The 144,179-nt window shown below is 38.5% G+C and overlaps 4 protein-coding genes across 6 annotated transcripts; 1 reads left to right on the forward strand and 3 right to left on the reverse strand.

Moving 5' to 3' along the window:
- Positions 1-672: 672 nt before the first annotated feature.
- Positions 673-15,119, reverse strand: gsr (glutathione reductase). Of its 2 annotated transcripts, XM_042493993.1 has the most exons (14): positions 14,951-15,119; positions 14,622-14,660; positions 14,034-14,208; positions 11,908-11,934; positions 11,716-11,804; positions 9,232-9,301; positions 8,923-9,070; positions 8,742-8,796; positions 8,559-8,658; positions 8,196-8,450; positions 5,816-5,927; positions 4,253-4,384; positions 3,943-4,076; positions 673-1,341 (listed from the first exon to the last, which is right to left on the reverse strand). In XM_042493993.1, exons 3-14 carry the CDS (start codon positions 14,181-14,183, stop codon positions 1,192-1,194), a joined length of 1,422 nt encoding a protein of 473 aa, XP_042349927.1. In that variant the 5' UTR covers positions 14,184-14,208; positions 14,622-14,660; positions 14,951-15,119; the 3' UTR covers positions 673-1,191. The 2 variants fall into 2 exon arrangements, with proteins under 2 accessions (XP_042349927.1, XP_042349926.1); XM_042493992.1 differs by having other exon boundaries at positions 14,622-15,119.
- A 1,237-nt stretch (positions 15,120-16,356) lies between these two features.
- Positions 16,357-22,354, forward strand: LOC121948563 (RE1-silencing transcription factor). The gene is made up of 2 exons (XM_042493990.1): positions 16,357-16,480; positions 16,828-22,354. Exon 2 carries the CDS (start codon positions 16,931-16,933, stop codon positions 19,379-19,381), a length of 2,451 nt encoding a protein of 816 aa, XP_042349924.1. The 5' UTR covers positions 16,357-16,480; positions 16,828-16,930; the 3' UTR covers positions 19,382-22,354.
- A 5,163-nt stretch (positions 22,355-27,517) lies between these two features.
- On the reverse strand, positions 27,518-43,058 carry LOC121948451 (cytokine-dependent hematopoietic cell linker). Of its 2 annotated transcripts, none has more exons than XM_042493848.1 (17): positions 42,915-43,058; positions 39,457-39,508; positions 36,541-36,694; positions 34,504-34,556; positions 34,365-34,407; positions 32,456-32,506; positions 32,341-32,375; positions 32,226-32,236; positions 32,053-32,136; positions 31,393-31,414; positions 29,748-29,772; positions 29,559-29,667; positions 29,459-29,475; positions 29,286-29,380; positions 28,165-28,230; positions 27,917-28,072; positions 27,518-27,832 (listed from the first exon to the last, which is right to left on the reverse strand). In XM_042493848.1, the coding sequence occupies exons 2-17, from the start codon at positions 39,457-39,459 to the stop codon at positions 27,680-27,682; spliced, it is 1,077 nt and encodes a 358-aa protein (XP_042349782.1). In that variant the 5' UTR covers positions 39,460-39,508; positions 42,915-43,058; the 3' UTR covers positions 27,518-27,679. The 2 variants fall into 2 exon arrangements, with proteins under 2 accessions (XP_042349782.1, XP_042349781.1); XM_042493847.1 differs by having other exon boundaries at positions 28,156-28,230.
- A 36,812-nt stretch (positions 43,059-79,870) lies between these two features.
- hs3st1 (heparan sulfate (glucosamine) 3-O-sulfotransferase 1) lies at positions 79,871-82,474 on the reverse strand. Its single transcript, XM_042493184.1, has 2 exons — positions 82,276-82,474; positions 79,871-81,545 (listed from the first exon to the last, which is right to left on the reverse strand). Exon 2 carries the CDS (start codon positions 81,404-81,406, stop codon positions 80,489-80,491), a length of 918 nt encoding a protein of 305 aa, XP_042349118.1. The 5' UTR covers positions 81,407-81,545; positions 82,276-82,474; the 3' UTR covers positions 79,871-80,488.
- Positions 82,475-144,179: the final 61,705 nt, after the last annotated feature.

Raw genomic sequence — 144,179 nt, forward strand, 5'->3', positions numbered from 1 at the left:
CAGTGGACAAATTTGAGGAAACTCCCTCAAGGCATTCTTGAGATATCACATTCACGAGTATGCGATGGACGAGGTCACAGTGACCTTGACCTTAGACCACCAAATTCAAATCAGTTTATTGAGTTTAAGTGGATTTTTGTATCAAATTTGAAGAAGTTCCCTTAAGGTATGTTTGAGATAATGCATCCACGAGAATGGGATGAATGCAAAGTCACAGTGACCTTGAGCTTTGACTTTTCACAACCAAAATCTAATCAATTCAATCTTGAGATCAAGAGGATGTTTGTGTCAAGTTTGAGGAATTTCCCAACATGTTCTTGAGAGATCATGCTCACAAAAATGGGATGGACAGATGGACAACCCAAAAACACAATACCTCGCTCACGGCTATCGCCAGCATGGAGGCATAAATAAATTTTCATCACTGCATCATCAACGCTGCAATCTGCCAAGAGCTTTTGTAAATGCAGTGCTATTACACATTTTAACTTAAAGTGTGAGCAGGAAAACAGCTCCCTTTATCTTAATATGTGAAGTGCTTCATTCATTGCTCAACACATGTCGATTGAAAACACACACAAGGACAGACGCTTGTGGGGAGGAGTGCTGCAACACAGTGCCGAAATAAAAACAAGTCTCAGTCACAGAATGAAGAGAAATGAATCACAGCGGTTAAGAAAAAAACCTGCATGTTTATTGAATCTTTAGAACAGTACAGTAGATAGTATGTTATGACCTTGCATTGGTAGTAAATAGGTGCCTTAAGGAGCAGCAGTGTTTGTAATATATTTATCTGACGAATGACTGACAAATCAAACACATACACTAGGAGAGAGGTCTTTTTGATTTCCCATGCACTCACTTGACAACAATACCTGCAGATCCATCACTTCCATTTCACAATCATTAAAATGGAATTCGGAAAATTCAATCAATAATCAAGACCCACAGTACAGTTTAAGAGTTTAAGAAGGCCATAACTCGGTCTTGGTCCATTTAGGTAAAAATTAGAAAAGATGAAACACTGCGCACGAATAAGGTCACTTAAATGAGAGAAAATGGAAGTTTGTAGTTTTAGAAAGCAAGTCGTCAAGCTGATGCGAGAGTGGTACAGAGGAGTGACTCTGTCCTGGTATGCTTGTCTGGGTTGCTGGTCGTATAGGGAAGCAAAGGGGGGAGCGTGCGTATGCCTTAACGCATCGTAACAAACTCCTCAGACGAGGTGGGGTGAATGGCGACAGTCTTGTCAAAGTCTGCTTTGGTAGCACCCATTTTGATGGCCACAGCGAAGCCCTGCAGCATCTCATCACAGCCCAGGCCCTGCATGTGCAGGCCCACCACCTGGAGAAGAAAGTCGAGTCAGTCTGTGAAAATAACTGCTGTGATTTGTGTTTACAAGAATCCAAAATCAAGAGTCAAACACACGAGTTGAGTGTCGAGACTTTTCCTAAAGCTGCTGCGCCTACGTCTGCTTCATTAAAGGGTAAGCTGGTATTTTTTAACCCGGTTTCTATTTCCCCATGTTTTTGTGTCAAAGTGACTAATGGAAAAAACAGTTTTATATTAGTGCAGTTTTGAACAACAAGTCTGTAGCCTGCAGCAGTTAAATAGGCTGCAATATAACCATTTGGGGCATGTTCTCATCATCAATTTATGTCCAATAAAAGTGCTTGTTTTTGCCACTGACAGGCTCAGATTAATCTCTCAAGGGACTGACAATATCACGGAAAAGATACCTACGGAGATAGACCCATAGATTGTATATGAAGATGGACAACGCGCCCCCCATTATGCCTGCTATACTTAAGTGAGGTTAAAATATCCGAGACATGGGCGTTGCTATCTTGCGAGGGTGATGTCATCCAAAACCTGATTCTGAGCATTATCGATATCCGCGCTGGGGGAGTTCTCGCAAAAACACCCGTCTGACTAATCGCGAGCAGCTGCATTGATTGCAAGCTCACGGATTGGCTGTCACAGCTGTCAATCATGACGGACCCCCAACCCCACCCTTATGTATAATTTAATAACTCATTAAAAACTGACTTATCATAAAAACAAACACTTGAACAAACATCAGGGAGGTGAGAACTACCTTCAGTGACAGAAACCATCTTTGGGGAAAAAAAACAGCCCTGAAATTGCTATTAACAAATTTACCAGACTCCATATAAATAAACAGCAGTTTTAGATTTTTACATCTAACTGGCTGAATTAAGGCTTTATTTGAGCCAAACCACAGCTGGTGAATGCTGGAACAGTGGAAAGATGAACAAATATTGTTTTTGTGAATTTAATTTCTTTTCTGTCTACTTTGCAGCTGCAGCGGTCTTTCTCAATACTAGACTGATATAAAAAAATATTTTGTCTAATAATGTAAATCCGGACTCGGTAGTACTAGTGGGATAATTGGGAGGGTATGACTGGGTGGTTGAGTGGGTGGGAAAGGGCACACTGTTCTTATAGCTATCCTCATTCAAATAATGTGTGTATCCTATTTTTTACAGAAACACTGTTACTGTATACTGCATACAAACATGCTATTCTCTGAAAACTTGAATAAAAGCTGTTAAACAAAACAAAAAAAAAGAAGTTGCTGGGAACTTGCTGTATATGATGTTGAAAGTTTCGGTTTTGATTAAACATTTGCTAAAGGCAATAAGAAAAAAAAAAAAAAGAAAATATTTTGTCTCATTTGTCACTTAGACACAAAAACACTGGAAAATATGGTCCAGATTGAAAAATACCAAACTCGCCCTTTAAGCTGACTCACATTTTACCTGAATGACTTTCAATAACCTGTAGAAACTGGGTGTGAACCTGCTGTCATCAGCTGTGGCTTTACAGCATGTGAAGGTGGAGAGAACAATTGTGATTTCAGTACCGTCAGAGCAGGAGAGTCAATCCTATTTAAGAAAACTATAAGAGACACACCTCATACTCAAAGTGTGATGCATTATGTGAGTAAACTGCATTCTGGAGTTGTCACTCCAGTTGAAGTTGTTTATTAATTACTTAACTTTCTATCACTGTGGTGTCTCAGTTTAAAGTAACAAAAAAAAAGGATTTGACATTTTTTTGATTAATTATAGTTATTTAAGTTACATAAAATTGAAATGACTTACACTTAAATTTTTTCAGACTAAGCGCATGCTATTCTCTTTGCTTTGTTTTGAAAGGAAAAAAATGCTTTGATTCTGCTTTGCAAAATCAGGCTATTTATTCACATGACTGAATCCTCACTGAGTGTTGATGCTGAAACATGATGATGAAGCCCATCTGACGTCACTGCTATCCGCTTGGAGGCGGTCAGGCGAACTTTGGCTCAGCTCTGGAAATGGCCCATCACTCACTGTGGTCACATGGACATGAATAACCTGTTTATGAGGCTTATCCTGGTTATGATCATATTCTAGAAATAGTGTTTACATGAACACAGAGAATCAGTTAATTCAGATTTCATGCATACATCCCAGTTTCTTTGAGAGTACTCCAGCTAACATATTCGGGTTTCTCATTAACAGAATATGGTGTTCACATGCTCAAGCACATAAAAGGGATACTGCAAAAACCTGATTATAAACAAGTTATTCACGTCCATATAAACACACTGACTGATGCAACATCGAGACAACTCCGTGTATTTAAATCCGACAATGGAAAAGCAAATTAACACGTCCAAAAGTGCCGATGCAACAGCCCTTATTAGACTAATTAGCTTGGGTTTGTTGTGTCAGTGATGAAGGCAAGTGTGCTAAAGATACCAGCAGGTGTATTTTCATAACTGCTATATTTATGAAAGGCTTTTAATATTGATATCTACGTAACCAATAATGACATAACCAGTTAACTTTTTTTGATTAATTATAGTTATTTAAGTTACATAAAATTGAAATGACTTACACTTCCATTTTTTCAGAAAAATAATGTATTTTTTCCTACCTTCTCCTCCTTGCCCTCACACACCAGCTTCATGATGCACTGACTCTTTCTGCTCGTGATGGCGTGATACATCGGAGTGAAAGAGGTCTTGTAGATCTTCACATTCTCCTTTCCTCTAGATTTAATGGCCTCCTCTGTGACAAACACAAAGTATTTAAATTGTTAGTATACAACAAGTAAAACTGGGATTAATACAGATTTCACATTAGCTGACACATTCATAAAGAGTTATAGAACGATGGCGACACTGGACATACAAGTTATTTAAATCGTGTGAAAGTTTAACTCTGATTATGAAACTTCTGCTCACCTTCTGTGAGGCCCACCGTCCCGATGGGTGGGTGGCTAAACACCACTGTGGGGATACTCGAGTAGTCCAGCTTGGAGTCCTTCTTGCCCTCAAACAGTCTGTGTGCCAGCTTTCTGCCTGCAGCAATGGCAACTGCCCGACACACAACAAAGCATCAGGATGCAGTTATGAGTAAATGTCCTCAGTAAACATTTCAGTGCCCACAAAAGGATAAAAAACACTTTATTCCAAAACCAGAAAAACAAGTACAAAGAAGCACTGCTGTTATAGACGCCCAGCAGGGACTCCTGGCACAACGTGACCTACTTCAACAGTGCATGAAAGGAAAAACTCTGAAGAGGCCAAAACTCCATCAGCAACTTTATTGTGAGACCAACTGGTTTTGTAATGTGAAATATTATCCTTTAACTGTATAAGAGCAAATATGTTATTTAGCTGTTGTAAACTGTAACTACAGGGGTTATGTATAATAGATGGTTTTCACTATGCAGGCTGGAGCAGATAATTGTGCAGGAAAATTAGATTTTTATCATTTTTATCAATAATTTAGCACTTCCTACTGCTCACTTTAAATGTAACTGAAAGAGAGAGATGATTGAGTGTATGTTTTATAGGTGAGATTTGCAGTCACATCATTGTCTGAAGGTTTTTTATGGAATAAACTGTGTTTTTTTCCTGATTTTAACGGTTGCATTACAGTAAAGTAATGCACTTTTCTCAACTTATCAGACAGTTCTACTTTTTTTCTACTTTTAATACATGCCTTTACACAAGTAGCCATTATATCTGCATAACTAATGTTTACTGACCAAAAATGGAATTGTCATTTGGAGGCTCTGTTATTTAATTTTTTTAGAAATGTATTTTATTTTATGCAGGTCTCGCCTTTAACAGACACTAAATAAAGTCCTCACCTTTTGACCTTTTGACCTAAATTTCTTTCTAATTTTTTTTTGCTTTAACTTTAACTCAGCATTCTGAGGTAAATGCTGATTGCACATCTTAATGACAATAGAATAAAAACATCATCTGCGTTTGCACTGTAAGCTTTGCTAGACTATGCCATTCTCTCTGTCACCGGGTATGATCTCCTGGGAAAATGGAGACTTATGGCACAAAGGAAGTGCACAACCAAAACAGGAAGAGGACAGCATTTTTGTTTTCCCTGATAGCTATCAGTTGCTATCTGTAGTTACTACAGAGCCTCACTTTGAGTTATTCGCAGTAACTATCCCCAGTGGTAGAAATGTTGGATGAAAGAACAACTGAAGTAACTCTAGAAACTGTGGTAGCTGCTCAGCTCTGAGGACATCAATCTGGCTGTCTTTGCAACAGCAGCATCAACAATAATATTGTTAGTTTTCACTTTAACTTAATCTGGAGACCTCTAAAAATGTCTCCTGTGAATGCACCCATAAACTCTCATTGCAACAGACCAATGTTGAAATCCTGCTTTAGTGTATAAGCCTTTCAAAGCCCATTCTGGGAGGGCTCGACTGTAAACGCAACTGTATAGTTTTTAAGCTCCTTGAAATGATTTGAGTTATCAGTGCAACTTCCTACCAGGTGTGAGAAGAGCTTTGCCACAAACGTCCCCTACAGCGTAGATCCCTGATCTGCTGGTGTTCTGAAACTCATCCACAAGGATATGACCTCTTTCATCTGTGTCCACACCCTGCAAACACAGAAAAAAAAACGGCAATATAGTTGTCATCAATTGGCTAAAACATCAATTTTTTAGCACTGAAGTGTTTCCAAAACAGCTCTGCTGGGATGCACAATTATCACGAGGAAAGACACTGTATGTCTCGGCCATTTCTTTTCTTTCGGACAATTCAGAGGCTGCAGACAGTGTACGCTTTAAAATAAGGAGTGAGCAGCTGAGCAGAAAAGTTTTGTTTCTGTCAAAAGCAAAAAAAAACAATGCCTCATCCTACTGTGGCGTGTCAGAGCATCAAACGCAAACCGAAATACAACACAGGAGCAACCAGGTACAAACTGTTTAACATTAAAATCTCAGCAAACTCAGCAAGACGACACATCACATCACTTCCCTTCCTTGAGTTTGATTCTTTATAGATAGAAATTATTGGTTTCCTGAGTGTCGAAATGCTGCTTAAGTCCCTCAATCACATTTGTCTTCATTTTAAAAACAATAAAAAGCCAAAATATGTGGTATTAATTACATGTAAGATGCAATTTTTTGCAGCTTTTTGTATAGGTTATCATCCATTTCTGTTAGTGCCATATTGTTTATTTTTTATTCTTTTCTGTTTGTTTTACATGTTCAAAATATCTATCTATCTATCTATCTATCTATCTATCTATCTATCTATCTATCTAGCTAGACAAAAACATCTTTTAAACTTTCAGTGGATGATCTGTGCCCACTTTTTAGCTACTGTATGTCGAAGTACCTTAAATAGAGGAACGACTTAACTGCCCCTTTAATCTGGTGACAATGCGCCTCTTAATCCGGAGCTAACATGCGTTTCACTCTTCACCTCCAACAAACAATAAAGACTGTTAAGTGACTGTTGTCTCGTCTTGCTCCCGGATTATCCCCGATTGTTGGGTAAAGGTGATCCCACGTCTGGTTTATTTTGAGCTCTTTTTATATAAAAGGTGTTAAATTATGAAACCTTTCATTCAATGGTGTTAATGGATTTAGATCTTTCACAAAAGGTGTGTGTGAAGGCAGCAAATGCTTCAAAATGATCTGCAGAGCTGCTATAATCAATGAGGGCAGCTGAGCTGCCAGGATGATGACACAAGGAAAAGTGTGCAGAGCCAAACACTAATTAATTCCCTTTGCAGGCAGACAGCAGTGATAAGCTGCAGACATCTCCTAAATGCACTGTAACTGTTTGACAGATAGACGCTGCATATGTTTTGCATTCGTTGCAGCTGCAAAATGAATTGCCACAATAAGGAGAAAAAAGATCAATCATGTTTTTAGTCTAAGAACATCTGTCTTTTTTCACCGGGCTTGGATGTTGTATGTTGTTGTTTGCTGTGCACATTTCAGCAGTGGGGGATTGTAACCAAGTACTTGTTGTTACCTTGAGTATTTCCATTTTCATTCTCCAACGCCACTACATTATGGAGACGAATATTGTACTTTTCACTTCACTACAGTAATTTGACAACATTATTTACTTTGCAAATTCAGGTTGTTAATACAAATGTAATAAAGTAATAAATTCTAATGTATTTTATGGATTACGCTTCCTGGCAGCAAAAAAAGTAAATGAAATTAACCTCACTTCTATTGGCTTCAACATTAGTGATTCTTACAGATTAATAAAAAAGAAAATCCAGCGTTATGTTATTCTATATGGGCCATTCTGAATACTTAGTACTTTTACTTTACTTCTGATACTTTTTAATGATAACTTCCTGGCACCAGATGTCAGCATGAGGCCAGACAAATGGGTTAATTCTGGTTAGAATGAAAATCCGGTTGATGATATTTTAAATGTCTAACAATGTAACAATTTATGTTGGGTGGACATTAATATTATAATGTTTTGCAGACACTAGGTTTTATTCTCAAATCCTTACAACTAAATGTTGTTATTCTATGTAAAAATGACCTCCGCATGAAACGTTAGGAGGATGTTGGATTTTGGTTACTTAACAACACAACTTAAAACAAAATATCAGGGTTGTCTGTCATCAGTATTCTACGTCAAAATGATGTTGGCATTAGACTACCTGACACTGAATTTTGGTTATCAATGTCACAGCCAAATCCAACCAAATATCAATTTCTAATTGTGCTGGTGTCAAGCTGTAAATACTGAACTTCTAATTAAGTAAAGTTTTGAGTTTTTCTATGTTGTGTAATTTGTACTTTTACTTATGTAAAAGATGTGAGCATTTCTTCCACTGCTGCATTTCAGCATCCAGTTTGCAGTAAACACTACGAGCAGACTGTTACCATCTCGCCGATGTTCAGTCCAGAAGTGTTGGGCTGTCTGCCGATGGCCCAGAGCAGGCAGTCCACATCCTGGATGGTGCTGACCTTCTCCTCGTCGTTCTTCTTCTCTGGGTCTTTGGTGACAAGTGTCACGTCCAGTCCCCTCTCCGTTTTACGCACAGACTTCACCTGAGAGTTCTTCCACAGATCCACACCAGAGTTTTGCAGTTCTTTGGTGCAGTTTGTGCTTATGAAGCTGTCGAAGTTCCTCAAAACCTATGGAGATAATATGACAGTATGCATGTTTTTTTTAATTTCTGCACGGCTGCACATTTTTGAATTGTCCCAATTTCGTATTTCGGTGTGCTTCCATGGGTTTCTTACACTGGACTGTCGTATAATGAGCGATGTTTTGGACCCCAGGGTGGAAAGGATGCCCGCCATCTCCACTGCAATATAACCTGCACCAACAATCACACTGCGCCTGGCGGGAAAACATAACTTATTTATTACAGGCAAAAACTTTAAAAATGGTGCAAACACTATAAAATTATACAATGAGCTTACTTTGGCAGAGTTTCAAGTTCAAAAAAACCATCACTGGTAATACCCAGATTTCCCCCTGAAATAAACAATAAACACAACATTTAGCACAGTGTTTCATAAAAGTAGTCTAATTTGATTAACAGATCAAATAAACCACTCAGGCTCAACACAAAGATGATTACCTGAGTGCAGCATGTCTCACCTGGAACTTCCTCTTCACTCAAAACAGAAGGCTGCCCTCCAGTGGCGATGAGGATGTGAGGCGCTGTATATTTTTTTCCGTTGACCTCCACAGTCGGCTCAGGATCACTGGTAAACCTGGCATGACCTTGAATAGTTTGGATTTTAGCCTGAAATGGAGCACATGTCATTATGTTCTTTCTTATTTGGAAAGTAATAAACAAACAAAGGAAACATTTCACAGACATCAGGTTAACGTGAATTAAATATAGAAATATACAGGGATCAACAGACACACTGAAATAAAAAAAATATATAAATGTGAACTTACTTTGTCAAGATTGTTTCGATAAATGCGGTTTAGGTGACTAACATAAGCGTCCCTTTTTGCCTTGAGAGCTCTGAAAAATAAACAAAAAAACAGGAAATGATTAAAGATAAGAGACTGATTGTCCTCTTACCTGCATTTTCTAAAGGAAGACCTGCCACTCAAGTTTGTAGGAACAATGCATGAAACTCATACTTCTTAAGGTTAAAAATGGGTCAAATAAAGAACATACACTTAAATAAAATACACATTCATCACAGCAGATTTTTCAGGGAAAAGGTACACATCTGAACATGATGGCGGACACAAATAAACAGATATATCATTGTTTTGAGGTGAATGCTATAAACAATGAAGAAAAAATATACATATGTAACGCCAAAGTACAAAAAACCCAACATACATACAAATATAAAAAAACACAGGAAAAAAAAAATATTACGCATAACTGGAGTAAAAATATGCGAAATGGTGGGGTCAAATCAAAGTTTGACATGAAAACTTTTAAGCTGTCTCCATACTTCCTGGTTGTAGTCTTAAAAAATCTACTGACCAGAGATTTCAGCCTTATCAAGCTGGCAACCTGATTCATTCAAGTGACTGAGGCTGGCAACCATCAGCTCAAGGGCAAAAATGATGCGGGCATCCCTGCAGCCTGCATTTTTTAATGACACCCTGTGTTATCATAAACACTTCGCAGAAACTGGATAACTTTGGAAGGATAAACCGGTTTAGAGTGCTTCTTTATAACTGTATATTTAATATGTCACTAATGACTCTTTTCATATGGTAAAGCTGGATTGCATGTTTGTACTTCTGTTTTTTGTTATGTATTTTTTGTTTTGTTTAGTTTCTTCTTATTTACCTAATTATTTTCTCATCTGTGTCATTTTTATCATTTGCATACCACATGTTTACATTCAAATGTACTGTTTTTTTTTTAAAGTAGTGCTGTACCTTTTACCTGATGTTTTAATATGTTTGGTTTATCAATTTAAGAAAAATAAAAGGTAAGCTAGGAGACACTACAAAAATATGTCACAGCCAGGGTCTGAAATTAGCACACTACAGCTGCCAAATGAAGGTGTAAACATGAAAATTAAAAATAAAATGCGACTCCGTAAAGCTGTCCCCGTCCCCCGACAAACACTGTAGTCCCATTTAGCCACTTGTTAGCAACCGCCTTTTTTAAGAAAAGTAAAACCTTAGAAGTTCAAAAATCGTGTTTAAGTGGACGTATTTTATGTTGCAGAACAAAACATCTAAATATCTTAAGCCTGTGTTAACCATAGACCTTATTTAGGGCATTTTACCCAAAACCTATTGAAAAAACCCATAGACTTTTGGTAGAGGGAACAGGCTAACGAAAAGGCTAACGGACTTCCGCGTTTTAGGACTCATTACTTTACCACTCTATTCTCACATGGATAAACCAACATGTTTCGACTTTAGACAGTCTTCATCAGATTATACTCTGAAAACACAACCTCCAGAGGCTTATCTTGAACTGTCACTTTGACTTTGTGGCAAAAAATAAACACCTGGACCAAGAAGAAACTGAAAAAATGAGGAAGTGCTGCATCGGGTCAAGACACCTCGTATAGGTAATGTTAAAAAAGCTCAGGTGCTCTTCAAGGATAAGGCAAATCATCCCCGGCACTCTGACTATACTTAAAAATCCTTTATTCTCACATGGATAAACCAGTGCTCTTTATTTTAGATCATCTCCAGTCTTCATGAAAACTGTCGAAAGTCAGAACGAAAAGTCGAAACGCCAGATGAGAGATGTAAATTTTGTTCCTTCATTTAGTCTTAGTTTCATAGTTTTCAAAAGTGGCAGATAAAATTTCTGAGTGGGAGATTTTTTTTTTTTGCCATAGATCAGGTGGTAAAAACAAAAGTATTGAAAGTATTTCATGGCAACTGCTTGTCCGAAGGAATTTACATTTTATGAAAACTACTGTCTATTCAAATGGACATGCATGGGATGGACAAAATAACATCAACACAATCTAATACAACCCAACATGACTGACATAGTTTAAAACAAGTTTAAAATATATGTTGAATGCAAAGATTGCACTAGATTGTACATGTTTCCTGTCTATTTTAATATATACTTTTTCAATAATATGTTGAGATAAAAATAAATACAACACCACTAAGTGGTGTTTACATATATCCATGCAGGCTAACCTTAAATGACGTTCGTTGGTGTTTTGTATCCCTGGCTAATGTTTCCTGGTGTAGCAGGCTGCCACTCCCTGCTAAAGCTTATCTCTAACTATCACCCTGACTTATCCACAGTATGTTGTTCACAAAGATAGAGAAGTGGGCTCAAGTGAAGCAACAAATGACACGCCAGACTGAGAAGTCGCACCATGAAATGGACACCTCCTTGTTCCGGGATGAACAAGGTTTCAAAAGAGCTCATTGTTGCGGCACAAAAACAAGTGAAAAACGACACCAACAGATATTGTGACTTACTCCCAACTGAAGCGAACATTTCCAATGTCAAAGCCGTAATCACTGTGATCGTGGAGCAACTCAGCATGAACGGCTGCATTCCACATAACCTGTGCAGACAGGTGAAAACAGCGAGTGAAATTTAATACAGAATTACTGTGTCTGAGAGTTCAAATTTGGCATTTTCTGACAAGAAGGGAAAGAAAACTGTACCTTTTTGGGAACACAGCCAACATTGACCTGAAAAACATTCAAACAGAGCACATTAGTTCAGGGAAATCTTGATCAAACAGCAAACACAAAGAAAATAGTTAAGACCAACACTAAGGTCTGGAGTCTATTTGCTCAGTATGTTGCAATATGTGTTGAAGGGTTAAATGAAAAGTTAAAGTCAAACTACAACCCAGAGTACACTGGATATCAGGTGTGTTTATAAATGACACACATAGTAATAACATGGTACACTATATTATCAGATGTTGTTGTGGTGCATTAAGATGCCTATCAAAAGCATTTAAATCTTAGCATATTGTTTGATTTCTTTAGAAACATGAGAACAAAAGCATTGAGCAATTTGGTAACAAATGTCATGGCAGCAAATTGCAAGAGGTTAAATAAAAAAAGGGAGAGAAAACTAATAGAAAATTATGCAGGAACAGAAAGTTTTTTAGTGCTTTTTACTTCCACTTTTTAGTTATTTCTTGCTGATTTTGTATCATTTCTTGTTAAGTTGCTCATTGCCTTCCTCCCATGTTTTTGACAGCAATCAAGCGAATTTGCTGGATTTACCTGTAATTCAATTTCCTGTTTTGTGGTGTGTTACGTACGAAATTATGTTGTATGAGCTTATTTCTTCATTTGTTACCAGAGTTGGGAAACTAAGTGTTGCCTTTATGCAAAAAGGATGTGGTTTAACTTCCTATCTGTCAGATCAACTGAAATGTCAAAGTAGTGGATGGACACAATAATATGAACACCTACAATATAACTGTTTTCCAGTTCAACAGCCTTGCAATGACAAAAATAAAACAAATTCTTCATATTGAAACTCGTGTGCACCAACACCTGCCTCAAAGCTTACAACTTTAATGTCTCAATTTATATTTAATGAAGGAATTGAAGAAGGGTGGCAGTTTATACTCGGGTTAACCTAAATTATTTAACTTTTAATTGGTATCCTAACTTGTTAATTTACAGTTAGTTACAGTTGCTCTGGTGTAAAGCATAGGGAATTATAGAAAGTAGAAGTTAGAAGAAATTAACCAGTGGTGGAGAAAGTATGAAGTTCATTTACTTTGGAGAAAAATACAAATACCACACGCTGAAAATACTCTGTAACAAAACAAAAGTCCTGCATTGATAATGATACTTGATGTGAATGATACTAATGAAAAGTTAGTAAGCATGTTTCAGATGAAGTTCATGAATGAACTTATTAGCCAAATCAAATAATAGGTATACACTTCCTCATACTGCTTTCCGAACATGTAAGATGCAATTTCTTGCTGCTTATTTGAATCTATTCATTGAGTATATGTTAGGTTTTTAGTATTGCAATTTTATTTTTATATTTTCTGTTTGCTTGTGTTACATGTTCAAAATAAATTATTTAAGTATAATCAAGAGAGTGTATTTAAAGTATTAAAAGAAAAAGTACCCAACAAAGAAAAATCTAAAACAACAAACACCTTAAAATTATTCAAAACATGGAAATAGACGTTTAGCAAAATGGTTGGCAATTCATTTCCTGTCAACTGACTGATTAGTAAACTAATCATTTCAGATGACCATGTATAAACTAATTATCGATTCAATTTATGTTAAAATATCATATTTTGTTTACTTTTTGTGTTTTCTTTTTTCATTTTATTTTGTTAAGTAACTACTAACTAAAGCTATCAGATAAATGTAGCTCACTTTAAAGTATTCCCTATAAAGTGCAGTGGAGAAGAAGTAAAAAGTGGCATGAAAGGAAAATACTTACAAATACCGAAAATGTGTATGTAATTACAGTACTTGAGTTAATGTGCTCAGTCACCTTCCTCCTCTGTTGTTTAACATCCTACATTGGCTGTTAGTTTCAGTGTGTCGGGGCTTTGGGGGACAGCTCATCAGCTGGGACGCTTTAAACTTCAAACAAACCCACAGTGTTTGTTGCACACACAAAAAACTTCCACAAAAGGAGTCCGGAGGTTTCGCAGTGAACCTGGCAACCAGCGTGTGTGTTTGTGTGTTTGTGTGTGTGTTTGTGTGTGTGTGAAAGCTGCAGAGGCGACAGCACAGTGCCTGTGGTGGTCGGTATGGAGAGTAGCGGTGTTTTGTTTTTAATTTTTACTCACGCAGGTACCTCCGAGTTTGTGACTTTCGATGACGGCGGTGGTCGCTCCGAGCTCCGACGCCCTCCGAGCCCCGGCCAGACCTCCAGACCCGCCGCCGATCACCAGAAAGTCGAACCGAGTCGTCTCTGTAGCCGTCGGGTCTGAGGCCATGCTGCGGCGGATGATCACTCCGTGTCTGAGAAAAGACGAGAAAAGTTGCTTTCTGAGGATGAAGCAGCAGGGAGCTCGCATCCGGGTTAGCTGGATTAATATTGCCATGACCAGGAAGCTCGCAGGCGTGTGTGTGTGCATGGGTGTGTATGTGTGTGTGTGACCGACGGGGAATGGGAGGGTCAAGTGAAAGCCACTGCTGTGTCATTATGAATTGTAACAATGGTGTGTAAATCCCAGAAAGTGTTTTCACAATAGTCACGGTGATCCTCACATGAGCTACAGTATGTGGATGACAATAACAGATGTAAATCGGAGCTAATTCTGCAAAAAAAATAATATGTCAAATTCTAAAAAAATCATATGCAATAAAATGCAGTGAAGTTTCACAATGGTTTGAAACAGTCAATATTCGTTATTAATTAGTGTATTACTTACCTTGGTAATGCCAGAGACACTGACACGGGAGGAAGAAGTCTGCAGATTCGTACAAACAGCATGTTTTTATTCGTTTAAGGGCATTTTATTGAGATGCATCCACAGCGTGTCGATGTTTATCTCCCAGCTGGTGACGGCCTGTGCGCTTTGACTTCATTATCGCGTCAGATACAAAAGCTTTAAATCACTTCCTGTGTCACTGGGTGAACTCACAGCCCACATACAAACTGGTGAGACGACACGACCTCCCGTCTGTCTCCAAACACCAATACAAATGTTGTTTTGACGATTTAATGACAGAGAAAAGGCGCCGACGATTTTAAAATTACCATAAAGATGTTCGAAGTTGTCATATTTGAAGGCGTGGATAACATAGATGTCCAATCAAAGCATTGCGTAGTTCGTGTAGCACATTTAGCGTAAATAATTCCAGGTATTCAAGCAGGTTTGTTTGGGATTTCTTCGGGAATAGCACTTACGCTGCGCCCAGCTCGTTAGCTGTAAAGAGAGGAAAACAAGAACGTAAAGTTCCGGTTACAACTTTCAAAATAATACTTCATTCTCATCACAGCAGTAGTACAATAAGTCCTCAGGTGTCAAGGTCATACCATAGTGTAAAAATACTCAGGTAAAAACTATTAGTATCAAAGTATATCTAAAGTATCAAAAGTAAAGGAAGACATTATCTAGAATGGGCCATTTAGAGTTATATAAATGATATTATTACTTAAAAACAAACAAAAGAAACCAATATTACTTTTTTAATCTTTGATTGATGTGTAAACATTTGTAATAGGCCTATAAGTAAATAGTAACTAATGTCAAATACATTTCATGGAGTCAAAAATATAAAGGCATAGTTTACCATACATCAGTATCACTTTTATTGGCCAAGTATGTGTACACATACAAGAAATTTGTTGCGATCAATGTACATATAATGACAAAAATGTGTATGTAATTCCAGTACTCCCACACACACACACACACACACACACACACACACACACAATATTATCTATTACTGTATTTCTTAACATTCATATTTTTACACACTGACATGCTCAGCATATTATAAATACTTTATTTTTTCATCATTTAAATATTAACATATTGTACTGGTTATTTAATATTACTGTATTTCTATTTTAACATTTACATTTAGCTAGTGTGCAATATAGGTCATTTCACCACTGCATAACAGTTTGGTTTGACTTTATTTATTTATTTCAGTCATGTAAAAAAGGAAATAGAGAAATTATTATACAAAAGCAGACAGACAAAAAAAAGTATAATGTACAGATAATGGAAAACATAAAGCAAAAGGAATAGTCAAACACATGATGACTTGGTTTACATATTGGAAAAGGAAAAAAAATATTTAATCCCACCCCTTCTCCATAAATCATTGAATTTTAATTAACCAGCTTTCTTATTAATTTAAACCTACACTCTAATTATACACATACAGCCACATACTCAGAATCAAATATTATTTACAGAAAAAAAGAAAAACATGGGGGAAAAAGTTAATATTAAACAATCACATAAATAAACAAAAACCCCTGTAAACACCTGCAACATCATATTGTTTTCTGATATACAAAACGAGTAAATAAAATCCAACTCCACATATGGAGAGATATTTTCGAAAAATGTACCTTTGTATTTTACACTCTTATTTTGAAGACAAGCAATTTATTGCCGGAATCTGTCGCTGGCTACAGTTGCTAACTCCAAGCTAACGTTAGAGCAAAGCGGCTCGTTTGGCTGCCCTGAAAAGCGTTAATATCGCCTCAACTGAAAGGATCTATTCACTTTAAAACATACAACAGAACAAAACACAACACGCATAAAAGGTATGTATGAGGAATTTGATGCTGTTGCGAATATAAACAGCCGAAATGCGGGCCGTCGTCTTCGCGACCCCCCTTGTTGTGGTCAGAAAGGGCCTTACCTTGTGTTCAAAGGAAGCCAGTCTGGGACAGCTGCAGGGAAATATCTATAGAGATGACTACATGTAATTTGGTGAACCGTTTTGTGTATTTTTCTTGCAATCCGTTAAGTGGAGAGCACACAGCTGCAGGCGAAAAGAAAAACTGCTGTGTGATCTGTATGTGTGAGGGGGGAGGGGCTCTGTGGGCCTTGTGTTAATGTAAGCAATGTAGGGTTTATTCGCTGACTGTTTTTTTTCTGCTGTAAACAGAGTGAAGACGTCTCAGTTTTCAGCTCACGGTTGGTCCCCCTCTGCGTGATCGCAGCCTCTGTGGGCTGCGCAGCCAGATGACCAGCAGACCTCATCTCTCATCATGAATCCTGTCAGCTACCATAGCATGCTGTCGTCTGTGAGCGGTGGACACCCCAATCTGGTCTTGGATCGTGTATTAAGCACTTCAAACTTGAAGAGTTGTCAGAAATGTGGATTTGCTTCTGCAGACGCAGCAGAGTTCAAGAAGCACATGCTCGAGCACAGAGGGCTGACGAGGTTTTACTGCTTTTACTGCAACAAAGTGTCATTCAGTGAGGCAGAGTTAAACGCTCACCTGAAGCAACACAATTCAACGTATCCGTTCAAGTGTCCGCACTGTGGACAGGGCTACATGAGGAGGCTGTGCCTTGTGAAACACATTGACCGTTTGCACAGTAAAAGCATCAGTCAAGTTCCTGCTAAGCCATGCACGATAAAAAATCCACATGTCTCCAGTGCCTTATCAAGTGTGCCCACTGCTGATCCATCACCACTTCGACCAGCTGTTCGGGTGACGGTGCCCCCTCTGAGTACACCTGCAGTCAGACTGGGTAAAGATGAACAGAGAGGGAAAACACTGGAAACACACACATCACATGGCACCAACGGTAACACAGAACTTTTGCCCCCTTTAAATGGAGTCATTCAGCAGAACAGAGCTCTGACAGTTTCTCTCCCAGAGGAGGTAACGATCCCCGCTGGCTGTTTGGTTGAACTTGTCGAGGTGAAAACTGTCAACGGGACAAAGGAGCTAAAGTTAAGGCTCGTCTCCCAACAAGAAAACGAGTCCGTGATAAAAGACACAAGGACTGCGGTCTCTCAAAACACTGCAGCGGGAAAGCCATTCTTATCCATGTTAAACCATCCAAACACGGTAAAGTCTGCGAGCATGGGGATGTGCAGCGTCAACAGGAAACAGTGTGATACAAAGACTGTGAATGTGGAGCGTCCTGCTGAGCGCTCAGGCAGTGTTTCCAAAAGCATCCCGAGTCAAGTTAGCAAAGACAAAGGTGGATTAAAAAGAGCATCGCAAGAAGTGATCAACTTAGAAAGCCACCCAGTCATTCCAAACAAGGTCCCCAAAAGCATCCTGAACCCTATAAGAGAAGGAAACAGCGGAGTTAAAGTTACACAGAGAGAACCTGTTAATCACAATGCAGCTCTGCCGTCTGTTATCTCCAACAGGGCCATCAACAGGTTCACACGCACCCTGCATCCAGAAAACATGGGAGCGTGTGTTTCTCAGAGGGCGATAGATGACAGGAAGAGTTTAATTCCTGAGCATTCCAAGAGCATCCCACCCAGGAGAGCGACTGACCTAAAAATCTCTGCAGATAACATGTCGGTGGCTGTTAAGGTGGAACCAGGGGAGATGAAAAACAACACGCCTTCAAAAATAAAGAAAGAGGCGCTGGATTTGAACCAGCAAAAATCTCCTGCCTTGAGTGTTCTCTTAGGTGCACCTCCCCAAGTGAGGCCTCCAACGACTTTGGTTTCCAAGGATAATGTTGCAAAGTCATCCTTTTCAATACCCAAGACTCTAAATGAGCCGCCCGCAGTCAGAAAACCGGTGCTTTCCAACCGCACAAATTCAAAAATGTCGGCTTGGACCCAGGAAGTCAGATCCAATGCCGGAGAAGGAGACATGCCGGAGCCTGAGGGGTTTCCCGTCATCTCGTCTGTGTTTTCTTTGAGTCAACAACCAGAGGACGTCCAAGGCAACATGCAACCTCTTGTAATGGCTCTGCGCGGTATAGTGATGGATAAAAGTAACAACTCCAGTAGTACAACACAAGATCACGTCAAGATAAGAAACAGCACAGAGCAGGTGAAGGAGGTGCCAAAGATGAGGTTCTGTGCTCGGATGGCCACAAAAGATGGATCGATCAACGGCAACCTTGTATTGACAGAGCAGACCAATGAGTCTGTGAAAGTGGAGGAGCACGATAAAGGTATTCAGCACCCTCCTGTACCGACCAACAACCACATCCATGTCAAAAAGGAAAAGAAAAGCATTAAGCCAACAGACAGTAAGGAATGCAGTAACACTCCTGCTTCCATATCTTCGACATATGAGGATTCGGTTTCCACGTGTGTAAATGCTCCGGAGTCTCTGCAGCAATCGGCAAAAAGTGAGCATGACATCTCAAAGTTCCTCACCGTGTCTCTGAAAAGGGTTCAACTTGGCATCTGGAAAAAAAGCAAAAAGGGATTGAAACTTAGGATATCCAAATACAAGACTCAGGTACCCATGAGAAGTCTTTCAGATTGCACTGTTATTTACCCAATGCCGCTGAAGGTGGACCAGCTGGTGAAACGACCGGGCCCCAACCAGCCTGTGGTGGTGCTCAATCACCCAAAGCCCCGGGTGTCCGGTCAGGGAGCGAGGGTGGACTCTTTAGCGAATGCCCCTGTGGTGGCTCCAAAGTGCCAAATCTTAAAAATGAGGCTGAGCAAAGTGATGGGGCAGAAGTATGAGGTGATGGGGTGCACTGTCGGAGTCTTTCCTTGAACGCATTAGTGGAGAGAAGTGTACATTAATGAGAACTAGCACTACAATGGGAGGATGCTGACTTAAAAAAAGACAAAATATTAGGGCAGTTATTTTCTTTAAAGAAGCATTAGATTTAAAAAGAACGGACATCTGCTTATCACTGAACTTTGTGTTATATGTTTATACAGGCATGGGATATGGATTACTTAAGTGCAATGATATGAAAAATGGACCATCTGCTGTAGTTGATTGCAGTCAGTGATACACATGTTAAGTACTGTTTAAGAAGTTTGAGAAAGCAGGCAATTTGTCAAGAGTTGAGGCGAAAATGCATGCTGTTCACTTTAACATATTTGCATCAGTATTGTTTTGCAGTTCATCTGGCTCCTGCTAGATACACCCTGAATTTGATGTGCAACACCTGAGTTTTAAAATCATTGTGTCCTTACCTGCTCAGGATGTTTAAAATGCCATTAAGATGTGGGACATGCACAGCTCCCTATTTAACAATGGAAACGAGTGGTGAATATTAAGGATATACTATGCAGGATTTTCGTAATCTGAGTACAGACAGAGCAGCAGAACGTCAGGCGCATTATATGTCAAAGTCAACCACTCATTGTGTTGAGTCTAAAAGTTTGCATTCACTGGCAGCAGCTGCTCCTCTCGCCATTGATCTGCCTACCCGCCTGCGCTGTGCTCACAAACCCATTTGTGGGTGTTTACAAATAATATCCAACAATCCTGCACAGTATAACTTAAAGTAATGATCAAATGTTATGTGAGATGTCATTTCTTTTGGGTGAAACCTCATATTAAATTTTTAGCACAAATATATACATTGAAAAAATGCCTTGTGCCAGTATAAACCCCCATTTTCTGTTGTTAAAACCAGTCCACGGCGAGGGACACAAGGCACTTACAAGCCTATAAAAAGTTTTACTTCTTGGACAGTGTCCCTGCTTTCTTCATTTGTTGGCGAAAACAGGTTGTTATATACACAGATGCTGCATCCTAATTCAGGAGCTGCATCCAACAAGTCAGCACTGTACAAGTGGTGAATAAGGCCCGTCCGATATCAAATGCTAAAAGAGAAATGCTGCTTTGTTTGAGCTCACATGCAGTATCATAAGCCCCTTTTACACACAGATTGCGTCATAGAGCCGCTATGAAGTCCCTTTTTTACATTGCCTTTTCATTTTTACACAGAACCAAAACACAGCAGCATTATCCCGCTCTAGTGTGTAATTTTAAATAGCCTGCTGGCATCGTGGAAACAAGAGAGGCATTTAACACAACCACATCAGACTCCATTGTGACATAGAACATACGTACATGTCAGCGGCGTAACGTGTCAAGTACAAACATTTAGCGTCTCTGTTACTTGACCATTGATCTCGTCCTCTGCTCGAATGGTAAGGAGCTCCAGAATCTCATTGTTTTTCGGATTTGTGGACTTTTATGGCTCCCATGGTGGGTCGCATGTGTAACACGCTATCAAAATGATACACCTGTCACGCCCATGATATCATCCTGCCGACAGAGAAAGTATATACAGATGGGCGAGGCAGCATAATGGCACAATATTCCCGCCTTGGAACAGTCAGTGTAAAAGGGACCATATGTGTATCTTTCAGCATTGGCCAGAAGTGTAGTGGTGCATTCAGGCACTCTTTGCAAACTCTTACATTTGGGAGATATTGCATGTCATATTCTCCACACGGTCATCAGTCACTGGTAAATTCATCAGATTAACTGGACCAGTAAAAAAGACACGTATAGGTGTAAATAATGGAAGCTGGGGATGCACACCACTGTTTATCAGTTTGAATGTGTTGTAAATCACCCGATGTTGCAGAGAAACGGACGAAACGTTTGAGTGCCGTCCCTCGTTTTGTGTGAAGTGAAATGTCACAGCTGTACTTTAAACTTGGAATGTGCCCCAGCTTCTCACACCAGTTTACCACTTTGCTGGCCATACTTGGTGATACACGTTAATGTTTTTGATTTTATCTGCTGGCGACCAGTGCCTGAGAGTTTGAGAGTTTTTGTGTCTGAGAGACCGGAGCTAAAAGCTTAAGTTTTGACAATACTAATATTCCAGATGGATTAAAAAAAAGTTAATTCAAAGAAGTATTCTGCATTTTTATTTACACTTTCAGTCTTATTTAAATCTGAATTTCAGGAACACAGTGTAATTTTTATTATTTTTACCACATTAGGTGTTAGTTTTCTTAAAATGCCAATGTGTAATTCATCACATATATTTTGTAATTAACTTATTGGAGGCCCCAGAAACAAGTGTTAATGCCATGTTGAGTGATTGTAATTCCTTGTGCCCTACATTTTGCTCCTTTTTTAAAAAAAAAATAATGAAATAAATGCCATATCATCCATGTATAGCCTCTTTGCAGCTTTAAACAGAGGTGCAAGATGGAGCAGACAAAAGCAGCTGGTTTATTACTGTAACAGAAAGACACGTTTGTGTTTTATCTTATCTGTACATACAAAGTGACTGTGGTGATTCTGGGAACCTGTTAAAACTTGTATGATTTTCAAAAAGGACACTTTGCAGATCCGTTGCTCTTCCTACGACTGCATATCAACACTCTTGTCTATAATGTAACCAAGATGTATCAGGTGCTAGACCTATGATCCTATGTAAAGGTTTTGGTTGCCCAGTTTTTATCGTGTATATATGTTTCAATCACCCACAGATTCTATTGTGTATATACCTATACATCTAAAATGTGATATCTGTTGTTGATACTCAGTAGGGAATGGATTACATTCCACAGCCTCTTCTGCAGCAGCAGTAATGTTGTGCTTTATTATCCTAACACTGCAGTGTCTGAACCTGCCGTGTTGTTTTTGTTTTATAAATATATATATATATATATATAATTATAATTATTTTAAAGGTGTTTAGGGTGTGACTGTTGTTTCTGAATGTTTTTACTTTGCCCTTCATTCAGTCCTCATGCGTGTTAGACTTACCCTTTTGCTGTTAAAACTGTTTTTTGGTTTTACTACATTCGCAGTGTTCATTATCGTGTTCCATGCTTTTATAATAACAGTTGTCTAACTCCTCTTTTTTCTATTAAAACATGATCACAGTTTTATGGCCTGTTGCCGTTTGTTCAACAGAATAACATAAACTGCACAATCATCACATGCCCTTTCTCATAGGTCAACAGGTCTCTGAACACACTTAGAAACTCTCAAGCCGTATTGTTAAAAAAGAGACCACTGGAGCATTTTCACAGTGCACATTTTAACCTGACCTAGTACAAAAAGCACAGGTTTTATTCAGGCAAACATGTCTGAACTTTGGCCCAGGGGCCCAGTTGTGCCCCTCAGACCCACTTAAGCATTTAGGGACTGTTTTACGCGATTTTCACCTAATACTTAATACTTGACAAAAGGTAGATTAACCTAACTCGCTCTGATAACCTTACTGCTGCACAGGGCCACATATATATACTTCTGACTCTAATCTGAAATGTTTGAATTAGAAAAAGATTATTTGTCAATTAAAAAAAAAAACATTTGGTTAAAAATATCTTGAAAAAGCAAAGAAAACTGAAAGTAGTTTAAGCGTGCCACTGTTAACTGTGACACTGAGGGAAGCATGCACAGCACCAGCACCCTGAAACCGAAGCACGTAGCTGTTTTTAACCATGTTTTCTCAGTGTCTGTTTGTTTGCTCACAAATTATTATCTTATTTGATTATTTTTGGTGTGATTTGTGTGTATCTATTGTGTTTTAACTGTGCTGTTTTAACTGTACATCATTGAAATTGTGGTTATGCTGTCAATGATTCCTTGAGATTTCGATACAGGTTGAATGATTAAAGTGATCAAATAGTTAAAATTAGCTCAACCTTTACCAGCTGCAACATTAGTGATGTTCACACATTAATGCAGCACTAATAATAATTAATGGATGCGATGTATATATTATTTTGAAATGGGCCGCTCTGCATAATCTTAACTTTCACTTTTTGTAGTCTATTTTAAGTATATTTTGCTTACTATATTATGCTTATCCATATGCACTTTTACTTAAGTAAGATTTTGAGTGCAGGACTTACAGTGGTATTCCTATTTTTACTAAGGTAAAAGACCTCCTTCACCCAGACTCCTGCCTTTTGTAGATGTTTTACATATGAAAATTATCAAACTGCCCAATGGTAGGTCAGTACGGTAAGCCAGTGACTCCACCTATTTTCTACACATAAGTGCTTTTGTGTTTCATGCTGTGGTGTGGAGTTAAGGATTTCTCTCTCCAAAGAAAAAATGACTGGACTCACCCAGTTCAGGTCAGGTCTGTTAAAACTCCAGGGATGCCACTAACGGAAAAAAACTCAATTTACGATCCCCTGAACTCACAGTAACCTGAGAATTGCTAAAAACTTGCACATTCCAGAAAGACAGGAACTATCAGCAAGCACACACGCAACATCCTGAGACAGAACAAAGGGACTGATCTTCACATTTCGGGTTACAGTTTAATTATGACACAATACTGTAATTAATTTGTGCTTTGTGTAATAGTAGTTTTGTGCTTTCTTTTTCTTTTTCATTTTTTTTGTTTTTATTGGCAGCCGGAAGATTTACAAAAATGGCAGTTACAAAAACTTTGCTCCAAGCCTGTTTGGTGATTATTAATCCCAACAAAATCAAGTGCTTAAAGATAATAGATAAATAAATAAGCCAAGAAACTCGTAAGCAGGTAAATGAGCAGAAGCATACAAGGATGGATAAATTAAAAAAAATAAAATAGGTAAACAGCAGCAATAATAATAAACTTTATTTGTATAGCAACATCATACAAGAAATGTCACCCAGCGCGTTTTGAATCAGAGAAATTAAATGTCATAAGTGCTTCACATGAGAAGATATAGAAGACATTAAAACATAATAAAACCCACATGTAAAAATAAAATAAGAATAAAATACAAAGAATGCATCCTCACATTGATAAAATACCTGTAAAAGTAAGATAAAAATATAGATAAAAATACAATTCACAACATGAGATGGAAAATAAAACCTAATAAGGTCATTTTAATAAAAAATAAAGCTGAAAATAAAGTGTATAAAATGCATACAATTAAGGAAAATACAACATTTCAAAGAGGTGCCAGCAGTGTGCAAGTAATAATAATAACTCATTGCATGTGACTTCATCTTTAGTAATACACGTGTGACTATGACCTATGGAGTTGCATAAAAAGTGGGGAGGTCCGGGAATAAAGATTTGGCAGAGTGTTAGCTGCTGGGTTGAGTATGATGCCAAAAAGAAAAATAGTTAAAAAGAGAAAAGAGAAAAAGATAAATGTCCTGGGTGTTGTATCTAATTAATAGCCTCTCTTCGGAGGGGTAGTGTGAAAAATAGGTGCAAAGCTGACCCCCTCCCAGTCATAAACTTTCTCTGCTGAACTTATCTTTCCTTTCTAAAATACAAAATATTTTATATCACTTATGCACTTCTCCGACATTTGATAGCTACCTCTTCACAGCTGCATGACTACAAACATCACTTAAGTTATTGCATGGAGTAAAAGTCCTACAAATAACCAGCAATCACATGTACCAAGAGTGTGTGTGTGTGTGTGTGTGTGTGAGTATGTATAAAACATACTTGATAAAATCTAATTCCTGTGTCACATAAGTGTTTTTTCCACATACACTTCTAAAACTTCTAATCGTCTTCTCCAAGGAATGTGGAGCAGGAGGAGGGAATCTCTAAGCAACACTCCCAAACATGCCCTCTTGAGCTGGTGTGAGTCATGTCTTCTTGTTGTTTCTCTGTTCTTTCAAGATCACATACTCATTTTCAGGTTCATACTTGTATTTTGGGTAGTTACTAGAACATCTTTAAATAGTAATGTTAAAAACACTTGTTTTACCTCATACTGTCTACCTTATTGTTTGTTTTGTATTCACCCAGGCTGTTTTTCTCATGCACTGTATGTGCATGTGCAAATTAGACCTGCACTGCATCTGATATCTGATATCTGGTGTTCTGACCGCTCTATAAATGACCTTTGAATTGGCTATTCTATCATATATTTATTTTATATTATATATTTTCCTTCTCTTTTTATTAATTCATAGAATAGAACAGAACAGTGGCAGTATAAAAGGTTTTCCTATACTAAGAAATAGAAGTGTTGCCAGTTGGTAACTTTAGGTGATGGAGGCGAAATGAGCATTTTGTCATCTCTACGTATAATTTTTAAAATTCTTCTTCCTGCAGGTTTGTTACACCATACTGGAGCACACCAGTGCTACCTTGCTGCAGGTGGGCAGGTTTGAACATTACTTGATGGCATTTCCTGTAGATGCATTGAGCAACACCTTGACAGCCTACTACTCAATGCTTAGTGAAAAACAGGCTTAAGTCCAGTCTCATCTGCAAAAAGTTCCAGTTATTTATGGAGAACAATCTCAAAAAAGTCTTTTTAGAGACTGTCACTTCTACAGATTCTCAACACCATACTCATGGTCGTATGTAGCCATATATGTTGTATACATGCCATACATGGATTTTAGGACATTTCTAGGATTTTAGGATGTTTCTAGAATATTAGAACATTTCTAGGATTTTGGGACTTTTCTTGGATTTTAGGACATTTCTAGGATTTAAGGATGTTGCTAGAATTTAAGGACATTTCAAGGACTGTTTTATGCACCCTTGCGCCTTATGTATACTACATGTACAAAAATAATTCCAACTGTGAATCACTTTATTTTTATTGTGAATCTGATAATGTATGGGAGCTGCCCAGCATCCACATTTGGCATGCTAGCTGTAAACTGAGTATCACTGATGTTTGATGTTGATATGTATAGGCTAAATGTTATGGGTGCATGTGTGTATATGGATATATTTTTTTTTAATTCACTGCCCACATTTATCTTTATGCATATCACATGAAAGCAGACTTAACTGATTTGTGCCCTTTGCTTTTCATATTTCCTCCTCATGACACTGTTATTTCTCCATACTCACACTAGAGTGACCATCACAAGCTGGTATGACCAGCTGAACCAACAAAAATCATGCAAAACATACCTTAAGATGTCAAACAAGCTGGTCAACCAGCTTAACCTTCTGAAACTGGTCAAGCTGCTTTTTTTCCAGCAGTGTGTTTAAGGTGGCTAATTTTAATTACTTTATACGGCTCAGGTGGCTTAATTCATAAAAAATCCATCATCGTTTATTAGTTCATTGCACTTTGCAGTAATAATCTGAGTCTTTTATAGATCTATTAACCAAAGCAGTCGAATTATATGTGGCGGGAGGTCACTGACAAAGCTGCAGCTTGGGAATGTGTTGGTAGTGGAGTGAAAAATACAATATTTGCTTCCTAAATGTGGTAGAGTGGAAGTAGGCTTTCTAGAGGAAAGGAGGATAAATCAAGTGCACCTGCCTAGAGGCTCCACCTGCCTCAGATGCAATCACTCTTTAATGAGAGGCCTTTGCTTGTTCTTCTGTCCGTCAGCAACAATGCGTGCGTCATGTAAGTTGTTTTCCTTTAATACTTTAATATACCTTGCCACGGCACATTATTAGTTCATTCATTTGTTTATTGTTAATGAATGTGTTTTCATATAACAGAGCTAGAACCACACACACACATTGAATACCTTTGCCTTTAAATAAACTGCTCCGCCTCAATGCCTGCTGCCTTTTTCTCTGGCTTTGTTCATATCATCTAAATCAATGCTAGTTTTTCTCCCCAACAAGGCCTATAAACATACAATACAATGAAAATAGTCAAGCAAAGTATATCAAAACTGTGCTTAAAATTTCCACCACTTATGTTCACTCACTATCTTGAAATTATGTTTTATTAAGTAACAATTTTGATCGAGAGTCTCCAAATTTGGCGTGCTTGGAGAAGATTGAAGACTTGCCATTTGCTAAGGCACAAAATTGATTGCCATGTACTTTGTTAATGTGGTAAAGTTATCAAGCAAAAATGATGGATAATTCTCTTCTTATATAAGAGTTTGCTGCTTCTCTCTCTGTTTTGTATCATTAAAAAAACGCTATATTTTGGTTCTTTGGACTGTTGTTGTACACAAGAAAAACAATTAAGGGTAACAAACAAATTACCTGATAATGAAAATAATCTTTAGTTGCAGATTTGGATAAAACGTTTATTTATTGACACAAACACTTTAACAATTTTTACACACAGTAAGCTGTTTCTTAGCATGCTCATGTTAAACATAAGTGGATATTTTGGGTTACAACCAGATGGAATTGAACAGATTATTTTTGCTGGAATGGTTCTGGTGTTATTGCAGCAGCTGGTCAACATCTCGTCTCGTTACTGGAAATGTAAGCACACAGTTTTCTGGGTATTTGCTTGCAGGCATACTTCTTCCACTGATGAGTATTATTGGGAATATGGAGTGAAACTTGATGATGTCGGCCACAGAGTCAAACATCTGAGGAGAAATAAGATGTGAGCTTCGGTGAATATAATGAACAGAGTGGTTGTTGAGCTATCTTTTGAAAATTTGTCCACTCACATCATTTGATCGTTGTCCTGTGCCCAGGACGTACTTGCCAATGTTCTCAATGAACCGGATTTTTACATTGTAAACCTTCTTCTCATGGTACACAGCCAATACCAACGGCTCACTGTTGGTGTTGACGGAGCAGTCTCGTACCAAAAATGCTCCATCCTAATGTGGTAAATGTGATCAAAAATAGATGAGCTATATTTGATAATTTTTGGATTTACTTCATACTAGAGGAGGTACAGTACCTTGTTTACCAGGTGTAAGGCGTGTTCTGCATCTGCTCGAGTACAAGCCCCGATATACCAGTCCTCACAGTATGTCTGCCAAATATTAGTGAAGTATTCAGAGAGTTTGCTTACTACAGGCACAAAAAGTAAAAGTATACACCGGGCAGAATGGCCATTTCACAAGAATATATATAACTGGTTTATAATTAGTGATGCATTAATGTGTACATCACTTTAGTGTTGCAGCTGCCAAAGATAAGGCTCTTGATTATTTTATATACTGACAGTCAGAAAATAGTAATATATCATGATTTATTATTTAATTTATAATCTAAATATGCTTAGTATATGTAATGCAGTAAAAAGTAAAATATTTGCCTGCAAAATGTAGTGGTGTAGAAGTATAAAATAAAATGGAAATACTCAAGTTCAATGAAAATTGTCCATAAGTTGAGTACTTGAGTAAAGTTAATTCAACAACAGCCCAGTCACCAAATGAAAATGGTGTTGGCATTGTATATTTATGCAAACCATTAACATGTTGAACTTGCACATTTTATTCATATATTATCAGTGTCTCTAATATGATGTTGTATATGAGCTGACTTTGCCATTAGGAGGTGGAGGGTATGGTGGATGTCATGACACTTTGGCGAGATGCTCTCTAAGCTGCAGACCACTGTTCTGATCAACAAACAACAAAACTGGCTCTTTTTAAGCAAGTCCTTGCTGTGTATCAAGTGCCTTTATAGCCACCAAAAGGGCCTTTTTTTTTAATGCGGATAGCATTAAAAAGATAGCATAAAAATATTTTTTTTTCTTGAGAGACATTGTTGCGATTCCAGCAGTAATAATGCCACTGAAACTGCTTTTTTTAAACAAATCCCAAACAGGATCTCTTTCTAACCATAACCAAATGTTTTTGGGGCCTAAACCTAAGCACACTTGTTGAAGTGAAATGTTCTAACATATCCGCGACATAATTACCAACAAATGTAATGTTATCTGTGGTTTGCAGAGATGTACAATGCCAGCATTTTCTGGCAATTGGGTTGTTGACTAAATATTATAGAGTTCAGTAAATAATGATTTTATAGACTTTGCTTTACCCTTATAGACTTTGCTTTACCCTGTAGCAGAGAGTATACCTGTTGAGGCTTTTCCATCGGAACAAAGTCATGGTGGTCAAAGTCTTCTTTAGTTTGAGGCCACTCGTGGTGATGACGTTTTGATGGCACCCTTTCTTTAAGATGATGTTAATGTTGACATATTCCATCATTAATGTATAATGTTGATGTTGATGATCTATAACATTACTTACCTAGATTTTGTTGTGACCTAAATAAAGGAAGACATAGCAAATCAGACATGGCATAGCTTGACATAATTGTCCTGAAAAGCATGAGAGATGAAAGTCGAACCTTGTTTCTATATCATGAGTTTCCAGATCCAGAGAATGTCTTTGATTGGCATGAAAAGATGAAGCACTTTCAGCATGCTTTTTTGAAGCACTTTCAGCATTTTGTAGATCTAAAAAAGACATTCAGCATTTTTACAACTGTCAGATGTTCAAATAAAAAATATTACATTCACTCTAAATTAGCTCTTACCTTTGGTATGTGAGCTGAATTCTGCCTATTAGAAGTAATATCATAAAAGATTAAAAACAAATCAACCCACAATGACAAAAAAGTTAAGGAGTCCTTTCTAATTAGGTTATGAGTTTGTGTAAAGTAATATAGTGTTGTCACAATTAAGGGTGTGAATCTTTCAGTATCTCAAAGATTCAATTTCGATTTCGATTTTTGGGGTCAAGATTCGATTCAGAATCGCTTCTCGATTCAAAACGATTTCCAATTCAAAATCAATTTCCAAAAAAGTCCCATTGTTTTTTTTTGGGGGGGGTTTTTTTGCAGTCTTTTGTGTATCCCATTATCTGTGCCATTCTGCAAAGCAGCTTCCATCTGTGATGATGCAGAGGGCCACATCACACTCCTGACACTTCAAAGAGGGGCCTGATTCTCCTGCCTGCTCCGCCTGCAGTGAACACAGGATTTACATCCATATAGGGCCCTGCTGCTTGTTACACTGTCTCCTGATTTACCCTTGTCATTATTATTATTATTTATTAGTCTCCTGATTTACCCTTGTCTTATTATTATTATTATTATTATTATTATTATTATTATTATTATTGTCATTATAGGGGCTACCAGAGTTTATTCTAACGCAGGAGACGCTACCAATAACTGAGCGATAGCTACAATAGGATTAGGCCACTGACAGTGCAGTGTGCTCCAGATGACGTGTGGCATACGTAAGCGGATATAAAGCGTCGGATCGTTTTCCGATTGGTGGACAAGACCAAAACAAACCTCTGACCTTTCTCCAAAGGAACCATGGGAAACCAATATGGCGTTTAGCATCAATGCTAATGTACTTTTGTCATCGAAATATGGATAAAATATGGACGGAAGACCAATATCGGATCTATCACTATGTATTTATTGAACAAGGTCCCGCAAAACACCCGAGTTCGCAGGCTGGATACTGAGGCTTCTAAAAGAGCTACGATGCATCGGAGACATCCCTCTGAACGGCACAGCCGGCAGCTTTCACCGGCGAAAACAGTAAGGCGATTCGACAAACGGTCTCAAAATTATTAAGACTTTTCTAAATGATAAAAATTTAAGAGGGTTAAGAATAATCGATGTAGGATTTTTTATAAAGAGAATCGAGATCCTTATGTGAATCGATTTTCCCCCACCCCTTGTAGCTAGTGCTTGTGTATTGATAATGTGAAAAAAATTGTAATGAAACAGTTTAAAATGCTCAGATTTGATATTTCTTGACAAATTGATATTTGAGACAACACTAGTTTAAGATAGAAGTAAATGATTATGAAAATAACATGGCTAAATCCCTATTGATTGGAAGAAAAGTTTGTGTCATGGCACCATGTAAACAACATAGTTTTAGGGTTACAGAAGTAGAAACTACCACTACCACTGACAAGACCAGCATGAGTCTGCTTATTTTCATTGTGAATTAGAAAATATCAGCGGGCATCACAGGCCAAATCTGCGAACTCACGGGTTGCAAGTTGAGTATTACTGGTGTGGGAAAGTAAACAACTAACATAATAGATATATAAGTGGTACATACACAAGTGAGACCCAGGCAACAAGATCATGAAAAAAATCTGGCACAACATTTCTTAGGTGTAAAAATTATGCAGCATGTGTGAATACCTACCTTTTTGGTTGCTTTCTGTCCACTGAAATGGAAAAGAGTATTAGTTACACATAACATCACAATGTGCTTTATCAGACACAAATCCTTCCTGTGATAATATTTCTGACAGCAGATGGCGCCACTGCTACACTGTACAAACTTCAAACAAAGAGGGCATCCTTTCCACTATTCACACAGAACAGAGGGTCCCAAGAAGGGCTTTTCTCATTTTTCCTCCTGTCTGACCTGAAAATCTCAAAAAAGGGTGTTTTAGCTCCTATAATGCATCTCAAGGAGAGAAGAGAGAGGAGGCGTGGCCCTCAGGAGCCATGAGTGAGGATGCACAGGTGTATCCTCTGCAGAAGTCTTTTTCAGTGACTTTGGACACACAGCTGATGATGCAGCTATGCCACACGTCACATATAATTGATGTAGCTTTTAAGTTAATGGCTCAGGAGCATGGATATCTCATTTTATTAAATGCCTGTTTCCTTGACTCCTCGTGTCTCCTCCTTGCCTCCTCTGCTCTCATCTTAGATGAACACAAGAAGCGAAGGCAAGCAAAGTTAACAAGCATGTACAACTTAGAAGTGAGGGTCAAAGCCAGCTACAGCTTAATAAAACGGCAACAAGTGATGGTCTGACTTCTTGCTTTGTGTCCTGCAGTAAAACAGCACTCACTTTCTCCTGCAGGGTTCATGTACAGTCAGCGCAGGCAGGTGATTCACTAACTCCGAGATAAATGGTGGAGGTGATGGAGAGCACCTGGAAGTACAAAGGCTTCAGCTGTAAGTCCATTTATAACTATTTTAAAGTCAACAATGAATAACTTGAATAGTAGTGGAGTAAATTACCTGTGTGAGTGCTGTGATATTGAAGAGAGAAAAGTCATTAACTATTTTATGAGTTGCAATCATCACAATTATTTACACATCAGAATTAATGATACACTGAGCTGTAAGTGTTTACCTGGTCTCCTGGCGGCGCAGGTGCAGGCCTCTTATCTAAAAGAGCAACATGTGAATATATAAGTTGCCTCTGAGGCCAGACGGGAGTGAATGTGAGGAAAGTTAAGTCATCTTACCAAATCTGGCCTTTCTTCTGCTTGGTTTCAGGTCTCTATTTACCGTGGGAGCTGTGTTTAAAAAACACAGAATGTAGAAAAATAATCATGTGAATAGAATATGTTTACTGGAGAAGTGCTCTTAAATACAATTTTGATATTCTGCCCCCTTTTCAGAGGGAAAGTTTACACTTTTTAGTAAACTGCAAGGCTGTAGGTAGTTTAAACCGAAACATGAAGGGCCATAATTGACTTGAAAACCATCAGCTTAAGTATTACATGCTCATTTAAAACATATTAAGCCTTTAAAACCTGGAATGACATCAATTTTCTAATTTAACTGTATTTACAATTAACCATTAATGTTAATAATTTCATCATTGTATTATTTTTTAAAATATTATTTTGCTTTTGATTCATTTTATTAATTTATTTATTTATTGCTAAATTTCAGATGATTTTTTTATAGCTTATTGCATGCATCTTGTAACTTCTTTTTTTAAGTGTTTTTGGAAGAAATAACGGTGATGTGCTCGGGTTTTTAAGGGGTTAAAAAGCATTAAATGTGATTTCGAAAGCATGCAGATATAATAAACTGTGACAAATATCTGAGTCACATGCTTGACTGTGTTCAGTAGCTAGTTGTTACCTTGACTGTCTGGGGATTTATGCGAACACTGAAAAGACTGAACCGTGCCGTGAATGTGCATAAAATTAATACTGTGATCTCAAAGAGACTATGAAGCTGTGGTATGTGTATGTTTTCAGTACTATGAGTACTATGAGCAACACTTTCACATTCCTGAGTTGCCATTTAATTTAATGTTAATTCTTGAATGATGATGACGACCCTTTGAAGATTTGTTGCTTTTGCTTTAAGTAAGTGCAATAATTATCATGTACTGTATCTGTAATAATGTGGAGATTTGGACTGTTGGTTGGATGAAACAAATGTTGTGAAGGTGTTTTTGGGGCTCTTGATAATTGTCACAGAATTTATCAATATTTTCTCTCTTTTTGAAAAGCAAACAATCCTTCACTTAATAGAGAAAAAAATCACCAGTTGAATCCTTAATGGAAATAATCAGTAGCCACTAATAGTTCAAAATTAGCTCCACCTTAACCAAATGCAACCTAAAAAACCTAACTTCAACAGTAACATCTGGCTTTTAAATGTATGTGTCATAATAATCTATAATACATAATAGTATAAAACTCTTGGGACCATTTTTTTAATTAGTGGTCAACAGATTATTGGCCTGGCCGATTATTGGGGCTGATATATGGCATTTTGCAGATTATCTATATGGGTATTTTATTTTAATGATCGCCAATAAAATTAATTAATTAGAAAGTCCAAACAAAGTGTCAGCATGGGAGGAACTTTTACTTTGTAAAAATTAAGGGAGCTATTTTTATTTACTTTTTTTTAAATTTAAATTTTCACTTGACTTATTGACACAACAATAAGTCAAGTTGCTGTATATGATGTTGAACATTTCAGTTTTTATTAAACATTTCATAAAAGTTTTGTTTTGGAGTTTGTTATATTCCAAATTTAAATATTGACATAAAGATTTTCATTTTTATTGTAAATGCATATCAATTCCAAATATCTGTTATCGGTCCTATTAACTACTAATAATCGGTATCTGCCCCGAAGAAATAATATCAGTCAACCCCTACTTTTGATACTTTAAGTGCATTTTCCCAATTATACATGCATACTTTTACTCAGACCAAGACTTTCATGTGTTATAGAGTATTTTCACTGTTTGATATAAGTACTCTTAATTAAGTTAACAATTTGTATACTTCCTCCATAGTTTATAACATCATTAGCTTCTTGTGGCAGGCCAAGTAAGACCACCACTATGTGTGTTAAGCACAATAATTAAAATTCAGATGATGGAAATTTGCATTTCTCTACCTGAAGTATGGGGGATTTCTCTCGGTGGGATGTTAGCGTTACCCTGATGGAGTGGAGAGCACACAAGCTATAAGCAGACATTTACAGCAGTGCAGTTGTAATTAAATTATTTATAGAAAACAAAAATCAGAAAGCTTACAGTGGCAAGTGATGAGAGGCTCTGAGCCGATGATGACCTTGGAAGATCCCTGTCTTGAAAGCAAAAAGAAGTTGTGATGCCCTCGCACTTACAGTGATAGTAATGATAGTAGTTTCAGTAGTTCCAGTGTTAGTAGACACTTTAAACACTCCATGAGTTTGTATCATCGTTGTAACTCGGTCGTTGCCAGTCCCAGCAGTACGCTGCAGCAGCAGACTGTATTGATTACAGAGGGAGAACACTCCAAGTGTGAACAAATTTAAAAGCCACGTTCAGTATAAAGTTGTAGACGTGCAGCTGTGAGGCCCCTGGCTGTGGGCCACATCCATGCAGGAGAGTAAAGGGAGTCTATTCACACTACATGCTTCCCTCTCTCCCCCTTCGGCTCCTGGATAATTGTAATCTCCCGCAGTCTGACTCAGCCAACAGATGGCCCTGGAGACCCACTGGCAGATCATGCTCACTCAGCATGAGCTTTCTCTCTCTCTCTCTCTCTCTGATACACTCCGCTTTCATTCTCACTACAGTTTGCGGTGGAGCTAGTTATTTTTGTGCCTGCACTTCACTCAGCTTCATTCTAATTATGTTCACCAGAGCTATTCTGTGTAGGAAAATGAAACAAAATCACTCTCATTTTGTCAACAACATTGCAGACACATCTTTAAGTTGAAATTTGGGATTTTTTTTTTTTTTTAAATATGGTTTATGAGCTATCTATGAATTTTACATGAACTATCTATGCATTTTATGTGCTATATTTGAAGGGAGAGTTCATTCCCCAATCAAAAAAAACATCTTTTTCCATCCTTAAACGTAGTGTTATTTATCAGTCTAGATCATTTTGGAGTGAGTTTTGGAGTGTTGGAGATATCAGCTGTCCAAATGTCTGCCTTTTCTTATTTATAATAGAATTAGAGAGCACTTGGATTGTGGTGCCCAAAACACCAAAAATAATTTTATTTATTTATTTTTTTAAACTCAGTAGCAATGTCTCTCTCCACAAATCATGACCTGGTTACTCAAGATAATCCACAGACCTTGTTGTGAGCATTTTCATGGAGGAACTATTTTCTTTCTACCGTACTACACCCACCAACCGTATCACTGCGCTGAAGGAAGCGTGCATCTACTTGTGGACTAGAGTCTCGAGCTTATGATAGCACAAGGTGTAAACATTAATGGCATCCATCTCTGCTGAGCTGTAACATTAGCCAGCGCAGTGGTGCTATGTGAGCTAGCAGTAGATATAACTACCATAAGTGGCACTTATACCTTTAATTTCATTATTGACATTTGAGTTGAATTAAATAATGCTTTGAGTGTCTTTTGCTAATTAATGTTAATGTAATGACTGCATTTTTGTGTAATAAAAGCCCGTAAAATGAGACAAACGCCTTGTGTCCGTGGCTGAACTGGAGGGGAGCAGCTACAGTAGATGTTTCCCTCTGTGCGACGATGGGGTGGGCAGGTGTAGTTTGGTACAAAGAAAATAGTTCCTCCATGAAACTGCTCACAAGGTCTGTGGATTATCTTGAGTTAGTGTGTCATGATTTCTGGAAATAGGCATTACTGTTGAGTTTTTCCAGTTGTTTATTTATTTATTTATTTTTATTCAAGCTGAGTGCCATCTAGTTCCACGATATTGGAGAGAAGGCAGACATCTCTACGGTTGATATCTACTACACTCACTAACTCGCACCTAAACAATCTTGATGGATAAATAGTATAGTAGTATAATATTGATTGTGTGTGAACTGTCCCTGTAAGGCAGACAGCAGTAATGACAACTTGACAGGTGGCGACAAATAGTAAAGGTCAGATTCGCTCAATCTAAGTCTCATCCCACTCAGTGACCAATATGGCAACTTTGTGGTTGCACTGTTTTTCACCCAGCTTTAATGTAAACAAGGTTAAACAAACAGAAACAAAACTTGACTTCGACATTTGTGAGGATTAAATGAAACTAAACCCACGCTACATTCTACGTAAGCAAAACTGGAAAAAGCTCAGTGAAAGTGAAAGTGTTGTCTTTTCTACCTGCATACTCTCTCTCATCATTTATAGGCCTCGCAGGAAGTATGTGCACATTTAGCACTTCCTCCTGGTCATCCACCACATCGTACTCAGACTCTGCAACGTTATTATGGTTACCACATCTTTGATTTCTGTTCCTGCCTGTCCTGTTGCGATTCTGTGGAGAGGAAATGGCAGTTGATTAAAATTTGAGATACTAAATGTACAAAAGACAAAATTCATCTCAGTTTTTAACACTTTTTAGTGGAAACAAATGTGCTAATCTGCTTTAAAAAATAATGAAATCAGTAAACTTGAAATCACCTTTGAGTCTTGCTGCTTCTTGCTCATTACGTGCTGTAACATACAGTTCTATATTCTTAGGAGACAGCTAGTGTTACATCTTTTAGACATTTACAACACTGATAAGCACAGGAAGATATAATGAGGTGTTGCAGCATAATCCACCCCCTGTCTCTGAGGGATTTCCTTTTTAAAGCTTTATAGTCACACAAACACTAACGCACACACAACCAGTCACAGAAAAAAATGACAGTCTGTGACACAGTGTTAAATAATTACAATTGTCTATTTTTGTTTATGTTCATGGCAAATGACACAAAGGGCTTTATGACTGTGTATTTTAGTGCACATGTGGTGAAGCTGGAGAAACAGGTGAGATTAGGATGAATATATTATCAATGGGTGCATCAATCAGGGCCAATCACACCAGCTTCTCTCATTCAATTTAAAAGCAATGTGCTTCACATCAGAAGAGGCTCTTTTGTAATGAAGAAGAGAGTCCAGATTGGCTTTTCCCCGAGAGGAAATTGATGTTTTTGTCCAGCAGGCGCAGTGTCACCATGAATATGTCGCCTAAGGCTGGAAATATCTCTTTTTGGAAGCTCAGGTTCCATTGGTTTCAGGCGTTATGATGAATCCCGAAAGTTTATTTTGAAAGACAATGATTTATACAGTAACCACATGTTTGTCTGTGTATGTGCACAAACTGTGGACTTTTCAAAATAGAGCAGAAGTTCTAGTTCTTATATTGCAAAAGGTGGCGGGATAAGATTGACTAAAAATACCCCTTAGGATATTTTCACATCAAGATTTTGACTTCACAAAAATTGCAATGTCTAATATAACTGTCCCTAGTTGGCTGAAAGCATTAGAATGAATTGGCCCACGCTGTAAATATCCTGTGATGTATTTGAGGTTAATTTGTTATGATATGATGTTGTTATGTTTAAATTACAGCCAAGTGCAATTAGAACTTGCTGTCAGGGCCACTTTCTCACATTAGCAATGCTTGTAAAATAGTTGAAGTTTTAGCAATTTACTAAAAATATTCCTCAGACCTTGTATACTCCTATTGAGCACATTCTTGCCCAGTGTGCTGAGAATGTCTAACTCATCTCTCTATTTAAAGGCTGCAGATGGAACAGGCACACTTGCAGATGGCTACGGGGATCTAATCAACCAAAAGAGACGGCTGTCACCATCCTGCCTGCAGATGACAGTTACTGGTAGGGGAAAAATAATTTTTTAAACCCAGTATAGACTCTGACTAGCAGCATTTCTGCATTTATGACTTAGAATTTTTATTTCTGATGACTATATGAACTTTGCCTTGTTAAAGTCAGAGAATTACAAGGGCATAACCTCAAAGGAATTCATGTGATTTTGGAAAGTGGATGCGAGGGAGTACAACGTCAGAAAAATGATGAAAAAAAACCCCACTTTACACTTTGTGTTGTTACTCTGTTCTGCATTTATGAAAAGTGTCGTGAGGTAACGATGCATAGAAAGTACATTTTGAAAACTATCTGAAGGGGATGGCAGGTTGTCATCAATGCTGTTTCACTGTCGCAGCTAAGTGTATAGTGTGCAGTGCATATTAAGGGTGGTGGGAAAAAAAACACAGCATAATATTGCAATATTTCGCAATTATTGTTTTTTTTATTATATTTAATTTAATTTATTAGCACACAAGATTAGGTAAAAGCTAATAGATAATGAAATAGTAGATAATAACAAACATAACAAGAATTGTGCAGGAGAGGTAAAGAAAACCCAAAGGGGCTTATAGTAAAAACCTCCCCTCTAGAGTTTACAGTTCATTCAAATACTAACGGTAATTTTCTCCCTACCATGACAAGTTAGCTGCAGAGAGAGGCAAGAGGCACTATTATATTATATAAATTATTCATTTTAAAAATACAAATTCAACTTTTGGTTGCCTACAAGAATGATGAAATCAATGTCTTTTAAGTCCACCTGACACATATTGATGCAATATAAATAGCTGAAGTGAGATAAACAGACTTCAAACTTCATTTTAAATAAAAACAGATGTTAACAAAGTTTTTCCTAAATTAGCGTTTGAAATAAGGTAATAAATTGCAATATATCGCAAGATACATTATTGCAATACTGAGCAGATCGCAAATCATTTAAATAATATTGTATCTTAATAATATCAAATTGGGGTGCCTCTTGTGATTCCGACCTTTTGGAAATATACAGTAAATTTGATATTCATAACCACAATAAGACATTTATGTGGAGTGAAATATGACTGTTCCATTAAAATTAGCAATATTTAAGTTATTTATCTAATGAGTTTCAATGAATTTAGGAGATGATTATGATTTTAATCAGTAAGACTAAATAAATTAAAATATATTTTCATAATTAACTTCTTAAGGAACATTAATGCAACCTAAAACAAAAGTAATGAATCATAGTAAAAATACAGAGAGTGTCCCTGCATTGTTCCTTTGTGCACTAACAATGACAGAGCAGAATCATAGTCTTTCCTCATTGCTGTGCTAAAAGGTAATTACACAGGGGGGCTGCAAACTCCCAAAGCTTCCCCTGGGAACATTCATGTGGAACCGTAAGGGAAACGCTGTGGATACGGGCGCAATAACTCACCATTATCACAGCAGACTCATGGCTGTTGCCTCTCTCTGCAGCTAACGAGGGGCTGAAACAATATGAAAAACATCATTAGTTTAATGTTCTGCAAAAGAATCTGGCCTTCCAACACAATTTGTCCTTGGACTTTCCTCAACAGTTACACATGCAGCAGAGTGACGTCTTCATATACAACTAAACAGAGCTGTTTGTGGCCCCTGGCGGGTCTCTCTTCAGTTTGTTGATCTGAGTTTTAACAATCAGTGGAAAGAAACTATATCTGAATTTACTGTGAAAAACCTTCATTAAAATAACAAAGATTTATTATTTTATTTTTCTAATCAAGAAGGACAGATGCCTCTTAAACATGGAAACATATGAATTTAAAAAAATCAGATATATCTTGTTAATCAACATCCCACTGAGCCTCCGGGATTAGTCAGTCATTGTGATATGATTAAAATTAAGACTCTCGTAAGAACAACGGCTTGTTCGTAAAATCTGAATTATCACTGAAAATTATCACAAAAAAATATCCTGATTAACCTGTTTTAAGAGGGAAAAAAACTTCACACGATGCTTTTGCTTTTACAACTTTAGATAAAATAACTTAATAAAATAAGAAGTCATACATCATTTATCATCATATCATATATCAATATAGAATTATGGTAGAGAAGATCCTCACCATATATATAACAGTTGGTTTGTTTACTTTGTGGTGATTTTTTCAGTTTTGTCAAAATTTAATTGTTTACTTATGACATGATAGCGAGACTTTGTATAATCATTGAGACAACACAGGGTCCCTCTTTCAAAGTAAAACCTTCTTTTATTAACAATAAAACACATCCTGTTTGGTCTAATACAGTCAGAGGTTTTGCAACTACAGCTTTACTTGGTCTTGTATGAATAGTGGCTTAAGGTTGTTAATATTAGTTAATGTTTGTTGAGATATAGCTTACTGGTTACAGACCTTTTCTAACTTGATAACATAAACGTTCTGAATGAGTCCCTCTGTATTTTGTGTTGCCGTGTTTGTTAATGCAATAGCTGGCAGGAAGTAAACGGGCCAGAGCTGTTCTCCTAGCAACAGAATAGCAAAGACAAGGCTTATAGATTACTGAGCACCACAGTCTCATAGTTGTCACTTGTGGTCACAGTCGTTGCCGTTGTGCAAAAGTTGCATAGTTTTAAGAGAGCACAGCAATTAATGTAATTTATTCTGCCAAGAGATAAAGTAAAGTGTCATCAGTGTAGTGTAGAAAATATATGCTGCCAGTATATTATATGACATTACACAACAAATTCAGTCAGAGATATAAAGCTATCGTTAGTCTCAGGGAGTTTTATGATCGCTTGAGCCAATAAGTGCCACTAGAGGTTGGATTTAGAAGTTTCACATAACAAAAAAGCAAGGTGCCAGTGGAGGAAGATGTAATATTGCACCTTTAAAAGGAGGCAGCATTTAAGACACTGGTTGTCTGCCATTGTATACATCCCAACATGTTGATGGAGTATTCTTTTAACAATTTTCACTATATGTTACTGTTGATCATAAAATATTACAGATTTTTTCTGTTCCGCTGTTGTTTGTCACTTTCAACCACGTTACTCTGTCCCCCCGATCTCAGATGATACTACTGTGTCATCTGTATTCATAAGCTTTCAGAAAACGCGCACAAATATGGACGAAATGTATGCAGAGTACAGACAGAAGGCTTCTTCTCTCTCTCCGTTTCTGTCTCCTTTTCCGTCTTTGTCTCTATCGCTGTCTCTGTATCTAACATTTAGCATAAATCAGTCGTCAGAGTAGAGGTTTTACAAAGACATTACCTACTAACAGTGTCAAACGTTTGACTTAATTTATGTGGGTGTAGCACCTTATTACTCAATGTCTCAGTAATCACCTCAGATTATCTCACTGTAAGTGAAGGGTTAAATGCTAGTTTTATCACCTTCTGTTCTTTTTATATTTAACCTACCAGCTAGGTGAAGAAAATTAAAATTGGTTTGTCTATCAAGACTATTAAGTTATTAACAGCTGCAGATTTATATGTGCTGATGGTCAACAAAACTGTGAAAGTAGCTTTCACACTTGTGACAATACATATATTTATTTACCTACTTTTTACGCTTATATTGGGTTATTTTTGGATAGTGTAAACAAAATGCCAGACTTTTAGTGCTCCACAGGAATATCACAGAGTCATGAGTAATTGTTTTGTCTTGATCTGAATCTGAATTGCAAAAAGAAGACTGATGCATGGGTCTTAGTCACATATCCTCCACTTATCCAACATTTGAGTTTTTTATGACACATAATCAATTTTAAAATCATGTTTTCAGTGAGAGAAGCAACGAGAGGAAAAGAAACAATCAATCACTCTTTGATTGGCAGGTTTTTATCTTTGAATCCCTTTGGCTGTGAAAGAAAACAAAACAGGAAGCAGGAACGAAACTTACCTAAAATAGAAGTTAGGACATTTAAGCGAGGCTCAAGGATTGTGAAAATGCCATGAGACATAACCGGCTACCAACTCACAGTCCCAAAAGGGAGATTCAAACTCAGTATTGGATTTGGCAGTGTGGTCCAACACTCAGCAGGGCCGTCTGTCTACTTAGCAGAGCTTACCGGGCCATGGGAAGTGGTGTTGGATGAGACGTATGAAAAGGAAGGAGATTAGATACTTGGAGCTCACGTCTGAGGTTGAGCAGTTAGTCTGGAAAATAAACTTCTGCCCCATGGAAATTGGGTGCAGAGGATTTGTGGCAACTCAAACCACCAGACTACTTAAGGATTTGTGACCTGGCTTTGCTTCTGGCGTCAAGAAACTATCAACTGCGGAGAGCGAGAAAAAGCTCAGTCTGAGGAGAGAAACAATATCAAGAGGGATCAAACTAGGACATACTGTAACTTGTTTTTCATAACATGTTACTCACTATTGGTAAAAATATTTTCTTGGTGCTGACAGATATTCATGTGTTTAATTAGCCATCTGCTTGTTTGTTTTGTGGTGGTAAATGTATTGACACGTCTTTTTAAAGCCAGAGTTGTATGGTATTTGTGCAGCTATTTTAGAGCTAATACTACTAGCAAATTAACAACAATAAATGTGTTTCTTTAATCATTGCAGTGGAGATATTTAAGCTATTATTTAGAGCAAACACAAAGTAGTTTAAATGAATCATCAGCATTGTGTGCAACCACAGCGATGAATTTTGTGCTTTTTTTGCAGAAGGAGCCTGATTTACATTAAAGCTCATAATGAGCGCTCATGCATAACGCTTATAAGTAACCTTAAATCTAAAATCTAAAAGCAAGTGGTGACTGAATTTTAAACTAAAGCAGGATTCTGAACTCTGGCAGGAAATACTGCATTTCAAAGCTTCCCTCTTTGTATTTGTATCTATTTTTAGAACAAAGCTACTTTTTACTGCTTTTGTACACAATCACAAATACAAAAGTTCCTTACCTTTTCAGAAGACTTTCACAACAAGCACACCTGCCTCAGTGGGTGTTCAGCAATTTCTGCCTATCTGGTTGAATGTATTTGGTTACAAGAACAGATAGTCTGCAGTTTTTTTCTTTCTGTCCCCCCCACACAAACACACACAGAAACACCTGGGCTGCCTCGAGACTGACTGTCGGCGTTAAACAGCCCACTGCAGTAACCCAAAATAACTTCCTGTGTGGTGAATAACTGGCCTATAACCAGAGGTCTTCACCGATGTTTTAGACAGTAAAAGGTTTGTTAGGGGAGGGCTTCCTCTGCATCTTTGACCTGATTTCAAACAATTTGTGAAAACATTGTGCTCTGCAGTAACCTATTCATATACAACATGAAAAGTAGTTGGATTAAGAGCTTTAACCTCGATGTTTTCTATGTTGGCTTTTGCTGTGTAGCATTGACAACTTCTGCAAGTGTGAGACTAGTTTCATGCAACAGCATCGCAAAACTTAAATGCGCAAGACTATTTCTAAAAACCAGGACCTTCCCGTTTGCTCAGTAAATCAGGGTCAAATGAATCTGCCAATGCTACAGGTATTTCTCTTAATTTAAGCAGGGACATGGTGACATTTCAACATCTTCTCTGCTCAAGTGCAAAAGGAAGCAGGCTGACATTTACTCATCTCATCAGATCATCTGGCTTCATTTTTATATCAAACAAGAAGGTGAACCCAAATTACACTTTGCGGCAATATTTTATTCAAGCTTAACCTTTCAAAGTGATGTTTCACTTGAGCGTAATGTTTTCATTTTATAGCATAAACACTTAATGAAGAGTGTACCGTCACTTAGATACTTTAAAAAGTGAAACTTTAAGTCACATCTTTAACACTCAGATGAATAAATGTCTAGTTACATTTAATAACAGCATGATGGTGTTACACTATGCTGGTTAACACATAAGCCTAAATTCAGACCTTGAGAGGCATAAAACTCAAGCTATTAATAGTTGTTATATAACGGCTGAAATGAGGCAGAAATATCTGCTGAATCATGCTGAGAATATTTTCAGCTCCGGCCATGGAGCTGGTTTTCTTGGACCCTGAACAGGGCGCTCTGACAGTCGTTAGAGATATAGAGGTGAACATTACTCACTCTGATTTTAAAAACCTTACTGCAAGTCCAGGAAATTATACGGGTGATATTCTCCTTAAAAGCCTCATTCTCTAACCTTCAAAAAACGGGGACCTCAAACGATATGTGGAACTCTCACCACAGGTCACTTTCTAAAGTTTAAGGAAAAGAATAACTTTTTGTGTCACTCATACCAAACAATACACAGTTTATGGAAAAGTCTGGTCAGTTATAATTTTGGTTTTATTTTTTTTGTAGCTACAGCAATTGTTTATATTGGTGGTGATAACATTGTAGCCACTAATATAATTTCTAAAAAATTAGCTCCAACAGGGCAACAAACATAATAATGTACATGTTTTAAACAAGTGGAGGGGTTATCCTGATTAGCTACCACTTAATTTGGAGGTTTAACAGCTGTTGCTAAAAATCCCCTTTTGCAGAGGGAAACCATAACTGCACACAAATATGACACGTACTGTAGGCCATTTCAACCAGGAAGTCAGTTGGTAAGCTGTGAGGGATAGTTTTGGCAATAATTGGTAGATACTTTGTTTTTCCTCCAAATAAAGTTTAAGTAAACTGGAGGGTTTTTGTATGATCACATAACTGCCAATGCTGTTGGACCCATCTGACCTATTTTAGCAATGTCACATTTCTCTGCAAATTATTATATTATTATAGTGAGTTATTATATTGAGTATTATGCTATCATAACCAATATAATCCATGACAAAGCTACAACAAAATCCAAGTTGCAATAAATTGTATTATTCAGAAAAGAAAGTTGTGAGAGCTAAATTTTGTTTGGATATTATGGAACCTTCAATATTCAGTATTTTACATTAACATCAAAAGACTATTTAATGTGATAGATGGCACTAGAAGTGACAAAAAAAGCAGCAGCCATCAATATAAGAAGAAGCAAGAAGGACTATGTAATAGTGCACAAGTTGGAGGAGCTTATATCACATCACATTTCCTGGACTTGCATCTTTATTTTTTTTTCATCAGTTATCAGTCAAATACTCAATTTATTGTTCAGCTCATTTTAAAGCAGCTTTAAGTTCCTATCAAACATCTAATCTACAGCACTGAATATGTCTGTTGTAAATGTGCAATGTTTCAGATTTTGGTTGTGCATGCTGCCATATTGCAGCGATTATACAAAAGTTGAAGGCGACTTCTCTTTGAGCAGTTCATAAAATCTAAAGCTGACTGGCCTTTTAAACAGAGCAGTACTATGACAGAGTATCTTCCTGTCTGCAGCGGGTTGGAGGCCTGGCTTCCAAAAAGCGACGCAGCTGAGCACAGGCACACAAGGTCAGCCTCTCTCCTGTGGTTTCTTCTGCAATGGTATAGCCTGACTTCCTGTGAAAGATTACCATCTAGCCTCTCATATTCTCACTGATGCTTATCTTTTGAGCTGCAAACGCCAACTCCCAGAACATCTCTACACCTTAGCCCCCAGCGACAGCCCCATCGGCCTGTCAATCTGGCAGCTAATCTTGTGTCCTCAAACCCCCGCCCTCGTCCTCCTCTCAGCAGCCAAAAAATGAACTGACCTCCCCTCCTCTGTCCTGGACCTGTCACTGAGAAATAAGATCCAGAGTCCCAGTCTTGGAGGGGGGGGGGCACAGAGGTTGAATATGGGTGAGGTGTGTGTGCATATGAGGGTGTGTGTGGCCGATATTGTAGGATTTTCATAGGTTAATATGACTGAAGTCCTTCATGCACTCACTGCCGTCTCACAGACCTTAAAGTCATGATGTTGAATTCCCAGCGCCACAGGAAGGATGCATGTGATCGTGATAAACCGCATCAAACACAAGATTACCATGTATGCAGGCAGTCAGTATCTGGAGGCCCTCCTCTCCCCAGAGTAACCACAAAGTGATCGTAAATGTGGATAGGTGTTTCCTATCAAGTTATTACCGAACTGTTAAAAATGACTTAAATACTTCACATCGTCATTTACACTTGTGTCTCATAATCTGTGGGAGCAGATGCTGTTTTTGGTAACAGCCAGTTACACAACTGTAGTCCTTTTTTACTTACAGTATTTTATTGAAATTTCAATCGTATATCAAAACATTTACATCAATGTACAAATTTATATCCCAGTGTACAATTTATATATACAGTCAATTTCCATTGACAAAGAAAATAAAATGAATGAACAATGAAAATAACAATAATTATAATACCAGTAACAGATTATAAATGAACTGAAATACATCAATAATGAATTTGATTTATTTGTTAGAAAATAGATAAATACATTTTTTTAAATTAAAAAAATAGAATGTTAAAGCAATATAACAAACATCAATGTAATAAAAAAATAAAAAATGAAAAGAAATAAATTAAATTAAAATAAAAAGCAGGATCCATACTTTTATGTTATCCATGTAACATTTCCTTTTCAGTCAGTGTTTTGGGCATAAATGACTCCCAAATACAAACAAACTCTTTCTGTTTCCCTGTATTATTAACAATGTATTATTGTTAACTATGTATTTAACAGTATATTTATTTAGTCAACCCCAATTTATTTAACAATATATGTCAACCTCTCCAATGCATTTCCAAAAAATAATACTCAACTTAAGTGGAGATACTCAGAAACTGTACTCAAATAGAGTACTTTTTATCGTACTTTTGTATTGTAATGTACTTTGTAATGGCTAGCAGCCAGTGTCAGTTTGTTGACTGGTTGACCATTTTGATCCTATGTACATTTTGTATAGACAATCATGGTCCCCAGAGGACTTGACTCCTTTTTTTCTACCATGACTGTGACATTTGTGTTTGTAGTGAAGTATCACAGCAACTTTTGAAAGAATTGCCATGAAATTTTAAGACTTTCACAGCCAAATCCTGTTCCTTATTTTCACCCCTCATTTTCGAATGCCCTTTGTCAAATCTGCCTTTTTGACATGGGCAACTCGACTAGACCCTGATACATTATCAGTATAGACACGACTATGGCAGTAAAGGCATAATAATGTAGTGATGGCAGTAATAGTGCAGAGAATTAAAAACAACTGACTTCATTGTGTACTTTCCACTTCTGAAACCAACTTCACCCGTGAAACTATAGTCTCTCTTGTCTTTGCTTAGTTATAGGCTGTATTCTTGCTGACCGGTGAGCCCAGCAGTTGTCTTTTCTAATCTACAGTATTATAAGAGAAAGATGAGATAGTGTCATACAGCCAGATAGATAGGATCAGAGAGAGGGAGAGGGCAGGCAGTCTGGCCAGTCTGGCTATCTCTGGTGAGAGTGTGATTCAGCAGCGTGAATAATTAAAGCTGGGAGCAGCGATAGAAATCTGTAGACGCCGGGGTCGGATAATACTGGACGGATATCAGGGGCCTTTGGTGCGGGGAGGTGGCGGCTGAGACGACATTAGTCACTCTCCCCGTGCCCCAGGCAGCCGTCAGGGCACGAAGCTGAAGGTCAGGAGATGATGGATGGACAGACACCGGCGGTGGCTCACCGCTAAAGTTGACTAGAAAACGAATGTCCTGTACATGAAATATTATACTTATAGAGGAAGATACCTGATCTGATACTGCAGCAACGTGTCATGGCTTTGTGAACTTTGTGAAGCGTCATGGTCCATCAGCTTGAAATGAGCACGGAGAGACAGAGAAAATGTAAATATGTTAGCTCAGGGAGCATATCGGTGATTATTAGTCAAATGAGAGCAAACTTTTAGATTGTCAAAATGTAAATAAAAAATGATTAATTATAATTACGCCTTGTAGGGTGGAAAGTATTGTTTTGCATTGCCTGCTCTGATTTTGTTTGCCGCAGTTTAACCCTTGACTTGAGCAAATTGTTTTGATTTCTCTCAAAAACATGGGGAGAGGACGACAAGCAACTTAAAATGACATTACCTCAAAATTTGCAGAAAAATAGTTAAAAATGAACTAGAAAATTACCTGAAAATAAGCCAACATACAAACAAGAAAATCACCTAAAAAGTGTAGGAAAAAAAACCATATTTATTCTATATATTTTCTTACATTTTTTTGTAGCATAATTTTAAATATAACATTTACTTAATTATATTTATAATTAAGTAGACAATTATTCTTTTTTTATATAACTGTCTAATAATCTGTCTAAAACTGAATTTTACGTAACTTTACTGTCACCTTTTACCAATTTATTGCAATTTATGGGGCATGTCATGCCAAGTTGGTCATTGCTTTTTCCTCCATGTTTCTAATTTGCTGAGTTTTCAAAGGGTTAAATAACTTGTGCAAGGCCTCTGAATGCAGCACAAGAAAACTGATATTGAGCCAGGTTTCAGTGAGTTTAAGGGTCATGCTCACAATGTTTTTTTTCTCCCCTACATCGAGATCGTTCTTTATTTTGCTAACTTTCATGCTGGCTGCAGAAACTCAGTCAGCCATGAGTGTGAATGTTCGGAGGAGGATGTGTTATTTTTGAGAACCAGTCCTATGCAATCAACCGCAACTGCCTCCTCACCGACTGTTTTATTCTGGGGTTTACAAAAACTAAAATTCATATTGTTTGCCTGGCAAATGATGCTGTGCCAAATATAGACTGTGGGTAGTCGTCACAGCATGCAGAAGTTGTACTGAAACAAGCCTCCGTATGAACTCAACCACAAAAGAGCATCCTCCTCCTCCTCTAGCATTAGTGTGATGGTACTGTGGGTCTCTCTCTTAGTACTCGCCATACATGACTCTGTTCATTATAATGGTAGCAGTGCGTCGGCAGAGCCTCCATGACGGCAAGAAGCCCCATATTCAGGTCAACTCGCAGCCAGAACGATTCCTTGATTATTCCTTATTTATCCCAGTCATTCCCCCCGCTGTGGTGTGGAGTCTCATGAAGATGTGTGTCTGAGTGAGCGGAGCCAGGGCTAATGAGCTGAGAGCTGATTGTTAGCAGGCTAGGAGCTGCGCTTCACCCCGCTCACAGGAAACATTCAAATCATCAGCAGCCCAACATCTTATTCAAGCCAATAATGCAAACTAGCAACGCTAATGTGGAGGTGTTTACTGTCTGTTTACGCTGATATAATCACCCGATGTGCATCCGCTGAAAGGCTCACACACTGGATGTGGTTAAAAATTGAGTAGCAAGTAGTGTTTTGCTTGTAGTGTAACAAATGTGTTTTGAATGACTTCCTTCTGTATGTGTAAGAGGACATACAGCTGAAATACATGGATACAGATGCAACATGTTACGCAGGCGAAGCAGAGACTCCATCCCTGTATGGTTGCTGCCAGTTTCACTGTGTGTGTGTTGAGTTCTGCCAAGTGATAATGTAGTTGGATATGCAGGGTTTGGAAGCATGACTAGCTGGTGCTGAAGTAATTAACTGGATCATTTTAGCAACAGGATGCATTGATTTGCTTGATTTTAATGTAAAATGTTACACAAGATTGTGCTGCTGCTTCACATATAGTTGGTTTATATCAATGCATTACAAATGCATCAAAAAGGAAGAATCAACAGACTTTGTTGCAGTTAGTTTAGGATTTTGTTATTCATATTTTTCATCTGAAGTAGATAAGAAAAACAACACAAAAACAAAAACATCTTAATATAATTTCCTGAACATTCTGTATTAAACTTGCATCTATGCTACAGATAGTCGAAACTGCTCATTTTTCCAGGAATTGTACCTCATGTATTCATTTCCTATTAATGTGGTGCACCTGGCGAACAGCCGTGCAGCTCTCATCTCCCTCCATCTGCCTGTGGTGAGAAACACAGATACCATCAGCATGTGTTTTCTGTTCAAATAAAACAAGTAAACACAGTATTCTTCACTTACAAATTCACTGAGAATCACATATCATCTGCAGTGTATTATTTGGTGTTTAGGAATTATAATATAAACATTTGTCTGTTTTTTTTGTTCTTTTAAGAAAAACTAGTTTGATTTTGCATTTGTGGTGAAAGACGTTTGCTTTGTCCCTAAATTATCTGCTTTTTTAAATTAAATTTATAACAACACATCAGTATGTTCTTAATTAGTTATATTCATAAATGACAATAATGTGTAAGGAAATGAGAAAACTTAATACTGTACAGAGCTGTAACTAACACTGAGGTCTCAGCAACTTACGTTCAGTCACACATAGTTTAGATATAGAAATATAGTATTTTGACTCAATATACAACAACTCAGAAAGTGGAAAAGGCTTTTAAACCTTCATGCTTAAAAAATTAAATTTGCATAAATACATAAATGTAATTACATAAATGTTGACTTAACTTTGACATCTTATTTTTTGTATGATTTTATTATATTAAGTTTGTCTTATTAAGAAATCTATTGAACTCTTGTGTACATGATTTGGTGCAATTATTAACCATATGACGTAGTCAAAAAGAAACACCAAACATCCAACATTTGGATAATTTTTCATTCAAATCCAGCAAACAGGTGTTTTTAGGGGTTTTCTGTCATGCTCCCATTTGGAGGCTGGAATACTTTCATCTTACCCCTGTTTTGGGAAACACTGGTAAATAAGCAATGTTGAGCATGACATAAAAAATGAGCATGTTGCCAATAAATTACAAACAAATAAAAGGGGCTTTGTAAGTCATCCACTAATCATATGGTTAGTGGCTCAATCCTTCGCTCCTTCACATGTCAAAGTGTCCTTTAACAAAACACTGAACCCTGATCCCCGATGATTAAACCAGAACCTTGTAGTTTGCAGTACAAATCCTTTATCACCATGTGCACATAAATCATTTTCAAAAAAGGTGAGACTAAGGGTTGTACACGTGGCATTTTTGCACCCGTAAATCTCTATTTTTTTCAATGTACCCGTGTAAAAGGTGCACACTGTCGTGCCCTGAGATAAACTCTTGGAACATAGCAACACACACCACATGTCATGTGAAAAGGAACAACCAATCATAGCTGCCAGATATCTTTCCTTTTTTCTATGATAAATATAGAGCAGAAGTTGATCAATGTAGTGCAGGGACACCCAGAGCTTGACATCTGTCCCAACATTTTAGGCCTAATACGCACTAGAAGCAAAACTCCTGAAAGTAGTTAATCTCCAAACTTGAGATTTCTGGCAAGTAGGCTATGACACAGTGCTGGTGATGGTCACTTAGAAATGACAGACACAACCTGTCTCTGCACCCTTGAATGTTGGGACAGTAGTAGCACCGAGCCTCGTGTTTTCCAGGCAGTAAAAGATGCGCCACAGAGGTCACAACTTTAGTAAACTGCTAAAACTAGGGCGGCCACATTACTTTTACTTTATAGTGCAATTGTATCAGTTATTTAAAGTGCTAAAACTCTATGGACTTTTATCTGAACTTTTAAAAAGTCAAATATTGTATGCATGCAGGTACTCACACACACACACACACACACACACACACACACACACACACGCGCACATACACACACTATACTAAATGGGAGCAAGGCATTTCTCCAGCCATTCCAAATGAGCAACTGTGGGACCAGGAATAATGGATGAGCAGCAGCATGGTCAAGTCTAATTACTGCAACCTCTCGACCATTGAATCCCGGTCCTCACTCTTTGGGCCACCTCTGGTCCGGTCACATGTGTAATAGCCTGTTGGGAGAGCAGGCATCAGTCTCCCCGTGCCGCTGTAGTTCAGCAGGCTCACAGTTCAGGTCCTCACTCTGGCTGCGGCCTCCAGTAAATGTGGCTCTACATCACCCCGGACACAATCTATCCCCATTAACTTCAAGCAGGTGCAGCCTATTTCATCCTCATTGCCTACAGTGTCTGAGCGAGACAGCCACTCCATTCATACAATCCACGGAGCTCAATGTGTTATGCCCGGCTCATGAGGTTCAAGTGGTTTAAAGGACACGACGGGGCAGAGAATGGGAGTTAATTGACTGTGCGATGGCTGTAATGACTTGATCCCGGCCCCGGTGTGAAAACCATCATTAGATCCTCAGCAGACTGCAAGATCCACGGCTGCAATTAGGGAATAACATTTAACACTGCTGCTAACAGGACATGTCCCTTCCATGCAAATAATGTCTGACAGGGGTGTTCAATTTAAGTTTTAAGAGGTGCAGTTACTGAAATTTCCTTCCAGCAACACTCCAAACCTTATAGTTTCTAAGTTGCGTCCTATAGCTTACCTTAACATCTCAAAATCCAAACAAACAAAAAAAACCCAATATATATTGTCAGTGTTTAAAGTACTTTCAATGTTCGAACCCATTAAACTATAAATCAATATACCCCCAAACAAAAACAAAAAAATTTTTTTTTTTTAAATTAAAAAGCAGGACAGTCAAAAAAACGTAACTGTCTTGTATTTATTGCAAACACGAAAAAGAAAAGAGCTAATTAGACATCAACACAAATAACAACTTTTCAAACAATAATGATAAATAACAAACAATAAAGGAATATGGTATGTCCAAATTTGCAATTTTTTTTCTCTTTTATTATATGCCCCTGGTGGTTTTTGAACGGCACGCCAGGCGGCCGCCCACGTTGCCTGTGAAAGATCCCCAACTGGTGCCCATGATTACCATTATGAAAAAGCATATCATACAGTGCAACAGTGTCGCTTGCTGGTGTGTTTTTAAGTGTTTTGGGAGCTCTATGCTACAGGGTTATTACATACACAGACAATGATTTTCATCTGAATGCATTATTACATTTAGTCTTTTTGTGGAATTTTTAGACAATAAAACAGTAGATTATCACAAACGCTGGTAAATAAAGGTTTAACTCACCAACTTATGAAGTCTCATCTTGAAGGATATTTAAAAATTTGTTTCCAGAATTTGTGTTTCTGATAAACTGAGAGCAACATCCGTTTTCTGTTTAAAAAAAAATAGCTTTATTAAGTTCAAATAGAAAGCATTTCCATAGAACTGCAGCGATAGTATGAGAGAAGCTGCATTTAATTTTTTGAGCTGTGGTTTTCTTTCTTACGTGGTGGAAGTTGATGCTGTGATCAAATACATTTCTTCATACTTTTTCATGTTGCATGTGGTAAGATTGTTCGTGGGTTATTGTAGTTTACAGAGGAAGTCTCAGAGGAAATGTGAAACCATGCGCACCATAGATATGTTGTGATGTTAGGGATCAGTATGTTTGGCTCCTGTAAGGCTGGATTGCCAGGTTATTGTCTGCTTTACCAGCTGAACCACTGCTTATTTAACCTGCAGTACTATTACAGAAATACTTGTGTACACGAAGGTGTTGTGTGTCAACTTCACTGACTTCTCTCATATAGTAAATGAGATTTTCCTTTTTGCAGTCACCACTTGGTGGTGCCAGTAATCAGACATCTTTCATTTCCCTGGTTTGCTCAGTAAATGTATTCAGCAACATTTTATTATTAGATTCTGAGGTGAAATTATCTGATTCTGTTATAAAGAAGACACTGTGGGATTGTGAAGATAGGAATAACTAAAGGATGTATTTCTCTTTTAACAAATGTAAAATCTACAGACATTTGCAAAATACACAAGAGGACAGAGTAAAGTCAACCACATCTGTGTAAAGTAGTTTAAGTAATACTTTTTTTCTGTATTTAAGCTGCTGTTTCAGTGTGAAAGGAAAACAATAATGGTCTCAGGTGACCTAGTACCAAAAAATAAAACATTTTATTAAGAGAGTTATGTCCACAAACTTTGTGTGAATCGTCTTTGAAACGCAGCAGCTGTGAGACTCCATCACCTTTTAGTATAGACACAATCTTTGAACTTGTCTGCTTTGGCCAGATGAGGCTTGCCTTCCCCTGAGTCACACACACACACACACACACACACACACACAAACACATAAAGATGGCCGTCCTCAAAGACGGGGCGAATTTGAGGCAGGTTTGGTATTTCAGGTCCAGTGATTATAAATTGGAAAGGTTGCAGTGTTACAGTTATTTTGTTCACTGAAGCCTCTTGTAGTGCAATTTACAAGCTAAGGATGGAAAAAAAGCTGCGACTGACCTGTCTGATTATATTATCAGGTCACTAACCACAAACCTTAATTCAAACAGTCTCTGTGAGCATTTAACCATGAAAAAAGTCCAGGTATTTTTCTTTTATGCCAGAGAGGTCTACAAACCTCACAGTGAATCAGAAGAGATGTTTCCCTCAGGTGTGATCGCTTAATTTTAGCCATGACATTTTAATTTTTTAATTTTTTAATTTTTGGCTAAATTAGTAAAAGTGGCTTATCTGAGCCCACTAGAAGAATAAAGTCAGTTTATTAGGCAAATTTCCTCCATTATACACAGGAATACAAGATACTATATATCAAAATATACATCAAAAACATAAAAAAAGACACACAGGATAAATACATATTAAAAGATATCCTGCTAACAACTTTCTGCACAAAATATCTAATAAATAGCAGAAAAACAGAAAGCCTAAATTTTTCTCTAGCAAGTCTCTTTTCTCCTGATCCTCCAGGGTTTTTCCAAGTAACTGACTAACTAACTAAGTGTTTCATACAGTACAAGAAAATGTAACTCTTGTGCACAATCCAGATTTAAAAAATGAGAAGGAATAGTTTCTGCATTGGCTTAATTTTCAGCCTCAGAGGTTGCAGCTTGGTATTTACCCAAAATGTTGAACTTTTCCATTGATGTTAAATGTTGAATAAAAAGAAACTGATGCGCCATAATATGACATGTCACTCATACTATACAAGTGAAGTTTAGGGTCAGTAGATCATGTTGAGGAGCATCGGGGCCTGTAGCAGGACAAGTAAAATGTCCAAAATTCACCAACCATCCAGTGTGATTAATGAATGTCTCAAAGCTTTTTTTGGTCACATACAGTATAGAGAGAATACAACTTTATGTCACTGCATAGGTAACGCCTTGAGGGAGGGCAGCAAACAATGACATCGATCAGGATATAGCTTTGAGCCTCCTTTTCCTCGTGGGAAATACTTCAGAGAGGAGGAGGAGAAGAGGGAGGGAAAATTTATGGGCCGAAACGGAAAAGGAGGGCGAGGAGACGCTACATTTGCACCACAGATACCGTCTCTTAAAAAGGAATCTTTGTCACAAGTGACAACAGAACAGAGTATTTTGTGTGGTTATTTTGGTGAATGTAAAAATACTCAAATTAGACTGATGTTTGAAAATAGCAAGTCATTCATATGATGTGAGAAACATTAACTTCCTGCACCTTCCATCTCTCCTGGATTAATACTTCATGAGTTCCCAAACCGTCCCTCTTGGGACTTAAGGAAAAAGTGCAGCAACAGTGCAGCAATAATATAAAAAACATTGGCAGTGCTACAATGGCTTCATCTGCACATGACAAGCCGAAGAAGAACAAGTTTTTGAAGCTGACTGCACAGAGAAGTTTTCCATGCAAAACTCTGTCCTACATATTCGAAACTGCTCTGAGCAAGGCGATGAAATTATTACATCAAACTGAGACATCAGAGCGCTCTTATTCTTATTTTTGCTTGTATTAGAGGGAAGAAACTTTACTTAAAGGAAGAGTTCAACATTTTGGGAAATAAGCTTATTTGCTTTTTACAAGAGAATAAGATGAGAAAACCGATATCACTGTCACGCCATACTAAATATGAAGATAAAGCTAGCAGACAGTAAGCATAGAGACTGGAAGCAGGTCCAAACAACTCTGTTGAATAGTAGAAAAAAAATCCACCAACCAGCATCATTAAAGCTCACAAATCAATCATGTAGTTCATCATTAATCAAGAGTTATGCGATGCAATAACAGCTCTTGTAGCGCCTGCTGCATCATGCCTGAGGGAGCCAGTTCCTCCCGACAAGCACATAGCCATAGCATCATGTGATCTGCAAAAGCCAAAAAAGTCTTTCCATTGCAGTTTTGTAAAATGTGGCTTTTTCGAATCACTTGAAATGCCACCTCATGTGAGTGTAAAAACTTTTTTGCGATAAATGGGAGTTTTCTTTATATTAATTTGTTTCCATTTGGCATCTTTTATATTCGCAATCTAATATGCGTGATTTGAGGGTTAATGGAAACCCGCCTATTTACACCCGTGGTAGTCTCAGTTGGTTTGTGCTGTGTGCGTTTGGTGGTTGTGGCTCAGTTTTGATAGTAATTCCCACAGGTGGTGACTGGTCAGATGCCTATAGCTGTTCCAGTTTTTTGTATACTAACCAATTAAAATGTTGGCTATATTTTGTTTCTTTAAGCTAACCAACAATAAAAGTCTAAAATGATCAGATTTCCTGGATGTCATGCACTGGATTACTTTTTGGCATTATGTGTCGGGTTGTCCCATTCACATGAATGCCACATTGCAAGAGGGCCTTTTTTTCAAATTTGGCATATAACGTCGGCTCAGACCCAGTGTGGAATTGATTATGTCTTGGTGGTCAAAGGTCAAGGTCACTGTCACCATCCGTCCTTCTTATTCTCGTGAACGTGATATCTCACAGAAGCCTTGAAAGAGTTTCCTTAAATGTGGCACAAACATCCATTTGGACTTAAGAGCTAACTGATTAGAATTTGGTGGTCAAAGGTCACCGTGACCTGTGACCGTCAAAGCAAGATTTTGGCCATAACTCGAAAATTCATATGTAAATTTTGACGATATTTAACACAAATGTCTGATAGGATTCAATAATAACTTAATGACGTTCCGTATCCAAATGTCAAAGGTTAACACTTCTCTGGCCGTTACGTCATATCTCAGAAAGGGAAAGATTTGGGCGGATACTGGATTGGTGACACTAACCTCGGGTATCCACCTCGAAACTGTGTTGATTGTACAGATTCTTCTGTGCTGCTGAGGGGAAGATGTGTGTGACGCGTGCACATTTTCACAGACATTGAACTGTAAGTGCAACTTAAAGGGTTCATGGAGGCATGCAGTGCGACCGCGTGGTGCTTATTCCGGTTTGATGTGTACATTATTGTGCAATTTCATTGTTACTGTGAATTTTACATGCTGTATATGCAGAATATGGACATGTATACATGTACATACTGCACATAACCATCCAGTCTGGTGTGGGCTACATCATTCAATATCTGTTTCTTTGTGCTATTTATGTAGTTCAAAATAACAGATCACTTGACTTTATTTCAAACCAAAAATTAAATCATATAAATAAACAAACAAAAAACTAAGGCACGGTGTCCGAAAAGGAGTAGGTAGAAGTAAAACTTATGTATCCTTACCCCTTTGTTGCTTTTTTTCATTTAAATCATATATAACTTCAACAAATTCTCAAATTTATTTACAACTAGTGTACAAACAACCATCCCCAGTTTACATAACACCCCATTAGATAAATAAATAACTATCCCAGCTTTATTTAAAATACAAATATCCCCCAGTGTTACAAAATATATAGAAACACCCCTAACACAACTTTTCCTCATTCATATACCTGCAAAAAATATATTTTTTGTGTAGTTTTTGAAAATTGATTTATGTTCATGCTGTGTTTCAACCCATCACCCAACCCATTCCACAAATCCACCCCGAACGCTGAAATACAGACTCTTTTTAGTTGTTCAAACACATTGTTATTGTTTTTTTAAAATGAAATCATCCTCGTAAATTATAACCCTCCTTCCTGTCACAAAACATTTTTGAATGTTGCCTGAAGTGAATTATTTCTTGATATAGCCTTTTTATTTTATTCTTGTTGTTAATAATTAAATATATATTTATATGTACACCTTTTTTTCTCACATATTTGCGTATGTAATAGCTCTGTCTACCTTTATTTGTCCAGCTTTGTTCTGTGTAATTACATGAGAAGAACAATGAAAACAGGAGTCACTTTCCTTGTATTCTGGACTGATTCTGATTCTGGTATTTCAGCCACGTACTATTCAACAGCACGCAGCTCGCCATATGTACTGTACATAAAGGTTGAGCAGTGCCAGGTGTAAAACTAAACACATCTTGCCTTCGTTCTCACTGTGAGGCCTCACATATTCTCAGGGTCAGAGGTGAAATTTTCCTCCAAGCTATGCGAGCAAACAGGAATGTGTGCGGTTTTGACTGCAGCTGCAGTTGTAATATTTCTCAGACAGCAGAATGTTGTAGAAGTGAGTGCAAGAAACAGTAGAGCCCCACTCAGACAGAAAGAAACCACAAGACCGGCTCTGCCTCTGCCCTCCTAATCCCTCCACCCTTCTCTTTTCATCTCTCTCCATCACTGGAATTACAAATGGGTATGAATGTTTTTCTGCCCGCTTTTCTCAAAGCTGCGTATTAACAATTGCATTGCGCTGCAAATGGCATCTCCAAGGTAGGGGCCGACCTTCATTCCTCTGCAGAGGGCACACCAGTAAATCCATTTCTCCAGAGATGCGGTTCACTGAATAACAAATCACGGGGGCAGACGTGTCTCTCTCTCCTGTTAAAGAAGCCTATTGCTGGAAGCTTCCTTCACAGAGACTGTAACACCAGAGGTTTATTATGAGGAGAGGAGAATGGACAAACTCTGCTGCTGTGGGGATCTGTGCCTCCAAACGTGCGAAACCCTCTCTGTTTCTCTTCTACTTTCTACAATTTTCTGCTTTTAATAGTCTTGTTAAATTGCAAATTAACACATGAAAAAGAAAAAGACGCCTGCTGTTTACACATCCACACAATATTGATGACAACCTCGGCATCATCATTGAAAATCCACAGCCCCATTTTGCACTGATATCTCACAGCTTCTGCACATATTCCTGTATCTCATTTCCGATGTTCTCCTCCCTCGAACCAATTTAACTCCGTGGAATATCAGCTAGCTGTCAAAATCTGTTAAGGTGGCTCACATTTCATGAAACACCTTATCTCGCTTCATGACCAATGTAACGTTATTTACACCTTGCAAACAAAATGGCTCCAGCTCTGTCGCCGCTGATAAGGAGCCTTTAGTCGTGGAACAAGGTGACAGCAGCCAGATTACAAGTTGGTGATTTACCTTATTCATTCCTGTGACCTAGAAAAGAAGACCAATTTCGGTGTGCGTTGCTGCTCCGCTGCAGACAGACCTGATTTACTGTCTGTGGTGTTTTATTGAATCTTTCTCCCAAGAATGGTTCAAGCAACTTTCCTGTGATTTGAGAAAAGATTAGCTTGCAGATTGAAGGAGATAAGACTCAAGGAAACCAATTTTTGAAACATCATGGCTCTGTGGTGACCTGGATCGCATCTAATTTGTGTTTGTTGACTTCTACGGAGACTGAGCTTTACTTGAGGGAAATCTGGTATTTTTCAACCCCGGGTCTTTTGTCATAATGTAGATATTCAGGAACGCAAACATTTCTATCTGGGGAAACAACCCAAGTCTCCTAAAAGCTTTCCATTATAAACTGGAGTTTCACATGAATAATTTTAAATGCTTTTCTCTAAGTCAGAAAAAAGTATACAGAAATTAGGCCCCTGGATTAGCTATTGTAGCTAGCTGCTTAGGGATCTCATCAGAGGCAACTGAACTAGGTGTCTGTTTATCTGCAAACACAGGTTTGTTTATATGTCTGAGAAGAAATGTCTATGTTATTATCGGAGGAAGAAATAAAAAAGAACAAGAAACCAAGAAAATGCAAACCAATTCATCGTTCCCCACCTACTGCTAAGTCAAGCTATCCATTCCCTCACATGGCACATCAGCAGTTTACAACAATGTTGGTGTTATGTACAAACAAAAAATTTCAACACGTTCACATCCCAACTCGCCACATGTTTCTGCTTTGTCAGTGGACTTCTGCATCCACAGATTACAAGTTAGACATCCTGCTGCGACTGCTAGTTATGCTCCGGGATGACGCTACTGTGATGTCAACAAATACACATGTGATGGGATTACTCTGCACGGGCTTATGTTTAATGACAGCACATGGCAACCAATGTCGGGACATCAACAAACGCACATGCTGGGGCGCCTAGTGGCTCAGTTGGTAGAGCTGGTACCCCATGTACAGAGGCTACACCCTCGCCACAGCGGCCACCAGTTCATTTCTGGCCTCCGCTCTTTGCTGCATGTCATCTTCTCTCTCTCCTCTGTCCTGTCCTATCAAATACAGGCAAAAAGCCCAAAAAATAAACACAGAACCCCCCCCCAAAAAAAACCCAAATGCATATGCTGCTACAGATGGTTAGGTTTAGGCGACAAAGTCACAGGTCGTTCGGAAGGAGGCACGTGGTGCAGAATAATAACATCACATTCAAACGGGAAGCAAACACTGGACTCCCGCATCAAATTAGTTGTTCAACCCATACACTTTCCTTCCCACACACCCTTCAGGCACACTTGTACGCTTTGTATTATGTCATTACTGGCAGCCTTTCAATTTGACGCCGTCCTGCTGCATTACATGCACACGCGGCCAGTTCCGTCCGGCCGTGTTCTCAGCTGACGCCGTCCGCCTTTTGACGCTGCGCACTTAAGCCAAAAGCACTGATAGAGCGGCGCTATTTTACAAGTTCTGAAGGAGGACAGGCTGAAAAGTCTCATGCTGATGAGATGTGTCTGTGATGCCAAAGCAGTTTTTAGTTTTTAGCCAGCATCTACTGAATTCGCCAGCTGACATGACGACTGCAGATGATGTCATTGGCTGTAGCTAACTAGTAAAAAGCTGAAGTTAGCTTCATGAGTTGATTTGGCACAGCCTCTCTGGCTGATTCTTTAATATTGGCAGCTGACTTGTATTACAATAACAATCTTGTAGAGGAGGTCTTTAATATCTATTTTCTGGCTGTACACATGATACTGTGCAGGCTTTTGTGACATGGAACAGAGTGTTGAATTGATTGAGCTGATCTCTGGGGCATGTTTGGATAAGAAAATTTGGCAAATCATCTCTGACTGGCCGTGTAAGAGGACGGATAAACATGTGATATTAAAGTCCTTTGAGACAGAGTAAGGGCTTTTTAGAGATGAGTCACAAGTTGTTTTATGCGTCGCAGATATTTACTTCAAGGCATAGAAAGAACAAAGCAGACATGCCATATTTAAGGATCCAAATCTTCATTAAAACTTGCCAGTTTCAGCATGTAAGTTGTAAGCTCAAAGGTTCTTGTAGTTTCCTGTACTGAATGGGGATTTTCAAAATGGTTAAATGCCAGCCTAAGTAGCTGACCAAAGGCAGGCTATAGCCACAGTCTACATCCGGTGAGTCAGATTAATCCTTTGAAACCTGCTTGTGCTGCTTTCAAATGCCTTTTATAAGTATTTAAACCTTTTAACCCTGAACAAATTTTGTGCAATTTCTTTCAAAAACATGGAAAAAAAGGCAATGATTGACTTGACAAATTGCAATAAATTGTTGGATTTCACATAGCTTGTGTTTTTTTCTTGGGAGTTCCTGTTTGTTGTAGCAGTTGCTGTCTTTATGGTCTCCTGCTGCTGTTGTTATGCGAATTTTGTCATTTTAATGGTTATGAAATGTTTTCCCAAAGGACTACAGTTGAAAATTAGCCTAATGGCTAACACTGGCCTTTACAGAAATGTTGGTTAATGTTTCTGGTCCTTATAGATAAAATAAAGTGAAATTTAGAAAATTGTTTTTGAAAAAACTTGGAAAGAAATAGGGGGGGGGGGGGGGAACTATGTTTATAATTACCATTATTACATTTTTATATTACAATATTATTATTAATTCTAAAGCATTTTTTCCAATTCATGTATGCCTTGTTTGCTTTTTACTTTTTTTGGTCATTTTTAGGATTTTTCTGGTCCTTTTTACTAATTTCTTACTGCTTTTTGTGTCATTTCCTCTTTTGTTGCTCATCGCCTTCTTCCTTGAAAGAAATCAAGCCAATCAATTGGCTCAGGTTTCAAAGGGTTAATCTATTCTTTATGCTTTTGCTGTCTTGTTTTTAGTTTTTGAAAAAAAGACCACCATCTGAGCTCTGTAAATGCCAAGTATCACTCTTACTAGCCTCATGCACACTGACAACTGTTACTCGTAAAAGGAGTTTAGAAAGCAGTCTGTTGTGGGTGATTTCACCTTGATGGCCGACCACATTTAATGCACCTATATTAGACGGCTGCAACCGCTAATCCAGGGAGCTGATTTCAGTGTTTACCTTCAGTTGGACACAGAAACAAGAGTCTGTCATTTGGAGTCATTCTGTGAAGTTGTGTTTCCCGAAACTTTATAATGGAGGCGTTGAGAGCAAAGTTAGCTTGAATCTTGAATGGTCACAAATATAAGAGTAAGATAAAATTACCTGAATTTCACTTTGAATAATAATCCACAGCAGCCTTTGCAGAAGCTATAATCCAGCTACCTAGACTGTCTTAGACTGGAGACGTTGGAGCTTATTATTATCTTTAGATTACGAGACCTCTTAGACTGTAGTGTCTTTTATCTTCTGTGTTCAGGTTTCTCTGCACTGGTCAATCTCTGTGTGAAAAAGTTTTGGGGAACTTGAGGGAAAAAAGAGAGTAAAGGAGTATTGATTTGAAGGCTGAGCACACATGGGACACAAATGTGCTAAGAGCCTTCAGAGTGCATGTAGGATCACTCTCGTCTCACTCTCACACACAAAGATGTAGCAAGCACATAGTCTTGCGGGGATGCCCACAGCTACAACCTGATAAGTGCACCACACACACGCATGTAGGAGGCAGGCTACACACACACACACACACACGGATGGATGAGAATGGGCCTTATTAAATAAGTGGAGGTCCTACATGGTGAAATGGAGCAGTGAGGAGGAGTTATATGCACTGCCTCCTCTGCAGTGTTGGTGGACCGCCAGCATCACCATAAGCAGTCAGTCAATAGGCTGACTCAACAGTGTGTGAAATTAAGAGGGAAATAGAAGTAGACAGACATTAAGCCTCTCTCCCACTTCCCCTTCACCCTCTCAGACGCCAGACAGCGGCTAATGCACCCCCTGGAGCCCCCACACACTGCTATCACACACCAGCAGCACCACAGCTCCGCTGCTTGTCGTCTGCGTCTCAAAAAAAAAGAAGACACAGAAAAGCCACGATGACCTCTTTTGGCAGCATTAAATACGACACAGAGTCTTCTGAACGTCTGTTTATGCATGTTACAGGTTCAATTCAACCTGCAGAGAAGGGTAAACATCTCTGACATGCAGCCACATGGCAGAGCGCCTCAGTCTGCTTTTGGGGTGATGAGGTATTGTTTATGTGGTGTTTTCTCTTTATATATGGAAATGGTAAAAAAATAATTCCAGTTAATGCCATAAAATGAACCCTTTAAAACCTGAGCAAATTGATTTTTTTTTCAAAAACATGGGTAGAAAGCAATTAGCAGCTCAACAAGACATGGTCCAAAAAATGAGCAGGAAATTAGTAAAAAAAAAAAAAAAAAAAGTTATGAGAAAATGACCTGAAAATAAGCAAAACAAAAGAGAAGTAAAACCAAACAAGAACATGACTGCAAAAATCCTAAAAAAAAAAGTAAAAATTAAAAATATATATATTCACACACACACACACACACACACACATATATATATATTTTAAATCACTTCTTTTCTGTAATTAAATGGTGGCAATAATTTCTTTTTAAAGAGTATTTTTCAGGTCATTTTCTTGTCACCTTTTACTAATTTCTTTGAATTTATGGGATGTTTCTTGTCAAGTTGATTGTTGCCTTTTTCCATATGGTTTCTAATCAGTCTAATTTACTTGGGTTTCAAGGGTTACATAAATTGTAAAAGATATCTCAGCACAGCACAAAAAAAGTGATGTCGAAAAAAGATAAATACTACAGCAATACGTCTTATTACGACTTGGCGGAAATACAACTCTCAATAAAACTAGACATCTATTGTCAGATGTCTGCTGGGAAGATGTTTAGAATATCTTTTTTTCCCCCGCTCCTTGATATGTTAATGCCGGTCTTGTTTTTGAGTTAGAAACAAATCCTTTCTGCTGAGAGCCTCATTTTGTCAAAGCAGGGAGGAGTCACATTTCCATACCAAATGTCTGGGTTAGAATGAAACTACTATTAAGGAAATTCTGAACAGCGGCCTAATGATAAAAAAGGCAGTTGCCAAGGTAATATGCAAAACAGGTTCATTGACTCCGAGTTGAACTATGAGAACCAACTTCAAAATGGAGGCTGGAGAGTTGTACCGAATCCTGGTGACTAGAAATAAACTTTGCAGTGTCTCTGTGCTTAATAGTATAAATTATCTAATAGTCAGGAACAAAAATGTGTTTGATAAATTGCTCTCAGTTTGACAGACCGACATGGCGCCATCAAATTCTTTTCAAAGCAGTGGAAAGTAACAAAACACATTTACTCATTTACTAAACGGTTTTCATTTCATGCTACTTCATAGTTCCACTCCACTTCTAAAGGGAATATTGTACTTTTCGCTCCGCTACATTTGTCTCACAGCTAAAGTTAGGAGTTGCTTTTCAGATCAAGATTTTACAAACAAAACTTTTACTGTATAAAATATGACGCATTTCAATTAATGTCACCTTGACTGGCTTTAACATAAAAATGCTTTTTGTACATTTATTCATCAGGAGGGAAGGATGACATGGATGCAGTTTCAACCTTTCAATATAATCTTACATCATGATGTTGTTATATATTGCAATGTAGTAAACTCTTGCAACTGAGTTAAAACTAAAAAAAAGTATACAAATAAATCAAATGCCTAGGATTTAGGCAAAAAAGTCACTCATGGTTAGGAAAAAGAGGCACATGGTAAGGTGTAGAAAAAAAACACATATCCACACAGGAAGCAAACTACGGACTCCTGCATGTTGGACCCGTACACCTCCTCACCTCCCCACCCACCTGCTCTATAAACGCACTTGCTCTCCTCATGGTTACCAGCAGCGTTATTTCCTGATGCTATCAATCTCAAGTTAACAAAAACAAGGCTGTTCTCAGTTGTAGGTGATTATACACTTAAGAAAACATAATTATGCCCCTTAATCCTTCACGTTGGTTCTCTAACTAGATCAGATCAGATGTAAGTAGATCAAGTGTCAGTTTTAGGCTACTCTGGTTAAATTAAATACATGAGTTATAAAAGTACCTCATGACATTGATGCAAAAAAAAATCTGTAAATATAGTTACATGGAGTATTGCTTGCAACAGTCCAATACAACTTTTCACATCACCTGAAAACATATGGTTCTGACTTTAGATTGAAATTGTGAGCTTGTGGTTACCTCAAAGGAAGTCGTGCACATGAAATGCCTGACATGCAGGTGGTTGTGTTGCTGCAAAGCTCCGGCAACATGGACGCTACTTTCTGCGTGTAGAAGCTGGGATACCTGCTGCTGTTGCACTGTTGATCAAAGCGATCACAAGATGATGCACTTGGCACTTTAATCTCTACCCTTGGGTACAAATAAAGAAACCTTGAACAGCCAAAGTTAGCTGTTTAGCACACTGTTGACTCTAATGTAATGCAGAAAATACATAATGACAGAGGAAAAAAAACCCCAAAACATTTTCCTCATACGTGTTGTATAAAATTACAAAGAACAACTCTTCAGAGTCAGAGCTTTCTCAAAATTTCCGCTTACAACATATAAAATCCACAAGAAGTGCATTCAGATGGACTCTCCTCGACTGACACAGTAAACACGACCCCATTTGAACGCAGCAATAAATATTCTAAATGTGTCTCATTGTATTTCCTACGGCAATGTTTGTTAATGCAGTAGCTGACAGGAAATAAACAGGGGCCAAAGCTGGTCCCTATGACAACAGAATGACAATGAAAAGCTCTAAATTAAATGTAGAGATTCTTTTGTCATATCGCCCAACCGTGTGCATCAGTAATAATATTCCGTTAATATAACGTATAGTAACAATAACAACACTCACAGGGAGCTCTCTGCTGCATAATGAATACTTTTGATACTTTAAGTACTTGTTGCTGAATGCAAGACTTTTGACTTGTTATTGAGTATTTTTGGTACTTTTACTCAAGTAGCTCAGTAACTGATCTGAAGACTTAAAAAAAAAAATGAATGCTGGCGTGTGTCGAGTTAATAGCAGTAAAACAAGTAGCTCTGTGGTGGGTTAAATGTTTGATGAAAAATGGAGCTAAAAAGAACCAGCTTGCCTACTGTAAACATGGCAGAGTGGTCCTTTGGAGCAGTCAGGCACAACTCAACTTTAATTTTTTATTAACATTATAACATCAAATGACGATTAAAGGAAAAAAAAACCAATACAACCATCTTAAAAAAATACACAAAAAAACATGCACATGCACACACACACATACAAAGCTACCAAACAACAGCAGCATACATATCTCAGCACAGAAACACTTCATAACAAAGCATATCATTACACAACACATAGTGTCGCTTTTGAGTGACATTAATTAAATAGAGTAAAATAAAATAAATATATCAGTATAAAAGTCTTCCTACTCTAACATGTTGTAGGCACCTATTTCCACTATTTATGTAATTATTATAATATTAATATATAAATGTTGTCACAGGCACTCTTGTATCAGAGAGAAAAAATAAGAGTAATAATAAGAGTAGAAAAATGGATAAAAAATGCCTACGCCTTTCAGCACAGTGGTCTTCGTCAGGGCTGAATACTTCTTCCATTACAAGTGTTTATTAAGAAGAAGGCATACATTATATCATCATTGGCATGTTTTTACTCAAGGGAGTTCAAGAAACCACTAGAGGGAGCAGCAATAAACAAATGCAAAGTGAGAACGTGGTGTCAGGGTTTCTATCATGCAGTTCAAAGCTTCAGCAAAGGATTTATTATTATGTGATTATTCTTTATGTAACCAAATGAAAAAGATTGTGATTAAGAATTCAGCCGTACATGTACAAAAAGTTGACGTAAAAAGTTCAGATATTTCTACTCTAAAGCTGCACCAGAAAAAAAGATCCACTGTCTTTTATTCCTCTGGAGCATGCCATGCTCATCAAGAGCTTTTTCTTTCTTAACCTTTCCTCTTCAATCTGATTCTGTCCTCTCGCTGAAAGCAGCCGGCTGAAGATGAATACAAGTGGCTGAGGGCTAAGGGAAGACAATGTCTGCAGAGCCTCTTCAGATGGATATTGACCAAAAGGGGAAAAAGCTGATGGAATTCCATTGACCTATGGCAAACTGCGCCGTGTTACACAACCAGATCAATGTCTGCGCTCCCTCTTTTCTCCATTCACCTCTCTCTGGGGGACTTTTAATGTGCAAACTTCTCGCTGGGGAATCGTGGGGCAGGGTGGGGGGGAAGCACCTGAAAACGTTGACAGATGTGTGAGAAAGTGTTCTGTGAGGCTCCTCAGGATTGTTGGTAAGTGCGTTTGATCTGTGAGATTGAAGGACGGCGAGCCAAGGCTTCAGCTGCTGTTGTATATTCCTCCTCTGACTTCAGAGGGAATGTAAGAAATAGAGAGATTCTGTGATGTGGAGGATCCTGCACAGATGCTGCATATGCTTCTCTCGCTCTGAGAGACATTTTGTATTCATGCTTGTTGACGCGCTGCCTTTATGTTCTGTGACCAAGGTCAGCGGTTGAAAATACCTGATTAAATCCCTCTGGTTGATTTGCGATTCTGAATTTTATAAGGACAAGCGTGCCGGGTCAGAATCTCTGACTTACAACAGACACAACAAAGATGATGTCAGTGTTTCATGTCTGCCGTGGTGAGGCATCTGTCAGCCTGAAGCTGAGAGCAACAGAGAAGTTTGATGAGTCAGACATTTGTTTGATCAATAAATTCTTCTGATCATATTCTTATGTTCAGTATATTCTCATTTAATTTGAATACAGGAATGGGCCTATTTTCTAATTACAATGTCAGTTACATCTGGGCCATCTGGGAAAATTTAAACAATTAACTGAAACAAAAGCCATTATTAATTTAATTAAACAAAGCTGATGTGATTTAACAGAAATACTCATAACTGAGTCAAGACGGCACTATGCCTGAAAGTTTCTTTTAACATGCACAGTCTGCAGTCTGCACAGTTCTTATTTTTTAATGCATTTTTATTTAATCCGTCAGCCCACCCTCCAACCCCCCCTACACACAAAAAAAGGCATAGAGACCTTGCACACTCAGTCTAATACATCTTATTTTTCTATTATTGCAAAGATTCAAGACTGGAAAGACACATTCCTAGCATGCCTCTTCACTGGAATTACCTCCCTAACTTTTTTTCTGATCATTGTTTCATTGTTTTCATAAGAAAAAAACAGTGTCTTTGGCAACCTTAACCATAACAAGTTGTCATGTACATGTGATGACAGATGGCAACATGGCAAAAGTATATTAAGGAACTTATTATTCATTTAAAAAAAAGAAAATTTACATATAGACAAATAGAAAAATAACCTAATGAATAAACAAGATGCATTCACACAACAGGTTCTCAGCATTTACATATATATCCTTGTGATCCCACCTCCACATTAGTTCGCCTGCACCGGATAGAAGCAATGTACATACTGTGTGTATGACTATATAAATGGAGACAGATAGATAAGTATATTCAAAAAAGAGTAGGAAAAAACTTATACAAGTTCAGTTATTATACAAAGCCAATAATGGTTGTATCAAAACTATTCACAAGAAAATCTTTGTATATAATCCCTCGCCCTAAATCTGAACATATAGCATCTGTGTGAACTACCGGGCTGTGACTGTATGTTTGACTGTATGCTACTCTGAATTAAGTTCCCTCGAATGTATCAGGAATGGTTCCCAGATTTCCAAGAGGAAGTCTAGTTTATTGTTTGTCTTATAAAAGGCGCTTGTAGGAACCTGACTCTGCTCGGGTGTTGAACCATTCATGATAATCTGGACGATCACTCTCTTTCCTTTGTCTAGCACCCGTTAGGCCGTGGTCATGGCAACTTTTAGCCATTTCAGTGTTTAGGGCTCTTTAACTTGTCACAAGACTCGGCACCCTTTGCCTCCATCTTGAGTTATGAGATTATACTCTGCAGACGTTGCTTCCATATTTTTTTTACTTCTTTTGCTGCCCCCCCGTCCACTTTGCCCTGGTCCTACATTTTCTTTACCGTTTCTTGGCCAAACAACTTGGTAAAGGCTTTTGACTGATGCAAAAAATCAAACCTATTTTTAAACTTTGATGGACGAAAGTTTGGAGATGATGTGTAAACATGACTAATACAAGGTGAGGTCGTATTTATTTTTAAATGTTCAGCAGTTATGGATGAAAAATATGGACTTTGTGTGCAGAGGTCTGAAGAGTCTACAGCCTTGCTAATGGCTGCGTGAGGTAGCAGCACTCATGAAGAAAGCTAAACTATAAAAGTTGAGGTCCAAAGTTGTAGTAATAATTTGTCAGGGATTGGAGTTTGCACACTTTGTGTGAAAGTGTTGACAGCACAAAGGTCAAGTTGAGATTTGAGGATATCGTAAGTTGTGTTGAGTGGGCAAGGAAATATTAGAGATGCAAGAAATACAAAATGTATCTATTCGGAGACATAGCCTAATGTATTGACTTTTCTGTACAGTTTGATCGTAATGTTTCTTTTTATCTTACTACAGCTCAGGCTGAAATGTCATTTATTTTGCAGGTTCAGTATTTGATCATAAACAAAAGTATTGGACAAGTTAACATTTTGACCTTGTGATGGCGCTAGATCTAAAATCAGGGGATCACTCAAGTCATTAGGATTCATCCTCTGGGGATCACAAAGGTCTGTGAAAAAAAATTTGTGCTGATCCATCAAGCAGTTGTAGAGATATTTTAGTTGGGACAAAAGCAGTGGAACGACAGACTGACATTTTAATCACCAGACTGAAAAAGCCAAATCATTTGTTATTTAAAAAAAATCCAGTAAGCCATTTATTTTACTTTGTAATCAGTAAGATATAAGCAGATGCAACCTGAATATAACTGAAGTGTTCAAGTCTAAAAAACTAGTTTCATTACATTTTAATTTCATTAAATTATGAAAAATGCAGTTAAGTTTCCTCGAATATAAAACCAACAATTGTAAGGGGAAAAAAGATGCTGACTTCTCAGCTGTTTACAAATAAAACAGAACAGAAGCTGCTGCACAGAATGACAATGGACTTGAAATGGTCATGTTTCAATTAGTGAAAAGTTTATTTTATCATTCTCCAGGTGAGAAGCAATATATCAGCCGTGCAGGTCATTGGATTTCAAGACTCGCGGGTGAAGGGATTTGGTCAATCATGAAACAGCCAATTGATTTTCCTCTCTTTATTTGCAGAATCTGGCACAAGGCAGAGGGAAATTTCCCCTCCCTGGGCACGCTGATTTAATGTCATTTTTTCCTTACCCAGCAAGCACACTTACCACCTGTTTTCTATTTTCTCGGGTTGACATTTGGGGATATGAGATACGTTTGTGAAATGCTTGAGAAAAACCAAACAGTATAGAAAACAGTGTGGTTTGACTTGGAAGGGTGTAGGTCCTCTGATGAGTGTCATTGGAGTGTTATGAGGAGATTATATGGAGAAATATTTGAAGTGTGCTAAATGGCAAATCGAGTCAAACCAGTCTTTTTTTGTAAAGCAATTTTTCTTTAATGCATTCAGCTGTTTTTCTGCTGCAGGTAGGCTCAACATCCAGAATTTTAGTAACTTTTGACTGCCAAATAAACACTCTTAAATATTCTAACATAAATAATAATAGTCATAATAATAATAATAATAATAAATGCTATTTGTAACTCCAAATCCCTGGACAAATTATAGGACAATGGGCCCCTGGACACAGACATTCAGTACATTTACATGTACATTTAATTGGACTACTGTCCTTGTCCCAGTATACATGCCCCGGGGGAGAATCGATTTATTGACGGAAGTATGTCCCACTCAACTACGGCAGGTGGAGGTGGAGCCCTCTTTCAGCTAAATGCAAAAAATCTATATTATTTATACAGCCTATGTTATAGACACCATCACAACTGTTTATTTACAATAACTTTTAGGTAGAAAACAGCTGCGTCATGTGCATATAATCAAACATCACAGTGCAAACTCTGCCTTCATTGATTAGTTTTAAGCCACCCAAAAAAATCAATATCAGTTTAAGTGAAGCCTATGCTATATTTAGAAAAGTTTTGCTAGTTTACCTTGCTGTAAAACCAGCCCTTACCGACAGGGATTTTGTTTGCATAAATTGTGTTCATTTTAAGTCATTTTATGGCTGTTTTGCATCTCTTTGTGGGGTTTTTTTTACATTTCTTTGTGTTTTCTTTTGTCTGTTTGTGGTCATTTTGAGTATCTTTGTGGACATTTTGCATCTCTTTGTGGTATTTGGGGTTGTTTTACATCTTTTTTTGATAGTTTTGTGTTCTCTGCCATTGTTTTATGACACTTTGTGGTTATTTTATTTGATTTTGTTTTGCTATTTTGTATTTCCTTACAATCATTTTGCATTATTATGTGGTTGTTGGGCTTCTCTCTGTGGTCATTTTGCACCACCTTGTAGTCCATCTGTTTGTAGTTGTTTTGCATCATGTTATGATTGTTTTGCATCATCGTGTGGTTTATTTTTCATCTCTGTGGTCATTTGATTGACTTTCCAAACAGTCATCTGATACAGAGGCTCTGATACTAATAAGCCAACTGCTTATTAAATCCTCTTCTCTGACATCGGGGGGACATCGGGGGGACCTGTGCCATCCCTGCCCACCCCTCTGGTACCACCTCTGTCAACATCCCTTAAGAAGGACCCACGCTTTAATTAGAATATCATTAATATGTGTTTTGTTTTCCATTGACCTGGAACAGGAGTATGTTCAGCAGCATGACACCACTACCAGGGGACGAGCCAACACATGGTTTCAATATGCAGCAGCTCTACTCCTTTTAATCAAGACAACACACTCACAAAACCTCAGTTATGTTGTAATGTGATACCCGAGTGATCTCACATGACGTTAAGCTCTGATTTGAACCATATGCCGCGTGTACACAGAGAACATTTGTTGCGTGTGTGGAGAATTAACCAGTGTTATGTCTTTTGGGCAAAAGAGGCGATGTTCTCTTACAAGCAAAGTAACACTGCAATATAACTCCAGCATTACAAGTGTCTAAATCCACTAAGCATTGACGTCAAATTGGACTGTTTAGAAAAAGAAAAAAAACCCAACTATTTCCAGTCACAGAACACATTTAGAGCTACTCTAGGGTTCTGCTCTTTTGGGAGTGTTGGAATCTGGAGTCTGATGTTTGAAAACGCTGCTCAAAATCCATACAGTACACTGCTGCCTATGGAAAGGCACATGCATGCATAATCCCACACACATGTGCTTGCATGGACACTTGCAGATTTCCACGTGCACACACACAATAAAAAAACCCCACACAAAGCGAGTCATGAACTTCAGCATGCATGCAACACTCACACACAGGTTTGCACACACACTCACAGAGGGAGTGAGGGCTATCTGTGGGCCCAGTCATGCTTCACCCATGCCGAGGTGTCTGTTAGCGGTGGGAGTTATCATTGGCCATGGAGGCTTATTCCTCTGCCAAGGGAGACCATGCCAGGAAATGACTGATAACAGAGCACAGCGATGACTGGCTCGCGCAGCAGCAGCACATGTAGACCCTGGCAGAGATGAAGGAATGATGGGGAATATGTGCACATGCATCATAAAGTACAGCCCGCTCCTTTAGCCTTTTCACTAATGACATGTGTTTACGTTCCATTAGCTCTGAAAGGGTAAACAGGATTGAGGAAGCAGCTCACTCAGAGGTAAAACCGCATTTTTCTGATCTAATATCTTAAACATTATTTGTTGCAACGTCAAGCTGCAAAATGAAAACGCTCATAGATATCATAAGCATGGAGGGGAATTGATGATTTGTGTGATCCCCCGAGAGAGAATCATAACTTTGAGTCATGTGCAGTGGTATTTAATTTACATGATTCAATTTATCCTCTGTAATGCCGTCATCTACTGCCCAAATCGCTTTCTGTTTGTGCAGGGGAATTGGGAAGGGTCCTGAAATCCTTCACATTTCTTGACAGCTGAAGGACAAGATTTTTTTTCTAAGGCTTGAGAGTTTTGTTTTTTCTCAAGAGGTTTATTAAGTCCTCCAGAATTACTGAAGAGCAGCTGGGTCAAACAAGGATTCTGGGATATTTTCAGTTAGTAATTTAAAACATGAATCAACAAGAGGCCACACAAAGGTTGGATTCAATTTGGGAAATGCCTTGAGTGTGGAAAATGTGAAATAGTTCAAGTATTAGTATTTGGATGGTGGTGTGTTTTTGTTTCTAGCCTGTCCAAATTCTGAAATACAAAAACAGAAGCACGAGGAATGGATTTAAAGGGATACTTTGCCAATTTCCAACCAGTTTTGTATCAAAACAAAGTGGGTAGTATGTGTAAATGAACTGTGGTGGACTTCCCTCCATCTAACCAGTGCTTAGATATCCCTCCTTCCCCCGCTGGCTCATGAGGCTGTTGCTCAAACTACAGGCTGTACATCCTTATTTTTGTATTGCCCATCTATTGTGCCACCGTCACCATGTACACAAAGAGTAGCTGATAAAGAGACACACCCGCCCCTTTCTCTTTCTCTTAAACTCAGACCGAAAAACAATTTAACAGTTAAACTAGGCAGTGATTAGAGGACATAAATCAGGTTTATGTTGCTGCACTGCCTATTTCTTGCCTAAAATGTTTTCAGAAACATATTTTAATACCACGTTTGGCCATAATGGTGAGAGTTTGTGAACAGGAAGTGGATGTCATACTGCTTCCCGCACAATAAAATTGTGTGGGAAGCAGTATTGAAATGATTTTACTGTCACTGTTATCGTATTGTAGTTATTGTCATTGTAGTTTGTATTTGTTGCTTATGTTGGTTGCTGTAGCAGTATGGCACATTGCCAGGGGTGGCATGGCTAATTTTGCACATTGCATAATTGCACATCCTTAATAGTTTCTTTTTCTTTCAATTTCAGAGGCAGTTGTATGAATTAGCATTTTATAATTGTTGTTGTGGTGGACTATTGCGCTCCCTCAGTGACTACGCCTTGTGCTATATTTATTGTTGTATGTAGTACTATACTTGTCGTATGTACTGTTGTTGTATGTTGACCATGGTGGCAAATGAGTTTCCGCTCTGGGGATAAATAAGATGAATCCAATCCTGAAACTGAGGCCAGAAAAACTCTGATCAAACTGTAAAACCAAGCAGCTCCAATCAAATACAAAACAAGATTCTGTCACTGAGCTGAATATTAAATGTTTTCAGAAACATGTTTTACCTTTTTCGTTTAACTGTAACACGAGATCCAACCAGCGGCCACTGTGTCGAGCAGACAAGTTCACGTTACATCACACACCAGCTGAAGTGTTTATTGTTCAGATGCATTCTGGTAGTTGTAGGTTTTCTACCTCCTCATTAGCATTTCCGACTAAATAGCTTACTAGCTACTGTACTATAGACCAAAGCCAGTGTTACGCCTGAGGACAAAGAGCACATCACTGTGCCACTGTTATCACTGTAAATCACGTAGTGTAAGAATGGCCAACTAGTTTCTATCGGCATAGTAACAAAGCTGGGCACAAACTGTATAATTTGAGCCTGTTTCCGACCTGATTTTTGAGCTGCACGACACATTGTAGAGTCAGACAAAATTTCAACTTTTTCTGCTGTTGCTGGAATATATTGAGCGTACAGTAAATGAATGATAATTTCAATGATAATGAATGGTTCATTATCAGACACACATTTCGTCAGAGTAAAAGCCTTTTAGATGTCCTGATGCAAAGCTATACCTCTTAAAGGTGAGCTAAAGCTCCCTATACCCACCTGCTATTCAATTATGGTCAGTTAGCCTTTTAATGTTGTATTAAATGGACTGAAACCAGCACTTTGATGAAATGGTAGATTCACTTTTGTCTGGTTTTCTCAAAGATGCTCATCAAGGCTGCCGGTAAGATGTACAGGTTTCTGAGAACCTGTTATGACCTCATTTCAAGGTTGTGAAGAGGCAGCGATATCAACCCTCAACACTGAGCAAAAATCTTGCTGCAGATGCAGTACAATGGTGTATAATCTACTCAGTATTTCGTCTTCAATAGCTGTGAGTGACACCTGGAGTTGTATTCAAAATATAGTTAGCAGTCCTGTAATTTACCAGATGCTGACGAGACACACTTGACAGAAAACATGTAAGGACACAGAAGATTCTGAACCACACCAATACAAAGAGATTCACAAGTAAGCAACTAATCAAATGTGAAATTCATACCCCTTTCCCACCAAAATTAGAATGTGTGCGCAGATTTATTTATTTCCAAAATCCACTGAAATTGGTGATAGGCTGCTATCCCATTGCCAGTGGACTAGAGCTGTGTACATGTCTCTGCTGCAGGCAGTAGCCCTCACAGAGATGAGCTACAGGGCCACTACGAAGTCTCTTCTTTATGCCCCCTTTGTGTTTTTTTAAACAGAACCAACAATGGCGTGTGTGTGATTTTAGCATGCATGCACCGCAGAACCAAAAGAGATATATTAAATTGTTTGATATATATTAGAAAGAGACATTAAAAAGTACACATTTGATCAATAATGTTGTTCAAATTGAGCCTGCAGATATGTCATTGTTTGGAATTAAAGACACAACTTCAAAAACAGGTTAAAAATCTTTATTGTGCAGCCAAAAGAATATTTTTTCATTCAGATGGTTGGAAAAGTCTTAACATAATGCTTAACTGTGTGACTCAAATGTAAAGGCAAACAAGTAAACACTGTGTGTGTGCGTGCATGCAGTTAAATTTCTGTTTGTATGCAAAACAGAGGGAGACAGAGTGGGTGCATGTGTTATTTCTGCCGGGCTTCACACATTGAGTGGACAAACAATCTATTCCAATTAAAGCGAGCTGCAGCCCTGGTGACTGCAGACGGGGCTGTGCTCCATCGGATCACATCATCCTTTGAAAAAAAACAACAAAAAAACAGATTGGCTGATTGTGGTTTGAAGGGAAATAGGGCCCTTCAGGAAAGACTAGTGTGGGCTGGCAGCAGGGAGGGAGGTGGGGGTGGCCGACCGGCTCCAAGTTAGTCCAGAAAGTTCCACAGCAAATAGTGTTAGGTGGAGGGAGGGAGGAAGGAGTGGAGGCACGCAGGAGGAGGGCAAGGCTATTAATCGTGGTTGTAGCCTGGGTTTACCGCTCTTACTGCATGTGGGGCGAGGAGGCAAATTAATTATGTGGCTGAGATTAATTAGGTGATGTTAAGGGAAATCTGTGACTGTAAAACTTTAGAGGGCTGCACAGCTGACTAGACTAATGGGGCGTTCATGAACTCTTAATAGATGCTACTCTGATGCTGAGTGGTGTGTAAGTAGAGCACAGAGAGAGATGGGCAGAAAACTGGAGACAGAAACAGTGAGAGCAGAGACAGAATGTGTCCTTGCTGGAAGTAATCTCAACAGAAAGGATTCAGAGGGCTCATAAGAGCACCTGCACAAGCAGATAAAGCTTTACATTATTTTACGTAAGTACGTCTTTATCCCCCATGTTCGTCAGGTTCCTATAATCAATATTTACATATTAACAATGGATCAAATGACTGTATGTGAAAGAGGTTTGTTTTAGTTTCGTGGCCTGCAACTCTTCAGTTTTTGGAGTAATGTGTACAACCTGTCCAGCACCACACTGCAGACAGATGAAGTTTGTGGTTTAAGAAGTATTTCATAGCCCCTTGTACTCGAGAAAAGTTCCAGAAAATTACCTGACAATTAGTCAAAAAACAGAATAAAATAAATCTCCCCCAAAAGTTTTTTTTTTTTTGAAAAGCAACAAAGAAATTACCTTCGAAAAAAAGATAAAAAATTATGATAATTTTATAACATAGTTTCTAATATGTAACTATGATAATTATAATATTTTTCCCTGTTTTTTTTTTCCTTTTTCCCTGGACATTTTTCCCTAGCTTTTAAAAAAATAATTTTCTAAAGCTACTAATTTCTTGCAATCTGTGGCACATTTCTTACAAAGTTGCTCATTGCCTATTTTTCCTTGTTTTTTAAAGAAATTGCAGCAGTTTGCTCAGGGTTCAAATGTTTACATACTTATGAAGGGTATTTGAAAGCAGCACAAGAAAAGTGAGGTTTCAAAGGTTTAACTTAAAATAATTCTTCACCTCTAAAATGACCATTTTCTATATCAATTATTCACTTTGTGTTCCTTCGAATTTGTGTATATATAGCAAAACTATATGAAAACTTCAATTTACAAACTTCTGCACAACTCCTGCAGTGTAATCTTAATCTATATTATCCATTTGTATGCTCAGTAATTCCCAAACGTTACGATATAAAATACTTATACCTACTAGTAACATGCCTGAGCAGAAGTGCGCATATGAGCGGCGCTTGTGCAGAGTTCATGCTCGTGCATATGCCGAAGCAGGCTACTCAGCCATGCATGACACTGCTTATAGTGACGTTTGAAATTGTAATATTTTAGCAAAAATGCATGTGTTTGGGAAGCACATAGCATATGAAATGAGATTATACTACACGAGTTGTGTGGGAGTTTGTAAAAGGAAGTTTTAATGTAGTTTTACTGTGGTTAAATGTGGACTCTGTTAACTTCAATTCATCATGATTTTTTTTTAAATTTCAGATTCCTCGTTCACAATGGAAAAAGGACAACGTTTACTTCAGGAATTCAATGTAAAAGGGGGTGAGTAATTGATATACAAAAGGTCATTTTGTGAGTGAAGTATTCCTTTAAGAAAAAGTACCAATACATTAATATAAAAATACTTAATTACAAATGACCTCTCTGCATTCAAAATCCTACTTAAATCAAAATAATTATCTATCATCAGAAAAATGTACTTAAAAGTATCAAGAGTAAAAGCTCTTGTTAAAAAGGCAAATGACCACCGTGACATTTGACTGCAGCCGGTTTGTCAGCGCAGTGAAATGCAAACCCTGAGATTTAACTAGTTACCTCGAAATCATTGCAAGAAAAGATAAAATATCTGACAGTAGTAACTTTCTAGAGTATTTCAGACCTTTACAGTGTTTTGGGGTCTGATTAGCCTTTTAAAGTATTAACCTTTTTAACACCTGGATCAACATCACTTTTCTGTGCTGCATTCAGACGCCTTTAATATTTAAACCTCTGAAACCTGAGAAGATTGGTGGAATTTCTTTTACAAACACAGGAAAAATCATACTGAGCAATTTGACAAGAAATGTCCTGCAAATGGAAAAAAAACATTGTAAAAGGTGACAAGGAAATTATTTGAAAATTTGCTGGGGGGAGATGATTAGATATGATCAAAAACTTTTTTTCTTCTTTTTTGGCTTATTTTTTTAGGTCATTTTTTGCAACTTTTCACTGGGTTATGCTACTTTTTGGGCCTTTTGTTGTTAAGCTGCTTGTTGGCCTATTCTTCCCATGTTTTTGGACTTCTCTCTATTCTTCGCTCTTTTTTGTCACATACTGGACAATTTTAGCCTTTTCAGGTCTCTTAACAGTTATTCAAATCAAACCATCTCAAAAATTTTGAGAAGAAATGTCTCTTTTACACACAGACAATAGAGATTTAATAACTAGTGGCCCTGACTATAGGGATTCTTGTAGGTTACATAGAAGCAGAAAATTGAAATATGCAAGTGAAGTAAAAATACCTCAAAACTCAACTCAAGAAAACATGCTGTTACTTTCCAGCACTGGTGCTTGTGGTTGTTTTTCCCCTCTTGTTCTTAAATAAGTGATTCTGCAGTCGGTGGTGTCAAGGTGAAAACAGGTTTATCTGGAAATTGCATCAGTCCTTGTTTGACCCCGAAAAACATCATCGCTGCCTGCTGTACTCTCTACTTGAAGGAGTGAAAACTTCATTCCTGCTAGTTCCTCCAGATGTGACTGCTCTAAAAGGACCATCTGGAGACCTGACACCTTCAGAGCAACACTGAAAGCAGAACATGGCACTTGTGTGTTATTGCCGCACATGCCAAATGATGTAAGCAGCTGTCTGATAACCTCACAGCAGCCTCCACGCACACTTTACTCTAACTCGTCCTTTCTCTCTTTACGCCTGCAGTCAAACCTGTTCTGCTGATGGCCGTTGATAGTCTTACTCTACACTATCTTTATAAAAACGCATGTTAACTGCAGGCAGATCAAGGAGAAGCATTCCTGCTCTCTGAGGGGCAAAAAGAATAACACAGCTAGAGAGGAAGAAATATTGCTTTGGTTTGCGTTTAGGGGGCAACAAGGTTAACATCCTGTCTGCAGAGTCCCAGTAAGCCCCTGAGAAAATCTAGGCCACATTCAAATATGAAACAGCTACTGTAGGTTTTTTGGAGCTTAATGTCTTTGAGACGGTGCTGCTGATGTTTTCAAAGTAGCAATAAGATTTGAATAAATAATCCCTTGCCTCTCTCTCTAAAAAAAAAAAGAGTAAGAAGATTGCACCCTTGGGCATAAACAGCTTCATCTTTTGATTTTTCATGGTTGGGATTGTGCCTGAGTTTACCTATTTGCCCACCAAGTCACTCTAAACATGTAAAATAAGACAATAAAAGCAAGTATTTATGGTCTTAAGGGTGAGAATTTAACCAGCATCACAACAGCACAACTATAACATAGTGGTCTACACATGCTCACAGAGGGTGACCAAACAGGAAGTTCAAGACAGTTACAGCATTGATTTACGTGCATCTGAGACACGTTTGAAACATCCTGTCAATAAATGCAATTCAGAGAGACAGTACGATCCAGTAATCCACAGAGATAGGTGCAGCTGATACACAGACACACGCTTGTGCCTGCTAACCGGGTGGAAATCGAGACTTGAGTCATCCTCTTTGAGATCTGAAGACAAACTGCAACCAGCAGACGGATACATAATGGATGAACAAAAATAGATAAATGGAGGAGAAGAAGAAGAAGAAGAAAACATCAGACATGCTAAAAATAAAATACATCTTTATTATGGTATTAATTCTTTGCTTTTTGAAAAAAAAAAAACTATTTACAGTACATCATAATGATCGGCAAATATTTGATGTGCGCAGAGTTTATATATCTGACTCTTACATAAAGAAACATTTGAGTAACAGAAGAAAAAAAACAGCTCGTGCCTGAAAGTGACTGAGGAAATCATAGCAGCAGGTAAAGGTCCTTCAGGGCTCTAAATGCAGTTCGATGTTAATTATGTATCGTTATATGACACGAAACATGAATGTATGACGATATCAAACTTCTTATCTTAATGTGACACATTGACCAGCACAGTCTAAAGTCTGAATGGCGTTATTAGTCTTTAATCAGACGAGCTGAGCAGTAGTGGGTTTCTAACAGTACAGAAAGACAGTTAAATGTTGGACAATGAAAAGAGGACATGCACCAACAGAGCATGTCATGAACTGCAGTCTGCCCTGATATTTTGCTCGATCATACTCCTGTAACAAAATGCACTAGTACAAAAATAGATTTAGTTTAAATTTACATTAGCTTTGTCTCTTCATCTACATTGTTAGTGAGGAGAACAGGACAGCTCATCCCCGAGCACGTCACACTGAGATGCTCATTTCCAGTTGAACGTTCGGCCCACCAGCTCAAAGAACTTCTTGTTGGGTTCGTGAAAGAACTGGTAGAGTTTTTGCAGGATGGCGGGCGCTACATGAGGGTGAGCCCTGCCTTTTGAGTCGTGTAAACAGCGTTCTCGCCCATGATCTCTCAAACAGTAGAATCCTTTTGTTTTATTGAAGTAAAAATTTGAAGCATTTATCTGCGGTTCCAGCTTTAGGAATCTTTCCACCTTTTTCACCTCTGGGAACGGGTCCCTGATCAACTCGTCCCCGTCCACCACGTGAATGCTCTCCAGTGGGAAGTACTGCAGCCAGTTCTGCATGTGAACATAATACAGGCTGCGATTGAGAGCCTTGTATCCCAGGTTGATCTCGCCGTCCTTCACTAGGACGGACTCGATGGGCTGGTAGCGCTTGTGCTTCTGGAGGCGGTTGTAAAAGACCTGGGTGTAGTCCGACAGCACCCGCTCCGTGGGATCTCGGAGGATGAGCAGCAGCTTGATTTTGGGGTTCATCTGATGGATGCGTTTGGGGACTTTGCTCGAGGTGAAGTAGGCTGGCGTCTTCTCCACCGTCAGCTGGTCGGGGAAGGCGTAGGGCATCTGGCTGAGATACCAAGGCAAGCCCTTCTGGAAGTGACTCTCCCAGTCAAAGAAGTGCACCTCGTTCTGCGCCGCCGCCACTGAACTGTGCAGACTGAGCATCTCAATCAGCGCTCGAGTCCCCCCCTTCCTCACACCAATGATTATAATCTGAGGAAGCTGTTGCAAGGTCCCGTTTGGATGGCTGGTGGTGCCGTTATCGTTCGGCGAAAAGGTGGGAAGTGGAGGCGGCCCCTCGTCAGCCACGGGCCTGGAGGGGATGGGGGGAGACTGCATTGCAAAAAGCAGCAGCCCGAGGAGCACGGCCGCCATGAGGGAGGTCCTGACCCTGGAGGATTTCAGCCTGGCGAAAGCACCAAAACTGTATCCCACATTGAAAGAGCAGCTGCCTGAGCACAATGGTCCAGTTGAGAAGACAAAAAAACTGCCTCTTCTCTGCCAGCAGCGAAAACTACGAGGACAGAAAAACAGCTGTGATTAGAAGATACCTAGTGAACATCTGGCAGAAAACACCTCTGGAAAATACCTGCGAGTACACAATCCATCCCAAATACAAACATGTCCAATCCTTGTACTTTTATGACTCACATTTAACAAGGAAGAACATTTGCATGATAGGATTTATGGCTTTGGAGGTGATTAAACTTTTAACTCCACCCAGTAATTTATGGACGCCAACAAACCATAAATATTCTTCATTTTAAACAAGAAAAATTAGATAAGAGTGCACTGACAAAATTAATTCACGTCCTTAAAACAAACATGTTAAAGTATAATTTATTTAAATTAAAGAATACAGTATATGCAGTGCATTTGTGGTATAAAAACACACATTACCTTGACAATGATTGCCTTTTTTAATTAAAATGTGGAGCAACAAAAAATTAAAAACTGATGCAATACTGTAAACATTGACTTTATTAAAAACATGGTTAGACTAATTCTGAGCTCGGATATATTTACTGGCAGGAAAAAGAGCAGGTGAGGTATATTGCAATATTGCAAATTTAAAAGGACACATGAGAAATGTGTGCGCACAATAACTGAGTGTTTTCCATCTGCTTTCGTGTTTTAACGGGATTTTTTTTTTAATAAAACAATGACAGTTTTAGTTAGTCTACTTCGCCGCGTTTCTCTCTCGCATTGACAAAGAAATACACCAAGAGCCTCCGATCTCTTACCTTTTTTAACTACAATCGTCTCGACAAAGATTTCATTTCGTGCAGCCTTGAGCTCTCTGTGCACAGCACCGATACTTCCACACACAAAAACAGCGGTATATGATCCACTCTGAGCCGCCTTTGTGGTCTCCTCCGTGCGCACGGAACTCGCGCTGGACGCGGGGACACAACTTCACCGGAGCGCCTCCTCTGTGTTGTGCTTCTCCAGCCACACGGTCCTCCCGGTTTTTGAGTGTCAGCTGTTGAAGCCTACGCCTACATTCCGCCTGCAGGGCCACTCCCCCTACCGTGACTCACGTTGTTGTAATATTTGAGGAGATAACGCTGCTGGTATGAAGGGAGGGAGTGAAGCAGGTGATCCAGACTTGACACCTCACAGACACAGAAATCTGGAGAATAAAAAAAAACAAAAAACGATGTGATTTTGTTTTATTTAGCAGACAATTGCTCCAGTCTTGCAGGGAATTCTTTTGTGGCAACAGATTATTTACCAAGGAGCCCTAAATATTCAAATCAAGCAGTCTGACTCACTCTATACAGAAATTTGTAGCCCATAGAGAGCCCGAGCCTTCCCAGGATTTGGATAGAAAAAGGCTTTTCAGCGGAGCCTCCAGGAGTCCTCCCTTCACTTGCTGCTTTCAGGGGAAATCAATGAAAGAGACAGGCCAGTTATTCATCCCTGGCATTCTTCTCTGCCTTTGTCCACAGAGCAAGTGCATCTGTGGGTAGTCGCAGAGTCCAAGTTGCACAATCTCACCACCTGTTGAGCTGCATTTTTTTTCACTTTTCTTTATTTTTTATCAGAGATGTTCGAATCCTTCCAGCAACAGTGGGTCCCAAATATCACTCCAATTCAAACTGACTGATGCTGAGCACAGTGCATTGTTTCACCATTTCCTCTGAGTCACATTTTGATCAAACAGTCACTGTGAGAAACTTCAGAGCTGATGAGTAAGTGGCATGTCACTGTTTGTGTCACTTGGGATGAGACATCAGGGAGAAATCTGCTTGAGAACATAGGTTCATTTCAACATGTTCTCATCCCAACTCGTCACATGTTGCCGCTTTGTCAGCGGACTTCCGCGTCCCTTTATTACGGCTGAACTCAAATCTCTGGGATTCACGTATTTGCAGACTCAGTGACTTTGCTGGCGCGCTCAGGGAAGTCTGCCAGTACTGGGGGCTGTCCAAATCCACAATTCATCCAGTCCACAAGGGTTCTCTAGTGGACTTACTGTAGAGTCCCAGACTCCACTGGACTTTTCAGGTTTAATTACCCACAATTCATTCATGATGCTCTCATTTTTGTTACAAATGCCGACTGGAAAACCGAAACGAACTTGTGATAAATTACTGTATTAACGTTACCTGAATCATTTGGGCCAGAAATAATCATTAACAACATCATGAAAAATATGTGTAGCCTATATGTTGTATAGAAAAGGGTAAATATTGTTTTGTTCAGTCATTAAAAAAATGATACATAGTCCCTCCAGATAACATCTTGTTATCTGCCGGGACAGATGAGCAGACAGAATATGACAGCAGCGATCATCGTTGACATGACTGTTGTTGCCACTCAAATGTTTCCACGGCAACGAGTGAAACAGACCATCAGCAACAATCAGAAGCTGCAGACTCTGCCCTCACAGAGTTAATGTGATGACAGAAAACACATCACAGTATGTATGACTAAAGTCCGCTCAGTCTGCAAGTCCGGCAGGTGGACATTTGGATTCAGCCTACAATTTAGGTATCCTACCGTGATGGTGACAAATGCACATGGTGGGATAACACAGCACTTGGCAGCCAATGCCTGAATGTCAACAAACACACATGCTGGCATGCATAGTTAGGATTAGGGGAAGGAGGCATATGGTTAAGTGTACAAAAAACATCACATTCAGATGGAAGTGAATATCAGACTCCTGTATGAAAGTCCAGGTTTTGTGTGACCCATCCACCACCCCTCCCGCTTCAGTATGTGCCCTTGCGTTTCTTATTTTACGTTGTTCCCGGCAGTGTTTCAACCTGACGCCATCCTGCCACGTTGATGCCCATTTGACAGTTTCTGTCCGGCCGCGTTCTCAAGTGACGCTGCCCGTGCCCATATTGTGTGGATGTGGCAGGTGCTGTCCCACTCTGGCTCAACCGGTTCTGTATGGTCGTGTTTTCACCTGATGCCGTCCAGCAGCATTTCATGCACTTGCAACGCTCTACATGTGCAAGCAGGAGGTGTGGCGCCAAAAGCAAAAGGTCACCCCCGCTCCTTAAATACATCCTTTCCTATAGAGAGAATGCAAACGCATGTGCTAAACTTATTCAGAGCACAAGTATAAATGCTGATACGGCTGAGAGCCCCCCCCCCCCCCCACAACATTGATTTTTAGATGCAGTATAGTAATCCTCACATTCTGCCCCTCATGTCTCCTGGAGAAGTGTGAATTCAGCGGAGTCGTGGAGCCTCGTACAATAACCCCGCTTTGAGGATCATCAGAAGCGTCCGACCACATTAACATGACAATAGTACACAGTCACAGACCGTAAATACCCTCATCGCCACCTCAGCGACTTCCCTCACCCTCCACTCCAAACACGATGAAATAACAACAATAGTTTCTCTGGTCTTTTATGGGTGTCACATCTACTGCGTGTTTCATCTTAAAAGTGCTTAAAAAAAAAAAAAAAGTCTTATCGAACACTTTAATGAGGCAAATTAAGTGTTTCACCCAAACAAGTCGCTTTCACTTCTGATGTAAGTCGGACAAATCTTGCAGTGTTGCTACATGATCAGCATGCTTAAAAACGTTTTCTTTAGCACTGGTGCCAAACTGTGTACAGCATTAAAAACAGGTTTTATCTGGCTCTGGCAGGCTTAACAGATTCCAAATGGGTACACAGATTGTTATGGGTAAATAAATGACATGCCTGCTCTGTGTGTGTCATAGCTCTGATACCAATCTGTCTTGAGAAACTGCTGCAAAACCTGAAAATATGTGTTTTTATAAATGATTCATCTTCTCGCAAAATAAAATGTCTAATGCTACTTCTCATATGTTTTGCAGGGGATACTCTAAACAGCTGTTAAAGGGAAAGAAATTTAGACTATCCATTAGATTAAAGGAATAGTTCTGTTTTTTTAAGTGGGGTTTTATGAGGTACTAATCCATAGTCAGTGTGTTACCTACAGTAAATGTCAGACGGCACCATAAACTGTATATAGAGATGGATAACATGTCTCCACTTACTCCCAGTATACAAAAATGAAGCCAAAAAATCTGGCTGCTGTAGCTAGCATCTGTGCAGTGGTCATCTCTGTGGTATCAAGTTCCCGCCTATACACCCGTCTGACCAGATGTGAGTAGCGCCATTGATCACAAGCACACCGACTGGCACACACGGCTGTCAATCATGACATCAGACACATTTTTACAGCATCAAATGAAAAATGTATGTAAAACTTAGCAGAAAATTGAACACTAGAACATAAATCATAATTTTAAGAACTGCCTAAAATGAAAATTAATTTGATGTGTACTTTGATCCCGTCTGATAACATGGGTGGGGCGGTGTTTAGGACCTATACTGCAGCCAGCCACCAGGGGGCGTTCAAAATGTTTTGGCTTCACTTTTGGGGAACTGCCATGTAATCCATCTTTATTATACAGTCTATGGTCGGCACGCCCCCAGTTTGGAGAAGCAGGCTGGAGTCCCACATGGAAGCAAAGCAATGAACTGATGTAGTCGGGGTCAGCAGCAAAATGTCTTTTAGCCACCTGAATCAAAGTCCCACCTAAGAAAAGCAGTATCAGTTAAAGTGTACACTATATGCTATGTACATTATTTTCACTGCTTTACCTTCATGTCAGACAGCAATTTCGGATGGGGAACTAAAACCGTTACATCGCTCTCTTTAAAGCCAGACTCCATTGAGAAAAACAGTGATCTAACTTCATTGAAAACAGGAGCTGCCGGTCTACTGCAAGGTTATTAAATGAAGGGTCGGACATGCTCTCTGACCCCATGGGAGCCAGTTACATGCACAATGTAAATTTTTACCCATATAATTTTTCGCATAAAATATGTTCTGACCTAAGGCCGACTGTGGACGCTGACTTTGGAAGCTACAGTGAAACGAATCAATGACCCCCATGTTTAAATGCCAGCTACTGAGCCTTGCGACAAGTGCAGGCCAGACTTTATTGCACATGCGTTGTGCCCCAATACTTTTTTTTTTTTTTTACTGTGACTTTGACATTTAAAAGGGTTAGTTTGCATTCACCAAAGTCACACATTGGTGCAAACTTGCGAACTGATTGAAAAAGCGGTAGACCAGCAGCTCCTGTGTTCAGTGAGTTAAAATGACAACTTTTGTCAATAGGGTCTTGCCCCGTGGCGGACACAGAACACAGTGGAGGGATTATTTATCTCATCTGGCTGGGGAATGCTTTGGGGTCCCCCAGGAGGAGCTGGACAGCATTTCTGGAGAGAGGGACCCCTGAAGTGCTTTGCTCAGCCTGCTGCCTCAGAGAAGTGGTCGACAATGGACAGATGGAGTCTGGTGGATAAAACAAGAGCATAGATAGGGAACTGAGGCCATAAACAGCTTTGCTTTTGAAACAGGCTGAAAATACTCTCAGTATAAAGTACACGAAAATGGATGATTTTTTTGCGTGGCTAAAATTAATTTTGCTGCAGCCCCCATCCATAGCCGTACATTGCTTAGCTTCTGTTGTGGCACTCCTGCCACCTCTCCAAACTGGGAACATGATGGCTGTCATTACTGTATGTAATACACTGACTATGGCTAATTACCTCATCTGGTCCCACTTCACAATATCAGAACTATCACTTTGATCTTATGCATACTCTAACTTTCTCCAATTAAAACAGAACTGAAGTCAAATTTAGGCTAAATGTATGGTCGTCTACCACATCCCGATACAAAGACAGAGCCATGCACAGAAGACTTGTACATCAAATTTTTCAATTTAGGAGGGTATCACTGATTATCTTTTTCATGGACATGCGGGCATCACTGCAGGGTGTGTAACTGCTGTAACATAAGGCTGTTTTTCCACTTCACATTATTGTTTTTCATCTATTTTCTTATTATTAGTTTTCCATACAATGCATAGCTTCACCCTCAGGCTACAAATGCAGTTTGGCTTTTATTCTCCAAATTAATATTCTTGAGTCAGAAATTTGAATTTCATGTAATGCTCATATGGTTATTTTCTTAAATTTTATTCATGAAGTGAAAATATATTCAATATATTGTGTGTCCTTGTCATTGTAAACACCTGAGGAGGAACAACGGTTATTTCTCTACTCAATGGCTATTATTTTCTATCACAGATTTCCGCAGTTTAATTATAAGCATTGTGGCTCATCGCCTACCAGTGTCACGCTGCAGGTCATCACGCTCGTTTTTTGCTTCAGCAGTTTAATCAAACACAGTACTTTTTTTTTGATTGGATTCACTGTATGATCATTACTGCAATTATTTATGGCGGTAACACAAGATGATGGCAAATGACAAATAATAGTAATAACACAGAATGAAGCTGATGACATGTTTCTCACTGTCAGTGTCACAGCGGTCATAACAGAGAAAAGCTCCAAACAGGAATACAGAAAAACATCTGCTAATTAAATGATTCTCTTTGTTGTGTAAAGTTTCTCAGACAGATCGGTTTTTACTTGTTTACAATTGTGACAGAAACATGGCTGCAAAGAGAGTGTTTTCTTTTGTTTTACAGCAAAAGTTGGCAGGTGAAGCAAATTTCAGTGCCCACACAGCAAACCATAATATGGCAGCTAAACACTGTGAAATGTCAAACGAAGCAGTGAAAAGAAAAAATCTGCAAAACTAAAATGTTATTCCCCTTTGACTCACAAATATTGCAAAAAGAAAAGATAAAATCAAGTTTTAGGTTTATTTACACTTTAAAGAAAATACCTCATACACAAAATGATCATTTGTAGATCAATTACTCACCTCGTGTTACCTTGAATTTGTGAAGAAAACTTGTTTTTTCTCACATGCCTCCACAGTGGACGGCGAATCCTAAAACATAGAACATTTTTGATGAATTGCAGTCAAAGGGGACCTGTGATCAGCACCTTGTATGCAGACTTTTTGTAAGTTAACAAAAATGCGTGTGTTTGGGAAGTACTGCGCATATGACTGGATAGATGAGACTTGGATTATACTGCACGAGTTGCGAAAGAGTTTGTAAACAGATATTTTTATAAAGTTTTAGTGTTCTTAAAAATACCCCCTATGACTTCAATTTATGAAGAATTTTCTCAGTTTTTGGACTCTGTTAGCTGTGGAGGCATGCAAGAACAAACAAAGTTGTTCTTGCATTACTTTTAGTTTAATAACACCAAGCTTTTTTCACCATGATAGCAAAAGTCCATCAGCTGACGAAGATCATGTATTGAAAGCACCAGAACAAAGATAGCATGTGACCTTTAGTTAAACTTTTATATTTAAGGCAACATGGGAAAAAAGTCCGAAAAAACTCTTCAGCTGAAATCAAAGCAGCTACTGAGCTTGCATGTCAACAGATCATAGATTTGACTGAAAGCAACTGAAAAAGTCAGTAAGTGGACCTTGAGTTGGGCCTGGTTTGTCAAAAGTTGGTAATATTTGTATTAATTGTCAACTCTGAAATGACTGTAAATGTATTCAAGTTGGTTGTTGTGTAGCAAGAACATAAAATCAGACAACGTCCTTAACTTTACAAAGAATAAGCCAATGTAGGAACCATTCTGTGGGCTTTATGATTCAGAGTGATACACATGTAGCAAGGATATCAGATTTGGAAGTTAATAATGAAATTCAGGATTTTGATTGTTTTCGTCCATACATTTGTATGGCTGTTACCTGACTTAAATGTAGTGGAAATAACAGATTTTGATCTTAGCAACGTAGGTTATATCATATTATATTATATTTTCTTTATTTGTTCGTTTTTCAGCAGGATTATGGAAAAACTACTGACCCAATTGTCATGAAACTTTGAGGAAAGGTGTTGCATGGGCCAAGGAAGAACACATTAAATTTTGAAGCAGGGACGAATACACAAACTTTTCTTTCTGAAAACTTTTGTTAACATTGTGAGACAAGGCATTTGGCCTTGCAAGAGCTCTCAGACTGCCCTTGTAGTTTGATATGGACATGTTTTTTTTAACTGTGTTTTTATTCTTTATTTATCAAACCTTGTAGGAAACATGGCAAAGACCTTGCAGATGCTTTGGACTTTATTTCTTGGTCAAGGACAACTGTGCTAACCGTACCACCTGCAGTAACTCTGTATCCTCCAAATTATGTTGCAACCAATTTGCGAGTTCAATACAACCATTTTTGGATGGTATTCAACATGCACATATTTTTTTTTTAGACTTAATTTTTTCAAAAGGACATTAAAATACAGTTTAAGACTGTACAACAAACAAACCAGTTGGTCACCTTGTGCTTCTACAAGAAATTGCAGTGATGAATATACAAGTCAGTTCATATGTTAAATTTGAAGAGATCATCTTGTGAGGTCACATACACAATCCGTCTTTCTCAGCACCACATGAATGTAGCAGTCCGTGAGTTTAATAGAAAAGTTATTCTTTCCATCCCTTGAATAGTAGTAACAACCAATATCCAGTCAGTCGCTGTTAGAGGTTCGACCTGTAACCATTTTCGTGTTAACTCAATTCAGTTTTCAATTTTATTTATAAAGCCCATTATCAGAAATCACAGTTTGCCTCCGAAGGCTTTACAGCATATGTCTGTCTGTCCTTAGACCCTCAAATCGACCACGGAAAAAAAGCCCCCCCCCAAAAAAACAGGGGAAAAAATGGTCAAAACCTCAGGAAGAGTGACTGATCCCTCTTCCAGGATGGACAGGCGTGCAATAGATGTCGTAAATAAAAATTTAATTACATTAATGACAAAAGGGAAAAGGAAAGAGAGAGAGAAAGAGAGACAGGGAGAGAGAGGGAGAGATGCACAGCAATAATGGTAACAACAGCATATCATTTAACAATAGTGATAGATGTAAAATTACTAAATGCATGTGATGTTATGTGCAAATATCGTAGGTGTTGATGAGAGTCCCATGCGTATATTACAAGTGGAGGCATGACTCATAATAATGGCAGTAGAAGGTCGCGTCGAGGATCACGGCATCTTCTTAACATGCTCATATTTTCATAAAACTTTGGTGATAAACAATTGCAGATGTGCTCAGTATGAATGTCATTAAACTTCTGCTAAAATGCGCTTTTGAAGTTCATAATCCTTCTGAGAAAATGTTGCCTGGAGGCCTGACAGTGGTCACTGTGGCTACACGGACCAATCTTTGAACTGAAAAACCAGTCGGAGTGTTTGCTGGGGAGGAGCTGACAGTAATAAGAGTTACAGTCGAATTTAATCAGCGGGTTAACCGTATAAAGTAATTAAGATCACATGATCTGTTTGTAGAAAGCTGCCAAACCACTTTCACACACTAACTGTGATAAATATATTTCCATGTTTGTGAAATTATGTCCCAACTGATGGAAGCAAGATAGTTTAACTCACTCTCACTGGTCTGGATGACGTTTGACTTCATTTCACTGTTTTCATGATGCATTAGTCTGTTCACCACAATACGTAAAAGCCCAGTTTATGTAAGATGAGGCGGGGGGGTGGGGGTGGGTTTGGTCTCGATCATCATGTCCGGGCGTGCACAGTGACGTGAAGTCATGGGAAAGCAACAGTGGTGGTAGATGGGAAACAGGAGTCTTTTGTAATGACTCATCTTGGCTTCATATGGACACATGCTGCAGGGAACATTCGGTGATTCCCTTTTACACTTTTTTTTATGAAAACAGAAGTGTTACTAAAGAGTTTTTTGTGACTGATTGTTTTTATTTATTTTCAAGAAAACTTGCAGGTAAAAATCAAACAATAATTGCTGTCAAAATGACATAATATCAATAACAAACGAAATACATTTTTGACATTCCCTTAACAAATAAATAACTTTAATGTACCATGGACTTATTATTGCTGCAGGTTCACAGAACTGACACTGATTTAGGAAAGAGTGCTTTTAGATACTCTGCAACATACACATGAATGAATTGAAATGTAAGCTGAAGCTTGATACTCTGATTCCAATTAGTCAGGTAAAAAACCTGGTTAAAATTCAGACTGATTTTAACTGTGATTGTTTTTAACTTGTTTTAATTGACTCATTGTTGTATTATTTTGCTTAACTGTAATTTATGACATAAAAAACACCTAATATTATTTTATTTACTGATATTGTGTATTTTAATTGTTTGTTTAGGTCTCCCTTGAAAATAAGATCTCAAACTCAATGGGACTTACCTCATCAAATAAAGGTTTATGTCATATTATACAGCCCTACTACTATGACAGAGACAACAACAGATACAGAAAGGCCCTTCCCCATGGCTCTTCCTCCAACTTCAATTACACATATACAAAGTTTCTAGCATGTGCACTATAAAAAAAAAAGTAGATTTAAAGAAAAAGTATGAATACAAATTCATATCATATTTCTAGCTAAGTTGAGCTCCTCCTTCCTTTTCTCAAGTATAACATGTCCCGCACCATTCATCCTAGCGACAGAGAGCTCCACAGATAAAATCTCAATTAAAGAATAAATCCTCTGTTGAATGGAGAGAGTGTGTGGTGGTTGCCACCAGGGGGGGGGGGGGGGGGGGGGGGGGGGGGGGGGGGGGGGGGGGGGGGGGGACCAACAAAAAGGGGGGGGGGGGGGGGGGGGGGGGAAAGGGGGGGGGGGGGGGGGGGGGGGGGGGGGGGGGGGGGGGGGGGGGGGGGGGGGGGGGGGGGTGACCACCAACCTCTTTTTTAGCAGCAGTGCATGCAGATAACATAACCATACCTTTCAACCTGAATTGGCATCAGGTTTTTTTCTTGTCATGTTAGTAAATTGGTTTGATTTCTTAAAAAAACAAAACAATTCCTATAAAAAAGTAATCAGCAACTTGTCCTCCAAATTGCAAAAAATGTAAAAGGTGATAGGAAAATGAGCTGACATGAGCTAAAAAAGAGAGAATCATAAGAAAATGTTCAAATAACCAGGAAAAAAATATTTGCTAAAAATTAAATAAATTTCTAAATATTATAATTATTTATTTAAAATAAGGCTAGATATATTTATTAATGTTATTTATATCTATTATTTTATTTTAGCTTTTTTTTAGGTCACTCCCTGCATTTGATCTTTTCTTCTCTGTTTTGGGGGCAAATTTCAGGTAATTGTCTTGGGTAATTTCTTGTAAAGTTTCTCAACACTTTCTTTCTATGTTTTTGATAGCAACAGCCAGTTTCCTCGGGTTTCAAAGGGTTAACATAAATATTGTCTAATAAAGTATAGATCTGATATGGTTGAGAAGCATTGTGAATAACTTCATCTGTCTCTGCGTTTAGTTTTTAAATTAAATACCTTGACGGCGTAAAAGCTTTCACACATCACAGAGAGCAGTTTTCCCTGAGTGTCTTTACTCAAGTTTACTTTATTTTCTTTATTTGATAACATGGCATCTGCGTTATTATTTCATCTCCTCAGGCCAGTCATTACCAATTTAACAAATAGATCATGAAATGAGTTGAAACAAATAAGCCTCTTTGTCGACATTTATGCACAAAGGCGGAGAGGAAGCGCTTGTTCTGTAACAGTAAACATCATTATCAGTCAGGAGCCGAAGTGCTGAAGATGCTGCTTTTTCTGCAGGTTTACAGTTCTGCAGAACGATGAGGGATTACTATTTATAACCTCGCAGCAGAGGCTAAAGGTAAGAGGAATCTCTCTGTATCGGTAATTACTGCAGAATTTGGCGTCTGTGCAGGTGCAAATCCTTGGAAATGGCCTTCATTACGGGGAAGCTCACAGACTGTGGCTAAGAAGTGAGGATAATGACAGTGTGGGATTAACCCTGCTTCCAACTCTCTTTACTCCTCTTCCTACGAGCCCTCCCTCCACAGCCGCCACCAGCCAGCCCCTTCTCTCCCATCCCTCGTTTCTCAAAAGAGCCCCTTCTCTCAGACAATGTGAGAGCTTGCCGAAGGGGGTTTTGATCATCCTGTGATGCGGCGCTGTGTGACAGGTCTCAGACACAGATATTTAGTTTCCCACTCAAAGAAACCCAACTCAGGAGATTAGTGGAAAAACTTCTGACACAGCTGCAATATTTTACTACACTGCAACCAGCCGTTACCCCTATCTCCGAGCTGGATGTGTTTGTATGTGAATGTGAGTGTGTCTGCTCCTCTTTTTTTTTTTTAAAAAGTGTTTTTCATCTCCTCTCATTTTTTTGTGCAGCTACTTACGCTTCCCCTCTCTTCTCAAAGTCAGGCCAAGGTTTACTATGAGGTCTGAATCAGCCAGCTTTTTCTATTTAAAAGTAAGTTTTCAAGCGTATGAAAAGAAGGATTAGTGGCTTTTTGGTGTGAAAAATGTTTTGGGAAAAATCCACTTGAGTGCATTTGAAAAACTCTCTCCAATCACATAAAAAAGAAAATTCAAATAGCAGGTCTTGCATCTGGGCATTTGGTGATACTGAAAGCAGTGAAAGCTTTTTTGTATTTCATATTCAGCTCTGCTTATTGAGCATACTATGTGTTCATTAAAATGAAAATCTTTGACCCATAAGAGCGTGCCATCATAATTAAAGGTGTCAGGATGAAGGTTTGCATTTTACCTGCGGCAACTTTGTCTTTTTGTGACAATATTGGAAATGTAAATTTTAATAGCTTACAATGGCTTTAATACAGTAACAAAGTGTTGGAAACTAACTCCAGTCCTGTCAAAAGGAAAGTAGGTATTCATGGATGTGTTAAAGGCATTCTGGGAATGTGTTTACAGGTGTTTAGGTTACAATGTAAATACTTGAAAACATGCGCTGACCTGTGAGATTGAACCCGCAGCAGATGTTTGGACTCAGGAGTCGGATGTTCAGGTGGCTGTAAAACCCATCTGTGTGGAAAATGTGGAACACATCAACACCATGGTTATGAAGTCTGGATATTTTTTATTTATATCATACAACGCTCATCCACAACACAGTTAGGCAACGTTTAGAGGAGAACTGATCTACTAAAAACGGAAAAATCTTTCCTTTGGGTTAGATTAAAAAAAGAAAAGAAAAAAAGCGTGCTTATATGATAACATTGTGAAAACAATCCTCATGTGCTGGGATGCACAAAAACAACAGAATATACATATTCAAAGTTATATATATATATATGGATTTATATTTTTAACTCTTGTTGGCACTTATTTTAAAGTAATTTCCTTATAGTTTTTTTTTTAAATTAATTTCTTGCAAATTTTTAGGCTCTGTCTTGTTTAGTTGCTCATTGTCTTCTCCCCACGTTTTTGCAAGACATCAACCCAAGTTGCTCAGGTCTCAAAATGATAAAGGATATTTTTGAACTTTTTAAAGTTTTAATCATCTTTAAAAAGGCAGTCTAACAAGTGGCTAAATGGGACTACATGATTTGTTGGAGACTAGACATCATCACCGGACACAGAAACTAATTAAACCCACTTGTCCGCCTTTACAGCTTTACAGTCGCACTCAAACTTGTCGATTTATCTGTTTATAACATTTTTCGATCGCGTTTTAGGTGTTTTTACAGTGTTTGTAGTTTGTAGTAGCGATGTAGTTCGTGTGTACCCTAACAATAGCTTTTTGCTTCTTGCGATTTAATTTACAGAACATACAACCTGGTGTTAATCTGTGAAGATTGCAGATTTTAATATGATACATCCATACCTTATTGGCCTTTACTGATAGGGCGGTATATTTAAACCGCCGATGCCCCGCCCACCGTGTTGATGTACTGCAGCAAACCGAGCTCACCTGTCAGATGTCCCTCATGTTACCTCTGAAAGACTGGAGCCATGGATGTGTTATAAGGAGCACGTTGAACGTCAGTTGACACACGCCATTTAAAAAGCAAGCAGGAAGAAGACGTCATGGAGCCCGCACAGACATGTCGCGTGTTTTGTCAGAGGAAATAACCGTTATTTTTTGTGACAGCTATGGTACCGGGCTGTAACGTTAGCTTCAGCCGTTAGCCACATTAGCTACGTCGGCCTCAAACTGCGCACTTTTAATTGAGAGCGGAGTTTTCCTGCCCCAACTGTGGGAACCTACTCTTAACATTACCTGTCCAACAAGATGCACCTTTGACTCACGTCAAACAGGTAAGCCTTTGGCTACACTTGTATGTGAAATAGTGTGGCAGAGCCCGACCTATCTCAAGTTTTGCCTCGTTTTTGGTTCAGTTTGTAGGGTGCACACCAGGCTGTCACGTTAGCTGCGGTGGTTAGCCGCAATGGCTTTGTTAGCCGTTAGTTAATTGTGCACTTTTAATATCTGGCGGTGGAGTCAGCACCTGAGCCTTCACTTTAAACAGGTGTCTTTCAGTTGGCATTGCTCGGGAAACAGTCTGGCATAGCCTGACCTATCTCTTACTTTGTCAGTGGAAGTTACCGTCTTTTTGTACAGATTGTACAATGTATGGCAGCTAGCATATTTACCATATTTACAAGTTAGGAGCAGATGGTGGAAACGGGGTAAAGCTGGAAACACTACTGTCAACGGTTGATGGTAAAAACATTATACTTTCATTTTTCTTTGTTCCTAGTAGCTATTATTTATTTCTATTAGTTGTACATTTTAGTATATGTGTCTACTAGCTGTAGCTAGTAGACACATATACTAAAAAAAAGCATGACAGTCGAGTATACTAACAGTGATAACTTAATTTTATAACAGGGATTGCCAACTTGATGTCACAAATGTATAAACATGGCAGGCAAAAGTCAATGCTTGATCAATGCTAAGATCACATGATAAGTATGATATGGTATCAATGTTAACTGCTACTCAGCTGAGTGACCTAGATTAAATATAAAAATATATAAAATTACAATTTACACAAAGAGCATAAAATAATATATAAAATATAAATAAACTGGAAACAGCTATCAACCTCTTGTGTAAACACTCTTTTAATTAAAATGCAACCCTTCTTCTTTGTAGCTTCCATTTTGTTCCCTGTTTACGACCTCAAACCACATGAAGACAATGAAGTCGGAAGAACAACTTCCCAACTTGGAAACTCTGACCTTCCAACATCACATAAATGCAGTATTAGCTACAGTACTGGTTATGGTTAGCCATTATTGAAAGAAAAAAAAATCAGCTGAACAGATAAACTAGCTTTTATTGAAGTTATTTTTAAATGGGAGACTTTTTACACCTCACACACATATTAAAATATCCTTTCAAGTTTCAGTTGTCAACATTTATTTGTTTAACCAGAAATAATCCCTAATTTCTCGTTCCCTTAATGGCCATTGTTACCGATAGTAATGATATCTGATAACGCAATATTTTCTAAGACGTCATTGTGCTGTGAAAGTCCCATATTGTTGCACCCTTATGCTGCAGCGAGTCACATTACCTATTCAGCCACTGACCTCAAACTGCATCTTCTACGTGACAGTGGCATTTTCCATTCTGACCGTAGGAGCCTGGGGACCATACCAATGCTTACCTGTCCAGCAAGATGCACCTGAGACTTCACTTCATAAAGGTAAGAGTTAAGCCACTTTTGTTTGCATGTTTATTGTGTCTGTGCTAGCTGTGTTTCACTGGCTCCTGGTGTCCTGTCTTGGCTGCTACGCTAGCTGCTGCTGGCTGTATTTGTTTTGGCGCAAATCTGCTCCTGGTTGTTGGTTACTAATTAGTCGTTAATTGTGGCTTGATATCAAACTGTGTTGATTGTTTGCTTTGGTTTTAATTGTGACTTAATGTCTTGCTGTGCCTGAGCTGTTCTGTGGTCTGACAGGTGAATAATGATTCTTTCATGCTGGTTACATGCTCGATTTACAATGTGATGAAATACAAGTACTGGTGTTTGAGTATTATGTGTGTTATTATGGGCTGAACAGTATCTTACTGTCTTACTTATAGCCCATTCACTTAATTATTATATCCCCATAATACTAACTCTGTGGTTGGGTTTGGGCTATATGACAATACATCTACCATGAAACGGTATATTGTTTGTCAACTGACAATCAGTATGATGAATACCTTTGCTTGCTGTCCAGGTATGTAATTGGCAAGGTAAGCCAAAATAAGACATTCCTGTCAGGTTATATTTTTTCATAATTAGTTTACAAACAGATTTTTTGGGAAAATGACAACATGAAATTCAATATTAAAGGATGGAGGATTTTATCCATATACTGTGTTGCACACCTTGTGGGCTTGTTTAATCAGTCCTTCCTTACATTCAACTATTTTATTTATTCTTTTATTTTTGAGGATAATTTCTGCTAATTTAGAATATTTATTTTATTTTGTATTGATCACGAGGACAAGTCGAATGTTCACACAATGAAAGAAGCTGTATTTTCGACTTGCTTACATTGTTATAACTCCTCCACTTTATAGTAATGACATCAAGCTGTTTCACATTACTTTGTAGTAATGGCTTAAGTCTCAGTCTGGTCATTGCAATGTATTTTCTTGCTGTTTGTTCTCATTGAGCAGCTCATTTGCTATAGCCTACTGCCAGAGTGGGAGGTTTGGCTCGATGTTGTGCAATTTGTGCTAAAATGCATCTATATGCAGTGTGTAAAGATGAGTGGACTTGTAAAGAGAACAGCATGTGGCATAAGCCAGAAAAGGACTTCCAGTTACTGTTTGCAGTAACATGAGTGATATGGCTCAGCACAAACTATGTTGGTATGATGTGTTTTGACTCAGACTCCACTTCCCTGGGAGCTCGCTGTCTGTTTCAAAAGATAATGCTTGAATGAAACAAAAAGCCGATTCTGTGCATGAAAGCAGTGTTGCAGACTGTGCAAAGATGAATTATAGCCTTGGATTGTCAAACGTATCAGTCAGTGTGGCATTTTGATTGAAAACCGAAAAGGATCCTGCGAACAGCTGAAGGTGAAGCTACTCTGAATAATTTATGTCTTGACGTGTTGTCGTTTGATGTGATAGGACGTAGGTGGGTTGAAGTTTTAGGGATAAGGGAAAATGTCAACAGTGATCATGCAATAAAAAACTTGGGTTTTGTAGCAATGATGCAAATGTGGAACATTTTGCCACAGTTTGGATTATGTATAAAAAGAATGAGCACCTATGTTAGTTTCAAAGAGCTTTACTGTACACCTTGAGGCGACAGGGCAGGAATAGCGTGTTAAATTGGCCAAATCTTGGAGCAAATAGTGCGGCCACAGAGGGCAACAGTTAGGAGTCCAGTGAGGCCACTGACAAAGGCCAGCTGTCATACAGAGGTGTGCTGAGAGGAGAGAAAATCAATGGCCATAATTGCTCAATAACGGTACGACGATGGAGGTGTGAGGAGAGGGGACATGGGTTTCAGCAGACACAGTGACAGAGACACAGTGTATTTGCTCAGTGTATCAGTGCAGTTTGCATTTTTGTGCATCATTTTTGTAAAGCAGCCACCTCTCCATCATAAAACATAGTGTCACAGTTTTTCAAGTCATAAACAGCAATCATGTGTATGAACTTTGAAACTGTTGCTGCTCGCATTTAATCAGTACTCCCTTTCCATTGGTGGAAAAGTGCTTTGTGCATTTAGTCATGTTCGGTACTTAAGTACAAATTTAGGATACGTAAGTATTCCCATTTGATACTACTTTGTACTAGGGCTGGGCAATAAAACAATAACGATATCAATCGCAAAATAACTTTTCCTTGATTGAAATATGAGATGTAGTCAACAGAATGTCGATAGAACGCGTTCCAGCCATGTTTTGACAGACAAAACGAACAGCCAATGATGATGAGAATAGCGCTGCAGCGAACCAAATACAGTGAAAGACTTTGACTCTAGAATATAGCTGAGTGTTTGACAACCACGTCGTATGTGCTTCCACAGTGTTTCATTATCGCGCATCAAACAGCTGATGGTCCGACAGCAGTGCAGTGAGACAGATAAACAGAGTGGAGCTTCTCTTCAGAGCCCCAAAGTGTCTGAAACAGCCACATTTGCAGAGGTGGAAAGTGACTTCTTTAAACTTCTTCAGACTACTTTGTGTTAGTTTCAGGTTTAATCAGACTTAGGATGGAATTATGCAGAAACACCAGGACGCATCGCTCTGTGTCTCAACCAGCCGCTCGCACTGAGCTCTCGTTATTATTACCAGGAGCAGATGTCATTTTTTGGGGGCCTGGGGCCACAGGCACATCACCTCATTTTCACCCTTTCTCTAACTGGGAATGGTGGCAAGAGAGAAATATACCCACAGCTGCTGCAGTAAGGATGCAGCCTCTGCACATGGGAAGCCTGCTCTACCAACTGAGCTACTGGGCACCCCAGAAATATTGTACTTCTCACTTTACTATATTTATTGAACAGCTGTAGTTACTGGTTAATTTAAAAAAGAACTATTCTTAAGCACATGGGTGTTTTTTAATAGAAGCTTTTTTGTTTCAGCCTTTTGTCCACATGCCAACTTAATTTTTGTTAAACTCCTTCCTGGGTGTAGATTTTCAGAGGCTCCTGTTTTCAGTGTTGGTGACCTGTAAAGAGGGGAAACAAGAGGTTTGGGTTGTGATGCCAGAGTATGCGCTGTTGTCTCCTTTGTGAGGCATCACAAATAAGGTGACATTTGCTGCAATGGCAGACGTGGCCATAAATTTACAGTTACTTAGGGCTGCATGATTATGGCCAAAATGACATTCACGATTATTTTGAGCAATAATAGATCACGGTTATTTATCACGAGTATTAATTTCAATAAACAGAGCACTGTCTTCACATTCATGTTGTGTTACACTCCTCATCAAAATAAGATCTAAAATAAGGTTCTTCACCTGAATTTAGTGCATCTCTTAGTAGCAGTACAGAGTGACATAATTTTAACATCTTCCACAGTGAAGACACTTATAATGTAATGTGGACAGAACACTGTACACAGATTATTGTACCGTGCAACTGTCACAGTTTTTTAACTTTACCAAGTATAATATGTCACGACTGCTGTCAAGCAGTCGCAGGCACAATGGGCTTGCGCACAGTGGTCTCAATGGATTCTGAACTGTCTCCCTTACCTGATGGTGAAGCCGTGAAGCAAATGGTGTCTGTCCTTCATCTGATGCTAAAATGCCGGGGCGCAAGATGTCTTTCTACTGTCTCTGTTTGAAGCGCAAGGTTTCTCCGATTATTCGCTGTTGATCTGTGCTGAAGCTCTGAAGCCCAGAAAATGGTATTTGGGGCAGCCCTAGATACATTGCCACCTGCTGGTTTGGCATGCTCACAGGAGTTGTTTTGTGTTTTTGCATTTTCATTTGGAAGATTTTTTTTCCTTTCAGAATGAAATTTAAGTGAATTTTAAATGCAGGACCTTTGCTTGTAATGATGGTTTATATACTTTGGAATTGCGACTAAAGTAAGTGCTATTAATATATCTTCCTCCACTTTCATGTCCACGCTGGCAATTAAGAAATGTAATCCTAATGTACTTACAATGTAATAGGGGACTACATCTAGTCCTTGTAGTACAAATTCCCTCTGTGTTCACTTGGACTATGTTTTTCCTGAAAAAGGGAATTTCTCACTGAAACAGCTGTAACACAAGACGATAGGCTACCCATTGATTAGTCTAACTCAGATTGCTGAGGCTTAAAAACCTGCTTCAAAGTTCCTTTGGGCACCTGGGTGGAGAAATTGTGAGCTGTTCCTTGAAGTAAAACCAGATGAAGTGATGCGGTTTCCTTTTGCACTAAGTTGGAAGTTACTTTTACTTTGTTACCACAGCTTGTGTTAATTTTTCACAACCGTCTGTGCCACCAGTCACCCTGATTTACTTAGGAGCCAGAAGAACTGGTATCCTAGCAACAGAAGCAGATATCCGTACTTTGTTTGTTCTGCCACACAATGCGAGTGTGTGTGTGTATGTGTGTTTATGCATATGGTTTGTGCTTTTTGTACACCGAGCATTTGTGTATGCATACATGAGAGTGTGTGTGCGTGAGTTTCTGTATAGAAACTTGGTGTTAGCATGCAAACCGACACCTCGCTCCTGCCTCTAATGGCTCTGGATTTATTGGCATCTGGGAGAGAAAGCTGTTTACATAGTGCCCTCCACTGTTACCAATGACCATGATAATGCTGTCAGACAAGGCTTAGTGAGCCCATTCCTCTATCTCACCTCACTCGGTAATGTCTACACACTAACTTTAAAATGTGATCCTTAGTACCGCATGCCAGTTCTGATCAAATCCTTCAACAAACTTGCCTTCAATAAGGTCATTGGTGGAAGGATGCCCGCTGACCTTTTTACAGAATATTTCAACATTCCCAGTGAGGCTGATTTGAACACATCGAGCAAGAATCTAATTTACGACAACTGGATCTAATAAAGACTAGAAGAATGGATGGAAGGCATCCAACAGTCCCTGTGAGGGATGCTGTGTGCTTTTCATTGGGTCTAATTGAATTACTAATCTACCCCTTGGAACCTCTTCACATATCTTAGCTACCCTCATGTTGCACATAAACTTCCTAATATGCTTTTTGACTTACATTGTTTGACCTCGTCGAAGATTTCATAAATACATACAGCTTGGGTATGTTTTTATATGAGATGGGGAAGTTGATATAAACTTATATGAAGCACAACACTTTAAGAGGTTGTTCCTCCCATTGAAGATGAAGTGAAAAAAAAGCGGTATTAAGGGAGTACTTTTCTAATTTAGCTTTTCAATTCTAGAATAATATTGAACTCATGATGAGCAGTAAAAAATGATTAAAGTCACTACAGGAGAGATACCAGAGATATCATTTTTACTATTCCACATATTCCTCGAACTAAGGCTGCCCCTTGACAATCGGAGATTCGAATCATCAACTCCCTTAAGTCAACTGAAATTGCTTCATGTTGAGCAGTTAATTTATTTTCATATTTTTTTAATTTTTTTTTTTTTAATTTTGAGTCAGTATGCTGTGCAGTGTGCTTTTGGAGATGTTTTGGTCCCCAGATTTTTGCTGCGAAGTCGATGCTCGTGACTTTCACGCTATTCCTTGTTACAGTCAGCTGCATGCATTATGCAGCTGCACAGAGGAGGAAGAGACTCTGCACCTTGGGCTCAGAGATAACATTATCTTCTCTCTTCTGCTTAGAAGTGGTGAATTTACAGCTCACAGCAAATTAAAACGATACAGTCCCTGGCTTTTGCTTGATATCTAGTGTCAACTAAAAATGTTCTTGCGCATATCTGATCTGCCGTTAGCAGCATTAGCACCATTAGCTTGTTTACATGAATGCCATTAACACACTGAACATCCTGCTGGACGCTTTCAAACTTTCAAACTTTACGTGAAATCAAAATTAACCGTCAAATATTCATAGTGAACAGCTAAATCTGATTCAGTTCTGAGTCGGATACAGCACTACCTTTTCCTTGATACAATCTCATGTCTACTATACCCACAATGCAGCTTGATCATCAACAGTTTGGTCAGAAATGCAGGTTGTATAGCAGCTACCCTCAAGCTGCTAACCTCAAACAGAGATAAAGAGTGAGCTACAGAGGTCTGCTAATTTCACTTCTTTCTAATTTAACAACAACAGAGTCCTCTCAATTTTCAAGCTTGAAGCTTTCAGACCTGACCAATGCTGACTCGACTGACTTCACTGGAGGCAATTTATCAGAGTTTGTTTGCTCTGTTGGAGCCACAAAAAGGTTTCATAACTTTTTTTCCACATATGCACTAATACTCAAGACCTGTAAAGAGACTTCGGTTTGTAAAATAGGCTTTTCCTTAAATTCCTTAAACCTTTTAATTGTGCATCATTGATGTTTTTGAAACAGACATGGTAGGTTGCCTGTTTATAAAAGTAATATGCAAGCTTCAAGCATAGAAAGACTTTGTTACAAATTTTCTTTTGTTTGCAGTTCTACAAACATCTTAAAGCCACCAGTCTGTGAGGACAAAAACAGTCATTTTACTTCACAAAACCCTGAAGTTGCTGGCCTGGCCTGCATGCACAGCAGTATACATTCATTAGCTTACGTGCTAGTATATTTGGTCTAACAAAGATGCTAGCAAAGCAACACAGTGCTTAAATTAAGGACAGCGGAAACGTCAGATAGATTAGGGGCCATGTTTAAATATGTATCTTTTAAACTTAACAGTTACAACCGAAAATTACAACAGAAATTAACAAATTTCTCATATCTCTGCAATTGAAATCAGTTACCAGTAATTGATGTTAAAATGACATCACAGTGATTGTCTATAGTGTGAGTGTAACCATAGAAACTATTGTATATAAATGCAAACTATGCATAACACTGCAAAACTGTGACAAAAACAGATCCTGAAGATACAGTGCAGCTATGTTTCTCACTTAGTGAAATGTTTGTCTGGTGTAACCAAGTAATAACTACTTTGATAAGAAATCAGCACAACACAAAAACCTGTAGATGAAAGTTCCCCAGTCCTCAAACAGAGCAGTGTTCCTTTTTGTCGAAGATGATTTTCAGATTAAGTTGTTAACACAGCTGGAAAACAGCCAGCAGGCATCTGTTTGACCAATCATCTGTTTCTATCTACAGTTCCACCCTGCTCCAGCTCCCAGAGTTTGTCCTTATAATTGAAACTGTGTGAGGAAATGCGATTTCTGATAAGGTTAATCTTCACAGTGATTAAGATCCTATAATCTCACAGATAGAGAGGATAACGGGCTTGGTACAGAAGAAGCTTTTCCCTAAACACCGGCACATACAAACACACATACACATACAAACATTCATGGTCATCTCACTTAAAATGTAGCAGGGTATACCTGGTAGGATTGCTAACATCTGTTCTTGTTAAATTGCAAAGAAGTTTTATTGATCTGTTGCTGGGGCCACATTCCTCTGCAATTTACTGCAGTGGGAGAAAAAAGCAGAGGGTGTGGGCTTTTAAGGAGGATCACTAGTTCAGGTAGTTAATGCCCGCGGCCTCTTCTCTTCCCCTTAAATCTACCAGGAGGGGAATGTGAAGGGAATTCAAATGAAAACGGACTCCTCCATAGTCCAGTCAGCAAAGGTCTGTGAGCTTTGTGTGATTTAAGGAGCATTGTGCAAGGGCCAAATTGGCTGCAGATGGGTAGGGGGTCTGCAGCTTCATAACCTCACAGCTTATATGTATGGATTATCTGAGGTAAGAGCGCCATAAATTACACATGGGAGTTTTCTTATTCTCTGACCTGGCAACCCCAACCTGGCCGATGTAATGGGATAGCTTGGGGAGCCAGTGGTTCCAATTAATGAGGGCTGGCTTGGTGATACCATTTCTCTACCATAAGGCTCATACCTGACTCCTAAACAGGGCCAATGCATATCAAATAGCTGCTTCGTTTAAACGTTTGGTTGATGAGGATTGGTTTCTCATTCCTGTATTGATTGTAATTAACATCCTTAACGGGATTGGAGTGGAGATAAAAGTGCCCTGAAGCATCATTTCATTTACAACACCTATTTCTTTAAAAAAAAACCCACCAAAACCCAATCACAACCAGCAACAATCCGAGGCTATTTCTGTGGATGGGCTGATTTTGAGATTTCATGACATGTAGTAAAGCAGTAAAAAATAGGAGGATTGAAACAGCAGGGAAATCAAAAGGGTTGTCAAGATGCATATTTTATCATTTATATACAGATCATTTATATTATATGTAAATATCCTTTATCATTTGTAATAGATTTCCAGTGTGTTTTCTTGCCAGATTCATAAGTGGCTCACAGAGAAAGGAGATGTGATGCTGAAACTATTTCTACAAATCTTGAGCTGGCCGCTGTGTGTGTAAACAGCCCAAAGGTTAACACCAGTGCCAAATAGGGCAGCGTGATTATGGCTGAAAAAACTAATAACAATTATTATGATCAGTATTGAAATAACAATTATTTATCACGATTATGCATTGTTTAGGACAAAATAAATATTTTTGTTTATTTCACATTTAATTAAATGGCACAGCTTTAACTTCAATTTGTATGCTACATTCCTGCTAATGTGCAAATCTTTGTATCAAAATAAGACTGATCCTTATTCACAGTTCATCTTCTAGAGTCAAAATATAAATTAAATCGTACCAAACAGTTTTACCAAAAATCTAATTATCAGAGCAATACTTTCACATTGTGCTTCATTCCTGCCAATAAACATCTCTGCATTAAATTGGACTTATTAAGGTTCTTTTTCACCTGAATTCATTGTTCACAGTAACAGTGCTGCTGCAGATATAGAGAGAGAGAGTTTGTGTCACTCTATCTGTGGTGTCACTCTAATAGCTGAAGTTTTTTAAGAGAGGAGGTGTTTGCGGTATTGAACGGTTTAGTTTCAACTTTTAACATGCCTGATGTTATATATATATATGTACGGAGTGGCACCACCAGAGACACAAAATGCCCTACTGAAGTATTAGAAAAATACTTGCGTTATCAGTTAATCTTTGTTATTTTTTAATCACACCCAAGATAAAGAGAACTGTGAAACAACATGGGCCTCATTCTGACAAACACTGAATGTTATCAGGGCGTTAAGGAGACGAGCCAGACTGCCCATGTTCCTAGAGTGAATGAGGTGCTGGCAATAAATCATTGGACCCCTCTACCCAGTTGGGGTCCAAGCATGCCAGGAAACAGTTGTTTCCTTAAATTCTCTTCCCTCTGATGCTGAGAGAACAAACTCTCTGTACTATTAACACCTCTGAACACGGCACCAAGAGTTTATCGCAACGATTTGTCGAAAAGAAAATATTTGCTGGAAAGCGATGAAAAGGTTACAGTAAAAGGTTGACACACAGGCGAGAGAAAACCGCAATAAATTTGAAAGCTCAAAGCAAACTTTTCACAGGTTATTGCAGTTTTTATGGCAATGTTTGCTTTATTGAATTTTCTCAAGGTTAATTCACAAGAGCTTGTTTACTTCCCCACACCATTTTTATTCCCCAAATACTTGAAGTTTAATTGACACCTTGTGCTGAAAAGCATGTGTTGAATTGAAATACCTGACATTTCCAGTTAATGTCTCCAAACACAATTTATCCTAAAAGACAAGAGTTAAATTAATTATATGCTGAAGAAAAAAATCCACACAATCTAATCACAAAAGAGTATTTAAGATAAAATGTACATAGTTTAGGACTGCATAATCTCAAGTGACAGGCTTCTCTGTGAGATCAAGTTGACAAATTGTATCATTTACAGAAATTGCTCAGAGCAAACATGCCAGATCAAACAGTCATGGTCAGAGATGTGAAGTCTGAACATAGCAGCATAAACATCTCAGGCTGTCATCACCTCTTTACACAGCCAAGGTCTGCTGTCTCATTATGGGAGACACGCTAGTTGTCATGTATATGCAGAGCAGTTCAGAAGGAAAGGCACAATTGAGCAACATTTAACAACATCGTGAAGAGATTAGAAGAAGAAGAGAATTTTTAGCTCCACCAACAACATAGCTGTAGTATTTTCATGTGGTGTGTTTTGTAGTTAACATGTACAGAATGAAAAACAAGACTTAAACGAGTTAACATGAGTGCCATTTGGTTATAATAAGATTTTTATGTGTGTGTTTTGGAGGTGAGTTTTTAATTACTTGTTTGTACATGTAAACATTACATACCCTGGTTTCATGAACCTGGATAAGCTGTTCTGATTTTGAGAAACCTGAATGTACTATTTCACACTGATTGCTGCATGAATTACACAAAAGGTGTGTGGTCAATATAAAGTTGTGTTTTGATTGTTCAGTGAAATACAAAAAAGGGTGAAAAACAATGTGAAGATTAGTAATTAGATACAAAGAATGCTGTATTGATACTCTTTTGGCCAGATGTACTGCAAAGCCAATTACAGCAGAGCGCTCAGTGCAACTGAGTGCATGCAGGCCAGCCAGAAACCATTCATTCTCAGCTGCAAAAAACATTCATTCATTCATTCATTATTTATATGGCTCATGACCATAATGACATGATATGGAGCACAAAACATATAATAATAACAAAACAATACAAAGCCATGGTGCACAGTATGATCAAAATACAACAAATATTGCTTTAACAAAAAATATTACGTAAATAAGGGCAGGGCATTCCTCAGAAAAGCAAAAAGGTAACTTTTGGCTTATCTGATTGTTGTAACAGAATTAATTCAAACATCGACAGGCAGTTGACAGCGGTGTTCCGTGGTTAGTCGCTAAATGTGTCTCTTGTTGATTTTTTTTTTCTATAATGCCGCCGAGAGGGTCCCAAAAGCTGCTAAATAGCGATAAAGTCGGCACGTTAGTAGCCTTCTTCTCCTGTCACTCTGGGACCTTAGATTGTCTTGTTCATTTGCAAAATGATTGGGCCATTGTTTAACTTAACAGTATGTATTTCAACGTGGCTTACCATGTACCACCGTCCGCTCTGCTGCGACACTCACACTGATGCATGTGCTTCACAGTGCTAAGAGTAGTGTAAACAATGGTGTTGGAGCGCCCTCTGCTGGACAAACTATATAATGAAACTATTTCTCAACCACCCAAGCATTGTTTTCTGTATTATATGGACTTTAAAAAAAATTTTGTTATCGGCGCATAACAGAAAAAGTATAAGCTGATGCCGATATGCCCGACATGTCTGTGAAAGGCTAATATCGGCATGTAATATTGGTGAACTGATAAATCAGTCGGGCTCTACTGAAATGCTAGCATTTTTCAGGCTCATTACTGGGCTTCTCTATTGAAAGACCAGACGATGACCCTGAGGATAACCCAGATGAAACGCATTGTTAATAAGGTTGTTGTTGCTGGAATTTTTACCTCTTTAGACTTCTGTCCCTTCTCCCTGCACCTTGGGAGTAGGTGAAGTTGTGCCAGAAACCCCCACCCTGATCCTACAGGTTAAGACAAGGAAACCTTAAATAATGGATGGTAAATGGACCGCACTTACTGCTTTTCTCATTCACCAGTTCACACACTTGCACAACAATGACAGCAAAGTTGCCATGCATGGCTTGGGGGTACAGTGTGTTGGCCAAGGACACTTCGACATGTGGACAGGAGGAGCAGGGGATCAAGCTAACTGAGCCATGGTTTTTGCCTTAAAACCTAGATATATGAAATCATGAGGCTGAATACACCGGCTTCACTGCATTCCATGTGAACTTCATATCCCCAATATGATCAATCATACACACTTGTTGTAAAGAAATGGTTGTTGTTTTCTACTAAGTCAAACACCTCAACTGTATCAGTAATTGACAGTTAAACCAACTGGTATTTCTCTGTAACTGAGACATAATGATGCAGTACGTAGTTACGTATACATGAGTGATGTATGTGGGTGTGTTTGATTACGTTATATATTACTTTCTGTGGAGATTCAGAGTTGTGAGCTGCAAAGACTGCGATTACTGCACCACAGAGGAATGTACTGACATGCCCTCAACCTCTCCTTGTCTGCAGTCAGTAAATTAAACCAAAACAAAGCTGCAAAAGTCTGTCACCATGCAGACTGATGGTGGTAATGGTTACATTTACTGATTATATAAAAAAGCTTGAATTACAGTTGACCTTTATGTCTCACTGTAGAAAGTGCCAAATCCCCCACATTAAGTATAATGTAAAGCACTCCTGGTGGAATTGCAATGCTATATCATTAAGGAAAATCAAGATTAAGATTTTGTTCAGCACACAGGTGTAACAAGATGACAAAACCCCTGCACTAACCGTGTTATTTTTAATGAAGCCAGAAGCTGTGGGCTGTGACATTGCATGTTATTTGTATGAGTTAAAAGTGACGGAGCTTGTGGAGAACAAAGGTCAGTTTCTGCTGTGTGATCATTTAAATCTATGGAAACACAAACACGCTTGACAAAACGAAATGACATGCTAGCCAATTGCAATCAACGTTGAGAAAGTAATCAGTGCTTGATTAGATGTAATGCTCCCTGTATTGATCCCCCTCGGCACCAGGAGGCCGCTTCAGGTGCTCTGAATGAGAAGCGTTCGATCACCCGGTGAGGTTAAACACAGACTGTTACAGAGTGGATTGCCTTGGACAACAGCAATGACAGGCAGGAATGAGATAACTGCCTGTGATTCTTGGCTGAATCCACGTTTACCCACTTCTGCCAACGTGTTGCTGATATATCCGTCGGAAATGCTGTCAGCTATTTCTCTTTATTTATTTTCTGTGTCAGAATTGATTATTTTTTTGAAGTGCCTGGCAGACAACCCTTTGACACTGAAATCTCACTGCTGCTATGATGTGACAAGACACCGCAGAATAAAGTCTGGCCAAGAAAAAATAAATATTGCTGTTATATTGTGATGCCCCTGGATATTGGGATTTACAGACAATAATTTACTGTAGCTCAGATATTTTTAATATTTTTTATTGCTGTCATACTTGCAGGAGTGAGAAAGGTTGAGTTCAAATGTGACAGCTGTAATACAGTGATATTAATTTCACTGTTGATCCCATGGTTCATAATCAAGTTATTTTTCTTGGTTAAAATGAACCTTATTAATCTCTTATCCCAGCTATAAATCCACATCTTTATTAACAAGTGACAAAATGTGTGAATGCAAAGTGAGATAATTTCACATTTTATCTCTGACACGAATGAATGTTGATTAGGGCTGCACCTAACGATTCTTTTTTTATCGATTAATCTATCGATTATTTTTTCAATTAATCAGTTAATCTATCAAGTATTTTTATATTGATCTAACATTTTTTTTTTTTTTTGTTACTCGATTAATATAACAACAAATTTACAGAAAATAACATTTTAAAACTCTGCAGGGCATTATTCCACAAAAATAGCCCAGTCTTAACTGGTAATCTGTGTTTTATAGTCATATAATGGCAAAGGGCCAAGGTTTGATTCAACCCACGGCTGTTGCGGCAAAGACATAGCCTTCGTACATGGGGCGCCCCCCAGGTGAGTTACTGGGTGCCCCAGTTTACACGTATTCTTATATCAAAATCCAATCCAGTTTTCTTCCTGCACAAGCTGGTCATACTCGTCGGGCGGCAAAATATGCAACTTTGGCCCCAGTGACATGATGACGCAGGGAGTCGTGTGTTTGTCAGAGACATGCACTATTTTTTTCCTTACAATTACAGAGTAGTTTTTCTATTCTGTGTCACTCTGTCACATTACTAAAGCTAAATGCAAAAATGCCTCAAAAGTCATGGCTCCTACTTCTCAAATTTGCAGGTTTTTGTAGTCTTATATCTTTATAACCTTCTCCTTTGTGATAATTGTCATCTGAATACACAATTTTCAAACTAGATTTTATAGACCAAGGGATTTATCAAATATTAAAGAAAATAATTAAATTAATTTTAACAACCTTTGTGTGTTTAACTGGTGGGGCTCAATTAGTATTGAAGTCCAGGAGTTCATATTTTATACAATGTACTTCACAGTAAAATTAGGTCATTAAATATCTATTAGATTTGTCTTGAGCACGAGTTGTGTGGTGTTAATTATTCAGTGTTATTAAGCTTATTTCATTATCGATTAAACAAACAGACTGTCAGATGACGATTCTCATTTAGACTGTCAATACTCTGTCACAGCACAAAAGTTGATTTCTGGTTTTGCTGGTCCGAGCCTGTGTAAAAGCTTAATCTTAAAATATCAATTTTAAGGACATTTCTGAAAGTATACATTAATAGGTCCTTAAAGTGAAGTAGAGTCTACAGACATGAGAGATGGCAGGTAAACCTAAGAGCAAATCTACACTTCTAAGCCGATTCTGTAAAAACTCCTGATCTTGCAATCCTCAGGACCCTGTTCGGACCTCATCAGCCCAGACACACACAGAGCATGACAACTGCTCAGCTTCAAACAGCCTATATGTCCCCTGTAAGGCCAGGCCGGTCACCTCATCTGAGAGATTAGAGCAGGCTGCAGAGGCAGAATTTCTCTGGGGGAAAAAACTCATTTTTCTCAGTTTGGGGTTGACTCAGTGCCGTTTAAGAGTAAAAAAAATCCCCTGTGATGGCATCTTTGAGGGGTGTCCACTAGCAGATGGCAGCTTCCAGTGGGGTGCCATTTGGTTTATTCCTATCTTTGGCCTGCACAGGTGGGTGGTGGTGCAGATCAGGCTTTCTGCTTTCTCCTCTGGGGAATCTTTAGCTGGCCGAGGTTTGATGTGGCAGAGCCCCAGCCAAATAATCACAGCTCAGGCAGAGGGGGGCGTGCAAGCCTTCACCCCATGCAGCATCTAGGGATTTGTGAAAAGTTGTCTCAAGGGAGAGTGGGGGCTGAGGGTTGGAAGCCTGGGGAGTATCATTTGATAGACAGATGATATATGTGGAATGGGATCAAAAGGGAGGATTTTGGCCGAGCTATGGTTTTCACAGTAGTGTGCGGCTGAGTGGCTCAGTTTCTCAGCCGGTCTGTGTTTTTGTCATCTTTTTTATCTCTTCTTCAAACTCTTAGTCTTTGTGATCTCTTCCTCAATCCTCTCTTTGTCATCTGAGTTATTGTTCCTTTATTCCTGCTCCAGTTTTATTCTGTGAGAGGCGGCAGTGCCGAGGCTTTCAGGATGGATGCTCCCGCTAAGGGCTTGTCCACGGGCATCACGTCAGCTTTACTCAATTTTGCTGACGGCTCACTTTGAACTGTCAACAGTTGCTTTTCTTCTCATCTGCCAACACAGTCCGTAATTACTTTCATCATCACCCTCACTATTATTATCATCATCAGCGCTATCGCCATCATCTTCAATCGTCTGGCCTGTTTTGACCGTTCAATCTGTCTTTCTTTCAAAACGCTTGGCAACTCAGAGCACAGTCATTTCCACAGTATTACAGTCTAATTCTGACGATAACTGCTCACAGAAAAATAGGACGGAGAAATGCATTTCCAGATCTCAAGCACCACTCCTGAGCAAAACAACAACAAAATAGCCGTCTGTGTGCAAATTGCAGCATGTCTAGGCAAACACTTTAACGACTCCACTTTCTACACGTGCTGCACCTGTGGAATCTGTTTACAGCTCTCAAACCGGCGGCCTTGATGACGAGAGGTGGAATCATCTTGCAGTGGGGATAAAATGGCATGTGCTTTTGCTTAGTGCTGCACTCTGTGGGCAATGGGCAAGAAATAACAAATTAGCTATCTTCTGTTGCCTCGGGTATTTTCCTGTTCATTTGCAACAAAACTTTGCCTGCCATTATATCCCAGGCTCAAGGAGGAAACTGCAGACATTAGATGCTAATTTAAGAAAGCTGAACTGGTGCATAATTGCACAGTGGGAAGTGTTATATACCAGGGAGAAGAGCAGAGAGCTGATCTGAGCAGTGTCTGAAATGAAATGTTTGACTCACTTGCCAAGGGGACTGCTGGATGAAAAAATCCATAGCCAAGCACAGCCTTTACCAGCCAAAATAATAAATTGCCTTTTTGTGTGGCATATACTGTTGTTTCAGTAACTATTGTTGAGATAATATGATATTGTATTAAAACCATCTTAAAGAGGAGGCCTAAGCAATATAATTTTAATAGGCCCATTAAAAAAAACTTCTCACCACAGTCTCAGTAAGTGGAAACAGTCCCCGTTGGTAAGCAGTGATGCCTATAGGGCTTTTAATGGTGAGAAGTAAGAACTGAAGGACTATAGTGACTGTAATGCGCTACCGGTGACAATGTTGGACACTATAGAGAGTTCGCTGTCTTGGCTCAGAATATGGAGCCTCCCTGTTATTATTTCATTGCTGTCAGTAAATGTGCAACTCTTAGTCGTCAGCTACACATTAACGGTAGCTAGCAGCTGAGCATCAAAATATGATAGTTTAGCAGAGAGGTTGATGTCCCGTACTGTAAATAGTGCTGTAAGTTTGCATACACAAAATAGTCTGGATTTTGACCTTATTCTGAAAAAGTCAATATTCCCATTAAGCTTTTTACATGGCTATATATTCCACTAATACTCCAGTCTATATGCAGCCATGCATACTCCAATTTATGTGCCCTAACATGTCATTTACCATACTAAAATAAAGGCTAAAAAATAGAACAGCTGGAGCTGCTTGTGCCATTTTGTTTCGTACCAGTGGTGGACTTGTTTGACTGTCTGAACACATCCTTCCTCTTAATTTCTCTACCAGGTGAGCTAGAGGTCGCTGGCTCCAGGCATTTTATTTATTTTTTTTTACATGATTATTTTGGTATTTCTTAGAATAACAATGTTCTCATTTTAGTTTAGAGCATCAGGTTGGATTTATGAATGTTGAGTTCTACTTCAAATGAAACGGACTGCCTTCCCATGGAAACCGCACACCCTGGGGTCCAGCGCTGGGTCTTTCCTGTCTAATAATAAAGGCAGCAAACTTTAGACCTTCAATAACTCTGAAAGAGAAAGATATAAGTGAATACCAGCCTGAAAAACTCAATGCACAACCATAATTCTAACAGCAGACAATGAGGACATTTTTTATGTTGTTTTGTCAATTATGTTGTTGTTTTCATTTTAAGAACTTAGATGCATCCACCTGCTTACAAAGATGATCATAACAATTTGTTTGTGTGAATGAACAAGATAAAAAGCATAAGTACCCTGAGCTAGTTGCCTGGGTGCTCAACATTCATTTGTTGTTCAACAAAGACATCTGAAATCACGAAACACCCAGCAAGAGGGGAGGCGAGGGGGGGGTACCAGGTAACTACAGAGCAATTCCGTGTTCTCTGCAGAGGTAGCCATTTCCTCACATGGAAGATAAAGGGATGATGGATCATTTGATACGGCCCTGTTTTAGATAGATGTGGTTATGTGGCTACACAAACACAAGGGACTCATTTTTCTCACAGCGGGAGGCTCTCGCTGCTAAGACCAGCACTAACCGTGCGAAAAATCCGTCTTCATTAGCTTATATATATCTATGTCTGGCCATCAGTTACGTTTACATGGGGGCATGTCACGGTTGGCTTTAAATCAGGTTGTTTATGTATATTATGAAAGAGTGATAATATGTCTGTTTATTCTGGATGTTGGTAGAAAGCAGCTCCTTTTATGCACAGGAGGGCACACTGTGTTTTTACGAGCTGCACCGCTTGTCTCTGTGATTAAAGATGTGTTAGACTATAAACTTTTACAACACAGGAATAATTGCCGGCTGTTTTTAGGAATATGACATCTCTCCAAAGGGATCTAAAGAGTAAACTGGACCTGAGAATAAACCTGTGATGAACAATGTCATGGATCAAAGCTTTGTGATGGTTTGCAGCAAAATCTAGACATAAATCACAAAGCACATGAAAACGTCTTTAATGTAAACTGTCAAGAGTTTATGACATGCTGTTTATTTTATAGGATATCAAACACCACTTATTACTGATCATTTTCACAATTATTGCTGGTAATTGACAAACTGCTGAGGCATGAAAAGACAGTGTCATCCTTCTCAATTCTCTGCATTTCCGTCTACAGTGCTGTAAGCATTTTTGGTGACATCACACACCACCCTAAGCACTAAGGTATAAAGTTTTGACCACCTTTTGTTGCTGTAATTGGGGGAAATTATTCTCTAAAATTGTGTTAGGTCGTTTCAGAGTTTCAGCTTTTCTGATCACCCCAATGAAAGGGAACTAGTCCTCACAAATTGCACATAATCCTCAAAATACCCAGAACTTGTTTAATTTGGCGACCGTTGCATACATGTTTATAAAACAATCCTCAGTTTGCTTTGTGTTTAGACTATGTTTCTGCACATGCACACTAAAACTGCTTTCCACTAGTCAAAAAGACTGAAACAATGCAAAACTAAATATTTGGTCTTTTTATCTTTTGAATCTTTGAAGTCTTTAAACCATAAATTTCCTCTCTAAAAATATTTTGGCTGCAGAAAGAGATTCTCTGATTGCTCTCATTGTGGCACTTCTTAGAAAACAAACACTTTCATCCATGAATGTTTGAATCTGTATGGGAAAATGTCCCAAACATAAATCCAGCTGCTTCAGTTTGTGCGTGGTTTCTCTTCAGAGTGGTACCACAAAAAGGACCTTTGGACTGTTTGGCTGAGGCATGAAAAATCTTACCTTGTAAATAGATGTGGACATACTATATTACAACAGAAATTAACTACACTGTACTGACATTGCAACAATGGCTAACAAGAAGTAACTTTTCCTCTCTCCGTCACGGTGAACATAGGCCCAGCAGTCTTTGCTATTCTGAGAGGTGTAACATGGACAAGTTGATGACAGCGATTCAAAGCTTCGAACAAACTGTGTGAAAACCATGTTAACTGGACAATGTGTTGCTTCTGTTGTTTGTCAAGTCTAGCTTTGAAATAATTATTTTATATTTTGACATTTGATGTTTTCTTTTTATGTTTAAAGGTTCTGTGTGCAACATTTAGAGCATCAATATAGCAGTAAACTTCTATTTGCCACGTTAAGTTACAGTGAGTAATGGCGTTCTGAGTGGAGAATGAAATCACGCTTCCTCTGTGTGTTATAATCAGAGCTTCTCTGAAATTCGTTATTGGTAAGCTGGTCTGGCCACGCATTCATGGTGTTTCCTACTGGCTAGTTAATCACCGTCCTCTCATATTACAAAGACGTTGTTGCGAAAGCAAAGCACCCACCCGCAGATTCCATTTACTTGACACTAGGGGTGTAAATCACAAGTTTCATCACAATATTAATTCTTTGGACAACGATATGATATGTGCGTCTATCACAAAGTCCGGTGAGATATGATTTCAATTTGATTCAACTCAGTGCCCTGCAATTGATATGAGACAATATCAGTAAATATTCTCACTCATTTTCTTGTTGGTTTGCCATTGTCTGCCTCATGCTTGGACACTAGCATTGTTTGAGTGTTAAGGGAGGAGGTGCGCTTGCGTGAAAATAGTGACAAGACATGCTATGAAAATTACAAATTAAAAGTGTATCACATATGATATGTACCACTTTTTTCACTCTTCATTGATGATATTGGATTGTTGATCACTGAAAGGACATATTGATCCAGACTGATGTACATTTACACCCAAAGTTAACACTGTATAATCCGTCAGCACTGTTGTTATGGCTTAGTGCTGCTCATGAAGTTAGCACCATTAGCTGCTTGCTGGCTCTTTCATGTTTATAACTCTGTCCAAACAACTCACTTGCTCTGAATTTTGCAGAGAGGCGCTTCAATTTCAGTTAAGGCTGGCTCTAGCAACGAAAAATACAGAATTAATTGTTAAATATAAAGAAGACACTTCAACTTGACAGCTGAATCACATACACGTGTTTCAGTCCATTATGCTGTACAGACATGTCAATTAAATCTCTTTACAATGAACATTTGAGATATTGTTCTCTTAAAGACAGCTGTCTTTTCTTAGATTGACAGTCTAGCCAGACAGATTTTAAAGTGGCACTTGTTTTTTTTTTTTGTTTTTTTTCTTTTTAAGATTGAGGACTAAGATAGATACTGAGTGGGAAACTGTAAAGTCTGAAAATAAACCTGCCAGATCTCTCTGAAGGACATACTATGTAAAGGCGTCGCTGACTCTATTGTATATATCTGCCTGCCAGTTTATTAGCCTCAGTGTAGTTGACGGTTGACTCTTAAGTTTTTTTGATAGCGGTTTACAAAATAACCACAACTCAAGATCCACTGTCTCATTAGAGTTAATCAGAAAATGTATTTCCCCATAGAAATGTGGAAATTTAAACTTTCTTTGATTATTCACACCTCTACGACACCCCTGCACCCCTGTTGGCTTAAAAGTTGACGTTAATAGTTCACTTTTTGACAGCAGATGATTATAAAGACGGTGTTATATAGTTAGACAGCTGCACATTAAGTTGACAATGAGTTGAGGTTGGTTCATCCGCAGCTGTTTCTTACTTCTTTAAGATTGTTTGTCTAGATTAGGGTAGAGCATCCAGCAGCAGAAACACAAAAAAGGCATATTTTGTTAAAAAAATAGACAAATTTAAACAATACTTTGTGTGTCCATGAGGCTTCAATAAAAGTATAAATTCCAACAAAATGGCTTCAACAATAGATCCATTTATATTGGATTGTTGCAGTGTGTTGTATTTGAAACTTTTACATAAGTGAGTTGTAACAGACTAAACACAAACGTTTCACATCTCCACATGAAGAAAACTGCATGACACATGCTCATTTGTCTCCCTATAGAGACAAAACTTAACAGGTTGCAGACAAGCTGCAGTGCTTCTGCAGAGTATCGCCTGGGACGCTGCCATCTGTTTACACACACAAGCTTGTATCTCTTTGTTGGAAGACAAACTGCTGCTCCAGCCATTTTATGTTAATCATTATCCCTATATATACCTGAACAAATAAAAGTTAGAAAGAAACGTTGAACAGAAACTTCTCATTTTACTGAACTTGCTTTTCCACTAACTGTCACCTGCTGCAGAAATGACTCACCAGGTATGTTTTCTTAAGATAATATTTTGCACGCACAACTGTGTTTCAGTGCATGGAAATATGTATGTGATGTGCTTTGATGCTGTTCACAGCTGACCTCATTACATGCACCTGCGACAACAGGCTCTACTCAACCTCTACTGTGTTTGTGCTAATAATCATGTTCCTCATACTTGAGGTGCATGACCAAACAGTAACTGTATAACCTGCGATTAAAGTGTGTATAAATGACGTGAGGAGAGGAGGAGTGTGCTGCTCATGTCAAAAACAAACTTAGTTAGCTTTTGTATTGTGAGGTTTGTGGGACTTAAAAGAAAGGAAAAAAAACATTTTACAGGCTCTTTACCATCTTAATGCCTCTGGGCGGGCGATAGCCAAGGCATTATGTTTTCAGGTTGTCTGTCCGACCATTCTTGCTAGCACGATATCTCAAGAACACCTTGAGGGAATTTTTTCAAACTTGGCACAAACGTTTTGGTAGACCTAAGGATGAGCAGATTAGATTTTGGTGGTAAAAGGTCAAAGTCACTGTGACCATTATGGTGCATTATGGTGAATGCATTATGTGAAGGTGTCCTTCAGGTGTGTAAAGGCATGCAACCCCTTGGTGACAATTAAGGGTACTCACAAGAACTCACAATAGCCTAATCTTTAAAGTCTTAAAAAGCCTTGAATTTAATATTCTTAAATTTAAGACCTAAAATGTTTAAAAAAAAATTTATCAACAAGTCTTTGAATTTTGTTTACAACGGTCTTACTTTTTTACTTGTCATTTCACAGTGATGTTGCTTGTTATGCATCCTGCTGTTTTCATAGTTGTACTCTGCACATATTTGACACCTGCCTGCCCGCCGTCATCCCCGGCTCTCTGCTCTGTGGGCAGAAGCAACGGCACTGGCGGGTCAGCACTGAGTTCCCGACAATACAAAACAATAACCTTATATCTTTATATTCCTAAAATCTACCCTAATACATGTATTTGTAGGATATTACTTCAGACATCCCTGTTGTCCTCCACCACAGTGTCTGCTGTGACAGCAGATGTTGTATTCACTCATGTCACTGACCATGGTGTTTTTCCGTCCAGTGAACACACCGTGTTTTTTTTCCTCTGATATTGCTTCGTTTTGATAATGACTGTGCTACGGACATGGAGCAGGGCTCCAAAAACTGTAGTCTCTTGTATCAAGTGACGCACACTGAAACACACTCTCTCTTCACAGCTAGAGAGGATCGCTGCACTTTCTGGTCCTTGTGGACTACATGCTATGTCTTTTACTTTTTATTAAGGCAGCTTTAGTTCTAATAGGAGCTCTTGTAATCAAAAGGCACTGTGTGAGGCCATAGAGCAGAGGTGAGATTTTTGAATGCCACCAATACCCAACTTTTTCATTACATTTTAGAAGAGCTGGCTACAGTCATTACAGTATCAGTCCTTTGGCAGCCTTGGTTGTTCTTGGCTACTGTTGCCTCTAAGTTTCTTCAAGTACAGTGCACACAGAGCACTGTAAATGGCAGCTTCATTACTTTTTTGCACAGTAAAACTGGAAACCATCTTGTATTAGTATCATATCGGATAGTTTGTGGCCATTTGATATAAGAAATTTTATTTAACAAAGGAAAATGCACCATGTAGCCAGTATACAATTTAAAATAAAAGGGCATAGGCTCCTTTACCACACAAGTACACAAAACCATAGTGATACTGTACTGGGCTCAGAATATGTCTTTTAATGGTGCTGATTTTTAAACACGTGAAAGCAATCAAATCACCAAAAACTAGGGCTGCACCTAATGATTAATTTCATTATTGATTAATCTGTCACCTATTTTCATGATTAATTGGAAAATTGTTTAACCAGTAAAATGTAAAGAAATTGACATTTAAAAAAATGCTCATCAATATTTCCCCACAGCCCAAGGAAACATCTTCAAATTACTTTCTTTTATCCAACCAACAGTCTAAAACCAAAAGACTTGTCATTTACAATCATAGATGACAAATAAAAGCAATAAATTCTCACATTTGAGGAGCTTAATTTAGCAAATGTTTGACATTAGTGCTTGAAAAATGACTGCATGATGAATCAGTTATCAAATTGGTGGGTGATTAATTTTCTCTTAATCAACTTATCAATTAATTGACAAATCTTTGAAGCTCTGCTAAGAATCACTTGACACAGTAAACGTGAGGCTTGCCTGGTTGGTAATCTCCAGCCTTTCTGCAGACCTTTGCTGCTGGAAGAAAGTCTTAGGGTTTATTGTGTTAACCTTGACATTTTTGTGGTTGTGTATGATTTTATGTTCTTCCGATAATGTCAAATAAACTAAAAGCTTAGCTGTTTGGACTTAAATTGCTGCTTACGACTGGAAAAATCTGTGCTCAAGAAAAATCCAGTTACACTACAATGCTGTGTGTTGCAGTGCTTTTATTTGAACATGCATCATGCTTAATGTAAATCTGTGATATTGATCAATAAAGATTTGCTTTTAAGGTTCATTTTTAAACATTGATACAAACAAAACAAACACTTCATTTATGTTCACAATGCCTATATAGTATACCATGTTTGTTGAAGCATAATAGACATCTTCTTTATGTCCTTGCTATTAAATTAATATTAAATTATGCAGAAAAGCATAAAGAACTAGACACATGAGACCATAAACAGACCTGACCTGATCAGCCATAATCACGTCATTTACATTTTAAACAGACCTCAATATATTCATCATCACCTCCTCTGTGATCTTTTTATAGTAAACAGGTCGACCAAACAACAACAGCTGTAATTACTGAGAGTGGTACGTTATCACTTTTACTCATAAATGAAAGGCCGCAGAGTGAAAGCAAGTGGACACGTGAAGGGGTTAAAAAAAATACTACGTTTTAAAGCAACAGAAACATCTCATCAGTGCTGCTCTACACGCACTAACTAGTCAAAGATCACAAAAACTAGAAAAGGTCCTCTTTTTATCAGATAGTTCAAAGATTCCTCAGGTTCTTGTGGTTGAAGTAGACTGTTGGTTTGATAATTCAAAGGCCTTTATTTTATCCCCAGGAAACTGCTGTAATGTAAGACCTTTTTTTAATGGCACACTCATTTTCAAGTCTGTGTGCCATTAACTAGCTTTCGGGGAAAGAAAAAAAGACTATAAATTGATTATTATTTTTGATCATTTAAAACACTGACTACCATCGGGCTGTCTGAATGTTCAAGTCATGCTGCATGGTCTTTTTCACAAGAGAAATATTAAAATGTCACAGTTAGACAACATGAGGGTAGTGGGGGGCGGTTAAATCACTAAATCAGTGGTTATATGTTGCTTTTTCACCATGGTAAGAGCCCTAACTTTCCTTCCCTTATTTGTTTCCTTATACTAGTTCTGTGGGTCTCAGAATAGGATGACTCTGATGAAGGCCACAAGCTGAAACGCATCCGTCAAATAACATTGTTCCTCAAGCTGCAAGAGTTGCTGGAGCTCTTTGACCTTATACTAGTTCTAAAATTATTAGGATTGCTGATAAATATATTACTAGATAATTAATCTACAATTTTGTTAACTGTTTTTATTTCTTAACTGTTGGTCAAAACAAGCTATTTGAAAATATTGACTTGAATTTTTCAACATTTTATGACTAAACTATAAATGAAAGAAGTAAATTCCAGATTAATTAATACTGTTTATACAAAAAGAATAATTAGTTGCAGGCCTACATTACATGATATTGATGTAAACTTTATTGAAATGTTCTTGAGAAGTTCATTGCACTTCAGTCAGCTGGATATTAAGAAATCCCATTTTGTTCCCCTGATTTAAATTAAAAAAACAAACAAACAAACAAACTAGTCAACTAAATCTTTTCCATTTAATGACTTTTTGTTTGCATTCTTTTTCTTTATTTTAGTAACTATTCCAGTAAATGAAAACATAACACAGCACAAGACAAAATACTACAGGAATTTAGTGAAGAAAACCTCATAGAAAAAATGGATGGAATTAGTTAATAAAAGTGCAATAAGACAAATCAATAATTTGAGAAAGAAAGTACCACATAAATGAGTCGGCAGTTGTAATAACTGCCCATCATGTTTCTTTCTTTTTATACATTAAAAGCCACATAAAACTTCACTTTGTAAAAATTAGTCCTCAAAGCAGGCAGTAAGTTCCTTTTGTTTAACATAATTCATGTTTCCAGTACACACATCAGGCAGTAAACATTACTCCACTTTGTAGCTCTCCATCTCTGCCTCTTTGCGATTACATATCATTAGTGCTAGTTGGCAAAAGTTCTCCAATTGTTCCTCGAAGGTGTTATTTTTCCCCTGCTGGCTTGAATCCACCAGAGGATGTTATAGAAGTGAACACCTATCCTGTGCATAGCTCAGCTTCCTCTCAGTTACAGAACATCTTAAACTCATATTTTTGTACCTTCTTCTCCTCACACAAGTCGAACACAACCTTGTTCCTCTCACAGGGTACAATTAGGATGAAGGATTTGTTCGCCTGCATCCCGATTCAGCCCGTCATTATTGCAGCAGCTTTGAAATGTTTCTTTTAAAAAGTCCTTAAGTTGTTTGTGGCATTCTGCACAAAACTGTTCATCCACTGAGCTCCTGTAAATGAAAAGAAAAAGGTGAATTATTGAACTCCGGCAGGGCTTTAGAAAATGCGCGGACTGTGAGAGTGATGGCTTTCTCTTTTGTTTCAGATCTATTTGAGTGATTACATTATATCTCACAGAGTGTCCTTTGATGCAGGGTCAAGGTACTGCACAGACAAAGTAAAGTGGGCTCAGTGTATCAAGCTTTTCACCACAGATGCATCTTGACTAATGGAAACACCTTTGGCACATTATTGTATCTCATATCACCATGGTGGCAGACTGTAAACCATTAAATAAGAGTCGCAGTGTTATTTATACTTCAAGCACTAAGAGCAAATGCAGGGGTGGGAGAGAGTGTTTTCAAGGTGTCCTGTAATGGCCTCAACTCATGTTCACTCGACAGTAACTTTAAAGCCCGTGGAGGTAAGTTTGGCTGCTAATTGAATTAGTTTACTTACACCTACGGTCAGAAAAAACAAGTCAATCTGTATACAGTTAGTGCTGCGGGCAGAAAAAAGGGTGATGGAAAAACAAATAAAAAGATTTCTCTCCGCACCCTTTAAAAGCCGATATCTGCAGTCCCACTGATGAGGTCGTGCCGGAGGTCACTCAACACATTTCCTTTGTAAAAGCTGTGTAGTAGATGTGCTTTCCTGTAAGTTTTTGACACACTTTAATCATAATTTGTTTTTCATCACAAGTAAGATAGCAACAGACAATGGGAAGTAATTCCTCACCGAGACAGAGCGGTAATGAACGAGCTTTCGATCGGTGGTGGTGAAGCGTCAATGTTTTTTCTTCCAAACGGTCTCCCTTAGTGTTGTTTCAGCAGTCCCTGTCTCGCCTTATCTACCTCTCTAGCTATTGACCAGACGGGAGGTCAGAAAGTATTTTCCAGTAATTCTTTTATCTTCTTTGGAAGAACAGACACGTTAAGTGTGCCGATTCAAAGAACACACAATTGATTTAGAGCACATTTTTCTGATAAATTATTGGATCATAATTGTTATTTCCTAATGATGCCTTACCACAGTCTTTTTGTGGATAAATTGTAAAGGAAAGAAGCTCCTGCTATTTCCTGCTGCATTTCTGCTGTCTGCTGTTCGGCTGCTGTTATTCTGGTTTATTATCTCTCTGCTAAAGTTGAATACAGCTACACTTAAAATTAGGTCACCAATTTGGCTTTTTCTACTTATCTACAGGGTTTTTTAGATCTCTCTCTAGATTGTTTTAGAGAGATAGACTTATTTCAGGCGACCTGCCACATTATTAACTTTAACTTCAACATTTGATTTTCTTTTTCTATTTTTTTACTATTTAAATTGGGTAAAATCTGTGTTATTTTACAGCAGCTTATTGATTCATTCAGCCTCACTCTCTCTCTCTCCCTTTCTGCTTATCATGAGAGCTCCTCTCCACGGTGGGAACAGTTATTGAGAGTCCGGCGGCACACACACAGTGACAGGGCTAACTGTTGGTATCACACGGCTAACAGTTATCAACAGGTTTAATGTAGGACTGGGCAATATAATGACTTTGTACGATATACTGATAATTTTCAAGCAAGATATAGGTTTAGATAATAAAATTTATATCCATATATGGCCAAGTTGCATTACCTAAAACTGTCCTTTCAAAAAGCCATACCAGTGGCATGTCCCTTTTCTCACACTCTCAGTACAGCTCCGCCCCACTCACTCACAAGTTTTCCAGACCAGACTATTAAGTCGCATTTTGCACCCATCAAACACCAGTGCATCTTGCAAATGCTGACAATATATGAACAAGAGGTCTGTTTGTTTGTTTCCAGCTTACAGTAAAAAAAATTTAATGTTTAAGGGTGCCACAGTAACACTCTAATGCGTGGTCGTGGTGGTAGTGTGAGCAGGTGAGGTGTGTTTTTGTACCTGCAGATTCTCGTTTAAAGCCATATCGCCCAACCCTAGTTTACTGTCGCAGTCGTGTAGTTTCAGTGCAAGTTTGTCAGGACCTTTTAATGGCAGGGTGTGGGATGTTGGATTACGCTCCTTCAGCGCTGTGTCTAACCTGTCTAACAGAAACAATGAATCCTTTAAATAGAAGTTTTAAATTAGTTGGGGCTAATGTGCTGTCATCAGGCTTTTGTTTTACAGTGCTTTGTCAGGTGTTGTCTCAGGTTTGAAGCCTGTTATTATGAGCATTTATGCTCAGCACCTCTCTGTTGTTTTTTCTCTTCTTTTGGGGGCATTTTTGTCTCTAATGGCAGATGAAAGGTAAAGAGTGCAAAAAGGGGGAAAGACTGGTATGACATGCAGCAAACGTCCCAAGGCTGGTATCGACTCCAGACGTTGCGGTAATATGGCATGTGCTGTAACAACTCAGCTGCCATGGCGCTCCAACACCTTTCTGTTTAAAAATGAATGGTTTGGGGTTTTAGATTGTTGATCTGATGAATTAGGCAATTTCACAATTTCACTATGGGCTGGTGCACATAGTGTTGGACATTTTTCACAGTTTTTTGACATATTATACACTAAATCAATAATTAGTTTAGCAAAAAATGTATTAGATTCCTTGTTTATGAAAAATATTCATAGTTGTAGAACTTATTCTGAAATGTTAACATCGCTGCCTTTTAGCACCACAATCATATTTGTGTGACTGTGTCTGATCTGCACTGTCACACATTAAATGTATTATCCACACCCAGTGGACCTCTAAAGAGCTTTTAGCAAGAAGAGATGAGTAGATGTTGCTGAATATTTGGAACTGCCAATCCATGTTGGAGCTGCCTGGTTGTCTGATCAGACAAAAAAATTAATCTGAACTTGACCTGAGGCTGATGACGGATGCGGTGGCAAGTAATCTATTTAATAACTGTTATTCCATTACAAATAAGCTCCAACCTGTTTTAACATTATCTGCAGCCTTGTAGGTGCACCATAAACAACGCTGCTTTTTGGAAGTGATTCCCTTAAATGATGACAATTTTACTTGTCTGTGAGAAGGAACGAAAGCTTTGAGAACTGAGATCCTGTTATGCACTAATCCTCCCCGAGGGCAAAGGAAGGAATTGAGGCACCTTTGCCAAGAACTCAGCTCAGCCCGATCATCTGAAGAAACGCGTATCATACCTCTACTTTTCTCCCGCAGGAGAGACGTAACACATTTTCATATTCCAGCATTTAAGCTTTTGAGATGTTTTCAAACCGGTGTTGGCCTTGGATTGAACTTATGTGTGTCGTGTTTTTAATGGTGTGTGTGGCATGTCACATATTTCCATATCTACATGCGATGTCACTGAATGCTGCGTGATCTTTTTGCCTGCCAGTAAGATTTGGCGTCACATTTGAAATTCTCACTAAGCACTGCAGAGTAGTGGTTGATATGTTTCATTTTTTATCAAAAGAAAAGTGAAAATGGACTGTGGATTCTCACTTTACTGAGAGCATTTTCATTTCATATTGAAATTATGTTTAATGTGGACGAGGAGTATCAGTTGTAACAGCTATGGAGTGTATGGGTCTGTTTGTTCAGTATGTTGTCATGTTTGTATGTCTGTTTGTTGTGGGAATGTGTATGTGCTCTGCAGGCTGGTGGGAGTGAACGACTGGGACCTTTCAACACAGCCCTTATCAGGGACACACACCCGCACACAACAGGTCCAATGAGACTCTAAAAGCTGTGGGTTCTCCGATTACCATCCTCTGCTCTCTTCACTTCTTTTTGTCAGCGCTGCTTTACCGTTTTTCAAACTGGAATAAAGTTTGAACAACAAACTAAACCAGAAGATCAGATTTAAAGATTTACAAGCAAAGTTGCCTCAAATCAAGCCGTTCTCGCTGATGAAATTATCCGGATGGATGAGATTTAAATAACTTCAGGGGCTGAACTCTTGAACTCAATTGAATTATTCTCATATCAGCCGATTTATTATTACCTAGTGCCTCAGCAGGCAAGATTCAACAACAGCTCCACTCTCCAAAAATATCTATATTTTTCATCTTTTGCTCTTCATTACTTAAAAAATAAGCCAGTCCCCCTAAAGTAGCACGAAAATAAACTCCTTCATCTCATTTGCTGTCCTTTTGTCTTCTTAGTTCCATTTTCAGCACACAGTGAGCAGCTTCAGAAAGGTTCACTCAGGTCAAAATGTACATATTCTCACAAGCTCATATTGACGAATTTACACTGTATTCACAGCAGAAATGCACTATGTTCATGTTACCAAAATTACACTTGTTATAGATTTTATCAGAGGTGAAGAGGAGAATATTCACAAGATACCTGCTCATGTAAATAATAACCATAGCGAGTATCTATTATTGGCAGCGTAGGTGTTGGCAGAGCATTGAGTGGTTAATGCACAGCTGTGGCCAATTAAAAATGTAACAGTGTTTTGCCTCTTTACATAAAAGATGACGCATTCCATGGATAGGAAAAAAGCGAATAAACACTTATGCAGCATGCAGGTAGCTGATGTTTTGTGAACTTTTTTGATACTTGGAAGAAAAACAACAGTATCAATTCAGTAAATGTTTTAAGTGACATAGCCCTCAAGTGGCCCCAGTAATTGGGACTTTTCTCTGTTAGGAGCAAAAGAGGAAGTACTTTGATGTTATTATATAGTCATCAAGTCTGTACAGTGGAAGAAGGAGGATAAAACAACAAAATGTGTTTTGGTTAGTGTTCAGGCATGTAGACTCAGAACTATGTATGAAATGATCATAGGAAAGGGGTTGTAATGAACCTACTGAGAGTTATAACCAAAATCTGTAGCTCTACTTCGCTTTATGGAGCTTTTCAACTCATTGTTTAGGTGCCCAGCCCACAACTTTACTATTTTGGTTCCCTCTCATTGCCCTCATTGCGTTGTTTTCTTCCTTTTAAAAGCCCACTGTGCACGACCAAAAAGACAAAGATAGCAACTAGCTGGTGAACACAGTGGAGCATTTAGCAGCTAAAGAGCCAGATATTTCCCTCGAGAGTGGACATAGACCAAAAACAGAACTAAATGGAGTGAATGTTGGACAGCTCCAAATGAATAATAATGTCTAGTAAGCAGCAAAGTCGCTATTGGCATTGTAAGTTTCTACAAACACAGGTGCGTGAGAGGCGAGACGGGTCACTATAGGTGGCTGTTCGAGACCAACAAACAGCAAAACTGGTTTGTTTCATGGTGAGTAATCGGTGGGTCTCCTAGCAGCGTTTTACCCACCAGATGTGGCTGTTTTTCAGTGATCCGTTTAGTGCTGGGGCGATGCATCGACATATAGATACATTTGTGGAAATGACAGATTGTTGATAAGGTTCATATTTGAGTCTGAAGCCCTCTCAGACTGTAATCTTGTCTGTTCCAGCTCAATTTGTTCATCGCTGCTAAACATACCTGCTGTACTGATTAGCTATAGGGAAGCTGAACACTCAGCAGGCCTGTAGGCTGATCCAACCCTCTGACTGCTTTTCACTTGATCTCTATCTGCCAGCGCTTTGATCCAAGCATCCTGGGATCTTGTAATCCGCTCATGTCAGGCAGTAATAGTTGCTGTCAACTTTTGAGTCTGTCTCAGCTGTGTATTTTCTAATGTTTTCCCTTAGATGAACTTTAGATGCGCATTCTCACGAGATGCAGTCTGAATTTTGGAAAACAATCCCACTTAGCACCTTTTTAAGGGCTCCCTGGATTGTGCCTTGAGTAAAACACTTACTGTGCAGGTAATGAAAAATCACATAGAATAACAAATAAGAAATTGTTACAAGAGGTACTCTTTACCTCAACAACAGAACATTTCTATGACAGTCTTGTAACAGCAAATAAAATTATATCTGACATACTATCAACATTAAAATTGCACCTAAATTTGTTCTGATTTCTGCATGAACAAAAAAACAAAACTTTTTTGGGAAAAACACTTTTTGGGACCAGTTTTGTCCTTGTGAAAGCTTTGATTATCCAGCAACAGTCATTTGGAAAATCTTCATTAGATTAGTTTTATGTGTTTGTCCATTAGATTGGCAGTGAAAAAATATGTGATGAGTTTATTTTTTAAAAATTAATTTATTGGTAAATTGGAAACAGAGTATTCAGAGCAGCCAGAAGCCTGAGGGTTTTGCTCACAGGGATTACTTTCACATATACTTATCTCATTATTTGAAACTGTCCACATTTAAAATAAACATCTGACATTGTAACATTATTTATCTGACCATCCCACCAGCCTCAACTGCACTTTGTGTTAAGTGTTGATTTGTAAATGTTAGCATGCTAGCAGGTCTAACTTAGATGGTTGCATGATTTTCTGAGGTTATCATTTGTTGCAGTGAAAGAAAGGAGCTCAGGTAAACTGGAAATGAAAAATGATATCTCACTTTGGAGGAAATGCAGAAATGACTTGAGCTGTGAGAACTTTATGCTCCACTCAATAAAGGTTTCATTCTTTCACTGACACAAGTTACTTGAGTTCATCTGATGAATCAGTTCTTTCTTGTTCAGTCGAAATTATACTTTCAATACATGGCAGTAGAGCAAATTCATAATATTGATTTTCTCGGGACAATTCATACCGGTAACTGAAACACCATCGAGAGAGGCCTTCTCTGAAAATTATGAACTTACAAGTAGATAAATAAATACGTTATCATTGTCAGTTGGAATATTTAATGACTTATCAATACATTTTTGCACACCAGCAAACCTACATAATTTGACTTGGGCTGAGAGGAAATGATTAGGCGTGATGATCCATTCCATATTACTTCCATAACATCATTTTAATGAGCCAAGAATTTCTGACATTTCTGAGAACTTTTTAGGTGTAGCTGAAGACTTTGTTCAATTAAATAATTTCCCTCTAAATTTTTATTACTATACTGTAGATATAAATTGGGTTTTTGTCCATAGTGTTTAAGCTCACTATCTGTAAGAGAAATATCTGTGGAAGCTCATATTTCTGAGTAGATCTATTTCTTAAAAAACACAATTAATCATTTGCTGGCTGTCCATTTCATGAAATGAACATGACTATTTGAAATGCAATTAATGTGCCAGCTAAAATATTACATAGAAGCAGGCATGACAAACTGACACCACATTAACATGGTAATTATAAGGTAGAAAATTCTGTTCATTTCATGCAGCCTCGACTTCATCTCTGACACATTTTTTTTTTTTCATTTACAACATCTTTACAGCCTTCTCCTACTTTTCTTACACCTTTCACTTTTTCTAAGCTCTCTCGTGGCCGTTCATGCTTAAAGTGTCTTTGTCATTTGTTTCATTTTGCTCTACTGAACTTGCACAAGATTTGAAAATGGTTAATCTGATCTGCGCTCTTGTCACTGACATGTATTGTTGAAATTCTGCAGAGGCTTTCTTACACTAGTCCCCCTTTACTTTTAACTAGGAATGGGACAAAATCTGATTTTATTGCTGATCAGGAAAAAAAAAACGCTCCCAATAAGTTGATTGTGGTGAATTTCCATTATCGAATATTGAAATATTTTTTTTCTTAACTTTTTTCTTAAATGTAAGCTTTTGTACACTGTCTTCGGTATAAGTGCCTGTATTAAGCATATTTTGATGTTCTAGATGATATCATGACAAACAACTATTTTGGCCAAGATAATTGTTGCATGAAATTTTTATATCCCCCATTTCCTACTCCAAACTATGACAAGTAATGAAATGCATATATTTGTCTGTAATTTATGGAACAGGCACATGCAGTTTATATAAAACATGGCACATTAACATTGAGAGGACATTTTGTTGCTTACAAAGTTGCTGTTGGGTCTGAACGAAACCCAGCTGGACGTGAACAGATGTACATGTGGGATGCTGGGACTTTGGACCTGAGTGGCATGCACTATTTTCTCTCAGTCTGTGGCAATTTTTAGTTAAAATGCAGTTGAGCTTGTCTGTTCAGAGCTGTGTTTACACTGCATGACCTCAGGCAAAAAAAATCAGAACAAAACAAACCCCGAAAAAGAAAATCCCCCAGTTGTGGCTGTTTACCTGAAACAGAAAGTTATAAAAGATTTAATGGAAAATAGAAATAAAGAACAAAAGCGGTCCTAATCCACCTGAAATACACAAAGCTCAGAGGCTGATTTCAAGCACTTGGTAAATTCCCAGTGACTGGGATGAGCAAAACTGCATCACATGCTTAAATGACCTTTGAGTGGACTTTAACTCTTGCTTGACCTGAACAATAACGCTCGAATGTTTCTTGACACAAAACATCTTTATGATTGCTTCAGTGTGTCTTTGTAAGAGCTTCCCCAGAGAGTGAACAGACCAGGGGATGGATATTTTTCATCTTGTATCCTGGGATTATTGTATATGTAGTGTGACTATTCTGCAGGGATTACAAGCATGGAGGAAATTGGTTTTAACTCTGGGAAGAGAATTAGTGGTGAATTCAATGTCAAATATGGATTTGGAAACGGCAAAGAGCGAAAGAAGTTTCAAGTGCTTCATGAATACATGCCGCTGTGGACACGCAGATTGAATTTTATTTATATCCATGTCAAACAGTTAATTACTATAAATACATCTTGCCCTGAGGAGATGTTAAATAGCTCGTACTACATGTTAAACGACAAAACTTCAGCTTTAAAGCCTCTTCAATACGGTGTATTTGATGTTTTGCCCCTAAAACATGTCACTAATTCTCAGGCGCCAATTTCTCTCACAGCTGCTGTCTGTCATTTGCCACAGCACATTAACAGCACCGATTTCTTCACAAGGCATCAAGAAAGATCGCTTACATGAAACAGACACAGGGTCATGTTGCGAATCTGTGCAAACAGCAAAGACTTCTTTTTGAGTTAGATTTTCAGTCTTCATCTTCTCAGACTTCTTTTATCAAGAGGTTACTGGAGTGAAGGTCAAACTGAGATCAGAGTGCTTCACAGAAAACGAAACTATGCTGGATAACAACAGTTTTCTTCATCCTCTTCAGCTGCAAGAAACAAAACAAGTTAGAGCCCCATGTCTTCACCTCAAAATCGACTGCCAAAAGCACTCAAACTCCTGTCTGCACTCAGAGGAGAAAGGTAATCTTAAGCCCCATCAACCAATCAGCAGAACAGAGAAACCTTCTCGTATCACCAGCAGTGGTGGAGTTAATAAATTGGTTTGATGCGCCAGTTTCACGGAATCTGTCCACAAACAGCTGAGAATCGATACGGCATCACCATTAGAGCAGGTAGAGGGGCCAGATTGTTGCCTGCATATCTACACTCATAGTGCTGTCATGTGCTGAATTAGCATGCCACTTAAAGGGCGGCTACTTTTTTTTTGTTGAGTTTTTGAGTTTTTTATATCATTCTCTAGCTTTCAAATAGTGTTCCTTATGTATTTCAATCCAAAAATTCTGATTTTGGCAGAAGTAGTATGTTTTAGCATCAAAATGCTATTTTGCACAGCCCTTCTAAAACATTTCTCTATTGTGGCTACATATAAACCCATGTACAGCTGTGGATGCATTTCAAAATTCACACAACAACACAAGCAAACTAAATGACCAAGTTGGCGGTAGACCACGCAGCATCTTTCATGTGCCGCAAGGTAAAATTACAGAGGACATCAGTGCTGTATCCTACCTCATTAACATTTCATTTTGTGTATATATATATATGCTGTGAGACGGTAAAAAACAATTAACGGTTCCAAATATTCTGTGGTAACTATGCTTCTAGTTTCTCTTGATGTGTTAGACCACTTTAGTCAATGATCAAATAATTAATGGAATTGTAATGGGATGATTTTCATCAATGTGATGAAATACCGTCATCTGAAAAGTATTATGGTTACCAGATTTACGAGTCAAATACAAATGTACTTGTCCATTTGTTATACCCATAAACAGTTTCCCAATTTGCTTGTCAAGAAAACTTACTTTATGATGATATAATCCAATACTGCAATATAAAGTTAACAATAACACCCACTCCTCATTACTACATCAATATTTTTGTTTGCCTAACACCAAATGTCAGAGGTGTGTAAGGGCTACTGAGACATCCATTTGTCCCTCACTGACTCTAACCTTTTTATTGTTTTGACTGTTATTCATTTGTCCTTATCTGAAGCAAGGGTCAAAGGAAAAGGGGAGTCATATGCTGTACAGATTGTAAAGCTCCTCAAGGCAAATTTATGATTTATGATACTGGGTCATATCAATAAAATTGAGTTGACTCTTTACTGGTGCGCTGCTGACCAATGTCCGAAATACCATCAAAACTATTGATTGTTCTGGACAGTTTTCAAGTGAGATTACATAGAAGCATAGAGAAAGTAAACAGGCATTGTTTGTACTTGATTGAGCCCACCAAAACACCATCTGCTCATAGTAAAAGTGTAAAGTTCACAGTGACGCTGGGGGGCTCGGTCAATAATTCTTAATAAATTCACAATATGGAGATTTGAGTGATGTGAACAGCTGCCCTTTTATTTCTTTTATAAGGATTCTCAGGACCTTTCCTAGGAGCAATATTAAAATAAAACATGAATGCATATAATCAACTGTGTTTACACTTACACCACAGTATACATTAAACTTTATACTCACAACAGTAACATTGAATCCAATGGTAAAAAGGTATGCTGCAGCAGACGTGTCTCACTGCGTCTGTGTCCCATGTATTTGGGCCGTGAGACTGTTTATTAAATGAAGTTTTGTTTCATTTCAGCTCAGTGTATGTGAGTAAGCGATCTTGCATTACGCTTGTTTGTCGTGTATACTGCACAGCATTTCTGCGGACACTTACCACCAACACCACTGCAAGTGCAACAAAAGCACTGTGAGCAAATGGCCAACAAGAATAATACATTAATGCGGGATGGCTTTAGCTCAGGTCGTAGAGTGGGTTGGCTTCTGATCGGAAGGTTGGTGGTTTGACCCCCAGCTCCTCTAGTCAACATGTCAAAGTATCCTGAACCCCTAATTGCTCCTGATGGCTGTTCCATAGGTGTGTAAATGTGTATGAATAGTTAAAATCTCAGGAGCAGGTGGCACCTTGTTCAGTAGCCTCAGCCAACAGTGTATGAAGATATGTGTGAATGGGTGAATGTGACTTGTAGTGTGAAAAGTGCAGGTCCATTACCATGTAAACAATATAAAATATGCATCAAAGATGAAAATAATCACTCAACAAAAGTAGAAAATGAAGTAACCGCTTGGACACAGGCAGAGCTATTCAACTATGAAGCATAATGGATTTATTGGGATTGGGGCAAAAAACTCGATCAGGACATCCCTAGTAAAATTGCATCTAATGGTTTATTTATTTATTTTATTACGTTTATTTTGGGGGGTTTTATGCCTGTAATGATAGTGCAGCCGAAGATAAGGAGGGAAAGGGAGGGGGGTGACACGCAGCAAAGAGCCATAGGTCAGAAATTGGGCTGCTGTAAAGGCCCCAGCCAATATGGCGCACACACACAGCACCTTGTGAGCTAGAGGTTGCCTGAGCTTCACATTTTTAAAATGCTCCAGCAGTGCTTCAGTGTTGATGTCCCTTTTCATGGTTTTAGCCTTTAAATGATTTGTTAGTGACATATGATTGCACTTTATCTTTTACTGAGGAACATTCTTGTCTTATTTTTGATTGAATGTTTATAGTGCAACCCAAGACTTTCACCAGCATCACGCAGATTTTCTGGTTAGCCTTTAACTCCACATGTATTTATGCTGGTAAAAATAATCATAGTGAAAAATTTTGACACTCTCACTGTATAACTAAAGAGGAAATGGCAGCAAAGTGTCGCAGTTATACTGTAGTAACCCAAAGATAACCTGCTCTTGCCTCCCTGCATGCACCCAGGGCTGCTATTCTGTAGCTGACCCTTTGACCTAACCAGAAGAAACAGATTTTGTCTGTTGGGATTAGCAGAGTATCACTGACATAAATTGTGAAAGAGTGCTACGAATGTTTGGAACTGAATGAGTGTGAAGCACAATGCTGCTGGCACAAAACTTCAGCAGATTCCTCCTGCCAAAATCTTTTTCAAAATTTCAACTTGGCTATCTTCCCTCTCATTCCTGGGAGACATGTCTTACAAAGATTTCTCAGTAATTCCTAGAGAGTCTTGATTGTCTTCTTTTGACCCCATCAGGCAGGGCAAACGTGTGGACAGAGTCCCCTGATGATGCTGACACACTTAAGTGCTTTTAATTATTTAGGACCAGAGCAGGAGATGTGTGCCAACGCCATAGCTTGAACAAGATGAATCAGAGTCCTATTTTGGACATAATGCACAATAAAGATGCTCCCCTCCTCATGTTACAGCCTGATGGTCTTACACAAATCCAATCTGACAGGGGTCTCCAGGGTTTTGCATAGAGGAGAGTAGCTGTGGTTTATCGCCTCAGGATTATTAAGGCCAGATCATCGTCACATCAAGCTGCAATCTGTATGTCTGAGACATTTTGTACTTTCCAGAGACTAAAATGAATGAAAAGTATTGCCTGAAGTCTATCACAGTATCTAGATAGCATGTAGAGAACAAAATGATAACGCAGATTCACAACAGATCACTCTCACACCAGGTACCTCAAGTTCCTTCCCAAAAGTAAATTGAGTTTTCATGCTAAATATGCCATGCTAAACTTGTTATGCAGAGGACATCTACTACTTTTGCATGTGATGTGGTGCAGCCATTAAAAATTTAAAAAGAGCATGGCTCTCGTTTTAAGCTTCAAAATATATAAATCAGACGAATAACATGATTACATGTTTTAGTCACTGTGTCTTTGTCAGGCAAAAAAAGTCTAAAAATTGCATCTTGAATCTGAATTTTTTATTTGCTAAAAGCACGATATGCTTCAGCTTTGAAGGAACACCAGTAAAATGAGAATTGTAGTGTGTAATTTCCACGGCGCTAAGTTCAATAAACATTTGTGAACATGAGCTACTCACTCTCAAAGCCAGAAACCAGAGAAGTCGGCCTCAAACTTGTGTGTCATCAAGTAGTAAATCTGAAGCTGCTCCATAAACAGTGCATAGCAGCCTGCTTTTGTGGACCCACAGAATGTTTATTTTCTTCCTAATAATCAACTGAGCTTTATTCTGAACAGAAATGTGCCCATATGCTCAGATCATCCTCCTGGCTGCTGCTAGTGTCACCTAGAACATGTTTCATCATTTATTGTCATTTATTATGGAGCAGCTACAGACTTCATCATGACATCACACATTTTAGCACTCTAGTTTTGGGATTTGGAAGAGACTTGTTTATGTTAACGAATATTTTTGGATTGTCTAACACAATAGGAATAACATGTAGGAATTTTGAAAAAGAGCATAGTTCCCCTTTGATAAAGTGATAGAGCAAAGTAATTTGTGTCTGATTTTTTTTTTTCAACAAAAAAGGTAAAATACCTCATAAAAAATGAAATTAAATCTATTCCATATACAGTGAATATGCAAATGTTTTTAGCTCCAAAAGTCTAACTGCCTGACACAATGTCTTCTACTTAACCTTTTATATGCACAGAGAAGGAACTCGTTGCGATGTCACAAAATCCTGCTCTTGCATACTCATTTAAAGAGATTTAATGTAAGCACAGAGAAACATTCCCCCTTCAGCATATCTAAGGGACTGTTCACCCCAAAATCCAAAATACATATTTTTCCTCTCACCTGTGGTGCTAATCTTCAGTCTAGATTGTTTTGGTTTGTGTTGCTGAGTGTTGGGAAATACTGGCCGTAGAGATGTCTGCCTTCTCTCAAACATGATATTACTGTGCAGAAGGAAGTGTTCCTTTTTCCTCATGGATGACCGGTGTAGTTTGTTAAAAGGCAAACAGTTCCTACATGAAACTGCTCACAACAAGGTCTGTGAATTATCCCAGACCTAGTAACCCAGTCATGATTTCTGGAAAGAGACATCACTGTTGAGTTATTTGAATGTATTTGTTTGGCGCTTTGAGCACCACAAGCCAAGTGCCATCTAGTTTTATTATATTTGAAAGAAGGCAGACATCTCTATCAAAATCTCCAACACTTGGCAACTCACACCAAAACATACTAGACTGATAAACAGCACTACATGTAAAGAGGAAAATAGCTATTTTGAATTTGGATACAATTGTCACTTTAAACTGAGATTTTAGCGTAGCACAAAGAAACTTTGACAACAGCCTTCTAATTTAAGGTTAAACCGAGGAGGCATTGTGATTGTAAATTTGAGTGGAGTGTAGCACATGTAGATCATTAATAGAGACAGTGAAAGATGCCTCCTCTTCTCTGCCAGATGACACTAATGCAGCTTGTTTGTCGGTGTCTGTTGTGAAGCGCAGCCGCCCTCTGAGTCTGTGCAGCAGCAGCAGCAGCAGCTGTGAGCTCGTCACACCTGGGTTTCACATCCATGCTGCAGCTCTCTGAATACATCAGGAGCAAGTGGGAGAAAGCAGAGCAGCCTTTGTCTGACATGGGCTCAGCAGTGCAGAAATGCAATAGTGGTTGAAAATAGAAAAGTCTGATGGATAGTAAAAATCATGCAGATTGAAACTAGTAATATGTAAGAACAAGTAATGTAGAACAGTGTTATGCAAACTTTATTTTAGTTGCAACACACCACACTGCCATAAAATAATAGTGGGGACGAAGGCTGACTGTTGTGACGCCCAGTGTCGCCTGTGTCTTGGCTAAAAGTTGCACCTGAGCACATTGCAAAAACTGCAGCCAACAACCAAGGTGGCCGTAGTCTGTATTTTTTATTTAATAAAGAGAAACTGGAAGAAAGACTGGTAGCTCAAGGCGTTAGTTATGCAACCTGATGTTGAAAGAACGAATGGTATTTACTGTGTATTTACCATGCCTTAGCAAACAGTAACACAAACCATTACAGACTGTTTCTGCTGAAGAGCTAAACGTCTAAAGAAAATAATGTTAACTAATGTGACAAGTTTGTTTTGATCCCACGCCCCTCTGGATTTCAGCCATTTGTTTGCTTTCTTCACTTCTGTTTCTCCACTTGTGCTGCCAATTAGAGTGATTTCACTCACTGACTGGCTCTGCTGGGTCCAACGCCAATAAACCATGCTGAATCAGCCATAAAAACAGCCAACTAGTGCAAACAGTGGAGGACACACCACAAAATCTGAGGCGACCGAATATATGCAGTATTGCTTTTCCCTCTGACCCTGCGTAGTTCCTGCTCTGCTAATAGACTTAACATTGTGATGTTGTCACAGATTTTAAATAATTTTTCTCGGCTTGAGGAAATTTTTAGAAATATTAAACTTCAATAGCTCAAAAATTCATAAAAAGGTGGCATAATTTACCTTCATCATTCACCTTATTTGCAGTTCTGTCAACAATGTCTGTTTTTCAATGTTGGCCTCTGGGAAAAAATGATTTTTGGGCCACAGAGGAGTTTTTCTCTGCAATGCCCCTGAGTGACCACTGGGATATATTGAAAGTAAGGCGTAGCTGCTTTTTGGGGGGCCTGGTCAGGGCCCTTAAAGCAAAACAATTTGTATTTGCAACCCATTGTCAGGCGTTAAAGCTTGTAGAGTAACTTTCTGTCTCCATTTTTCTCATTTGAAGAGTTTTTATAGACCCAGGAAAGGAGAAAGAATGAAATACATGGAGAACTTGTCCTTTTCTTTCACAATACTTTAAATGTCTTACAAAGTTTCCCTTTCCCAAAGCTGCTCTTCGTTATTTTCCTTTAAGAATGTCAGAAAATGTGGATTCAGACAGCATTGAAACTGTTCACATTTGCCTCATTCCCTTTTAAATGTCTTGTTGTTTGTTTGTTTTTTGGGCAAACCATCCCTCATTCCCTTTAATCCTTTTCAGCTATACATAATTTAACTGTGCCCTTAACATTGTGCATTGCTTTGCTTTATAGTGAACAAAATGCAGTAGAAAAGTTCTTTGAAAAAAAAGACTAAAGATAGAGACACACAGACAGCCATTAAGGCATGCCTTGTAGTATAATAAAGATTGTTTCACTGTGTAAATCTTTACATTAATCACCTTAAAAACAAACAAACAGCAGTCTCTTTAGCTGCCAACTCACTTGTAGTAATTGCTTTTTTTCTAATGATTTGTCGAACTTTCTCTTCCTTTTAAAAACATTTCTTCATGATGTGAAACTCGAACTCGGGATACTATTAAAGTGGTGTGGGTATGACATAAAAAATGGATTTTAAAAAGACCAGATCAGCACAGCAAAGTAGGGAAAGTCAATTAATGTGATGAATGATCTAACATAGATGAGCCTTAAACAAAAGCCAAAACATTTAGTCTGCCATTTCTGTTTCATACATCAAGAAGTGAGCTATAATGAGCATCCAGGTACAAAGCCACCATCTTGAGCCTGCGGTGAACAAGCCAGAGTGTGATTAATTGAGTTTGTCACTCCGCCTTGTTCTCCTTATGCTCTGAAGAGTTGCTCTGAAGAGATGACAGTCTATCCATTAAAACCAGTTTTCTAAATGGCAATAATTTCCTCAAAGAAGCATCTGCTTTGGTGTCACATAATGGCAGCAATAATGAGATTCTCCTTCATGAGAAAGTTCTGTTGCTGGGGAGATGCACCGACAGAACGGCTTTTTAATCGCTTAAGCTGAGTGTTGATGCCTGTGATGTGACTCCTACAGCACTTTGTGTCACAAAGCTTTTAAGATCTTACATTCTCGATGTGTAGTTTTATTATTAATGTCTCTCTTTGGGGTGAAGCTCATCCTGCATATTCATGTTAAACCCTCGGTTTTACATGTTTCTCAAGTGATTTGATACTGTCTTCCCAAACAGGGAAATCTAAATGTTTAATAGTTTTACAACAGTATTTGAATGTTTTTATTATTTTTTTACCTAAAAAAAATGACAACTTGCAAAAAGAAAACACAAAGATGCCTCAAACTGAGCTGCATTGATTCTCTAAACGGTTCATTCTACTATACATATTTTTAATTTTAATCTGACCGTAGACTGTATGTAAAGATGGACAACATGACAGTTTTCCCAACATTTTAATGTGTGCGCAATCAATGGGGCTCCGCAATTGGTTGGATGGATGTTTTGGCAGGAGCTCTCCCACTGTGGATATCACTACTGCACAGACTCCAGAGCAATGCATCCTGGTGTTTCTAAATAATTCCATCTAAAGTCTGACTAAACCTGTGAATAACACAAAGTAGTCTGTAGATGTCTAAAAAAAATCACTTTCCATCGCTGACCATTGTCTGTTCATTCAGACACTTGGTGCTGTGAGGAGAGGCTCCGCTCTGTTTATCTGTCTCACTGCGCTGCTGTCGGACCATCAGCTGTTTGATCCTCGATAATTAAACGCTGTGGAAGCACATACGACGTGGTTGTCAAACATTCAGCTGCAGTCTAGAGTCAAAGTCGTTCACTGCATTTGGTTCACTGCGGCGCTATTCTCATCATCATTGGCTGTTCGTGTTGTCTGTCAAAACATGGCTGGAATGCGTTTTATTGACATTCTATCGACTACGTCTCATAATTCAATCAAAAAAAAGTTATTTTGCGATTTATATCGCTATTGTTTTATCGCCCAGCCCTACTTGAAAACAACTTAAATTAATTTTTCAACCAGTAAAACCTTACACAAAGATGCATCATTCCTCCATGTCTGTTGATCCGCCCACTCAAGCGCAGCTCCTAAAGCTGTCCCACACACATGTGAAAGAGTAAACCAGGCAGGATTAAAGATGAGTATTACTTTGCTGCAACTCTGAGTGGCACAGGTGCCTTCTCGTGGGAGATGGCACATTGGCTGAGGATATCAGCCATCATTTAATCAGGCTGCCGGAGCATCTGCTCTCAGGATTTTTAAATAGATCATGTAATGAGGTGAAGAGCACTCCTCTCTTCATGCCATCCATTCACAGCAGGTCACAAAAACAAGCCACACTGTATGTATAGATTGCAGGTGCACGAAGAATTCAGCTGGGATGCTGAGACGAAGGTCGTGATCTGTACAGTGGCCAAGCGGCAGCTAGAAAATAACGATTTACCAGATGGCAGCTTGAATAAATGAGAAATTGAATGAACTCATGCAAAGACTAGCTTGTGGGAAGAAGTTTGTTCCTCCTCGGGTTACTTTGACCACAGTGTTGTGTCAGTTTGGGAGTCATGATGGCATGAATGAGTGGGAGGAGAGGGGACTTATTGGCAGACGATAACTTGTTCTCCAGACAAATAATGTCCATCTTAAACAGAACAGGTGCTGTAAGTCAGTCATGGTGGAGCTATGCCTCCAAGGTTTCTCGCAGCTGTTGGTACAGACACTGTTCAGTCTGCTGAAGACAGTAGATTGATAAATACTGTCAAAAATCTCAGTGCACAAAAGGGGCACATGTTTTTTCTTTTTAATGTTTTTCCTATTTAGAGTGCATTTGCATTTTTATTGCCTTTTTTATTGAAACTGAACGGGTAATTTTCTGAGTTTCTTTTTAATGTACTAACCATTAAAAGGTGAACATAATCACACAAATGTAAGTTTAAAAGCAACCTGATAAGCTGGTACATAAACAGCAGCATAATTTGTGCTTTCTTTCAATTCTCTCATTGCTTTCATTGAAAGATAATTTACTTGAAACATTGCTGATCGGCAGATCTTGCAACACAAAACAACTTTTGAGTGTCTTTGAGACGTAAAATGCAAATGACAAGCAACTTAAGCTCATTAGAACCTTTTTTTTAACCCATTAAAACTGATTATCATATCTTGATTGCCATCTTCCTGTCTCATAAATCAAAGCTACCAGATAAATATATTTTGAAGGGTGGTTGCAGATGTAGGAGATGCCACTGTGTTGAGACCACACGGTGACATTACTTCACAGTCACCTCCTGTGTGTTGGTCACATCGAACTGTACAGTGTGGAGACGAGGCACAGAGCTCTCTTTGGCCGGAGATAAAGAGGCACAACAAATGCTGGGTGTGCACTGAGCTCAGATGTTCTGTCCTTCTGGCAATAATTAACTTTCACTGCAGGAATTTAACTGTGCGACACAGAAACCTCTGGCTCTCTGAGATGGTAAAATGGATGCTCATGAAGGAGTTCATACTGATATGCTGTATGTGCATTTTTGTAGGAAAGAACAAAAAATCCTTAACAGTCGTGCAGATTATTTATGTCATCTGAAAGGCTTTTGGTGCAAAAGCCTGACATAGTGAAAACCTTAATATTCTAATTAAATTGTAGACCACTCATAAACAAGAGTACGTTTTTCTAAGTAAGTTTAACTGCCAAGAGGGAGACTACATGGGCCTCAAACTTTGTGAGATGTTGAGTGTGATTAGTGAGGCACTATACAAGACTGTCCCATCAGAGAGTATCCACTGATCAGGTGTCAACAGTGGAGCACATTATAAGAATAGATATATCCCCACTGAGACTGTTATATCCAACATTATGAAGGCAGTGGATACGTTAAAAAAAAAACACAGAATCTAAAGAGCCTAAATTCTCAGGAGTATGGGTTGACAGATATTGGTTTTTCAGGGCCAGTACCAATTATTGGTAGTTAATGAGACTGATTTTGAATATAACAAACTCCAACACAAAACTATGTTTAAATGCCTTCAGCAAACGTGTAATCAAAACTGAAACATTCAGCATCACGTACAGCAAGTTTCTACCAACTTTTTTTTTATAAAGTCAAGTGAAAATATAAATAAAATACGAATAAATAAAAACAGCTCCCAGAGGTTTTTCAAAGTAAAAGTTCCTCCCATGCTGACACTTTCTTTGATCTTTTTAAGTAACTAAAAAAACACAGATAATCAGCAAAATTCCAAATATCGTCCCCAACAATTGGCCAGGCCGATAATCTGTTTGCCCTAGTCACGACAGCCAGATTATCAACAGTGTAATTGTGAGTCACTTTAGACCTGTGTTAAAATCAGACTGTGTAAAAAGTGTTATTTTGCAATTTGACCGTCGCCATTGGTCAAATGCCAAAAGTGCCCTTATATGAATGAGAGGGTGGAGGTTTTCGGTGCCAAAAGTGCCCTTATATGGATGAGAGGGTGGAGGTAATCCTAACGCTAGCTGCTTGCTTGGTTAGGACAGTGCACTTCTTGTCTTTGGTTTTCTGCAATAATGCTAATGCCATCAAAAAGTGTTTAAAACCATTTAAAAAATGTACTAAGCAGAAGAACTGAATGTATGTCTCCTTAAAGGGTCTTTCAGTGAAACTAAATGCTGAACAAGACATTTTTTGGTGACGAAAACATTCCATTCAACTTTCATGAACTCAAAACTCACGGAAATAGCGACAGTTACGGTTACACGTCTGTAAATGTGGGGTTATACTGCAGTTGCAACGTTGTGGCCACGGTAGTAACATGTCAACCAAAGTGGCCACGCCCTTAATTACACATAACTTTAATTTTAACCATTCACGAACAGGGACATTAGCTACAGTAACCAAGGCTGTAAACATGTTTATTTTTCTGTAACGTTGGGCATTTTTACTTCTGGGGTCTATGGGGATTCAATGGCTTTTAGAGCCAACTTCAAGTGGCCATTAGTGGAACTACAGTTTTTGGCTCATCTATGTTGGCTTCATTTTGAGCCCTGAAGGGTGCTGTCAGTGAAATGTTCTTTAAAATTAAAATGAAAAGCAAGGAAACATCCATTAGTGTTACTCTGTGTGCAGTGTGTGTGCTGCCAACCCTTGTCTGTTCATAGTGTGATGCCAGGGCATAAATTGTCCACGCTCGTCCTGTTTGATGTATTCATGTGGTTTAGTTTCACTAACGCCACATTTGGAACAATAACATGATGTACCTTCCTGTACAAAGCTGAGACTCCCAGGTGTGTGTGTGTGTGTGTGTGTTTATGGTTGAGCGTGCTTGTGTTCATGCATGTGTGCAAGTGCACCTGCTGAATTGTGTGAAATGAGAAGTGGGGTGTGGGAGGCAATCTATCAGAGAGATTTGACCACACATGACCACAAAGGTCTCCTCCGACTACTGGCTGGATCTCTCATCGAGATCATCTGCCTCGTTTGCTTTTTCAAAATCTATTAGCACTCTTCCTGGAAAAAATTTCATATATATTGTACACCACATTTGTTTCAGCTTAACTTCTACTTAAAAGGTCAAATGTGAGCTGCGTGGGGTTTTCCATAAATGCATATTGCAGTCCAATGAAACAGTGGTAGTATGCTCTAAAAGTGAAGTCTGCTACATGGTCTGGCACAATTATTTATTTCTCCTGCTTTATAATTATTTTCCTTAATAAGTTAGCAATTTATCATTACCACTCTGGCCTTTCGAAGATGTCACATGCCCGTTGTCGAAAGATTAATGTAGAAATCCAAATACAATGAACAGCACTTTCACTAATGTCTATTTTATTTGTTTTCTCCCTCATTAAAATAATTTCACTCTAATATATCAATGTTTAATATAATTATAAGAATATTAATAGTCATGAGAAAATAATGGCCATTACTGTCAAAAAATGAAAAGAAAAGGTATATTAATTTTATAAAGCAATATAAAACTGTAAGTCTCAAGCCACATGCCTGTCTGTCCTGCATTCCTGTTTTACCTCCTAATTAGAGATTCTGAAAGTGCATTTTAACTTAAAATGTAAAGGACAATTTGATGTGAGTGGTTGCAGCCATCATTTTTGATTTTTTTGTTAAATTAAGGCTCCTCCAGAAATTCATAAATATTAAATGATTTTCTTTAAAAAGTCTTCCAACCAGGTATGGAAATTAGCACCAGCCAGTGGCTGCTAAATTTGCTTCACTCACCAACCAAAACAGTGGTAACCTATTAACCAGTCACAGTGGGAGGTGGACAAA

Source organism: Plectropomus leopardus, chromosome 9, assembly GCF_008729295.1.
Source record: "Plectropomus leopardus isolate mb chromosome 9, YSFRI_Pleo_2.0, whole genome shotgun sequence".
Classification (NCBI taxonomy): Eukaryota; Metazoa; Chordata; class Actinopteri; order Perciformes; family Serranidae; genus Plectropomus; species Plectropomus leopardus.

Coding starts and splice junctions, on each gene's coding strand:
- gsr (XM_042493992.1), bottom strand. CDS start 14,683: ATGCTGTTTGTACGAATCTGCAGACTTCTTCCTCCCGTGTCAGTGTCT. Junction 9,302..11,715: donor AATGTTCGCTTCAGTTGGGA/GTAAGTCACAAT, acceptor TTTATTTTTCAG/AGCTCTCAAGGCAAAAAGGG. Junction 4,385..5,815: donor CAAAGCTCTTCTCACACCTG/GTAGGAAGTTGC, acceptor TGTGTCGGGCAG/TTGCCATTGCTGCAGGCAGA.
- LOC121948563 (XM_042493990.1), top strand. CDS start 16,931: ATGAATCCTGTCAGCTACCATAGCATGCTGTCGTCTGTGAGCGGTGGA.
- LOC121948451 (XM_042493847.1), bottom strand. Junction 31,415..32,052: donor CATGAACCCTGCAGGAGAAA/GTGAGTGCTGTT, acceptor TTTCCATTTCAG/TGGACAGAAAGCAACCAAAA. Junction 27,833..27,916: donor CAGGACAACGATCAAATGAT/GTGAGTGGACAA, acceptor ATTTCTCCTCAG/ATGTTTGACTCTGTGGCCGA.
- hs3st1 (XM_042493184.1), bottom strand. CDS start 81,406: ATGGCGGCCGTGCTCCTCGGGCTGCTGCTTTTTGCAATGCAGTCTCCC.